The sequence below is a fragment of the Prunus avium genome, chromosome 2 (assembly GCF_965620075.1).
Source record: "Prunus avium chromosome 2, drPruAviu1.hap1.1, whole genome shotgun sequence".
Lineage (NCBI taxonomy): Eukaryota > Viridiplantae > Streptophyta > Magnoliopsida > Rosales > Rosaceae > Prunus > Prunus avium.
In genome coordinates this window covers 5,336,884-5,481,062 of record NC_142285.1, presented here as the reverse complement: position 1 = coordinate 5,481,062, position 144,179 = coordinate 5,336,884, and the positions used below count along the sequence as shown (strand labels likewise).

Sequence of the window (144,179 nt, the reverse complement as noted above, 5' to 3'; positions counted from 1 at the left end):
GCTCTCACTCCCGAGGGTAAAACTACAATACTCTTAACCTCCTGCATTTCATTAAACAAAACCTAAAGTTCGTTGTGGCTGCCAGGTAATTAATTATAGAATCACTGCTTTTATGGACTGCAACATAATACAAGAAAGAAATACAAGAAGCATTGCTGACCACAATGTAATAAAAATTGTTTGATGCCAAACTGCATATGGTACCAAACTGAAATGAATCCTAAAATATTTGAAACCTTAAACAGGTCCTTCCTTGTTCACTACTTTCCGAAATTGATAGAAGGGAAGTTGCTTTGCAATGGGTAGTGTTTGGATTATGGGGAACTTGGAAATGCAAAATTTTAATTCTCTTTTCTTTTAAGATTTGATGGCGAATCCTTGATTTGTAGCTTTCTGTGATGCCAGTACTCCGAGTTAAAGAGGCTAAAGGTTCTACCCTATCTTTGGTGAATCCATAGCCTGTGGTATGTAGCGCAGTGGAGGTTGTGGAAATTGACGGGGCGATTAAAATCGATTTTGGTGGTGCATGGTTTGCAAGTTCTTCTTGTGGTGGGTATGGTTGCATTGTGCGGCAGGGTGTGGGCTTGTTTAAGGCTGCTTGTGGGTTTGGTTGTTTTGTTTGTAGCTCAAGCGTGGGGGCTAAGGCGGAAGCTACCCGAGATGGACTACAGATTTATGTGCAGGAGATGCTTATTAAAACTGATCCAAAGGTCATGGTTGACATAATTATTGAACGAGAAAAATTTATCTCCTCAAATATAACAACCATCTGATCTGGGCATTTCTATTTCTACAAGCAATACGGTTTTTTTTCTTTTTCTTTTTTTATAAATATTTTGAAAATGGTTTCAACCATTCATGGAAAATAATTCTAAAAGAGATTAAAAAAACAAATTCATTTGGCACCAAATATAGAAAACAAGAGTGAAGGAAGAAGAAGATTTCAAAGATAAGGAAAAAATCTTCCTCATATCTACATGTCTAGGGGAAACTTTAGAGCTTTTGAAGTTACTACTCTATTTGTATATGTTTCCTCCACAACATACCAACCACATTTATAAGCTACCGCCCCAAGCACCTAACATCCCACAACTAAGATATAGAATGAAGATATCTAACCTTGAACCATTGTCTTTCTCTCTGCATTTGCAAGGCTGCACCTGAAATACAATCAAGTTTTTCCGTTGGAGATAGCATCCCTGCAAGATGTAGCATATCATTTCCAAAAGCATCTGAAAATGTTGCAATAAGATTTCTTTGACCAACCCCATATATAAGGCTATAAACTTTTTCCTGGCGACACTCAATTGAATAGTGAAATATGTTCCTTCCCATTGAATTGCTTCGCCACAATACATCCGGATCTACTTCACATAAACGAATAACGAACTCAATAATCCCTCTTCGGACAGCTTGGAATACTGCTTCATAAACAAGGCCATCTTCCCTTTCTTGGATATCTACACGTTCTACTTCACTTAACATGTATTTCAAAATAGATCGCCAGCGATGATGGACCCATTTCATTTCACGTATGTGGTTGATCCCTAGGTTGATGTCGAAGAAAATATTACAACCACTTTTTATAGAAATAAAATAAGTTGACAGTTTAAAAAGTTGATAAATAAAAATCAATGTGCAAAGACACCAACATATAAAGATGAAAATGAATGTTGCATACCTAAAAGGTTGTGGAGGGTAGAAGGAATCCCCTGCAATAAACCTAAGAGTGCAATGCAGATTAAAAATCACAATATGTTGGCACAAAGTTTTAATTCGTCAATTAGATTATATATGAATAGTAAAAGAAAGAAAAAAAACCAAGAAAAAATTATATGCTTGTTTACCATTCTTTTGTGCTTCATTTGTTATGTTAGACTTGGAAACCCTCATTAAAAATTTTGTGTTAAATATTTAACGCATCATGTCAAACTATTATTTTATGCACAACCATGAATATGAAACCAAAGGTCGAACCTTAACCATAAGATGAACATGCCATGTTCACACGAGAGTATTATATGTGCGAGGTACAAAGCATGAATGTGCTTTGCTATATATTTTATTTTTATTTATTGTTTTAATATCACAACGTCATATTGATTATATTTTTTTATACATGCAGCTCATCTTGTAACAATTTGATTATCTAATAATATATTATATCTTTTTCTCAAAAAAAAAGTTATTGTTTATGAGCATACTAGAACAATTTTCTTTCACCAAACTATGTCATGATGAACTTCTTATTAAACAGATGCATTATTGCAAAAGTCTGAAAAAATGACAAGAATATATATACAGAAAATGATTGCATTTGATTAAACCAAAGCTGGGGTTTCGAGATCTAGCAAACCTGAGAAACTGATATTTCTTTGGTTACCGAGTTCATTTTCTGGATTTTGAACATTTTCACTAACATCAGGGATTGCAGGAGGTTGTATGTGTATACCTATCAATAAATTTTATTTTTTTGAGTAAAACTGAAACTTTCATTAATTCAAAGAGAAGAAAAGATATCATGTGACAGAAGAGGAATCACCCTCGGTGCCTCCTCAACCCAAGAGATGAAATTTGTACAATTTAGTGCATACTTTGCAATGGAATGAGCTACTTGGTGCTAAGAACTGTAGGGTTTGAATATTTGGATGATTGTGTTATTCAACATGAGAAGGAATATATAAGGATATGTCAACTAAACTAATTTAGGAAATAAATCTCCTTGATTTCCGTAAATTATTAACTTATGTAAACACTCCCCCTCACGTTGGTGCATACACATGGCCAATATGCCCAATATTCGGTTTGGTTCCCACCCATAACTGAAACTAGAATTGAAACTATTCATTTGGTCTAGTTCGGTCTAGTTACTAGCTAACACTGACATTAAACCGAACAGCCTAGGACAGGTTTTGGTCCAGTTCGGTTCTCTCGATTTTAGCGAATCTGAGCACAATTAATTTTTTGAGGATTTTTCGAGATTCAAGCCAAACAATTCCTTAGCCTTGCTATGAGGAGCCAAAAAAACCAATAGAGTTAAAGATAAACGCAGATCTGCTCATCCAAGACAGAAATAGAGATACAGATAAATTGAAAACGCAAAAGAAGAAATAGAAAAGAAAACAAATTAGAATAACATAGAAGCAAGTTATTGCCTCTTTATTATTGTATCTCTTGTTGTTGAGCTCAAAACCAACAGATAGAAAATGACAACACCTCAACACTTCATAGCTTATATCATGTACATCAAAATCTAGAACCAAAGTCTGGATCTTCAAAACGAAGACAGAAAGAGTGAAACAAAAAATGAAGAAAAAAAAAAAGAAAAACGAAAGAAAAACAAAGAAACAAAGGAATAAAGAAGAGGAAGAAAAGAGAGGAAATAAAGAAGAAGGGAGATAGGAAAGAAAAGAGAGAAAAAGAGAAGTGCGGTTCTAAGAAAAAGGTAAGCTAAGCTATTACATTTCCTTTGTGTCAGTTTTTCTCCCCAGTTTGACTCGGTTTACCGGTTCTACGGTTCCGATGCACACCCCTAAGTCAATCCAATTATTATTATTTTTTTTTGGAGTAAAATTGAAGCTTTCATTAATTCAAAGCGGACAAAGATATCCTGTGAAAGAAGAGGAATCACCCAACTCGGTGCGTCCTCAACCCAAGAGATGAAATATGTACAATTTAGTGCATACTTTTCAATGGAATGAGCTACTTGGTGATAAGAACTGTAGGGTTTGAATATTTGGATGATTGTATTTTTCTCTTTATAAGGATTTACATCAGTGCTTTATAAGGAAATAGATACAATAAATGAAAAGGAATATATGCTTATGATACGGGGATATGTCAACTAAACTAAATAGGAAATAAATCACCTAGTTAACTCACGTCAACACTCCTCCTTAAGTTGGTGCATATGCCCAACTTTGTAATTGGGTTATGAAATACTTGTTCAGAAACAGCTTTTGTCAAGACATCTGCTAACTACTCTTCTGATTTAAGAAAATGCATGCAAATAATCTTGTTCTTAATCTTCTCTTTGATGATGAAGCTGTTGGCCTCAACATGTTTTGTCCAGTCATGTTGAACTGGATTATGAGCAATATCAATTGCCGAGTTATTATCACAATTAACTAGACATCGTAAGTTTTATGCACATACAAAGATCTTCGAAAACGGACAAGTGTGCAATTTTCGGTGATTAAGTTGGTTCTTTGACGCTAGCTCATTCCATACTTTCAGTTTCAAATATCAATTTTCTGATTGGTAGAAGACCTAGGGTTTGAATCTTGGTGAATCAAGACAATAAGTCTTCATCTCAATCAAAAAAAAAAAAAAGAAGACAATAAGTCATTTTCGGCTATGGAGATAGAGATTGGGAAACTACAAAACCTGCTGACCTAGGTGACTTGGGGATGAAGAATGTGATTAGTGTGAATATAGCTGTTTATGAACATATATATGCTTCCAAAATCACAATATGTTGGCACAAAGTTTTAATTCGTCGATTAGATTATATATGAATAGTAAAAGAAAGAAAGAAAAAATTATATACACTTGTTTACCATTCTTTTGTTCTTCATTTGTTATGTTAGACTTGGAAACCTTCATTAAATATTTTGTGTTAAATATTTTACGCATCATGTCAAACTATTATTTTATGCACAACCATGAATATGAAACCACAGGTCGAGCCTTCACCATAAGATGAACATGCCATGTTCACACGAGAGTATTATATGTGCGAGGTACAAAGCATGAATGTGCTTTGCTATATATATATATATTTATAATTGTTTTTTAATATCACAACGTCATATTAAGATCTAAGTTCTTGTTTATGAGCATACCAGAACAATTTGATTATTAAGATTTCAGTTCTTTCTACCTAATACATGCTGCGCATCTTGTAACGATTTGATTATGTAATAATATATCATCTTTTTCTACACAAAAAAAAAAGTTCTTGTTTATGAGCATACTAGAACAATTTTCTTTCACCAGATTTCTTTTTGCGCCAAACTATGTCATGATCAACTTCTTATTAAACAGATGCATTATTGCAAAAGTCTGAAAAAATGACAAGAATATATATACAGAAAATGATTGCATTTGATTAAACCAAAGCTGGGGTTTCGAGATCTAGCAAACCTGAGAAACTGATATTTCTTTGGTTACCCAGTTCATTTTCTGGATTTTGAACATTTTCACTATCATCAGGTATGTGTATACCTATCAGGAAAAGTGGACAAGCTTAGTCAATAAAATTTATTTTTTTGAGTAAAACTGAAACTTTCATTAATTCAAAGAGAAGAAAACATATCATGTGATAGAAGAGGAATCACTCTCGGTGCCTCCTCAACCCAAGAGATGAAATTTGTACAATTTAGTACATACTTTGCAGTGGAATGAGCCACTTGGTGCTAAGAACTGTAGGGTTTGAATATTTGGATGATTGTATTATTCTCCGTAAGAAGGAATATATAAGGATATGTCAACTAAACTAAATAGGAAATAAATCACCTAATTAAGTTAGGAAATAAATCTCCTTGATTGCCATAAATTATTAACTCACGTAAACATTCCTCCTAAAGTTGGTGCATACACATGGCCAATATGCTCAATAAAGATGGCTACAGTTTGGTTCGCTTTCCACCCATAACTGAAACTATTCATCTAGTCCGGTTCAGTCTAGTTTCTAGCTAACACTGACATTAAACCGAACGGCCTAGGACAGGTTTTGGTCCAGTTCGGTTCTCTCGGTTTTAACCAAATCTGAGCACAATTAATTTTTCGAGATTCAAGCCAAACACTGAAACTATTCATCTAGTCCGGTCTAGTCCGGTTCGGTCTAGTTTCTAGCTAACACTGACATTAAACCGAACGGCCTAGGACAGGTTTTGGTCCAGTTCGGTTCTCTCGGTTTTAACCAAATCTGAGCACAATTAATTTTTTGAGGATTTTTCGAGATTCAAGCCAAACACTTCCTTAGCCTTGCTAAGTTGCTATGAGGAGCCAAAAAAACCAATAGAGTTACCGATAAACACAGATCTGCTCATCCAAGATAGAAATAGAAATACAGATAAATTGAAAATACAGAAGAAGAAATTGAAAAGAAAACAAAATAGAAAAACATAGAAGCAAGTTATTGCCTCTTTATTATTATATCTCTTGTTGTTGAGCTCAAAACCAGCAAAAAATGACAACACCTCGGCACTTCATAGCTTATAACATGTACATCAAGATCTAGAACCAAAGTTTGGATCTTCAAAACGAAGACAGAAAGATAGAAACAAAAAACGAAGGAAAAAAAAAACAGAGAAATAAAGGAATAAAGAAGAGGAAGAAAAAGAGAGGAAATAAAGAAGGGAGATAGGAAAGAAAGAGGGAAAAAGAGAGGTGCGGCTCTGACTTAAAGATAGAAAGAGGTAAGCTAAGCTATTACATTTCTTTCTCCCTGGTTTGACTCGGTTTACCTGTTCTACGGTTCCGATGCACACCCCTAAGTCAATCCAATTTTTTTTATTTTTTGAGTAAAATTGAAGCTTTCATTAATTCAAAGCGGACAAACATATCCTGTGAAAGAAGAGGAATCATCCAACTCGGTGCCTCCTCAACCCAAGAGATGAAATATGTACAATTTAGTGCATACTTTTCAATGGAATGAGCTACTTGGTGATAAGAACTATAGAGTTTGAATATTTGGATGATGTATTTTTCTCTTTAAGGAAGAATATATAAAGATTTACATGTGTGGTTTATAAGGAAATAGATACACTAAATAAAAAGGAATATATGCTAATAATACTGGGATATGTCAACTATACTACATAGGAAATAAATCACCTAGTTAACTCAAGTCAACACTCCTAAAGTTGGTGCATACACATCACCAATATGCCCAACTTTGTAATTGAGTTATGAAATACTCGTTCAGAAACAGCTTTTGTCAAGACATCTGTTGTGAAAATGGACAAACACTTTCACTCACTCCCCTAATGATCTTGTTGTTGATGGACTTTGTGACACACACAAGGATGGATGAATCACACACATACACTTGAGAAACCAACCAAGCACAAAGTGACACAAGAATTTATAGAGGTTCAACAATTGCCTACATCCTCTTGGTGATCCCCTTGAGAAATTCACTAATAAAAGAATAAGTTACAACTTTGGTTTACACAGAAACCCCCTTAGAACTCTATTCTCTCCTAAGCTCTCTTTTCTCTCTCACCCCTTGCTCAACACTTTGATGCACTTGTGAACACTCTCTCACACTTGGTGTTTCCCTTCTTTGGTGTCTAAACTACTCAACACTCAACTCAGCTCTCTCTTGAACTGATTGCCCTCTCTCTCTTCCTCCCTTGGTAAGTTCAACCTCTTGGACACAATAACTCTCAGCTACTTGACCACTCCTTGATATTAACCACCCACATGATGTCTTGCATCTTCACTTTCTTTTGTAGGTAGACCTTTGGACTTAGTAGAGGACTACAATTACTCCTTCACGTTCTTGCTTTCAGCTACCCACCTAAACACAAGGTTAGGCAAACCAGAAAACAAGCCATAAAGCATGCACCCTTTGTCCCCTTGTCTCCTACCTAGAAAACCCTTTGGTACAAGACAACAAACAACATTTAAATGGTATTCCAGCTTCTAAGGCACGTTGCTAAACTTCCTAGAACCCATAAAACTCTTTGGAGACACTTGGAGTTAGGTAGGGAACAAGCACATATGAAAGGCACCTTGAAAAACGCATGGAAAAACGACACAGCACTGCGTGCGACCGGTCGCGGATACCTTGCGACCGGTCGCAGATACATTTTGGATACCTTGTGAATTCTCCAGACTTCGACTCTGTGCAAAAACGACTGGTCGCTTTTCCCTTGCGATCGGTCGCCTCCTCCTTCACTTGTGCATTAATTTTGAGGCAATTTTACAACAACATCCGCTAACTACTCTTCTGATTTTACAAAAGGCATGCAAATTTATACTCTTGTTCTTAATCTTCTCTTTGATGAAGAAGCTATCGGCCTCAACATGTTTTGTCCAATCATGTTGAACTGGATTATGAGCCATATCAATTGCCAAGTTATTATCACAATTAACTAGACATCGTAAGCTTTACATACATACAAAGATCTTCGAAAATGGACAAGTGTGCAATTTTCGGTGATGAAGTTGGTTCTTTGACGCTCATTTCGTACTTTCAGTTTCAAATATCAGTTTTCTGATTGGTAGAAGACCTAGGGTTTGAATCTTGGTGAATCAAGACAATAAGTCATTTTCGGCTATGGAGATAGAGATTGGGAAACTACAAAACCTACTGACCTAGGTGCTGACCTAGGTGACTTGGGGATGAAGAATATGATTAGTGTGAATATAGCTGTTTATGAACATATATATGCTTCCAAAATTGTGGCTTATATGTTAATGCTACTTTTACCACAATTCTACACCATGTGGACCATCCTGATAATTTTTAACACTAGAGTTGTTGATGTGTCATGTCTTAAAACATACATATTAATAGAATGGTCTAGATGTTGCAAAATGCGCGTAAACGCACAATCTCTAAATATAGCAGCTCATAATCCATCATATTATAGGCTATGGGTAAATGTTTATGGCTGAAAATTTCTTAGATCTGTGTTGTATGACCTTCCTATTTATCTACTCTTTTGTTTATTTATTTATTTATTTATTTTTGGTCAAATTCTTTCCATTTATTCTTGAAATGGGGAGGGAGGGAGGATGAAGAAGCGCACGAGGAAGGAGGAGATTGGGGGTGATGAAGAGCAGAGGAGGAGTAAATTTACAATTGAAACTATGAAACATAAGAAAATTTAAGTGAGTTGGGGTATATAAACTGTTAGCAAAATATACATGGGATATAATGAACGTGATTGTAGCAAGAGAAAAGAGAATGTATTACTAACGGTCATAGATCCACTGTTGCCAGAATTTGAGTGGCGTCCCACTCGGGAATACAGAAGGGATATCTGCCAATACAAATATAGGGGATTCGCCCGTTGGACCTTTAGTAATGGCCAATCGTGGGCAGCGGTGAAGTAAGTCCCAGGCAATATCTATTATTAGAAAAACAAAACAAAAAACAGGATTTGTGAAAGTTAAAGCTTGAATTTTGGCAAATAAAAAAAGTTAAAGCTTGAATAATAAATAAATAAATCATGTGGGTTTGGGTTGGTTGAGAACTTTACCAAATTGTTTGGCATAGAAACAAAAGCAAACAAGTCCAGCGCCATAAGGGCCATTCTCTGGCATTAGGCCTTCGATCGGAGTGAGGTGATACAGATAACGAACGATATCCCATAAGTCATTTTTAGCAGCGAAGAGAATTGGCGTCAGACCGTGGGACCTTTCGACCATACCAAGTAGATTCCTGTTCTTTTCAACCATGCATTCAACCATTTTGAGACTTAATCTTGCAGCAAGATGAAGAGCTGTCCAACCAAAATCTCGTATCTCCAAGTCTTCAGCTGTCATCAACTGCACCAACTCTTCCACCATATGCTCATGTCCGAACTTGGTTGCAATGTGAAGAGCTGTCCCTCCTGTTGAATATCTTTTTCTTATTGCATCGGGATATCGGCTAAGAAACTCATTCGTTTTATGCCAATCACCGATCTTAACAGCAGCACAGAAAGGTTCATACAGATCATGCTCGGCCACAGCAAAGAAAGGTTCATCCAGATCATGCTCGGCCACATTGTTCTCATCTGTCAAGTATATATATGTTCGGACATTAATTATTCGTTTTATCAAAATAACTCTAAACTAATATATATGTTTGGCTGAATAAAAATAATTTGGAAATTAGAGGTTTATATGTATTCAGATCAAGTCTTTGCAAGGACGGAGCACATTAACATTTGAGTATTCTTTGTTCTTTGTTTAACAGTATACCTGGGTTGTTTGATGAGTTTGCAGACTGAACAGATCTCCATTGTCGTGGCTTGAACGTTTGGGCCAAAATATACCAAGCATCATTGGCTGAACTGATCTCCTTAATCACGGAAAACGCATCCGGCCCACACGAAATTTGGATCGCATGTAACGCCGCGGCAGACTTCCTCCCAGCGATGAGCTGATCAGCTTCTTCTGGTACAGGAGGTTCAGCTGTAGGCTCCACTACGTCCCAAAGGTCTTGAGCCAGCAAGTAATTTTTAACCAATGCACTCCAATGCTCATAGTTATCTTTGCTAAGAACATCAACAACGATTGCACCCGCAGGAACCAGGCCATTCACCATTCTTAGTAGCCCAGGCTTGCTTTTTTTAATTTTTAAATTTTAAATTTTGAAAAGAACATTCGCATAATTGGGGTAGAGCAGATCTCAATAATTGGGGAAATTTGTCTTAGCTGGCAAAAGTTGTTTTTTTTTCTCGTGATCTGGGCAAAAGTTGGCTATGCTATAGGGACAGCCAACCAAGGCATCAGTGTGTCATAACTTATAAGTCTCCCTCCTCTTTTCAAACAAAAAATAATTGGGTACACACAATGTATTAAATATGGATAATATCCCCGATATTATCCCGATAATATCTGATTTTTGGGGGTCCGATATTTTAACAACTAACCATAGTGTTATCGTCAATATATCGATTTCAACATTTTTATGAATGATTTGGGCAATATATCAAGATATTATCAATAATATCCCGATAATATCCCGATACGAAACCCAAAAATATTTATATACATGGTATGTGTGAAAACCATTTTACTCCTTCAACACCTTAACCACCATATCACTTATGTTTTTGTGAAAATACTAAAATATTTATATATATACATGGTTTTGTTTTGAATTCTTTTTGCAAGAAACAAATTTTCACATGAGATGAGTAGTAACTATGGTTATACTCATAACCAACCATTTCCCTACCCTTCATATCCCATTCCTGTTGGGATGGAATCAAGCGACTCATGGAAGGAATCCGAGACTCAATCTTCAAATGATTTTGCTTATGGACAACGTCAACAAATCTCGGATCCATATGGGTGGCATGTTAACAATTACATGCAAAACTATTTTGGGGATTTATCATTTGATGACTACTCTTCAAAATATACTTACTCTACACATAGAGATGATGAAGATAGTGAAAATTTTGAACCTCATAGGAACTCTATGTGGTACTAAGTCACTCATGTATCTTACCGTGCAATGTATAAAGTGTAAAATATTATAGTAATTCATTATATATAAATGATTATGGTGTGTTTAATCTTCTTTCATTAATTACTACATATTTTCTACACTTACGGTATTTGCCAGCTCGCTATATAATCAACTTAAATCAGTTAAATCCATCATGCAATGCATTTCCTTCCAATTTTCTGTGATAAACTAATAGATAATTGACTAAATAAACATCCTGCAAAGTTTCAATAAAAATTTCCAAGTTTTTCTTACAATTTCCGTGGTTTTTATTCAATTTTTTCCGATACCGATAATATCCCGATATTTCCTGCGATATTTCCGTGTTTTTTGACTTCCGATATTTCTGATACCTCCGATATTTAAGACCTTGGGTACACACTAGGATTTAGGGAAGCAAAATGGTGCGATATTTAAATTGTAAGACCTTCTCCAATCATTTTGGTCCTAAACCCAAATTTCTCCCTTCAAAAGGTAACTATTTGAGTTTTGCTTGGATTCAAACCGTTTTTCCCCCAACCCTTCAAACTCAAATTTTAAATTCACAATTTCATTAAATTGTTTAAGAATGATTCAAGTCTATTTTTTTTTAATGGATAACTTTTCTTCATTTAATCTTTTTAAATAACTTCATAATTTAATTTTTGAGATATTTAGTTATATACCCATTCTTAGCACTAGTGATAAAGATAAAACCTACACCATTTAATTTCTATAAACAAACCCAAAAAAAACCCCAAAAATTGACAAATGGCCCTATTGAATTTAATTTTCCTTATTAAAGTACTTTGATGTTGTTGGGGTCTTTTTCGTCGGAAGGCTCATATAAGCTTGATGATTCTCGGACCGTCATAGAGTGGTGGATCAAGCCTTCGTTGCCCCTTTTTATGAGTTAGCGAGGACTAGGCCCAAAGTATCCCGAGGGAGAAGCAAGTCTCAGAGGAGTACTTTGTTTTTCTTCCAGCGGCTGTGTGTTTTGCGTTGACATTTCCGGCAGCTTGACGAAGAGTTGAACATGATGTTGAACTGAGATTATGTGAGCTTGGCATGAGAGCTTGGAGTGTGGGAGCTAAAGATCCACAAGTTTAGCAAATGAGAATGCATGTGCTTGGCTTGGTGTTGGATATGCTTGAGTTTGGGCGTTGATAATTTGTTGTTTGTGGCTATGGTGTTTATAGCTTGGAAGGAAGGGAAAGCTTGGAGTTATGCTTGGTAAGGCTTTATGGATTTAATAGTTTTAAGAGAAGGATAATGGGAGGAAAATCTTGAGGTTTGAAGGCTATGGTGTTTATAGCTTGGAAGGAAGGAACATGGTTTGATGGTTGCTGGGGTGCTTGAGCAACCAAGAGGTGTTGGTTGATGGCTGTTGGGATGCTTGCAGCAGCCAAAGGATGAAGGTTGATGGCTGGAATGGCCGCTGGAACACTTGCAGCGACTGAAATGAGGAAGGAAGATGAGTTCTCATGGTTGCTGAGAAGCTTGCAGCCACCAAGAGAAAACTGATTTTGCCCAGCAAATGCCTCTTAATTTATAGAGGGTGGGGGTTTTCCTTTATTTCCAATAGGCAAAGAGAGGCGTTGGAACCAGCCTATTTCCAATGGGTAAAAGGGAGCGATGGGGCATGCTATTTTCCAGCATGCGAAGCTAGGTACCATAAACTGATTATTTCCTATGGGTAAAAGGAAGCGCTGGAAATGGCTTGTTTCCAGCGGGTAATATGGAGTGCTAGAAAAGGCTTGTTTCCAACGGGTAATAGGGAGTGCTAGAAAAGGCTTGTTTCCAATGGGTAAAGCTAGGTATTTGGAAAATGACTATTTCCTATGGACAAAAGGATATGCTTGGAAAATATCTCGTTTGCTTACCCACATTGGAGAACTCTAAGTAATGGGCTTGGACTTTGGTGCTCCCAAGTAGTTAGCCCAAAGTCTCCATTATCCAAGGGCTTCCGTGGGCCTTGTGGACCTCCGTAACCTTCCACACCACAATCCCTCATGCAAGCCCCGTAAACCACATGACTTAGGTTCATGTGAGCTTGATAAGTGATTGATATATGAAAAATATATTATTGGCTTCGCATGACATGGACACTATGAAAAATGCATGACCAACATTATATTTTATGTCGGGCCTTAAATGTCTTTGGGCTTCTCGTGACTTTTTTGGGCCTCAACAGATGCCAAGTGTTTTGGGTTTTCCATATGTGGTTTTGGAGTTGAGTTTGTTTTAAGAAATCGATGGCAGTTTTGAAATTTATAGGAAGTTTGAAGTCTCTTTGTTACTGTTGAAGAAAAATGTGAACCTCCCAACATAATTTCACCATCACTAATTAAATAATGGGGTTTTATTATTTTAGGTTCGCCCCATTCGAGACGTAAGTCTCTTAATTACAATTCCTTGCTTCAAGGGAAAACCCTTTGATTCCATCATAAAGAAATAGAATGTGTGTGTTTGGTTTTGCGGTTGCTCCCAAGTCCAACCTCAGGGTGCCTACGTATCCCTTACGAGAATCAAGCCACTCGTAGTTCAAAGAATTGCAATGAATGAATGACTCATTGCAAAAGGGAAAATTTGTATGAATTTGATTGAGAAAGTGTTTGAGTGAATTTAGCTGAACAAACCAGGAATTCGATTTTGACGTGTGTTTGGGGTGAATTTGGTTAAGAATAACCAGGGATTCTGTTTGGATTTGAGATTTGGGCGGCTGCATCTAGATTGAATCTCTAGATTGCCTACGTACCCTTTCGAAGGGATCAAACCAACGTAGTTCGGAGATGATTTAATTTGCGTGATTTTGTACCACTTAGGCCTTTGATGTGGTTTTGTACCACTCGGGATTTGGTGTGGTGTTGCGGTTGCGTTTATTGGGATGCTAGACTGCCTACGTACCCTTAATGGGATCAAACCGGCGTAGTTCCAAAATGATTTGTATGGAGATTTGATTGGTGGGAATTTGGTTGTGGTTGCGTCTATTAGGATGCTAAACTGCCTACGTACCATTGACGGGATCAAACCAGCGTAGTTCCAAATTGGAAATTAATGGGTAAGTGTGGCCCAATAATTTAGAATTTGTGTCTTTGAGACAATTTGGAGATTTTCATAGGTAGATGACCTATGGAAAAAATTGGGAATTAATGGGTAAGTGTGGCCCACTAATTGAGAATTTGTGTCTTTGAGACAATTTGGAGATTTCCATAGGTAGATGACCTATGAGGAAAATTGGGAATTAATGGGTAAATGTGGCCCACTAATTGAGAGTTTGTGTTTTAGAGATTTAAATTTAATCTCATTGGAATTTTCATGGGTAGATGACCCATGGGAAAATTTAGAAATTAATGGGTAAGTGTAGCCCACTAATTAAGAATTTGTGTCTTTGAGACCATTTGGAGATTTCCATATGTAGATGACCCATGGGGAAAATTGGAAATTAATGGGTAAGTGTGGCCCACTAATTGAGAATTCGTGTTTGAGAGATTTGAATTTAATCTCATTGAAATTTGCATGGGTAGATGACCCATGAGAAAAATTGGAAATTAATGGGTAAGTGTAGCCCACTAATTGAGAATTTCTGTTTGAGATATTTGAATTTAATCTCATTGGAATTTTCATGGGTAGATGACCCACGGGAAAATTTGGAATGGTTTTGTACCATTTTTCTTTTTGTCAATGTCCAAGAAAAATAATGAGCAATTTTGATTAACCCACTAATTTTTTAAAATTGACATTTGCATTTGTACCTAAATATGGCTATGAGGATTTTTAAAATCAATCCATTAACCATATAGTAGGAAATTTGGGCTCTACAAATTTAATGGGTAATTATTTGTATCGCCCATTAAATATTTTGAGTCTTTAGGAATTTTGGGCTTTGGAGAAATAATGGGTACCACCAATAATCTGTTTATAGGCCCTTTAATATTTTTTTATCTGTTGGTCCGTGATTGGTCACCACCAGCACAAGGCTCATCTGGTTTATCAAAAACCAATCACAATTGGACTAGGACTTCAGAGATTTATACCATAAAGGAATTGTGATTTTGATAGACTTGGGAAAGAGTTACACCACTGCCAACTCTATTTAGAACGTGAGACTAACTCTGGCTCATACCACCAATTTTCCATTGTCTTGCTGTAAGGCTTCCTTGGAACACGTCCGCAAGGTATGACCTTTCTATTTGTAAGCCACGATTTCTGTTCTCAAAGTACAACCCCCTCACCTCTTTGCTGACAACCTTTCCTTTCCTTCATGTCAGCATACACTCCATGATTTGTCCATAAGCAAATTCCAACAAAGTGGCAACGCCACCTTCTTCTTTCTTTCTTTTTTAATTTGCTTGTTGACTTTTCTTCTTCTTTTGTTATGGCTGTAGCAAACCTTCTTTTTTTTCAATTGTCATACATCATGCCCTTTATTTTGAATGTCAACAGATGGAGCGTTCAATGCATGGGGCTGCACAACGTGGCCCTTCCCAAGTTCTGCGTCTTTCTCTTTTTTTGTTTGCTCCTCCTATGTGCTGCCAAAAGAAACGCGGCTGCCCTTTTCTTCAGATTTTTTTGTTTGCTGTTGCTATGTGCAGCAACACCAAGCTCATGCAAACAAGGCCAACGTGTTGCCTTCATCTCTTTTTTTTTTTTAATTTATTTATTTCATCTATATGCCAACCAAGAGGATGCTGTGACAGAAAACATGGCCTCCCTTTCTTGCAGATCTCCTTTTTTTTTTCTCTGCCGATTATTTTCTTCATGACTAACATCCTTTTCTCTTTTTTTTTTTTTTTTTATGCAGCTTCAGAGAGGAAAATAAAGGCTTTCTCAAGCAAAGATGGAGAGGATTGGTCAGAGAGTCCAAGAGGTGATTACCATTTTTTTTTGTACCTTTTGGAATTAACTCTCAGAACACCATTTTTGTTTCAAAGGATTTCCTTTTGCTCGGCAGAGCTTTGTTGAACAGAAATCCTCTCATGGTTTTGCTGTTCATATATATGATTTAAGGGTTGCCACCCATCATGGATTTATCATCCAAGAATTTGATTTGAGGGTTGCCACCCATGGATTTATCATCCAAGAAAAAGATTTGAGGGTTGCCACCCATCTTGGATTAATCATCCAAGAAAAATGATTTTGAGGGTTGCCACCCAATATGGAGGATCTCAAGAGAGAAGCTTCATGGCCTTGCAGACGTGTTTTTTTTTTTCTTGAAGCCTCCCTCTCTCTACAGCCTGCCGGCTGCCTCCTCTGCCTTTGTGGCCTTGTGAGATCTCCCCTTTTTCTTTCCAGCCTCCCTTTTTTATTTACAGCCGTGCTTTTTGTAGGCTAGCCATCAGAGATCAGATCACTTCTGTGAAGGACTCTTCATGCAATAAACACTCCCCCAAAATAGGAATCACCAAACTCCCTTGAGAGCTTTCATTGGTTGGTCAAACTCCTTCCTATTTTTATAAAACTCCTTTAGGATATCTTCACGTGGGATCAACCCACCTTTGAATTGTTTTATCCCTTGGCTTTGAAACTTGGAAAACCTATTGGATAATTGGCTTTACTTTTTTTTTTTTTTGGTTTTTGAAACATTTATCAATTAGATAAGCTTGTTGGACGTGGGCTTAGCCAAAAACAATCCAAAAATTTTTTGTGAATTTTTTTGGTTCAACGTTGTAAACGAGCTTTGAGTGTGTTTCTAAAATCCATTTCATGTATGATTTTTTTATAATTTGGGCCCCTATATTAGGTATAATAGTGAATCTTCCTTAATTTTTTGAACAATTTGACATTAAAAAAAAAAAAATCAGAATTCCACGAATATAATTTTATTCGAAAAGAAAACACACAACCTAATTGAAACATATATAAAAAAAGAATTGAAACAACTGTCGACCTCATTCACTATCTCCAAAGCTCCTCCAAAGGTGATTGATCAAATCATGTTGGAGACTCTGATGCACATGTGGAGATCGAACTCTAATATGACGAATCATGTAATCAAAGAGAGTCTGCCTATCTTTGTGGTACTCATATGTAATGCTTTTCTCCAGCTCATATTGTCTTGCTCTGGCCCTCCTGGATCGTTGTGGACACGTATCCTCATCATCATATTCCTTTTCGACATATTCGTACTCATCTTCCACAATCATGTTATGCAAAATTTTATACGTCATCATGATTGAGTGGAGGTTACCTTGCACCACAGACGTACAGGGCCCCGATAAATAGCCCATCTAGCCTATACTATTCCAAATGCTTTTTCAAAATCCTTCCTGTACCTTCTTGTATTTGTGTAAAAAGCCACTTCTTTGAGTTATCAGGAGAAGAAATGGTCTTCAAATTTTTTTTTTGGAAAATGGATAGAAATGTTAGTATCTTCACTAAAATTTTTGTTTTTTTTTAAACTCCAGTATGTGAGTACTTTTTATCTTTGTTTTAGTTAATAGATAATAAATTTTTTGGGCTAACATGTTTCTAGGTAGAAGAACCAAAGAATGCTACTAAACAAACTGTCATTATGAGCTTAGATATGCAAAGAGTAAGGTATGCATAATAGTCTCTAATTTTTATTATTTCATAATATTAGTCAGTGATTGTACATGTCTTGTTATTAAAGGGAATTGTAGGGTAAGAGTAGAATAGGAAAGAGAAAGAACAAAAAAGAACAAAATTGATTAAAAAATATTAAAAAGTAAAAGAAAGTGTAAGTGAAGAAAAAGAGAGTGGAAAAATCACCTCCTAAATTAAATTATTTATATTTTTGACCCTATTTTAATGTAGAGTAAATGATGTGCGTGCAGTGTGACATTAGTGTAAATGTCCTTGGCCAAGTGGTTGTACATCACCAGTAAGCCGAAGAAAACACACACAGTGACAACATTTTTTCCCCCGTTTTGAGTGCCCCATTTTTTTTTTTTGGGTTACAAGGATGGCAGAAGCCAAGGAAGAAAAGCTGCTCCACTTTCAATACTGGCTATGAAGCTCCCCCCCACCTCATGCAGGTTATTCTTCAGTTTGCTTGTGAATGGTATGACATCAATAAGGTGATTAATGTTATTCATGCTAGAGAGGTTATCCAAGTCCTTTGGCAGCCTCCTTCCCTTGGAAATGTTAAATTGAATGTGGATGGTAGCTGCAAAATCAACTCTGGTTTAATATGCGCTGGTGGGCTGCTGAGAAACGCCAATGGAACTTGGATCTGTGGTTTTTCAGCTAACATCGGGTTTGGAACTATTTTGGAGGCTGAGTTATGGAGTCTATTCAGAGGCTTGCAAATGGCTTGGGCTAAAAACATTAGATCCCTTGAGATTGAGAGTGATTCAATGACAACTGTCACCTTGATAACCAAAACCTGTGAGCAATCCCACCCTTTATTCTGTTTGATTGAGGACTGCAAAGAATTAATACGTCGCAACTGGAGTTGCAACATCTCTCATATTTACAGGGAACAAAATAGAGCTGCGGACCTCCTTGCCAATATGGGGCAATGGCATGAGCTCCCTTTGGGTATACACCACTATGATGATCATCTTACCAGCACTTTGCGGGATGAGTGCCCCATTTTGATAACCATATCCATGACGGTAGACCTTTCCATATGAAAGTTGTCCAAACCGACCCGCTGGAAACTTCATTTTGCCACCACCATTGCCCTCGTTTTCCTCCTTTTTCTTCTCACAGCCACAGCCACCGTCGTTGCCGCTGTTGCCGCTGTTGCCGCTGTTGCCGTCGTTGCCATCGTTGCCGTCGTTTCCGTCGTTGCCGTCGTGGTCGTCATTGTCGTAGTTGCCTTCAACTTGCACAAGTTCCCTTAGTAGTGTTTGAGCCCTCAGCCGAAGCCATTCCTGCTTTAAAAATTGAGGCAGGTGCGTAGAACAAGACAGGCGCACCTTATTCTTGGTCTTTGTGGGGTCCACTTTTCCGACCTCCGTCAGGTTGTTCACTAAGCCTGTGTTGCATATATATAATACACACAACTTACAAACCATCCCAGAAATGAAACAAAAAGAAAAAATTAATTGAATCTAATTGTGGATGAGATTCAACCCATAAAGTAGAAACAGAGCATCATCTGAATCAAATTCCTTTGGAATGTTACTTTTTCCATGCACCAAAATAGAGAAAATAAAAAGACAATTTCATGAGGAGTAAAGGGAGATCAGAATCTCTGAAGACAAAATTTGAAGGAGATCTGATAAACTGGGGCGCTTTTTGAACGGGTGTTGAATGATTTTACCTTGAAAAGATTTGACAACCTCAGAGGCGATGGTGTCGTTGTTGGTGTCGTTGTTCGAAAACCCATTACTCAAACCCAAACCCATCAAGCAAACGCAAGCATATAGAGAGAAAATAAGGGCTAAACCAAAAGATAGAGTATCAGAGGCGGATGAATTGGGTCTCACCCTGGCCATTGTGAGTTTTTTGGCGGATGTATGTGTAATTTGTGAGTTGAGAGTAGGAAACGTGGTGAGGGTGGTGGATACTTAAAGCCAAGTGAGTTACAGGGTCAGTTGTTGTGTGACGCCGGAGGTAGATTCACTTTCTATGATGGTGATGATGACGGGTGTGTATGATTTTATATACGTAGAGGTTTAGGCATTTGCACTTACACATGTGAAGTGATGTGCGTGTGTGGGTTGCGTCGGTGGTACGCGTAGATGAACTTTTTGACCGTGGGAGAGAGAGAAACTTCCTTGTAATTTTGGTGGACACTACGGTTTTTCGGTGGTCTCTGCTGATTCAAAAGCTGAGAACGGCACTTTCTGCGTCATTGTCACCCGAATCTTTTTTCATCCTTCTATGTAATTTCCCAAAAAAAATTTCATCATACATAATATCCTTAATCTTTTCATAATTTCTCACAATTTTAAATAGAGTCTAAAATACTACTTCAATTAAATTATTTAATATATTTAAAGAATATAATAAAAACTAATAAAATATTGAAGGTTCTATAATTTATCCCTGCACTGTTCGAGATGAACTTTTTGGACATGGAAAGAGAGTGAGAAACTTCCTTGTAATTTTCGTGAACGTCGCTTTGTAAGAGGGAAAAAAACATTATATATTTATAGTTTGTTTAGAAAAAAATATTAGGGAATTTGCTGCATAACTAAATTTTTAGACATGTGCGTCATTGTCACTTGAATTTTTAATTTTTAGATTCACTTGGTATGAAATTTTAGATTGAAATTCCAATTTTTGGTGGGTCAGTTTGAATATCTATAAATTGTTTTTTTATTGAACTTTATACTAGTGTTTAAATTATACTAGCCTCTCCGCACGCGCTTGCGAGAGGCTTTTTTTTAACAAAAATTAACATTTATTTTAGAATTAAAAAAGATAATGGGTAGTTGTGTTCCATAAAAATAGGCCATTATCTGATTTTTCTTTTAATTTTATTTTTTTTAAATATGAAAAAGTGTGAATTTACCATATTATCCTCATTTAATTAATAATTTCAATTTTTAATGTTTGCATTAACCAAGGGCATTTTCTGGTATTTTGAATGTTTCACCATTCTCTGCCTTTTGCTTTATATTTAAAGATAACGATGATCTTCTCATAATTTTGAAATTTCCATTGAATATGAATTATTTCTCTTATTACCTCTTCCAAGGTCCACTTAACAAGCTTAGATTTTTAGGTATTTCTTGTCAAAATTTAGTGAATTTTATTTGATTAGAGGGAGTGTGCTGAGCGAAGGACTACCAAGAATGACTCATGTTGGTACCAACAATGCTTCTCAGGGTGCCTTGAGTGTGCATGTGCCGGGCTTGGGCTCGTGCCGTGCTTGAAGCAAGCTCGGGCCAAGCCCAGCCCATGTTGGGCCATGGGCTGGCCCGGTCCATTGGACCTATTTTTTGATCCCGGCCCAGCCCAAGTTTTCGTGCCGTGCCGAGCACGGCCCATTAATATTCGTGCTCGTGCCGTGCCGTGCCTCATTTAAACGAGTTGAGCTCGTGTCGTGCTGGGCCGGCCCGTCCCGTTTGACACCTCTAGTGCATGAGGGGTTCCCTTTTGGGTTGTTGCTTAACCTGCTTGTGTTCTTGTGCAGGGTGCCTTGAGTTTATATTTATTTTTCTGTTTGTTGTTCTCTGTTGTTTTGCTGGGCTTTGGTGTCTTCGGCTGATGCTTTAATGAAGCAAGCTTGAATGAACAAAAAATAAAAAAATTGTCTTAGATATATAGCTGGAAATATGATGAAGAAAAAAAAATTGTTTGGCCTGTTAGTGTTTGTTTTAGTTGGTTTTGGAATCTCTGAATTTTGGATTGTTTGATTTTGGAGATTTTTTTTTTATAGGTTTGGTGCATATGCTTATATATGTCCATATCTATCAAATGTAATTTGGTTGTGTTTATGTAATCTTCAAAGAGGGTTTTCCTGCAATTGGAAATGGTTTCTGCACAAGGTATTGAGCAATTTTCTTTTATCATTTCGTTTCCGTTATTATTTCGTTTCCATGTTTCTGTGATTAATTGAATAATACCTCTTTCATCTATTTATCTATGCAATGCTTTCGATGGTTTCAGTTCTTGATTGGAGGAATCAGTTCTATATATATATATAGTCCCCTTCAGTTGAGGGATCCCTCAAATAGTGTTATTTGAGGGATGGGGCGCTCAACCGTTGGATCTGTTTTAATGACCTTGTGTGGCTGAGATTGTTTTACATCTTTTAACCCGTTTTCACACTCCTGACCCACCACAAACTCCACTTCAGTTGAGGGAACGACGTACGCTGGGAAACCTATCACACAGACCAAACAACCCAACGTGAAGAAGAAGACTCACCATCGTCAATTGAAGAAGAAGACCCACCATCTATGCGACAGAGGTATGCTATCATTGGTTCTGATTCTTTCAATATCTGAGCCATGGTTCTTCGATTTGGAGTTCTGGGATGCATTCTGATATACGGTTTCAATGGGTTTGAAGATCACTCCTCCAGATTTTTAATGGTTTCTTAAAGTTTTGGAATATCATGTGTATGAAGTAAAAAAAAAACAAAAATAAACGGGTATGGTATCCTGAGTTTTGATATGGATTTTAAGAACTCATCAACAATTCTACAACTTTTTTTTTTATTGAGTACTGTAGTTTTGTAATTTTCCATCAAACCTGTGCTTTCAATGCTCCGTTCAACATGGTTTGTGTTTCTTGTGATTCATAGCTACTTTTTTTTTTGTTTTTTTGGAGTACTGTAGTTTTGTAGTTTTGTAGTTTTGTAGTTTTCCATCGTGCTTTCAATGCTCCATTCAACATGGTTTAAGGAAAAAAAAAAATACAAGAAAACATAATTTTTTACATATAATATATTTTTTTATCTACTCTTAATTGATATTTGAGAAGAAAAAACAGAATGTCATATATATGTCCATGTTTTGTGATTAAAGTGTATCTGTGCATGTTCTATGGTAAACAGATTTGCTCACTTGTTGTTCAACTATGGAAGCTAATAATGGCATATTAGTTCACATGGAAACTGATTCGGAAACAAATCCTTATGTATCAATTTTCTATCCTCAAGTGATTGGTGAGCTCACTCCCTTCCAAGGTCAACAATTTGAAACATTAGAAGAAGTGTATGACTTTTACAATCAGTATGCAAGGGAAGCTGGGTTTAGTGTTCGATCATACTCTAGTAAGAAGAGTAAAGACGGAGAGGTCATACGAAAAGAGTACGTTTGCAATAAAGAGGGAAGTTGGTCAACTGAAACAAGTGGTGCTGTAAAAAGGCGTCGTGGAGTAGGCAGAGAGTCTTGTAAGGCACGGCTAATAGTTGTTAAATCAAAATATGGTGGATACGTAGTCACCATATTTGAAGAGGCTCATACTCATCCAATGACAACCCCGCGAAGACGCCACTTATTAAAGTCCCATCGTCGAATTTCTGGTGTTGATCAACTTGTAACACAACAACTAATATCCGTAAATGTATCCACACACCAACAATATGACATTCTAGCAACGCAAGCAGGAGGCATTGAAAATGTTGGTTTTACTCAACAAGATATGTACAACTCCAACAGAGATAGACGTATGAAGATCAAGGGTCATGATGGAGAAATGTTGTTTGATCATTTCATGAATGAGCAAGAAAAAAATCCAGGGTTCATATTCAAGGTTGAGACAAATATTGAACACAAGATTACTCGATGTTTTTGGGCTGATGCAATCTCTAGGCAATCGTACAAGTTTTATGGTGATGCAGTTATCTTCGACACTACCTACAACACCAATCGATATTGTATGATCTTTGCACCAATTATGGGAGTAAACAACCATGGTCAGACAATTATTTTTTCTGGGGCATTCTTAAGTGACGAGACTACAGACTCCTTCATTTGGTTGTTTAGAGAATTTTTGAGGGCTATGCCAGGTGATGCTCCGAAAATTATTATTACTGATCAGGATCCAACAATGACAAAAGCCATTTCAGAAGCTCTTCCAAACACATTTCACAGGTATTGTAGCTGGCATATTTTGAATAAATTCTCTGACAAGCCCGAGTGTATTCTTCACTATCAACAATTTAGAGAATGTGTTTGGGATTCTGAGAGTAGAGATGAGTTTGACTTGAGATGGAAGAGAATTGTTGAGGACAGCGGGTTAAATGAAGATACATGGTTGCAATCAATATTCAATATTCAATATTCTTAAATAATGTCAAATTTTCAAACTAGAACCACTAATTACGTGCAAAATGGCCATGGCATGCGGGTAACCACTTCGCAAATGCAATTACACTATGTTTGGTAAATGCAAATCTGTCCAAATCTCATTCCATTACCTATGCTACAAGACTTCAGGTCTTAATTTACACAGTTTTTCCTGTTAATTAGAACGTCATGATTCACCCCAATCCATAAATTTGTAATCACCTAAACTTAGAAACCAACTTGTGGACTGGCATAACGATGCTCAATTTCTGTCGAGCTCTGATGGATGAAAGGTACAAGCTCATTTTTTGGCGAGCTTTGATGGACAAAAGGTCAGAGCTCTATTTTTATCGAGCTCATATGGACGAAAGGTCCTAACTCAATTTTTTGTCAATTGCATGTGGGAAAAATGTCCCAACTAAATTCTTTTCAAGCTCATATGGACAAGAGGTTCAAGCTCAAATTTTTATCGCGCCTTGATGGACAAAAGGTCCAACCTCAACTCACAAAGCTCATGCTCAGGTTGGCGATGAGACCAACATCAAATCGCCAACCTCATGCTCAAGTTGGCAAGGAACCAACCTCAACTTGCCAACCTCGTGCTTAGGTCAGCATGAGACCCACCTCACCTTGCCAAGCTCATGCTCAGGTTGGCAAATAACCAACCTTGTATCACCAAGCTCATGCTCAGCTTGGAATGGAACCAACATTAAATCACCAAGCTCATGCCCAAGTTGGCAAAGGACCAACCTCGAATTGCCATGCTCAGGTTGGCAGAAGTCCTTGCCGAGCTGAGGCCCAAGTTGGCAAGAGTCCAACCTCAACTTTTGTCGAGCTTAGGCTTATATTGGTAAGAAAATCAACCCCAAATTGCCAAGCTCAGCCTCATGTTGGTGGAGACCCGACCTCAAGACATGCCGAGCTTAGCCTCAAATTGGCGAAGATCTATCCTCGAGACTCGTCAACCTCAATTGAGCTTCCTTCACCAATGCCATCATGATACGTGGCGTCTATACCATTAGTCAATTTACACATCAAGTTATATTTCTCCTTTGCACAACAAATTATTATTTCTTCGCTACTGCCCAAGTCCTTTTGCCACACTTGTTTTTTTATGGAGATTTGGGGACTCTTCATGGTGCCGATCTATGAGTTACTACAAAATTTATGATATGATTTAATATTACCAGCTCGGCCAAATTATTAAAATGCAACTCCCCACACAGAACTCTCTTGTTTGGGGACTTGGGGGACTTATGTTTGTGAGGTAAAATACATCTAGGCCGAGCTCGGCTAAAGCACGATGACAGAGTTGAGTTGAGAACCCTTGGCATAACCCTAAAACTACATCTCTGTATAAAGAACAATTAATGCATTAAAACAAACAACTCATTTCACTCAAAAATAACATTAGAAGGCTGGAGGAGGGGAGGGGAAAGATGCAAAGGGTTCTCCTACTCAACTATATCTTCATAATTTAAGAACAATTAAAATCTCAGGTTTTTATTACAGTACCCCAAAACACTTACATAGTGAATACAAACAAGCTTCTTAGAAGTGATGACAACATTACGAAAGTAATATACAATTATTTCATTTCTAAGTAAAAAAATAAAAAATTTATTTCATTTACCATCAGGAATTTCCATCCACCGTTTCATTTTCTTGTCAAATATTCCTCCTCCATATGTAGAAATGAAAATCTCAACGAGAAGGGGAAATTGCATCCCAATAAATAAGGCGACTGGAATGCTGGCGAGGAAAATGATTGGGATAACAATATGTAATATTTCATGCAGCATAAGGAAAAGGGCAGAACAAAAGGCAACCACATCATGGTAGCGAGGGAGACCAAGAGTGTTGAAAGGCCTATTATCATCTTTGTGGGCAAGGATTTGAGGAAATCATCTTCCGCATAGCGTGATGTAAGGATTCCCAAAAACATTAGCACTGAAGTTATGGAAGAAAAGAGAGATATAGCATCTGAAACTATAAAAACCATAAACATCTTTTCATGTAAGAATATGGGAAAGCCTGTTCCTCCATTGTTTCCACCAGGAACCGTGAAGGCTGCAGCAAACATGATGGTAATAGTGAGAGCACCTACAACTGTACAAGAAGTTGCTGTATCTTTCATCCACTTTTCTCCTTCTTCCTTCAATTTCTTGTGGTTCTGGGTAAATACTTCATGGGGCCTCTTACCCTCTTTATTGAAAGCTCTCACTCCCGAGGGTAAAACTACAAAACTCTTAACCTCCTGCATTTCATTAAACAAAACCTAAAGTTCGTTGTGGCTACCAGGTAATTAATTATAGAATCACTGCTTTTATGGAATGCAACATAATACAAGAAAGAAATACAAGAAGCATTGCTGACCACAACGTAATAAAAATTGTTTGATGCCAAACTGCATATGGTACCAAACTGAAATGAATCCTAAAATATTTGAAACCTTAAATACTCCGAGTTAAAGAGGCTAAAGGTTCCACCCTACCTTTGGTGAATCCGTAGCCTGTGGTATGTAGCGCAGTGGAGGTTGTGGAAACCAACGGCGCAATTAAAATCGATTTTGGTGGTGCATGGTTTGCAAGTTCTTCTTGTGGTGGGTATGGTTGCAGAGTGGGGGCTCGTTTAAGGCTTGTGGGTTTGGTTGTTTTGTTTGTAGCTCAAGCGCGGGGGCTAAGGCAGAAGCTACCCGAGATGGACTACAGTTTTATGTGCAGGAGATTCTTATTAAAACTGATTCAAAGGTCATGGTTGACATAATTATTGAACGAGAAAAATTTATCTCCTCAAATATAACCACCATCTGATATGGGCATTTCTATTTCTAAAAGCAATACAGTTTTTTTATTTATTTATAAATATTTTGAAAATTGTTTCAACCATTCATGGAAAATAATTCTAAAAGAGATTAAAAAAAACAAATTTATTTGGCACCAAATATAGAAAACAAGAGTGAAGGAAGAAGAAGATTTCAAAGATAAGCAAAAAATCTTGCTCATATCTACATGTCTGGGGGAAACTTTAGAGCTTTTGAAGTTACTACTCTATTTGTATATGTTTCTTCCACAACATACCAACCCATAACCACATTTATAAGCTGCCGCTCGAGCACCTAACATCCCACAAGTAGCTCTAAATACAATTAATTTACAAGAAAGATATAGAATGAAGATATCTAACCTTGAACCATTGTCTTTCTCTCTGCATTTGCAAGGCTGCACCTGAAATACAATCAAGTTTTTCCGTTGGAGATAGCATCCCTGCAAGATGTAGCATATCATTTCCAAAAGCATCTGAAAATGTTGCAATAAGATTTCTTTGACCAACCCCGTATATAAGGCTATAAACTTTTTCCTGGCGACACTCAATTGAATACTGAAATATGTTCCTTCCCATTGAATAGTTTCGCCACAATACATCCGGATCTACTTTACATAAACGAATAACGAACTCAATAATCCCTCTTCGGACAGCTTGGAATACTGCTTCATAGACAAGGCCATCTTCCCTTTCTTGGATATCTACATGTTTTACCACTTCACACATGTCATCCAAAATATTTAGCGAGCGATCATCGATCAATTTCATTTCACATATGTGGTTGATCCCTAGGTTGATGTCGAAGAGAATGTTACAACCACTTTTTATAGAAATAAAATAAGTTGACAGTTTAAAAAGTTGATAATAAATAAATAAATAAATGTGCAAAGATATATAAAGATGGAAATGAATGTTGCATACCTAGAAGGTTGTGGAGAGTAGAAGAAAGCCCCTGCAATAAACCTAAGAGTGCAATGCAGATTAAAAATCACAATATGTTGGCACAAAGTTTTAATTCGTCAATTAGATTATATATGAATAGTAAAAGAAAGAAAAAAAAAAACCAAGAAAAAATTATATACACTTGTTTACCATTCTTTTGTGCTTCATTTGTTATGTTAGACTTGGAAACCCTCATTAGACTTTGCTATATATTTTATTATTATTATTATTTTTAATATCACAACGTCTTATTAAGATTTAAGTTCTTGTTTATGAACAATTTGATTATTTTTTTTGATACATGCTGCTCATCTTGTAACGATTTGATTATCTAATAATATATTATCTTTTTCTCAAAAAAAAGTTCTTGTTTATGAGCATACTAGAACAATTTTCTTTCACCAGATTTCTTTTTGCGCCAAACTATGTCATGATCAACTTCTTATTAAACAGATGCATTATTGCAAAAATCTGAAAAATGACAAGAATATATATACAGAACATGATTGCATTTGATTAAACCAAAGCTGGGGTTTCGAGATCTAGCAAACCTGAGAAACTGATGTTTCTTTGGTTACCCAGTTCATTTTCTGGATTTTGAACATCAGGGATAGCAAGAGGCTATGTGTATACCTATCAAGAAAAGAGGACAAGCTTAGTCAATAAATTTTATTTTTTTGAGTAAAACTGAAACTTTCATTAATTCAAAGAGAAGATAACATATCATGTGATAGAAGAGGAATCACTCTCGGTGCCTCCTCAACCCAAGAGATGAAATTTGTACAATTAAGTGCATACTTTGCAATGGAATGAGCTACTTGGTGCTAAGAACTGTAGGGTTTGAATATTTGTATGATTGTATTATTCTCCGTAAGAAGGAATATATAAGGATGTGTCGATTAAACTAAATAGGAAATAAATCACCTAATTAACTTAGGAAATAAACTCCTTGATTGCCGTAAATTATTAACTCACGTAAACACTCCCCTTCAAGTTGGTGCATACATGGCCAATATGCCCAATAAAGGTGGCCACAGTTCGGTTCGGTTCCCACCCATAACTGAAACTAGAATCGAAACTATTCATCTGGTCCGGTTCGGTCTAGTTTCTAGCTAACACTGACATTAAAACGAACGACCTAGGATAGGTTTTGGTCCAGTTCGGTTCTCTCAGTTTTAGTCGAAACTGATGAGCACAATTAATTTTTTTTAGGATTTTTCACGATTCAAGCCAAACACTTCCTTAGCCTTTCTATGAGGAGCCAAAAAAACCAATAGAGTTACAGATAAACACAGATCTGCTCATCCAAGATAGAAATAGAGATACAGATAAATTGAAAACGCAGAAAAAGAAATAGAAAAGAAAACAAAATATAAAAACATAGAAGCAAGTTATTGCCTCTTTATTATTATATCTCTTGTTGTTGAGCTCAAAACCAACAGAAAATGAGAACACCTCGACACTTCATAGCTTATATCATGTACATCAAGATCTAGAACCAATGTTTGGATCTTCAAAACGAAGACAGAAAGATAGAAACAAAAAACGAAGAAAAAAAGGAAGAAAAACGAAAGAAAAACAGAAACAAAGGAAGAAAGAAGAGGAAGAAAAAGAGAGGAAATAAAGAAGGGAGATAGGAAAGAAAAGAGAGAAAAAGAGAGGTGCGGCTCTGACCTAAAGAAAGAAAGAGGTAAGCTAAGCTATTACATTTCTTTCGCCCAGTTTGACTAGGTTTACCGGTTCTACGGTTCCGATGCACACCCCTAAGTCAATCCAATTTTTTTTTATTTTTTGAGGAAAATTGAAGTTTTCATTAATTCAAAGCGGACAAACATATCCTGTGAAAGAAGAGGAATCACCCAACTCGGTGCGTCCTCAACCCAATAGATGAAATATGTACAATTTAGTGCATACTTTTCAATGGAATGAGCTACTTGGTGATAAGAACTGTAGAGTTTGAATATTTGGATGATGTATTTTTCTCTTTAAGGAGAAATATATGAGAATTTACATGTATGCTTTACAAGGAAATAGATACAATAAATAAAAAGGAATATATGCTAATAATACGGGGATATGTCAACTAAACTAAATAGGAAATAAATCACCTACTTAACTCACGTCAACACTCCTCAAGATGGTGCATACACATCGCCAATATGCACAACTTTGTAATTGAGTTATGAAATACTCGTTCAGAAGTAGCTTTTGTCAAGACATCCACTACCTACTCTTCTGATTTTACAAAAGGCATGCAAATATTCTTGTTCTTAATCTTCTCTTTGATGAAGAAGCTATTGGTCTCAACATGTTTTGTCCAATCATGTTGAACTGTATTATGAGCAATATCAATTGTTGAGTTATTATCACAACTAGACATCGTAAGCTTTATGTACATACAAATATATTCGAAAATGGACAAGTGTGCAATTTTCGGTGGATAAGTTGGTTCTTTGACGCTTATTCCGTACTTTCAGTTTCAAATATCAGTTTTCTGATTGGTAGAAGACCTAGGGTTTGAATCTTGGTGAATCAAGACAATAAGTCTTCATCTCAAAACAAAAAGTCATTTTTGGCTATGGAGATAGAGATTGGGAAACAACAAAACCTACTGACCTAGGTGACTTGGGGATGAAGAATATGATTAGTGTGAATATAGCTATTTATGAACATATACATGCTTCCAAAATTGTGGCTTATATGTTAATGCTACTCTTACCACAATTCTACACCATGTGGACCATCCTAATAATTTTTAACACTAGATTTGTTGATGTGTCATGTCCTAAAACAGACATATTAATAGAATGGTCTAGATGTTGCAAAATGCGCGTAAATGCACAATCTCAAAATGTAGCAGCTCATAATCCATCATATTACAGGCTACGGGTAAATGTTTATGACTGAAAATTTCTTAGATCTGTGTTGGATGACCTTCCTATTTATTGCATTAATTTTGTTCTTTCTTTTTATCTACTCTTTTGTTTGTTTGTTTATTTATGGTCAAATTCTTTCCATTTATTCTTGAAATGGGGAGGGAGGGAGGATGAAGAAGCGCAAGAGGAAAAAAAAAAAGAAGGGAGGGGGGGGGGGGGGGGGTGGTGGGGGGAACTTTCAGAAGGAAGGAGGAGATTGGGGGTGATGAATATCAGAGGAAGAGGAGGAGTGAGGCAAGAAGATAAACGTTTGACAAATTTTTATTTATTAAAGTGTTATAATTGAAACTATGAAACATAAGAAAATTTAAGTGAATTGGCATGTCCAACTTAAGTGGAATAAAATTATTGTTATATAAATGGGGTAGATAAACTGTAAGCAAAATATATATGGGATATAATGAACGTGATTGTAGCAAGAGAAAAGAGAATGTATTACTAACACTCATAGATCCACCGTTGCCAGAATTTGAGCGGTTTCCTCTATTACTTCAGCAATAGAATCATACTCCCTAGATAAATGTTGCGTAGATTTCAGCTGCACCAAAATGGATTAAGCTGCATCCTCAACTTGTGATACTCGCAAGTGCACGAACCGTTGGTAGTATAGCATATGTAAGTGCGAGGTCGATTCCACAGGGATTGGTGATTGAATGATCCAATTTAGTTTCCCTACACAAAATAGAAACAAAAACAAAGAACATAAAACAAGGAAGAAAGAAATAAGTAACTCAAGCAAATAAGTTCCCAAGTTCAATTTAGATTAATGGATTGATTCTAGCTAAAGTATGATTAAGCCATGGTGTGTGGTCATAACCTTGTGTTCCTAATTCCCTAATTTGATCATTTGTTGTCTAACCTAAAACTAAGCATTAGGAACCCATTAAGCATAGAAGAACATTTTAAACAACCAAGTATGTATCTAATCCCTGTTGTCGAATGTCCATACATACTCTTCCTATTCATAGTTCAATTCGAATTAAAGCATGGTGTATACTCTTAATTCAAACCAAGATAGCTAACATGCAAGCCTAAATGGTGATCAATCATTCAAACTAGCATATTAACTTATAAGCATAATGAATAAGAACAAAAACCATAATTGAAACTTGGAAACTAATTCAACTTGAAAACTTAAGGAAAGAATTTACATTACAAAGAAAAATAAATTACAACTAAGAAGAAAAAGGAAAGCTAGAATTGAGAACTAGAAAGCAAAATTAAGATAATTTGAGGGAGAGAAGGGAAGGGAGCTCTAGAGAAGTGTTTGAGAGCTCCCCCCCTTGGGGTGTGTTTACAAGCTTGGGAAACCTCACTATATATAGGCCTAAGGAAGCTGAAAATCTGAATTAAGTATGGCTAATGCATACAACACTTGTTTTATAAAATCTGAAATGGTTGATGCACTTCACTAATGCATACAACACTTCCATTATAAAATCTGAAATGGTTGATGCACTTCACTAATAAATCCCACCAGCAGCCCTAGCTCATCTTCATGTCACCATGACCAAGCTTCCAACCAGAAATAATAGCTCATCCTGAGGTCAGCATGACCAGCAACTTCAAGGGCTTACGAATTGGGCTTCCCTTAAGCAAATTAAGACTTTAAGCACTCAAACTTGAAGTTCAGAATGTCTTCTTTCCAGCCATATATCATTTGGGCCAATCCAAGGTCGGAGGAGGAAGTTAAGGCCAAAACAAATTGCTAACTCATTTTGCGCGCTGATAAAATCCATCCTGAGCATGGCTCTGTGTTTGCTAGGTAACAGACTCCACAATTATCCAATGGGGCTGAATTTCGGATATGTTATAGTATACACCCATTGGAACAACTTTCATGAAGAATGTGGCCTCAGCCGAGCTATGTAGGTTGCTGAAATAAAGCTTGCAATATGACCTACGAAACTGGGCTGGCAGGGGACTGTAGCCAAAATTGAGTTTGTCTTTAAGCTCTTCATCCATTCATCCAAATTAGGCCCTAACATGCATGGATTGCATCATTTACTATCCAAAGCCCTCATTATTACCTAAAGCTCAATGAACTGAAAGATAAACACAAAAAGGATTAAAAGCACAAGTTTAACTCAAAAACATAACCAAATCATAAGCTAGAAGGGTAGAAAATGATATACAATTATAAACCGATCAAATACCCCCAAACCTAGATTTTGCTAGTCCTCGAGCAAAACAACACAAAACAAAGTTAAAAACAAAACAAGAAGTTAACTAGACCACTTTCGTAGGTAACTCGATTGCATTGAGCGAATGCAACAAGCCTTTAAACCTCTAGGCATCCCTAGTAGGAGGAGTTGTGTCTCCTGAGGGTTTAACAGATACGATACCCACAAACGTTTTTCTAACTCTACAAAACAAAATGGTTAGAAAATTTAATAGATTTGTTAGTCCTTAAGCAAAAACAAAAACAAAAACCAAAACAAAAATAATTACAAAAACAAAAACAAAAATAAAACTCAAAACAATCTTTCCGAACATTTTCTGAAGAGAAATGACTCATGCACATGACTCAAAAATTTTAACAATAAAAACTCAATTTTAGACATTATTTACAAGGTGGCAAAGTTCAAAACACAACATGCTCAAAGTGTGGTAGTGTGATAGCCAAATGTAACAAATTCCCCAATCTTAGTTTCCACACAATTTCAAAAATCATACCAAACACAAATTCAACTTCAAATCTCACCAAAGTTGTCCTCTCACAAATGAATCACTCAGAAGAGGGCTATAATGCAACACTCAGTTATAAACATGAGATTAGAGTTAAACCATAAAGACTTAACTCGAAATAGAAAGATGAAGAACTTGCATTAATATGATCTCAAGAAGGATGCCAAACACTTAAAAGTAGAAAAATGAATGCAATTCAACCACATGACATTTAAGATCAATTTAGGTCTTTATTATAGGTTGTAATGGGGCCAAGGGTGTAAGGTGAGTGAGAAATGAAAGGTATGGATAATTACAAAGTCCAAGGAACTCACAATGTAAGAGCATAAAAAAAATTGTTTACAAGACTTCGAATCATCACGATTAGATTTTTTTTTCTTTTACATGATCAAAACTCCTTATACCTTCATTTACAATGATTTAAACTCCTTTCCAAACACCAATGAAACCCAAAAACAAAATTTCATTCAACTACCATTTAATCATAACTTTTTTCTTTTCTTTTCTTTCACCAATTGTGTGATTTTCTTTTTTTTCTTTTTTCGAAATGTAACACCCATTCCCAAACTTAGTATGAAAAACATATCCGAAAGAAAATATAATTGGTTAAATGAAAGAAAAGGTTTACATGTAGGCTCAAAATGGTAAACAATGGAAAATCATGCTTAAGCATGCATAAGGTTAGCTTGAAAGGCACAAACGATCCAAAGAGGGCCTTAATATCATTTCTTAAATGTCATGAAATCGAATTGCAAAAGAATGAATGACTTTTAAGTGTTCAACCAAATCAATGAATAATGAGATCAAACAACAACTTAGATGACAAGAAATTAAGAGTATGTGTATAACACTCATGAAATGAAGCACAAGGCTCAAAAGCTCACATTTATGGTTATATAAGTCTAATTTATGCTTGATACAATTCTTTGGGTCATGCAAATCCTTTAATTGGAAAATTATGAAACAAATGGCAAGTTTAAAGAAGGTTTCAAGCATATCATGTTAGAACAATGCCAAATTAAAATTTTTTTTTTTAATTTTTTTTTTTTTTTTAATAAAGAAAAAAAACACTAAAAAAAAATGAAATCCAATTTTCATTTAAGTCATGCAAACATTTATCACAATCTCATCAAATGTGTTCGGAAAGTGAATAAAATCAAAATAAAAATAAAAGCAAGACTCAAACAAAATAAAATAAAAATAAAAACAAGCAAAAAAATTAAATTAAATTAAGGAAAAAAAATCAAATTTACATGCTAAACTCCAATACCCCCAAACCTAGAAATGAACATTGTCCTCAATGTTTAAAAATTAGGAACAAGCAATGTCATAGCAAGAAATGAAAGGTACTAAAGTAAATATAAATCACAAAACACACAAGAATTAAAATACACAAATAAAATAATTACAAAAATAAAAATTACAAAACAAACAAACAAACAAACAAAAAATGAAACAGTAAACCCTAATCACACAATTCTGAAACCCAAAAAAAAAAAAAAAAATTTGAAGCCCAAAGCCCACAATGAAATTAACCCACCTTGAAACCCAAACAAGGTGAAAAACCGACCCAAAATGAATTCTGAAGCCCACATATTTTATTATTATTATTAATTTTTTTTTTAAAAAAAGAAGATAAAACGTGAATTATGAGCGCAAAGTGGGAATTCTGAAAAGAAAGCACGTGGTCCCTAATGTCGTCTCATGGATAGTCACGGGCAGAAAGCAGGAGCCACGTGTCGACGCATAGAGGCGCCGCAGACTCCACAAGCAGAAATTACGGGGCCATACAAAGTCGTGATGACTTTACTGAACGCGTCCGTTCAGAAAGGTCACGTCGAGATAAATGTGTTGGGTACGGTTGGAAAGCGAGAAGGTTGTGGGACTCGATGAATGCTGGAGATTCAGAAATGCTTAGACGCTGCAATGGCTAGGGTTTGTCAAAGACTATATCTATAAGAAGGAAAAAGAAGGGGATAAAAACAAAACCACAAACTCAGAAACACAAAAGAGAAAAGAAGAAAAAAGTGAGAAATCAAATGGCCTCTTCCTACCCATTTTCGTTGGATCTCAACCTAGCTCCACCGACTCAAACACGGGGCCAAGCAGCAGCACCAGTATGGATGCCCTACTTTGGCTCCTCACGGGGGCCTGTGTCTGTCAATGACTCAATACTCCTAGACAACGATGTTGCTATTGGAGTTGGCAGAAATTTAGTGACTCCCAAAGATATACATGTGTTCGGGACAAGGGATGACAACCGAGTCACGAGTGATGCCCTGGCACTGAGCGTGCAGAGTACAGCATGTGTTGCAAGTTTGGGTCATCGCCTACTTGCGAAGTCCCATGAGGTAGAGGTGCTGAAAGCTCAGTTGGCGGCGGAGCGAAGTATGGTTGAAGATTGTCAAAGTGCTATAAAGAGCTTAAAAAGGGAGAGGTCAAGGATAGTGGAGGTGAATCGACACCAGCTAGAAGTATTGCGGGACGAGAATAAAAACCTATCAAAGATGGTAGAGTTGTATTCTCGCGACATGCGAAAGCAGCTGGAGGACCTAGACCGACCGGGTAAACGCAAGCAAGCAGATCGCGAGAGTAGTTACGCTCAAGCTAAGATTGCGATCTTTGGGAGCTCAAGTGATGAGCCCCAAGAGGCTGTGCGTGAAGCCCCGGAAGAGGACAGCCAGAGGGCCAAACTCAAAGCTCCTATGGTCGAGACACCGAAGGCCAAGAAGAAATGATTTCAGTTTTTATTTAATTTCAAAGTGTATGTGTGTTTTTTTTTTCTTTAATTGGGAAATAAAAACGTTAGCTATCTCAAAAAAACGATCGACCCTAAATTTAAAGAACGACAATCAAACAAAAACACGAAGACCCAAACAAGATTTTTTTTATTTTTTATTTTTAGTTAAGTAAATACACAAATAACTGCTTCTTCTTTTAAGAGAAAAACTTAAGGATGACCAGTTAAGGGCCTCAGAAAACACAGCCAGGGGTTCCGGGAAGGTTGGAGGGGTCACAATGGTCCCGCTTAAAACCCTAACTTCTTAGACACCGAAGGTGTCGCCTTAAAGAACTCCTAGACACTGTATAGACTGCGGTTGCTCACTGGAGTTACCAAAAATTTAGCTCCTTCAAAGAATATCCTATGAGTTTTAAATTATACTACCTAATTAAATAAAAAACAAAATAAATAGATAAATAAATAAACTGAAATAAACACGCAATTCAAACAAGAATTTAAAAGAAGAGTTGGGATTCTTGCACCAGGTGTCCACGACGCATCTTTAATTTTGTCTCTTCTTCCAACTACATTATTAAGAAACCTGTCAAACAAGAAGAAAATAATTGAAAATAAAATAAAATAAAATAAAATAAAATAAAAACTGAAAAAGCAAAAACACAAACATCAGAAAACAGGGAGGCAAAAGTAAGTGAAAGTGTAGACATGCTCCCTTTTAAAAAAAAACGTGCTCGCAATTTGCGCCAGAAATGAAGGGATCCGAGAGAAAAGAGCACAGGATAGCACCCTCGAGATCCGAAGTGCTTTCGGCTCCCTCGTCTGTATAAGTCTATTTAAACTCATCTCGGTGAAGTAGAAGAGTACCCCGCATTTCTTCCTGCAAATTCAGAGAAAAACATCAAAAAATCCAAAAACAAAACAATGGCATCCTCATGCACTCACCTTGATGATCTCAACCTTGAATTGTCCCTTGCGCCACCGAATGCGCAGATAAGGGTTCCTCCAAACCATGTCTTCCCAAACTCCACATATCATCACGGTACGGCCTCAAACTTTGCTGAGATAATACCGAACTTTTCTGAGGCAATGCCGAACAGAGCAGCGCTGCTGGAAGGCATGATTGGCAGCAAGCTCACATCGACAGATCATCTGCATGTGGCAAAGAGGTCTGACAAGGCAGCAGTGGAGGAGTCCCACAATTTAACTGTGCTCCACGCGGTCTCGGCTACCAATTTGGGCATGCGTTTACTGGCGAGAACACGGGAGTGTGCCGCGATGAGCGAGGAAATAGCTTCCTTGAAGGCTATGGTGGCGGACTTGCAGAAGCGGCTCTATTGTGCCAATCAGCACGTGGAAGCACTGCAGAGAAAAAATGAGGACCATGTGGAGCTGCTGCAGATTCTGCAAGTAAGAGAAAACAGAGGCATGCCATGAAGATGAAGATGAAGATGAAGAAGTTGTTTTTATTTTTAATTTACTTGAATGTTTTTTTTTTTTGTTTTTTTGTTTAAAACTTTTTATCTTTTTGAATAAAAATGTGTTTTTAACACTCAGAAATACACTAACTAACCACACCACGTAAATAAATACATAAACTAACTTAACAAAACAAAAACAAAAACAAAAACAAAACAAAAACAAAGACTTAACAGAAAATAAAACAAAGAAAATAAAAATAAAAATAAAAAAAACTTAATTTAAAAACACACGAATATACAAGCAACTCATGGATGACCAGTTAAGGGCCTCAGGAAATACAGCCAGGGGATCCGGGAAGGTTGGAGGGGTCACAATGGTCCCGCTTAAAACCCAAACTTCTTAGACACCGAAGGTGTCGCCTAAAGAACTCCTAGACACTGTATTGACGAAGGTGCTCACTGGAGTTACCATAAGTCAGCTCATATGAAAAATAATTATTTTTATTTTATAAAAATATATTCTCGTAAGAAAAAGAAACAAAAACAAATTAAGATAACATGAAATAACAAACCATAAACGAAAATGAACTAAGTACTCTAAACAAACTCGAACAAACGATATAAATTATTGTACTAAAAGAAACAAACCAAGAAACCAAAGAAAATCACAAACAGCACTTTCTATCACCCGTTTATCACCATTTGGACAGATTCGTTTCTATGTTTTTCAGCTTCGACCTATGTTCAGTTTTTAGCCTATAACTTTCCAACCGTAAGTCCAAATTTCACGTCATTTATATGGTTGGATTCAGCACAGAAAAACAAAGAACTCAACGCGGACCAAAAGGTAAAAACAACTACGGAAATAAACAGAATTCAAAGAAAATAAAGGATTGAAATGCTCCCACTTGAAGCGATTAGGTCGAGCGTGATGCACTTGGAGGTCGCGACTTCTCCCACTGCTCCACACTTCCCATTCTTATGATTGAGGTTGCCATCTCTCTCCATTTATTATTGAGCTATAATAAATTGCTAAAACAAACATAGAAAACTTGAAATAGAATTAAAAGGATTAGGAAATAAAAACTAAAATGAAAAGGAAAATCAACACACATCCAATTCCATGTTTCAAAGCAACAAGCACCAATGGGTTGTGTAAGCTGGGACTTAAACCCAGTTCTCTTGCTTGTTGGGCAATTGTCCTTTTCTGTTGGACTACAAACACAACTTGTCCATTAACGTCATTAACTTTTAAAACTTGAAATTGTCTAGAAAAACATGAAAATGAAAAATAAAAATAAAACAAGTAGGGAAAAGAAATAGAACCAAACTATGTTGCCAATCCCCGGCAACGGCGCCAAAAACTTGTTGCGTAGATTTCAGCTGCACCAAAATGGATTAAGCTGCATCCTCAACTTGTGATACTCGCAAGTGCACGAACCGTTGGTAGTATAGCATATGTAAGTGCGAGGTCGATTCCACAGGGATTGGTGATTGAATGATCCAATTTAGTTTCCCTACACAAAATAGAAACAAAAACAAAGAACATAAAACAAGGAAGAAAGAAATAAGTAACTCAAGCAAATAAGTTCCCAAGTTCAATTTAGATTAATGGATTGATTCTAGCTAAAGTATGATTAAGCCATGGTGTGTGGTCATAACCTTGTGTTCCTAATTCCCTAATTTGATCATTTGTTGTCTAACCTAAAACTAAGCATTAGGAACCCATTAAGCATAGAAGAACATTTTAAACAACCAAGTATGTATCTAATCCCTGTTGTCGAATGTCCATACATACTCTTCCTATTCATAGTTCAATTCGAATTAAAGCATGGTGTATACTCTTAATTCAAACCAAGATAGCTAACATGCAAGCCTAAATGGTGATCAATCATTCAAACTAGCATATTAACTTATAAGCATAATGAATAAGAACAAAAACCAGAATTGAAACTTGGAAACTAATTCAACTTGAAAACTTAAGGAAAGAATTTACATTACAAAGAAAAATAAATTACAACTAAGAAGAAAAAGGAAAGCTAGAATTGAGAACTAGAAAGCAAAATTAAGATAATTTGAGGGAGAGAAGGGAAGGGAGCTCTAGAGAAGTGTTTGAGAGCTCCCCCCCTTGGGGTGTGTTTACAAGCTTGGGAAACCTCACTATATATAGGCCTAAGGAAGCTGAAAATCTGAATTAAGTATGGCTAATGCATACAACACTTGTTTTATAAAATCTGAAATGGTTGATGCACTTCACTAATGCATACAACACTTCCATTATAAAATCTGAAATGGTTGATGCACTTCACTAATAAATCCCACCAGCAGCCCTAGCTCATCTTCATGTCACCATGACCAAGCTTCCAACCAGAAATAATAGCTCATCCTGAGGTCAGCATGACCAGAAACTTCAAGGGCTTACGAATTGGGCTTCCCTTAAGCAAATTAAGACTTTAAGCACTCAAACTTGAAGTTCAGAATGTCTTCTTTCCAGCCATATATCATTTGGGCCAATCCAAGGTCGGAGGAGGAAGTTAAGGCCAAAACAAATTGCTAACTCATTTTGCGCGCTGATAAAATCCATCCTGAGCATGGCTCTGTGTTTGCTAGGTAACAGACTCCACAATTATCCAATGGGGCTGAATTTCGGATATGTTATAGTATACACCCATTGGAACAACTTTCATGAAGAATGTGGCCTCAGCCGAGCTATTTAGGTTGCTGAAATAAAGCTTGCAATATGACCTACGAAACTGGGCTGGCAGGGGACTGTAGCCAAAATTGAGTTTGTCTTTAAGCTCTTCATCCATTCATCCAAATTAGGCCCTAACATGCATGGATTGCATCATTTACTATCCAAAGCCCTCATTATTACCTAAAGCTCAATGAACTGAAAGATAAACACAAAAAGGATTAAAAGCACAAGTTTAACTCAAAAACATAACCAAATCATAAGCTAGAAGGGTAGAAAATGATATACAATTATAAACCGATCAATAAACTAATCAAAAGTTTCTGCACAATCCTCTGATCAGTAATCTCTTCACCATATGCTTTCATTTGATTTACTAACTCAAGCATCTTAGTTTTGTAATCAGATAAGGAATCCCCCTCTTGCATACGAGTGTACTCCCTTCTAAGTGCTTGGAGTTTTACAGATCTTACCTTCTTATCTCCTCTGAACTCTTGCTGCAAAATTTCCCATGCTTCCTTGGCTGACTTCTTCAATGCAATTCTGGGAAAAATATCGTCAGAAACTGCACTCTGTATCAGACCCAAAGCCTTAGCATCCTTTGCAACATTCTCTTCCAATGCAAGCTTTTGAGCTGCAGTAAGCTTCTCCTTCTTCCTTCTTCACAGGTTGAGCATACCCATTTTCAACCATATCCCACAGCTTGTGAGATTTGAAGATCGTGCACATCTTGATTCTCCAGAAATCATAATTGTTGCCATTGAAAATGGGAGCACGAAGCTCACCCATTCCAGATCCAGCCATGTGAGACCAGAAATAGAGAATATCTCAGCTAGCTCACTATGATTCCACTACGCCTAGCCTCAGATCTGAACTTGGCTCTAATACAATGTTTAAGTTTTGGATCTGCCCGTTGGGTCCCACTCTAACAACACCGATATTGTCCCCACTTTACCACCTGCCCAATCCGTCAGGTATGAGGTTTTTACCACAAAAGGCCTCGATGTTAGTTAGAGTGTGGTAATTCTATTTAAACTCATTTGTTTTCTTTCACCCCACCAATGTGGGATTCCAACACTCCCCCTCACGTGTAATCACACGTGAAGATCCACACATCGGCAATTGAAACTCAGAGGTCGGCTCTCGTTGGGCCCACTTGTTTTCAATGAAACTCAGAGGTCAGCTCTTTTCAAGCTTCGTTGGCCCTTTTTTATTTTTTCTTCTTCTTTTTTTATTTTTTTATTTTAAGAGTCCGACTTGTTTCTCCTTCTTGGTGACAAGCTTCGTTAGCTTGTATGGGTCTTGGCTCTGATACCATGTTGAAGTTTTTGGATCTGCCCGTTGGGTCCCACTATAACAACACCGATATTGTCCCCACTTTACCACCTGCCCAATCCGTCAGGTGTGGGGTTTTACCACAAAAGGCCTCGATCACTACTACAAAAAACACTTTGCGCGACGAAATAATTTTGTTGCGCAAAGTACAATTTCGTCGCGCAAACTTTGCGCGACGAAATTTTGGTCGCGCAAGTTTTGTCGCGCAAAGATCGTAAAGAAAGGTTTTGCGCGACGAAATTTTTTTTTTGTCTCGCAAAGATACTTTGCGCGACGAACGATAACAACTTTGCGCGACGAATACTAACGTCGCTCAAAGATACTTTGCGCGACGAATTATAACAACTTTGCGCGACGAATACTATCAACTTTGCGCGACGAATATTAATTACTTTGCGCGACGAACACTTTGCGCGACGAATAATTTATTTTGCGCGACGAAAGTTAATGTCGAGCAAATCTTTGCGCGACGAATCCTAATGTCGCGCAAAGATTTGCGCGACGAAATATTCAATTTTTTTTATTTTAAAATTTTAAAAAAAAATTTTAAATTTTTTTTTTTATTTTAAATTTTTAATTAAAATAAACTAGTTTAATAGTTTGCTCGACGAAATATTTTGTCACCCAAGGTTTTGGACATTTTTTTTATTATTTCTCTTATATCAATTTCATTATATTAATTTTTCAAATTTTTACTTTTAAAATTTAATTTAATTGTATGATTTTATTTTTTAAAATTACTTTAATTTAAATTGAAATATTCAAAATAAAATTACATATGAAAAATAGTGGTCAAATTATCCAATATATATAATATTCAAAATGTACACATAAATTAACAAAGTACAATAATAAAATCTACAAGCCTATTGTGGTGATAGTGGCGGAGGATATGTTTCGATAGCGTCCAAATCCTCAACTTTAGCTGTCAAAGTCTCGACGATTCCCTACAACAACAAAAAAACAAATATTGTCAAATAACAACAAAATAACAAAAAAAAATTGGAATAAACTCAAAACTAACTCCAAAAACACATATTAATGAAAAAAAAATTAAAGTTTGGAGAGAATATACCTTTTGGCAAGATTTTGAGTGAGTGAGAATGAGAGGGAGAAGTGAGTGTGAGAGAATAGAGAAGATAGTGAGAGAGAGATGAAAGAGTGAGTGAGAGTGAGAGATGATGAAAAGAGACATAAGAGAGTGAGTGAGAGTAATAGATAGTGAAGAGAGAGATGAGAGATTAAGTGAGAGGAGTGAGTGTGAGAGAAAGGGTAGGATTTGGGGAGAAGGAAAGAGAGAGGAGAGGTAAGAGTAGAAGACATTGAGAAAATGGTGGAGGTGTTATTTTGGTTTTAAAAACCGTATCACTTTGCGCGACGAAACAATATATTGGTCGCGCAAAGTCTCGAAAAATTTTTTTAAAAAAAATTCCAATTTTTGGTGCGCGCCCAAATTTTTAGGGTTTTGCGCGACGAAATTTTGGTCGCTCAAAGTTTTGCGCGACCACAATATTCCCGCTTCCCATTTTTGGTACCCGCCCAAATTTTTCGGGTATACTTTGCGCGACGAACTATATATTGGTCCCGCAAAGTCGTAAATTTTTTTTTTTCAAATTCCCATTTTTGGTACCCGCCAAATTTTTAGAGTATACTTTGCGCGACGAACTACTATATATTGGTCGCGCAAAGTTGGAAGAAATTTTTTTAAAAAAATTCGCATTTTTGGTACCCGCCCAAATTTTTCGGGTATACTTTGCGCGACGAACGACTATATATTGGTCCCGCAAAACTTTGCGCGACGAACTTTATATTGGTCCCGCAAAACTTTGCCCGACGAACGACTATATATTTGTCCCACAAAACTCTGCACGACGAACTATATATTCGTCCCGCAAAGTCGTAATTTTTTTTTTTTTTTTAAATTCCCATTTTTGGTACCCGCCCAAATTTTTAGAGTATTCTTTGCGCGACGAATTATTATATTGATCGCACAAAGTCTTAAAAAAATTTAAAGCTACTAATAAATATATAAACTATTCAATTTCTTAAGTGTTATACGTACAAAATAAACAATTTTAAAGCTACTCAACGATCCAACCGTCAAACTTGTTTGTTTATACTTCGAGATCATATACGCCAAAATTCAGAAAAAATAAACATTAAGAGATCAAGTAATGGGACAAAACATTTCGACGGTTATAAAAGAAAAATCAAGATTTAACGGTTATTTTAACTCTGATTTTGATGATTTTTTAGAGCTACACTCCTTGACCCTATATGAATACAATGACTGCATTCGATCATTAATTAAAAATATATTACACTAGTGGATATCACAAAATCTTATGTTATATTTAATGAAAGTATAAATAAACTCTTAATTGTTAGTGAATATATTGTTTTGATGGCATACACATTCTACGAAACTAGTTTCAACGATCCAACCATCAAACTTGTTTGTTTACACATCGAGATCATATACGCCAAAAATCAGGAAAAAAAAAAATTCAGAGATCAAGTAATATGACAAAACTTTTCGACGGTTATAAACGAAAAATCAAGATTTAACGGTTATTTCAACTCTGATTTTGATGATTTTTTACAGCTACACTCCTTGACCCTATATGAATACAATGACTGCATTCGATCGTCAATTTAAAATATTTACACTAGTGGATACCACAAAATCTTATGTTATATTTAATAAAAGTATAAATAAACTCTTAATTGTTAGTGAATATATTATTTCGATGGCATATGCATTCTACGAAACTAGTTTCAATGATCCAACCGTCAAACTTGTTTGTTTACACTTCGAGATCATATACACCAAAAATCGGAAAAAATAAACATTCAGAGATTAAGTAATATGACAAAACTTTTCGACGGTTATAAATGAAAAATCACGATTTAACGGTTATTTCAACTCTGATTTTGATGATTTTTTATAGCTACACTCCTTGACCCTATATGAATACAATGACTCCATTTGATCGTCAATTTAAAATATTTACACTAGTGGATACCACAAAATCTTATGTTATATTTAATGAAAGTATAAATAAACTCTTAATTGTTAGTGAATATATTGTTTTGATGGCATATGTATTCTATGAAACTAGTTTCAACGATCCAACCGTCAAACTTGTTTGTTTATACTTCGAGATCGTATACCCTAAAAATAGGAAAAAATAAACATTCAGAGATCACGTAATGGGACAAAACTTTTCGATGGTTATAAACAAAAATCACGATTTAACGGTTATTTTAACTCCGATTTTGATGATTTTTTACAGCTACACTCCTTGAACCTATATGAATACAATGACTCAATTTGATCTTCAATTTAAAATATTTACACTAGTGGATACCACAAAATCTTATGTTGTATTTAATGAAAGTATAAATAAACTCTTAATTGTTAGTGAATATATTGTTTTGATGGCATACGCATTCTACGAAACTAGTTTCAAAGATCCAACCATCAAACTTGTTTGTTTATACTTCGAGATCATATACGCCAAAAATCGGAAAAAATAAACATTCAGAGATCAAGTAATAGGACAAAACTTTTCGACGGTTATAAACGAAAAATCACGATTTAACGGTTATTTCAATTTCGATTTTGATGATTTTTTACAGCTACACTCCTTGACCCTATATGAATACAATGAACCAATTTGATCGTCAATTTAAAATATAATACATTTAAAATATTATATTTTTCTAACAAAATAATTTATTTATTTATTTTAATTTTTGTAAAGACTTTGCGAGACGAAGTTTAGAAATTCGTCGCGCAAAGTCATGCAAAGATTTTTATAAAAAAAATTATTTTATTTATTTTTGTAAAGACTTTGCGAGACGAAACACGCTTCGTCGCGCAAGATTTTGTGCACCGAATTTTATTTTTTCGTCGTGCAAAGTCATGAAAGATTTTTACAAATAATTTTTTATTTTCTTTATTTTTGTAAAGACTTTACGAGACGAACCACACTTCGTCGCGCAAGACTTTGTGCACCGAATTTTATTGTTTCGTCGCGCAAAGTCATCAAAGAGATTTTTAAGAATAATTTTTTATTTTGTTTATTTTTGTAAAGACTTTACGAGACGAACCACACTTCGTCGCGCAAAGGTTTGTCGCGCAAAGTGACTTTGTGCGACGATTTGTGTTTCGTTGCGCAAAATTTAGTCGCGTAAGACTTTGAGCGACGAAGTTTAATTTTCGTCGCGCAAAGTCACTTTGAGATTCGTCGCGCAAAATTTGGTCGCGCAAGGGGTTTTTTTTACTAGTGGATGTTAGTTAGAGTGTGGTAATTCTATTTAAACCCATTTGTTTTCTTTCACCCCACCAATGTGGGATTCCAACACTCCCCCTCACGTGTAATCACACGTGAAGATCCACACATCGGCAATTGAAACTCAGAGGTCGGCTCTCGTTGGGCCCACTTGTTTTCAATGAAACTCAGAGGTCAGCTCTTTTCAAGCTTCGTTGGCCCTTTTTTATTTTTTCTTCTTCTTTTTTTATTTTTTTATTTTAAGAGTCCGACTTGTTTCTCCTTCTTGGTGACAAGCTTCGTTAGCTTGTATGGGTCTTGGCTCTGATACCATGTTGAAGTTTTTGGATCTGCCCGTTGGGTCCCACTATAACAACACCGATATTGTCCCCACTTTACCACCTGCCCAATCCGTCAGGTGTGGGGTTTTACCACAAAAGGCCTCGATCACTACTACAAAAAACACTTTGCGCGACGAAATAATTTTGTTGCGCAAAGTACAATTTCGTCGCGCAAACTTTGCGCGACGAAATTTTGGTCGCGCAAGTTTTGTCGCGCAAAGATCGTAAAGAAAGGTTTTGCGCGACGAAATTTTTTTTTTGTCTCGCAAAGATACTTTGCGCGACGAACGATAACAACTTTGCGCGACGAATACTAACGTCGCTCAAAGATACTTTGCGCGACGAATTATAACAACTTTGCGCGACGAATACTATCAACTTTGCGCGACGAATATTAATTACTTTGCGCGACGAACACTTTGCGCGACGAATAATTTATTTTGCGCGACGAAAGTTAATGTCGAGCAAATCTTTGCGCGACGAATCCTAATGTCGCGCAAAGATTTGCGCGACGAAATATTCAATTTTTTTTATTTTAAAATTTTAAAAAAAAATTTTAAATTTTTTTTTTTATTTTAAATTTTTAATTAAAATAAACTAGTTTAATAGTTTGCTCGACGAAATATTTTGTCACCCAAGGTTTTGGACATTTTTTTTATTATTTCTCTTATATCAATTTCATTATATTAATTTTTCAAATTTTTACTTTTAAAATTTAATTTAATTGTATGATTTTATTTTTTAAAATTACTTTAATTTAAATTGAAATATTCAAAATAAAATTACATATGAAAAATAGTGGTCAAATTATCCAATATATATAATATTCAAAATGTACACATAAATTAACAAAGTACAATAATAAAATCTACAAGCCTATTGTGGTGATAGTGGCGGAGGATATGTTTCGATAGCGTCCAAATCCTCAACTTTAGCTGTCAAAGTCTCGACGATTCCCTACAACAACAAAAAAACAAATATTGTCAAATAACAACAAAATAACAAAAAAAAATTGGAATAAACTCAAAACTAACTCCAAAAACACATATTAATGAAAAAAAAATTAAAGTTTGGAGAGAATATACCTTTTGGCAAGATTTTGAGTGAGTGAGAATGAGAGGGAGAAGTGAGTGTGAGAGAATAGAGAAGATAGTGAGAGAGAGATGAAAGAGTGAGTGAGAGTGAGAGATGATGAAAAGAGACATAAGAGAGTGAGTGAGAGTAATAGATAGTGAAGAGAGAGATGAGAGATTAAGTGAGAGGAGTGAGTGTGAGAGAAAGGGTAGGATTTGGGGAGAAGGAAAGAGAGAGGAGAGGTAAGAGTAGAAGACATTGAGAAAATGGTGGAGGTGTTATTTTGGTTTTAAAAACCGTATCACTTTGCGCGACGAAACAATATATTGGTCGCGCAAAGTCTCGAAAAATTTTTTTAAAAAAAATTCCAATTTTTGGTGCGCGCCCAAATTTTTAGGGTTTTGCGCGACGAAATTTTGGTCGCTCAAAGTTTTGCGCGACCACAATATTCCCGCTTCCCATTTTTGGTACCCGCCCAAATTTTTCGGGTATACTTTGCGCGACGAACTATATATTGGTCCCGCAAAGTCGTAAATTTTTTTTTTTCAAATTCCCATTTTTGGTACCCGCCAAATTTTTAGAGTATACTTTGCGCGACGAACTACTATATATTGGTCGCGCAAAGTTGGAAGAAATTTTTTTAAAAAAATTCGCATTTTTGGTACCCGCCCAAATTTTTCGGGTATACTTTGCGCGACGAACGACTATATATTGGTCCCGCAAAACTTTGCGCGACGAACTTTATATTGGTCCCGCAAAACTTTGCCCGACGAACGACTATATATTTGTCCCACAAAACTCTGCACGACGAACTATATATTCGTCCCGCAAAGTCGTAATTTTTTTTTTTTTTTTAAATTCCCATTTTTGGTACCCGCCCAAATTTTTAGAGTATTCTTTGCGCGACGAATTATTATATTGATCGCACAAAGTCTTAAAAAAATTTAAAGCTACTAATAAATATATAAACTATTCAATTTCTTAAGTGTTATACGTACAAAATAAACAATTTTAAAGCTACTCAACGATCCAACCGTCAAACTTGTTTGTTTATACTTCGAGATCATATACGCCAAAATTCAGAAAAAATAAACATTAAGAGATCAAGTAATGGGACAAAACATTTCGACGGTTATAAAAGAAAAATCAAGATTTAACGGTTATTTTAACTCTGATTTTGATGATTTTTTAGAGCTACACTCCTTGACCCTATATGAATACAATGACTGCATTCGATCATTAATTAAAAATATATTACACTAGTGGATATCACAAAATCTTATGTTATATTTAATGAAAGTATAAATAAACTCTTAATTGTTAGTGAATATATTGTTTTGATGGCATACACATTCTACGAAACTAGTTTCAACGATCCAACCATCAAACTTGTTTGTTTACACATCGAGATCATATACGCCAAAAATCAGGAAAAAAAAAAATTCAGAGATCAAGTAATATGACAAAACTTTTCGACGGTTATAAACGAAAAATCAAGATTTAACGGTTATTTCAACTCTGATTTTGATGATTTTTTACAGCTACACTCCTTGACCCTATATGAATACAATGACTGCATTCGATCGTCAATTTAAAATATTTACACTAGTGGATACCACAAAATCTTATGTTATATTTAATAAAAGTATAAATAAACTCTTAATTGTTAGTGAATATATTATTTCGATGGCATATGCATTCTACGAAACTAGTTTCAATGATCCAACCGTCAAACTTGTTTGTTTACACTTCGAGATCATATACACCAAAAATCGGAAAAAATAAACATTCAGAGATTAAGTAATATGACAAAACTTTTCGACGGTTATAAATGAAAAATCACGATTTAACGGTTATTTCAACTCTGATTTTGATGATTTTTTATAGCTACACTCCTTGACCCTATATGAATACAATGACTCCATTTGATCGTCAATTTAAAATATTTACACTAGTGGATACCACAAAATCTTATGTTATATTTAATGAAAGTATAAATAAACTCTTAATTGTTAGTGAATATATTGTTTTGATGGCATATGTATTCTATGAAACTAGTTTCAACGATCCAACCGTCAAACTTGTTTGTTTATACTTCGAGATCGTATACCCTAAAAATAGGAAAAAATAAACATTCAGAGATCACGTAATGGGACAAAACTTTTCGATGGTTATAAACAAAAATCACGATTTAACGGTTATTTTAACTCCGATTTTGATGATTTTTTACAGCTACACTCCTTGAACCTATATGAATACAATGACTCAATTTGATCTTCAATTTAAAATATTTACACTAGTGGATACCACAAAATCTTATGTTGTATTTAATGAAAGTATAAATAAACTCTTAATTGTTAGTGAATATATTGTTTTGATGGCATACGCATTCTACGAAACTAGTTTCAAAGATCCAACCATCAAACTTGTTTGTTTATACTTCGAGATCATATACGCCAAAAATCGGAAAAAATAAACATTCAGAGATCAAGTAATAGGACAAAACTTTTCGACGGTTATAAACGAAAAATCACGATTTAACGGTTATTTCAATTTCGATTTTGATGATTTTTTACAGCTACACTCCTTGACCCTATATGAATACAATGAACCAATTTGATCGTCAATTTAAAATATAATACATTTAAAATATTATATTTTTCTAACAAAATAATTTATTTATTTATTTTAATTTTTGTAAAGACTTTGCGAGACGAAGTTTAGAAATTCGTCGCGCAAAGTCATGCAAAGATTTTTATAAAAAAAATTATTTTATTTATTTTTGTAAAGACTTTGCGAGACGAAACACGCTTCGTCGCGCAAGATTTTGTGCACCGAATTTTATTTTTTCGTCGTGCAAAGTCATGAAAGATTTTTACAAATAATTTTTTATTTTCTTTATTTTTGTAAAGACTTTACGAGACGAACCACACTTCGTCGCGCAAGACTTTGTGCACCGAATTTTATTGTTTCGTCGCGCAAAGTCATCAAAGAGATTTTTAAGAATAATTTTTTATTTTGTTTATTTTTGTAAAGACTTTACGAGACGAACCACACTTCGTCGCGCAAAGGTTTGTCGCGCAAAGTGACTTTGTGCGACGATTTGTGTTTCGTTGCGCAAAATTTAGTCGCGTAAGACTTTGAGCGACGAAGTTTAATTTTCGTCGCGCAAAGTCACTTTGAGATTCGTCGCGCAAAATTTGGTCGCGCAAGGGGTTTTTTTTACTAGTGGATGTTAGTTAGAGTGTGGTAATTCTATTTAAACCCATTTGTTTTCTTTCACCCCACCGATGTGGGATTCCAACATAAAATATATGTTTAGTGTGGTAACTCTAAACTAATATATGTTTGGCTGAATAAAAATAATTTGGAAATTAGAGGTTTATATGTATTCAGATCAAGTCTTTGCAAGGACGGAGCACATTAACATTTGAGTATTCTTTGTTCTTTTTTTAACACTATACCTGGGTTGTTTGATGAGTTTGCAGACTGAACAGATCTCCATCGTTGTGGCTTGAACGTTTGGGCCAAAATATCCCAAGCATCATTGGCTGAAATGATCTCCTTAATCAAGGAAAACGCATCCGGCCCACACGAAATTTGGATCGCATGTAACGCCGCGGCAGTCTTCTTCCTCCAAGCGAACTGATCAGCTTCTTCTGGTACAAGAGGTTCAGCTGTAGCCACCACTACGTCCCAAAGGTCTTGAGCCAGCAAGTAATTTTTAACCAACGCACTCCAATGCTCATAGTTATCTTTGCTAAGAACATCAACAACGATTGCACCCGCAGGAACCAGGCCTTTCACCATTCTTAGTCCCGCCCAGGCTTGCTATTTTTTTTTTCTTTTAAATTTTGAAAAGGACATTTGCATATTTGGGGTTGAGCACATCTTAAAGTACTGACATTTCTTTTGTTTCTTATCCTTGTCCTTTTCCATGTCTTAGCTGGCAAAACTTTTTTTATCTCGTAACCTGGGCAAAAGGTTGATATGCGAAAAGGAATAGCCAACCAAGGCATAAGCGTGTGATAACTCACAAGTAGGGCTCGTCAATGGGCCGGGCCGGGCTAGCCCGGCCCAAATTTAATGGGCTTGGGCCTGGTCGGGTTGGGTTTTAAAGAGGAGAGAGAAAATATCGGGCCGGGTTGGGCCGGGTTTTTTTAGAAAATTCAAAGCCCAAGCCCATCTCATGAGTCGGGCTTGAAAAAGCCCATCGGGCCGGGCCGAAATGGGCCTAAAAAATAGTAAGTGTAAAAAAAAATTATTTATTTTATAAGGATGGTATGAATAAATATGCAAATATTTGATGATGTGTTAAAGAAAAGTATGATTATATTTGGTGGTATGATTATGTTTGGTGATATGATATATTGTTCGTTTTATTATATATATATAACTGTTGTATTAATAAATGACACAAATTAATGTGCTAATCATCCAATTATAAACTAGGAATGAGTAGAATTTAATAGAAACACAATTTTTCAAACAAGTAACACACACACACAAATGAAAGAGGGGGATTTGTCATTCAAGTGATGTAATCCTAATCGTAAACCCTTATTTATACATAATTATATATGTATACGGGCCTAACGGGCCGGGCTTTTGTGGGCGGGCCGGGTCGGGCTTTAATGGGCTTAATCGGGCCGGGCTTCAAACACCCAAGCTCAAGCCCAGCCCAAGCCCAAGCGGGCCGGGCCCTCTTAAAGCCCATAACAGGCCGGGCCCTCTTAAAGCCCATAACGGGCCGAACGGGGCTTTTTTTCGATGGGCCGGGCGGGCCCCCATAGGCCCATGAGCCCGCGGGCCAAATGATGAGGCCTACTCACAAGTCTCCCTCCACTTTTTAAACAAAAAATTATTGGGTAGACACTAGGATTTGGGGAAGCAAAATGATGCGATATCGAAATTTTTAACGCCTTCTCCAACCATTTTGCTTCTAAACTCAAACTTCCTCTAGATAACTATTTGGGTTTTGCTCGGATTCAAACTGTTTTTCCCCTAGCCCTCCAAAATCAAATTTTAAGTCCATAACTGCATTAAATTGTTTAAGAATGATTTAAGTCCTTTTTTTTCATGGATAACTTTTCTTCATTTAATCTTTTTAAATAACTTCATAATTTAATTTTTGAGATATTTAGTTATATAACCATTCTTAGCACTAGTGATATAGATAAACCCTACACCTTTTAATTTCTATAAACAAACAAAAAAAAACCCAAAAAATAACAGTTGACCCTATTGAATTTAATTTTCATTATTAAAGTACTTTGATGCCGAGTGTTTTGGGTTTTTCTTATGAGGTTTTGGAGTTGAGCTTGGTGAAAGAAATCGATGGCAGTTTTGAAATTTATTGGAAGTTTGAAGCCTCTTTGTTATGTTGTAAATGGGCTTTGGGTGTGTTTTTAAAGTCCCTTTCGTGTATGATTTTTTTAATAATTTGAGCTCCTATATTGGGTATAATAGTGAATCACCTTTAATTTTTTGAACAATTTGGCCTAAAAAAATTAAAATTTCACAAATATAATTTTATTCGAAAAGAAAACACACAACATAATTGAAACATATATAAAAGGAGAATTGAAACAACTGTCGACCTCATTCACTATCTCCAAAGCTCCTCCAAAGGTGATTGTTCAAATCATGTCGGAGACTCTGATGCACATGTGGAGATCGAACTCTATTATGACGAATCATGAAATCTGAGAGAGTCTGCCTATCTTGGTGGTACTCATATGTAATGTTTGCCTCCGGCTCATATTGTCTTGCTCTGGGCCTCCTGGATCATTGTGGACACGTATCCTCATCATCATATTCCTTGTCAACATATTCGTACTCATCCTCCACAATCATGTTGTGCAAAATTATACACGTTATCATCATTGAGTGGAGGTTATCCTTGCACAACAAACATATAGGGCACCGATAAATAGCTCATCCAGCCTGTAGTATTCCAAATGCTTTTTCAAAATCCTTCCTGTATGCTTCTTGTATTTGTCCAAAAAGCCAATTCTTTGAGCTATTAGGAGAAGAAATGGTCTTCACCAAAGTAGCCCAACGTGGGTTTTTTAATGGCAAAAGATTTTTTTTTTTTTTGTTGTTGCCATAATCTGGGCAAAAGTTGGCTATGCAATAGGGATAGCCAATGGGATCATAGATGACCTCCCAAGACATCAGTGTGTGAATAAGTCTCCCTCCTCTTCTTAAACAAAATATTATTAGGTACATACTTCGATTTAGGGAAGCAAAATGATGCGATATCAAAATTGTAAGCCCATCTTCAACAGTGGACAAAATCTTCATATTTAGCCTTTTAACACCCAAAATCCATCTCCAGAAAGTGGGCTAAATGGGCCATGTCACTGCACCAAACCCAATCAACAGGCTAAAATGGCCAAATGTGGCATGATTCTTGGAGGATGACGACACAGATATTGACCGTCGGTAGAATCTCCTCCAACGAAATGCTCTCAATGATCTCGGTCGAGAAGTTCTCCCTCTGCAAAAACCCCTGGCAAGGCTCATCCAGAACCTCTGGCTCGGCTTTGGAAGTAGGCTCGTTTTCCGATGATGGTAGTGGCTGTGACTTCGTACGATGCATCATTGGAGATGGCTACTTCTGGTAGAGGAAGGCTGAGACCGGAGAGCAAAGGAGGCAATTCTCTCTGTCTGGTTCTTCCTTCTTTGCCATAGCTCTCTCTCGTTAAGGTCGTACTTGGGCGGGCGTTGAATTGTATTGATTTCGATGTATTTATGTTTATGCAATTTCTTCTTCTTGTTGAATAATTGTGTAGTTTGATGAGAGTTGGAAAATGATGCATAGGATAGGAGTAAAGTTCTAACTTTTTTATTCAATTTTGATCGGTGGTTGATGTGCAGAGTGTTGGGGGTATGATTTGGACTGGGAAGAGAGTTTGCATTATGTGACCTTGCACTGTAGCATTTGTGTGGGTTGATGGACAACTAAGGATTGGATGCTGAGAAGCTGAGGTTGTGATGCTATTCAGGCATAACAGCTGGGTTTTGCGGTAATCAAAATGAGGGGAGTTCTTCGACATTTGCTTTGGTGGTGAGGTATTTTTAAATTGACCTATTTATGTATAACTCTAGAGCATGAGGGATTTGTTACAAAAGTTGCGCTAATCAGTGTTGAAATGATTTTTTTTAAAAAGTTGGTTGTATATATTAATATTGTGTAACTGAATAAATATCACAAAAACAAGTTTGGTATAATATTAATGGTTTGTGAATGATATTTCATGCTTCATCCTTTGTGGGTCAAGGTTCGAGTCTTAGAAATTATACAAAATCTTCTATTTTTTTAGGGTGAATAAAAGGCAACGAAGATGGGCAACGTTGGTGGTGGTTGAGGAGGCGGGCCGGAAGATGGATTGCCAAAGATGGACATGTGGCATAGTGTGCTTGACTTTGAAGGAATGACATTGTGTAGCCGCAATATATATATATATATATATATATATAGTGAGCTTCAATTGAGGGATCTCTCAAATAAGTTTATTTGAGGGACATCCTTGTTGGGTTCACCATACCTTGTATTTCATTAATCCAAACGTCAATTTTGTAGATATTCATTCAAAGATCATATGTACAAAAAATCACTTGAATCCGATATCATTTTATCACTCAATTAAATTATTGAAATTTTATTACTTTCTTGAAGCATCGTGTTCATTGATTTTGTTGGATATTAGATGCCTAAATGGTTTCCGATTAATCTAATTTTTTGCAAGGATGACCTAAGACTTAAAAAATAAATGGTTTCGATTGTTGAAATTGTTTTTGTAGGGTACCCTAAAGGGTGTCCTTCAAATAAAATTAATTGATGGATCCTTCAATAGAAAGGAACTGTATATATATAGTTATTCTCTCATTCGAACGTCCGTACGTTATATATTATCATGCAGACGCCATTCTAAACTTCGAGGAAATAATGGAGGGGTAGTAGAAAATACATGGCGTTCGCATGGTAATAACATCTGAATGTCAGCATAGAGAATTTCTGTATATATATATACCTAAAAAATTCCTAAATTTTTTCTATAAATACCAACCTCATTTCTACATAATTTCCCACTTTTTTTTTTTCATCCTTCTATGTGATTTTCAAAAAAAAAATTCTTACTATTTTCATAATTCTTCATAATTTCTCACAATTTTAAATAAGGTCTAAAGTAGTACTTCAATTAAATTATTCAATTTATTTAAAGAATATAATAAAAACCAATAAAATATTGAGGGATCTATGATTTATCCCTGCACTGCTGGAGACGGTAAAAATATAGTACATCACTATTCTTTACTATAAATGGTAGGCTAAATTTTATGGGTGGGCTATATTTAGCCCTCCACTATTGGAGATGACCTAAGAGGATTGCTTACCTAAAAATTGTAATTCCTCTGCAAGGCCATCTCCAGTCATAAGGCTAAATGCAGTTTAGGGCTATAATTTTAGCTTTCCAAAATATTAATTTTCTAAAGAATAGTGTAGGGCTAAATGTTTTCATCTCCAGCCATGTAGGGCTATATTTTAAGGTCGTCCATATTTTATTATTTTGAGAAAAACTATGGTAAAACAATCATACATTCCACTACAATGTGAATAACAAAATAAGTAAAGAGAATAAAATTGTAGGAAATGGTTGAATGAAATGAGTGGGGAAAACATTTGACAAAAAAACGAGAGGGAAAAGTTGTGAATAAATAGAGAATTTAAATACATGTAAAAGGTTAAAAGAAACAAAAATAATAATAATAACGACTAGCATACGTCAACATGCCTTTAATATCAACCTTTGGATCGCAGTTGCACAAAATGTTCCCCTTCTCACGCCCACGCATGATACTTTCTCGTATTTGGGCAACACATGTGTTGGGTTCACACAAAAATTTGGCCTGGGCTACAAGTGGCTTGGGAGGATGGCTAAAGGACTAAATATAGCCCTCAAAATTTGGCCAAATTTTTTTTGGCCCATAACTGAAGATGAATTTTGCATGTTTTGAGGGCTACATATGGTCTATGGCCGTGGCTGGAGATGGCCTAACAAAAAAATTGTAATTCCTCTCCTAAGGCCCAGTTTGGGATTGCTGTCACTTTAAAACAAAAAGTTGTTTCTGCTGTGCTTTGAAAATAATTAGCTGTAAAGTAAAGCAGCTCCATGTTTGGTAAACAATATTTTTAAAGTACTGTTAGTACAAAAAGCAGTGTTAAAATCGTTTGGTAAATTTTAATATAAAATTGTTGTAACTGTGAATAATGACTAAAATAGACATGATGTTAAAAGTGTTATGTACTAATCATGTGGTGGTAGTGGTGGTGATGAAGTGGAGGTTGTGGTGGTGATGAAGGTGGAGTTGGTGGTCGTGGTAGTGGTGGTGGTAGGATGGCGGTTGTGGAGGTGGTGGTGGTGATGGTGGTGGCAATGTCAGTGTTGTGGTGGTGGTGGTGTTGCTTGTGGAGGTGGCGGTGGATGTGGAGGTTTCAGAGGAGGTGGTGGTAGTGGTGGTTGAGGCGGAGTTGGAGGTGGAGGAAATGGTGGTGGAGGTGGTGGAGGAGGATGAGGAGGAGGAGGATGTGGTGGAGGTGGTGGTGGTGGGGGTGACGATGGTTGTGGAGACGGTGGTTGTGGAGGTAGTGAATGTGGTGGTGCAAGTGGTGGTGCAAGTGGTGGAGTTAGACGTGAAAGTGGAGGTGGTGTCATTTTTCAAAAGGCAAAACGTCACTTTTGGTCCCTTTGGTTTACCATTTTTACTACTAAGGTCCATGTGGTTTTAATTTGATCATTATTGCCCTGTGGTTTTCAATTTAAGTAATTTAAGTCCAATATCCAATTTTTTGTCAAATTATGTTAACAGAGGTTACTTGTTGAGGGGCATTTAAGTCCAAAAACAAGAAAGACTTTTTTTTAAAAGAGATATTTAGTCAAATACCCATTTTTAGCACTAAAACTATAAATAAACCCCACACCATTTAATTTCTATAAACAAACCCAAAAAATACCCAAAAAATGACAATTGGCCCTATTGAATTTAATTTTGATTATTAAATTACTTTGATGTCCTAATGAGTATTTTGGGCTTGTTTATATGTTTTGGGGTTGGGTTTGTTTTGAGAAATCAATGGCAGTTTTGTAATTTAAAAGAAGTTAAAAGTCTTTTTATTATGTTATAAATGAGTTTTGGGTGTGTTTCTAAAGTACATTTCATATGGGGTATTTTTATAATTTGGGCTCCTATATTGGGTATATTAGTGAATCTCCCTTTTTAAAAAAGGAAGAAAAATATAAGGGGAAGAGAAGCTGTCAGCCACACCCACCCCCACCACCACACGCCAACCACCACACACGCCCCAATCTCCCTCACCCAGTAAACTCCACCACCTCGATCTTGATGCCATTGCAGAACTTGGCTACTATTCCAAGGTCTCGGAGCCACCAGGGAAGTCGGAGACTACTATTTGGCACTGGACTTCTTCTATTTCGTTGTCGTTTTGATCATGCTCTTCAATTTGTTGGTGGGGCTGTGATGGGTTCGTCTCTTTTTCTTTGATTACGTTGTGAAGCTTCCGACTTTTTGACATGAGAGGAAACTGAGGGCACTTCAATCGGTGACTTTTGTATTCTTTTGCCATTTATTTGTTGTTTTGTATTCATCCAGTTTTGTTGGCTTGGTTGCATGATTTTAACATCTCTTTTCAATCTATTTAGTGCAAAAGAGCTTTATGATGTATGGGATGGGAGACATGTGATTTGTACAAACATGAGACTCGGAGAGAAAAGCCATGGATATATGACCCATATGGATTGTTTGGCTGTTGTTGTTGTGATATTCTCTGAGGAACAAACAATTCATCAAAGAGTTTTTTTTTTGGGTTAACCAAGAGAAAGAATGAGTACTGAAAGAGAAATGAGAGATTGGAATCCAAAAAAAGAAAAACGAGAAGGGAGAGAGATGGCAGTGGTGGAGTTGTACCGGGTTGAGGAGATGGCGGAGAGTGTGGTGGTTGACGTGTGGGCCAATGGCGAAGCCAGAATTTCAAGTATGTGGGGCCTCTTACAAATTATAAAGAATCAACATATTCTTACTTACAATACATACGAAAAATAGTATATATAAATTACATATGTTAAGAATTATATTACTTATTGGTTGAAATAATAATTGTCCTCAACAAAGGGATAGAAAAATACATTCTAAGCAAGAAAAATTGCAAGAGATAGACAAATAGTAGCGATTTAGCAAATATCTTTAAAGCTTTTCCCTCATTAAACCCAATAGAAAGAAAAAAAAATCAAAATTTCACAAACTAAAAAAAACCTTAGGTCCCTTCATGCATTCATATCATACATGAAAAAATGTTTTATGTAAAAATATTGACTAAGTATGAAACATAGTTTTTCGGAATAATCATTTTCTCAAGATAATTTTTGGCGGCTTTTATTCCTTACACATCAAATAAGAAAACTTGATTTTATGGGATTTTAGTATGAAGTATATATTGACTTAATGAGCCATCATTTTTAGCCTAAATCGTATTTTGCACTAAAACCAAATTTTCATATTTTGATTTGGTGGGAATTTGATTTTCTAGTATTTTTATTTGAATCCAAATAGGGAGTACTTCCTTATTTACATTGTAAACTTAAGTAAATGGAGTAATATAAAAATAAATAAAAGTAAAAGGAGAAAAACATTTACTTAAATGTTGAAAATGAAAATAAGGTAATCTATACACCTAGAGTGCACCATTATCAGTTGAGTAAATGGGAAATTTGAAGCACTTCCTTGTGCCTTAATAGGTCCTCCACAACACTTGTTGATACATATCAAAACGTAAAGTATTTGAAATAATATACATATACAAATACATAAAGTATATTACTTTTACTTTTACTTGTTGGTCCCAGTTTGGCTCCGCCCCTGGTGTGGGCTGGTTGTGTGGCTGACGGGTTCTCTTCCCCAATCTTTTACTTTTTTTTTCCTTTTAATCTCTTTCTTATTTTTGGACTTAAATGCCCTTCAACAAGTAATAGCAGTTAACCTAACTTGACAGAAATTGGAGATTGGACTTGAATTGCTTAAATTGAAAACCACAGGTGCAAAAATGATCAAATTGAAACCATAGGAACCTTAGTGGTAAAAGTGATGAACTAGAGAGACCAAAAGTGACGTTTTTCCTTTTTAAAATGAATGATAGTAACTGAAAAAATTCATTAAATGTTTATCTATACTTCTTTTGAAAGCAAATTTTGAAAAGCAAATCAAAGTCTGCTTTTAAAAACTAATGTAAAAAAGTCACCGCTTTTAAAATAATCAAAATATTTTATTTTGACGAAAAACTAAAAATCCCAAACGGGGCCTAAAAATTATTAATTGGCCCCATTAAGTCCTAAAAATCTGCGGGACCATGTCGCATAGGATTAAAAATTGGAACCTCACAACACAATGCTTGCTTTGATTTTTATTTGTAACTTTGACCTCAACTATAAAACTAGAATATTCAACAACAATAAAACTATGTTATTTTTATTAAGTAGTGGGGCAAAGCCCCAAGAAACAGACTACACACTAGTCTAAACAAACCAGTCTAGAATGAACAATTCAAGCAAATCATCAACAAAATAAACACTTAAATGAACAATTCAAGCAAATCATCAACAAAATAAACACTTAACCAACTAGGGGCATGCTTAAACATGCACAGCCCAAGATCCACTTGATAACTCCAATTAGCCAATTGGTCAGCAACACCATTCTTCTCACGAAAAACATGTTGAAGGGCACAACTGGGAAATTGCTGCATAAGGTCACCACAGCTCCAAACCAAAGCATCTAAGGGATGCAAAAGCAAGCATAGAAGAATTCTAACAGAGATTGACTGCAGTAGCTGAGTCCATTTCAATAATGAGACTACTGATGCCTTTCTCAATAATTATTTAGCGCTTTTCTGATATTCAACTTGAATCCAACTTTTTAAACTCCAAAATAAAGAAAACCAATTTAGTAGCCCTATTTTTAAAAACTCAAACTCAAGAACAACTGAAAAACACCCCAATTATTAAAAACAAAAATATCTGTTTTTATTTTTATTTTTACAACCCACAAGTTCTCAAATTTTTAAGATTTGAAAATAGTTTTCAAGTTGCATACCAAACAGTTTTTGAATCTTAAAAATAAGTTTAAGAAATCCTTGTTTTTAAGAAAAATCAAAATTTTTGACTTCCTTTTTAAATAAGATACCAAACGCCACCTTATATTTTTTACCCTATTCAAATGTAGAGTAAACGGTGTGTGAGCAGTGCGACATAAGTGTAGATGTCCTTGGCCAAGTGGAACTTGTACATCACTAGTAAGCCAAAGACTAGTAAGCCGAAGAAGCCAAAGACTAGTAATCCGGAGACCAGAGAGAACCGTCGATACGATATTGTCTCCGTTCTGTATTGCATAGTATTTTGATAACCATATTCATGACGACGTGCCGATCTACGTGAAATTATGTTGCTACCATAAATTCCCTCGTCTTCCTCCTTTCTCTTCTCATATCCAACAACACCACCGTTGCCGTCGTTGCCTCCACCTTCGGTCTTTACCACACGCCTCGTAGGCTTTGGAAAGTCCCGCTCCGAAACCACCGTCCTCCACGGAGCCTACACAAACCCATGACCCGTTTAATTAATAAAAGCGATTAAATTTTGAAACATAAAAAAAATAAAATTTTTTGAGGCAGGTGAACAAGACTGGCGCACGTTTGGAACCAGTGAGCACTACACACACCTCATTGGGTTTTTCGTCGTTGTCTGTTTTCTCACGCTGCTTTTTCTTGGTGTCGTTGGCGTCGTCTTTGTTGACTTCGTTGTCCTTTTTGGGCTGGGTTGAGACGAGGTGGACCTTTTTGGGCTCGTCTCTCACCTTTATGATGTCCACTTTTCCGACCACCTTCAGCTTGTTCGCTTGGCCCTCAGATTTCACCGACTCAGCGCCTGTGTTGCATATATAATACACACAACTTAAAAACCGTCCCAGAAATTAAACAAAAAGTAGAAACAGAGCATAATCTGAATCAAATTCCTTTGGAATATTACTTTTTCCATGCACCAAAATAGAGAAAATAAGAAGACAATTTCATGAGGAGTAAAGGGAGATCAGAATCTGTGAAGACAAAATTTGAAGGAAATCTGATAAACTGGGTTGAATGATTTTACCTTGAAAAGATTTGACCCATTTGACAAACTTAGAGGCGATGGGGCCGTCCTCCTTCTTCTTCTCACCCCCGTCGTTGTTCTTGTTCTTGTTCTCGACGCCATTGTTATTGTTCTTCTGCATGAAACCCAAAAACAAACACCAAAACCCATTACTCAAACACAAACCTATCAAGCAAACGCAAGCATATAGAGAGAAAATAAGGGCTAAACCAAACGATAGAGAATCAGAGGCGGATGAATTGGGTCTCACCTTCGCCATTGTGAGTTTTTTGGCTGATGTATGTGTAATTTGTGAGTTGAGAGTAGGAAACGTGGTGAGGGTAGTGGATACTTAAAGCCGAGTGAGTTACAGGGTCAGTTGTTGTGTGACGCCGGAGGTAGGTTCACTTCCTCAACCGGTTTATGATTTTATATACGTAGAGGTTTAGGCATTTGCACTTAAAACCCATATTTATCTCTGGCTGCACGTGAAACCCATATTTCAATCAACTCATTGCCTCATTCATCAAATCAATTTGAGAAAAGGACCCATTTTCTTTTGGGATGTTGGGATTTAATTTTGATGATATTTTTTGGGTCTTAATCTGTTTTGTAGGGAAAATGTGAGTTACGGATTACCTTTTTAAAATATGAAATTTGATGTTATGCGTTGTCCTTTTTTATTTGTTGAAGGATGAGAGTGGTTTTATTTTTATTGTTTTTAGTGTAAAATGGTATTTGAATAACGATTTTCTTTATAATAAAAAAAAAAAGATTTGAATGATTCACTTGAAATATATATTTACCAAATGAAATGTAGGGCTAGGCATTTGCACTTACACATGTGAAGTGATGTGCGTCCATGGTACGCGTAGATGAACGTTGACATGGGAGAGAGTGAGAAACTTCCTTGTAAGTTGTAATTTTGGTGGACGGTGGGCTCTGACTGATTCAAAAGCTGAGAACGCGCTTTGTAAAAAACAAAAACATTATATATTGTTTTTTTATATAAAAATATTAGGGAAAGCCGGCACTTGGCTAGGGCGACTAGGGCCTGGGCCCCGGGGGCAGAAAAAAATTAAAGTTAAGCCATATATCCCTATAATATATGTATGCAACCAAAAAAATAAGTCTTCGTAAAAAATTAAAAATAACTAAAAGAACCAGGCGGGTGTCCTTCCCTCCCAAAAACGCGTGCTAATAGCCCATATATGCCAGCAAATATGTTGTTTTTAAATCCTTCCAATAGCCCATATACTCCATATTTCTCTCTCGCTGCACGTGAAACCCATATTTCAATCAACTCATTGCCTCATTCAACAAATCAATTTGAGTAGTTTCTTCATTATTTGTTACAGAATTTTCGATGTTTCTAAGCCCATTTTCTCTTGGGATGTTGGGATTTAATTTGATGATTTTTTTTGGGACTTAATCTGTTTTGTAGGGAAAATGTGAGTTCCGGATAAACTCTTTTAAACATGAAATTAGATGTTATGCGTTGTACTTTTTTATTTGCTGAAGGATGAGAGTGGTTTTACTTTTGTTGTTTAAGTGTAAAATGGTATTTGAATAATGATTTTCACTAGAAAAAAAAAAACCTTGTGTGATGAAACAAAATTCGTCGCTCAAAGTCACTTTGCGCGACGAAAGATAAAACTTCGTTGCTAAAAGTCGTACGCGACTAAATTTTAAGCAACAAAATACACATCGTCGCACAAAGTCACCTTGCGCGACGACAAAATATCGTCGCTCAAAGTCACTTTGCGTGACGAAAATAAACTTCGTTGCACAAAGTCTTCTGCGACGACGTATATTTCGTCGCACAAAGTCTTTACAAAAATAAATAGGAAGTTTGAAGCCTCTTCGTTATATTGCAAATGGGCTTTGGGTGTGTTTCTAAAGTTCATTTCATGTATGATTTTTTTTTTATAATTTGGGCCCCTATATTGGGTATAATAGTGAATCGAATAATTTGACCTAAAAAAATTAAAATTCCACAAATATAATTTTGTTCGAAAAGAAAACACACAACATAATTGAAACATATATAAAAGGAGAATTGAAACAACTGTCGACCTCATTCACTATCTCTAAAGCTCCTCGAAAGGTGATTGATCAAATCATGTCTGAGACTTTGATGTACATGTGGAGATCGAACTCTATTATGACGAATCATGTAATTAGAGAGAGTCTACCTATCTTGGTGGTACTCATATGTAATGCTTGCCTCCAGTTCATATTGTCTTGCTTCGGCCGTCCTGGATAGTTGTGGACACATATCCTCATCATCATATTCCTTTTCAACATGTTCGTACTCATCCTCCACAGTCATGTTGTGCAAAATTATATACGTTATCATGATTGAGTGGAGGTTATCCTTGCACCACAGACGTACAGGGCCCCGATAAATAGCCCATTGAGCCTGTAGTATTCCAAATGCGTTTTCAAAATCCTTCATGTACGATTCTTGTATTTGTGTAAAAAGCCACTTCTTTGAGTTATCTAGAAAAAAAATGGTCTTCACCAAAGTAGCCCAACGTGGGTTTTTTTAATGGCAAAAGTTGGCATCGATGGCAAAAGGTTTTTTTTTTTTTTGTGTGTGTGTGTGTGTGTGTGTGGTCATAATCTGAGCAAAAGTTGGCTATGCAATAGGGAGAGCCAATGGGGTCATAGATGAACTCCCAAGACATCAGTGTGTGATTAAGTCTCCCTCCTTTTTTTAAACAAAAAATCATTAGGTACACACTTGGATTTAGGGAAGCAAAATGGTGCGATATCAAAAAATTTATTCAATTTTGATTGGTGGTTAATGTGCAGAATGTTGGGGTTTGATTTGGACTGGGATGGGAGTTTGCATTATGTGAGCTCGCACTGTAGCATTTTTGTGTGTTGATGCACAACTAAGGATTGGATGCTGAGAGCTGAGGTTGTGATGCTACTCAGGCATAACTGTTGGGTTTTGCGGTAATCAGAAGGAGGGGAGTTCTTCGACATTTGCATCAGTGGTGATGTATTTTTAAATTGACCTATTTATGTATAACTCTAGAGCATGAGGGATTTGTTACAAATATTGTGTTGAGCCTATTCCTAACAACTAAAATGAGTTATTAAAAATAGCAACTTCAATTCTCGCAAGTGCACGAACCATTTATAGTATAGCTTATGAAATACGAGGTCGATCCCACGGAGAATGGTAACTTGGTTGCAAGTTAAACTACTTAGAATGATGGAAAAACTGAAAACAAAGAAACAAACTAACTAACAATTGGCAAGGTCTAGGACAGAATCCTAGCACCACACACGCACTCGAATGGGGGGTTTTTGTTGTTTAAATGAAAATAAGAGAATGAAATGGAAGTGCTGGAAGGTAAACAATGGCAGCAATGAACAAGTTGTGAAACAATGATTGAGAAGTGTTAGAGCCTTGGAATCTACCACTAGTCTTCCTATCCAAGTTATGAATGCATAGAAATTGACTCAAGCTTCATTAACAATAGATTATCGCATACAAGCCTATGGTATCTAGGTGCAGGATGCATGATTCTCCTAAGGCATGTAATTGTGCATGGTATCTACACAACACGTGATCTCTAATATGCAACCTAAGCATGGTATCTACTTAGAATAAAGCATATAAGAGTCATTAAGTTCCTTGAGAATATGATAATCACACAAGTCCTAGAACATGGTATCTGTCCTAGTCAACCTATGGTTATTAACCCCTTGAATGATTCTTAGGCCATTCATGTGTTGCTTGTGAAAGGAGAGTAGAATTGGTGAATCTAAACCCCTTCCCAACCTGTGCTAGATGCATAAAATCCTAGTTAGCTACTCCAAGAAAACATACATCAAGCACATAATAAGCTGGAGATTAACAACTTGATAATGAAAGCAAGGAAATCAATTAACTATGAAATCATCCATAACATTGAATATTCATGACTAGGGCTTCATCCTAAGCCCTAACAAAATGGATTAGTTAAACATAATTATGAATACAGAAGATAAGAAATACATAGATAGAATAAAGAGAATAGAAGAACTAGCTGGTGGTAGCAAGGTAGTTTCCAGGACAGCTCCCAGCTCTCCCTCCTTTGCAACTAGCTCTCTTCTTTCTTTGTGGTGAATCTGAATGTGTGTATGGAAGTAATGGATGAAGTGAATTGTGTCTGGGATGTGGAATGGAAGTGGTATTTATAGGGAGAAGGAAAGGGGAATTCTGAATTGAATATGACTAATGCATACAACACTTGTATTTAGAAAATCAGAATTTGTTGTTGCACCAATAAATCCCACCAGCAGCCATAGGTCATCTTCATGTCAGCATGATCAAGCATCCATCCAGAAACCAATAGCTCATGCCTAGCTCACCATGACCAAGCATCCATCAGCTCATTCTTATGTCAGCATGATGTGTATTTTCATGGGCTCACGAATTGGGTTTGGCTGAATCAAAAGATGACTTTAAGATGTCTATTTTGAAGTTCAGAATGTCTCTGATCCAACCACACAAACATTGGCCCAATCCAAGCTCGGATGAAGAAGATAAGTCCGAAATGAACTTCTAACTCAGTCTCCAGTTTTTGCACATTTTGCACCATTTTGCTTCAAAAGTGATCTCTTGCTGCCTTCAACCTATAGAACACACAAACATAGGTAAGTGACTTGAAATAAAGAGAAACTAAACAAAATTACTAAGTAATGAAGGCATGCAAATGTGTGAAATTATGATATTGCACTAATCGGTGTTGAAATGAATTTTTTTTAAATCATTGGTTGTATATACAAATATTGTGTAACAGAATAAATATCACAAAAACAAGTTTGGTGTAATGTTTTGTGAATGATACTTCATGCTTCACCCTTTGAAGGCCAAGGTTCGAGTCCTGAAAACGACACAAAATCTTCTACTTTTTTAGGGTGAATAAAGGGCAATGAAGATGGGCCACGTAAGTGGTGGTTGAGGGCGTGGGCCAGAAGAGGGATTGCCGGAGATGGACATGTGGCATAGTGTGCTTGACTTAGAAGGAATGACATTGTGTAGACGCTATATATATATAGTGAGCTTCAGTTGAGGGATATCTCAAATAAGTTTATTTGAGGGAGACCCTTGTTGGGTTCACTATACATTGTATTTCATTAATCTAAACGTCAATTTTGTAGATATTCATTTGATTGTTGAATTTTTTTCCGTAGGGTACCCTAAATCCCTCAAATAAAGTGAGTTATTCTCTCATTCGAACGTCCGTAATTTATTATCTTGCGAACGTCATTCTAAATGGGAGGGAAATAATGGAGGGGTAGTAGAAAATACACGGCGATCGCAAGGTAATAACATATGGACGTCCGCATAGGAGAATTTCTGTATATATATATAAAACATTACTAAAAAATTTCTATAAATATATACCAACCTCATTTCTACATAATTTCCCACATTTTTTTTCATCCTTTTATGAAATTTCCCAAAACAAATTCTTACTCTTTTCATCATTCTTCATAATTTCTCACAATTTTAAATAAGGTCTAAAATAGTACTTTAATTAAATTATTCAATATATTTAAAAATATAATAAAAAATAATAAAATATTGAGGGATCTATGATTTATCCTTGCACTGCTGGAGACGGTAAATATATAGTCCAACACTATTCTTTTTTTGGGTGAAGTCCAACACTATTCTTTAAAAAACTATAAATAAGGCTAAATTTTATGGGTGGGCTATATTTAGTTCTTTGCTGTTGGAGATGGCCTAAGAGGATCGCTCACCTAAAAATTGTAATTCCTCTGTAAGGCCATCTCCAGCCATAGGGTTAAATGTAGTGTAGGGCTATAATTTTACCCTTTTAAAATATTAATTTTGCATATTATAAATAGTGTAGGGCTAAATTTTTTCATCTCCAGCCATGTGGGGCTATATTTTAAGACCCTCCATATTTTATTATTTTGAGAAAAACTATGGTAAAACACTCATACATTCCACTACAATGTGAATGAAAAAAATAAGTAAAGAGAATAAAATGGTAGGAAATGGTTGAATGAAATGTGTGTGGAAAACATTTGACAAAAAAAAAAGATGGAAAAGTTGTGAATAAGTACAGAATTTAAATACATTTCAAAGGTTAAAAGAAAAAATAATAATAATTACGGCTAGCAGACGTCAACACGCCTTTAATATAAACCTTTGGATTGCAGTTTCACAAGATGTTCCCCTTCTCACGCCCACACGTGATACTTTCTCGTATTTGGGCAACACATGTGTTGGGCCCACAAAAAAAATTTGGTCTGGTCTACTAGTGACTTGGGAAGATGGCTAAAGGACTAAATGTAGCCCTCAAAATTTGGCCGAATTTTTTTTGACCTATGACTTAAGGTGAATTTTGCATGTTTGAAAGGCTACATATGGTCTATGGCCATGGCCGGAGATGGCCTAACAAAAAAATTGTAATTCCTCTCCTAAAAATGATTAATTGGCTCCGTCATGTCCTAAAAATCTGCAGGACCATGTCGCATAGGATTGAAAATTGGAACCACACAACACAATGCTTGCTTTGACTTTTATACGTAACTTTGACCTCAACTATAATATTAGAAGGATATTTCTTCGCTCTTGATACATCAGGAGCCTTTCCTCCTCCACATGCGACATGGCCTCTTTACAAAAAGACACATGTTTTTTTTTTCCAACTCTTTTCAACTCTTTAAACCCAAGCCCTTTTAACTCAGGTCATGCTCTTCTCTTAGAGAGACCTCTTCTTTTGACAACCTATGTAACATCCCACTTCGACCAACAGAGAGGGGGTGATGTGCCTTATATGTACATGCCCATCTTCATCTAGCACGAGGCCTTTTGGGAGCTCACTATCTTCTAATTCCATAGGAACTCCGAAGTTAAGCGAGTTTCGGTTAGAACAATCCTAGGATGGGTGATCCACTAGGAAGTTGCTCGTGAGTTCCCAGAAACAAAACCGTGAGGGCACGGGGGGCCCAAAGCGAACAATATCGTGCTACGGCAAAGCGATCTGGGATGTGACAACATAACTCTGATAACCAGCAGCGTAAACCTTCGACCATCGACCATGTAAATCTCCGATCATTGACAACGTAAATTTCAGGCGAACTTCTCTCACTATTTGATTAATTCTTCTAAGATGGTTAGTCCAACAACATTGTTTCCCTTTCTTAATTTTGGAATTTTAGTTTTCATAATTCCTATACATGGCAGATTCTTCATATTTGGCGGTTGTTTTTCTTGACCAGTTCCGGTGAGTGGGTTTCTTATGTTTATATGGTTTATCAAAGTAGTATACCTGTAATGAACTTACGTTGATAAATATATAAAAACATCTATTTGATTTGTAATAGAATCTTCTCTTTTCTCCTTGTAAGCTAACCAGGCTTTTAATTTGGGTGAAATAAATGGTTATAAGTTGCAGCCAACCTGTTTGAAGAAATGTCTAAACCAAGTTCTAAATATGATCCAGTGGTTCTAATTGGTAGTGGCAATATAGTGGTTCTAATTGGTAGTGGCAATATTGTAGGTGGATGGAGATTCAAGAGTGTCCAAGACTAAGCAATATGTTATCCAGTGACGTCAACGTTGATTTGCAAGGTGAGGACAAATTTGATCCATTTACTCATTTTTCACCTACTAATGATCTAGATGAATTGAATAAGAACAATCAAGAGAAAATTGAGGATGTTTGCTTAGTAGAGAGTTTAGTTCTCATGAGAGTGCATATAAGTTTTATGTACAGTATGGTGATGAAAGAGGTTTTAGTGTGAGAAATTGGAGGAAAAACAGATTGGGTATTGTAACACAGATAACTTATTGTTGTTCAAAAGAAGGTCATCAAAGATATGACAAACGACATGAAAAAGTATCTTATTCTCAACCAATTTCAAGAGTGGGTTATGAAGCACATATGACATGCTTACTTAAAAAAAAAGGGAGTTTTAAGGTTACATCGTTTATGTAAGACCCGTGTCTTGGGGAAACAAGAACGGTGAGCAATCCCACATCGTTCGGGGAGGGAAAGGTGAAGTGCTTTAAATGTGTGGGCACTTCTCTTCCTAGCACAAGGCCTTTTAGGAGCTCACTGGCTTCGGAGTCGTGGGAACTCCGAAGTTAAGCGAGTTGGGGGCTAGAGCAATCCCAAGATGGTTGACCCACTGGGAAGTTGCTCGTGAGTTCCCAGAAACAAAACCGTGAAGGCAGAGAGGGGGGCCCTAAGTGGACAATATCGTGTTAGGGGAGTCGGGTCGTGACAAATGGTATCAGAGTTGGACCCCGACCAGAAGTGTGCCAGCGAGGATGCTGGGCCCCAAGGGGGGTGGATTGTAAGACCCGTGTCTTGGGGAAACAAGAACGGTGAGCAATCCCACATCGCTCGGGGAGGGAAAGGTGAAGTGCTTTAAATGTGTGGGCACTTCTCTTTCTAGCACGAGGCCTTTGGGGAGCTCACTGGCTTCGGAGTCGTGGGAACTCCGAAGTTAAGTGAGTTGGGGGCTAGAGCAATCCCAGGATAGGTGACCCACTGGGAAGTTGCTCGTTAGTTCCCAGAAACAAAACCGTGAGGGCAGAGAGGGGGGCCCAAAGCGGACAATATCGTGCTAGGGGAGTTGAGCCGTGACAGTTTAAAGGAACCCATAATCATGCTTTGATTAGAACACCAATGAAGGATATGCTTAGGATTAATAGACATATGTCTAAGGCTCAAAAAGCACATGCTGATGATGCTGAAAAATCAAGAATACCTATTAAAGCCACTATGGAACGAATGAGTAGAGAAGTTAGGGGACAAGAGAATCTTGGGTTTTTGGATAAAGATTATCGAAATTGCATACATAAAAAGAGAAAGACAAATATGGAAAATGGAGATGCTGGTGCTATATTGCAATATTTTCAGAAAATTCAGTTGGATGATTTTTTTTATTTATAATGCAATGCAGCTTAATGAGGATGATATGATCACAAATATATTTTGGGCTGATTCACGTTCTGTAAGTGACTATCACCTCTTTGGGGATGTTGTTTGCTTTGATACGACATATCGAACAAATGAATATGGTTGACCATTTGCACCATTTGTTGGGGTTAACCATCATAAGCAAACAATTGTTTTTGGTGCAGCTTTGTTGTACGATGAAACCACAAAATCTTTTAAGTGGTTATTTGAGACTTTCCTTTCAACGATGTCTGGAAAGCAACAAAAGACGATTCTAAAGATCAATCTGCTGCAATTGCTAGTGCAATCTTAGATGTATTTCCTGAAACTTCTCAACGACTTTGTGTTTGGCATATTTATCAGAATGCTGCCAAAATTTTAAGTCATGTTTTTCATGGTTCAAAAGAATTTGCTCACGATTTTAGCACATGTGTATATGATCATGAGGATGTAAATGAGTGGTTATTAGCATGGAATCATATGCTTGACAAGTATAGCCTCAAGGGGAACAAGTGGTTGAAAGAAATATTTGAATTACGGGAAAAATAGGCCCTTGTGTATGGCAGAAATACTTTCACGACTGATATGAAAAGCACACAGCGTAGTGAATGTATGAACAATGTCTTAAACAAATAATTGAAGCCAAAGCATAATCTTTTGCGGTTTTTTGAACATTATGAGAGGGTTTTGGTAGACCGTAGATATGAAGAACTAGTTGCTGATTTCAAGATGCTGCAAACAACACCTGTACTATTATTAAGTGTAGAGATGTTGCAGTACAAAGTTGAGGTTTATACTCCGGAGGTATTTAAACTCTTTCAAGAAGAGTATAAGAGAATTCTTGATTATAACATATATAAAGTTGGTAAATGTGAGATGGCAACTGAGTATAAAGTGTCTTATATTAGTAAATCTCAAGAGCACTTGGTTAAGTTTGAAGCTTCAACATAAAAAGTCAATTGTAGTTGCATAAAGTTCACGTTTGTTGGGATTTTAAGTGCTCATGCAATGAAAGTGCTTGATAAGAAAAATGTGAAAAGGATTCCATCCCAATACATATTGAATCGGTGGAGGAGAGATGCAAAGGCTAAGAGTATCACTAGTTATAATGGATTAATATTTGGGATTCATGACAACCCCAAAGAGTCTATGAGAAAGCGTTACAACCATATGTGTCGGAATTTTCGTGAGTTTGCATCCTTTGCAGCAGAGCATGAGAAATTAACAGAAAATGTTGATCAATGCTCCATTAAGATGGTCAAAGGTTTAGAGGAAATAAAGACAAATCTTTTTGGTGGAAATCAACATGTTTGCAGAGTGGTTGAGCAAACTAATTCTGCTACACCAATCGTAACAGGAGTTGAAAGAAAGGCTACAATTGGGCTCCCACGCAATCGATTGAAGGACCCCATTGAATGAAAAAGACAAAACATCAACAAAAGCCACAAAAACTTCTGCAAGACGATAAATAACAATGTAGGTAACTCCATACATACTGACACTGTGAATATACTAAGTGCATAGTACTTTATACACCACTTATGAAATTTTTTGTTTTTTGCTTTTTATTTTTGTCAAAAACCTGTTTGTAGGAAATTGATTTCACAACTGGAGGTTCACAAGTGCAACAGATTGTTGGACATGAGGTTCAAGCATTTCCTCTTCAAGGAAATTACCTTTTCAGTTTCAGTTTGCATATAAATAATTAATTTAAACTTATATTTTTCTTTATACCTCTAATAGGAACCTTGTATGGAAAATGGAACCTACATGCCATTTTCAAAACAGGAAAGCTCTAATATGATGACAAGTTGGCAAGACAAAATTTCTTTCACCCAACTACTTCATGTAGGTGTTAGAGTTTGTATAGGAAAATACACTTGCATCTAGTCCCACATTGGAAGGGAGTTGTTTCATTCCATGGTTTATAAGCACTAACACTTTAGAAATACTAAATATAGTATGGGCCTAGTGGAGGCAAATTTGGGCCTCATCATGGTTTGGTCTTGAAATATATATATATATATATATAATGGTTAAAAGATGGGCCTTGGGTTGGGCTCTATTGATTAAATTAACAATTTATTTTTATTAATTGGAAATTCGTTTTTCAGATAAAACCAAAATCTGAAATTCAAATATGTTAAACAGTTAACATAACTGTTGGATGAAGAGGTGAAGAGGTGTCAGGCCTCTATATAATGACATTTCGTCCAAACCAGAAAGGCACTTTTGGAATAGCATTATCATTCTCACATTTTAGGACTTCCTAAGAGAAATCATATCACTGTTCGCCAGAAATCAAAGCCACAGTGCTTAGGCTTTGATTTGTGATAGTTTAATCCTAGTGGACAGACTCCTATCGAACTACAAGCACAAGGGTAGAGGAGAAATACTGTCTAAAGGACACTGCAACTCTGCAGGACTCTATCTACAATTCAAGTCAGTATTCTGTAATTTACTCTACTATTGTACTAATTTGATTATTTCTATATCAAGCATATTTCGTTGTATTTATTATTCTATTTTTTGGGTTTATACTGATTGTTCTTCAACAATCTTTAGACAGTAAAATGGAACAATCAGGAAGTAAGCCCTCCCATGCCGAAAAGCCTGAGAAATTCAAAGGCACTGATTTCAAACGTTGGCAGCAGAAGATGTTGTTCTATCTAACAACATTAAATCTAGCCCACATTCTCAGACATGATGCCCCTGTGTCGAATGAGAACCCTGCAACCTGAGAGACTGTCGTTGCAATATATGCATGTACACAATCTGATTTCTTGTGTAGGAACTATATCTTGAATGGACTCGATGACACACTGTATGATGTTTATGCAGCATTCAAGATGGCTAGAGAAGTTTGGGAATCTTTTGAGAAAAAATATAAAACTGAAGATGCAGGATTCAAGAAATTTGGTTGTTGGCAGATTTCTGGATTTCAAGATGGTAGATTCCAAACCTGTTGTCAAACAAGTTGAAGACCTCCAGAAAATTATCCATGAGATTCTTGCTGAAGGCATGAAGATCAATGAATCTTTCCAAGTGGCATCTTTGATTAAAAAACTTCCACCAAATTGGAAAGAATTCAAGAGTTATCTGAAACACAAGAGAAAGGAGATGAGTATGGAGGATCTCATTGTAAGGCTTCAGATTGAGGAGGATAACAGAATAAGTGAGAACAAGAATGTGGTTTCGAACATGGAAGCCAAGGCAAACATGGTTGAAGGAACCTTAGCAAAACCAAAATTCAATCCTAAAAAGAACAAGAAGAACTTTGTTCCTGGAGCAAAAGGGAAAGACTTCAAAAAGATTAAAAGAGCATGCTGGGTTTGTGGGGAAGCAGGCCATAAGGCTCAAGAATGCAGGCATAGAAAGGATCAGAATCCTGCCAATCCTGCAAATCCAAACAACAACAGACCAAGGTACAATCATGGCAATATGACTGAAGAAAACCTGACTACAGTGGTGTCAGAAACCAACATGGTTTCGAATGACAATGAGTGGCTGATTGATACTGGAGCCACCCGTCATATCTGTGGTGATATGAATGCATTTCTTACTTACCAAGAGATACATGGTGGTGAGCAACTGTTTATGGGAAACGCCTCTGCATCTGCTGTTGTTGGAAAGGGAAAAGTGCTTTTGAAATTCACCTCTGGAAAAGAACTAACCCTCCTAGATGTGCTGCATGTGCCAGATATACGACGGAACTTGGTATCTGGACCTGTTCTAAGCAATAAAGGATTCAAACTAGTTTTCGAATCCAACAAAGTTGTACTAACTAAGGGGGGAATGTTTGTGGGAAAAGGTTACCTTGCTGATGGGTTGTTCAAACTTAATGTATCTGCCAATTCTATCAATAATAATATAAATAAGGCTTCCGCTTATATTGTTGACTCTTCTTCTGGATTATGGCATGCTAGATTAGGAAATTTTAATTTCCGTTCCTTACATAGAATGTATAATTTATGATTGCTGCCTAAGTTGTGGAGGAAAGCAATATTATGTAACTTTCATTGATGATTGCAGCAAGTACTGTTATGTATATTTATTACATAGCAAAGATGAGACTTTGGATATGTTTAAGACATATAAAGCTGAAGTTGAGAATCAACTCAACAGAAAAATTAAAGTCCTAAGATCAGATAGAGGAGGGGAATATGAATCCACTGCATTTGCTAAATTTTGTGCCATAAATTGTATAATTCATCAAACGACAGCTCCTTATACACCACAACAAAACGGTGTTGCTGAAAGGAAAAATAGGACATTTAAAGACATGATAAATTCTATGTTGAATAGCTCTGGGCTTCCACATAATATGTGGGGTGAAGCCTTACTTACTGCAAATACAATACTGAATCGAATTCCACATAAAACGAGTAACAAATCACCATATGAAGTATGGAAAGGAAGGTTACCAACTTATAAGACACTCAAAGTGTGGGGTTGCCTAGCAAAAGCTCAAGTTCCTTTGCCAAAGAGAACTAAACTTGGACCAAAAACTATAGATTGTGTCTTCATTGGATTTGCATCCAATAATGCTGCTTATAGAGTTTTAGTATTTCATTATGAAGTTTCTGATATACATGTAAATACCATACTAGAATCTGTGGATGCAATATTCTTTGAGGACATTTTTCCTTATGAACAAGGAAGGTCCAATGTCAATAGAAAGAGAACTATTGATGATTCTAGAATAAATGAGAATTCTGGAAGAGACGATGGTAATCCTACTTCATCTAGTGTTCAAGGAAATGAACAAAATCAAGAACCAAGAAGAAGTAAAACGACAAGAATACCAAAAGATTTTGGAACAAATTTCTTAACTATGATAGCTGAAGCTGAGCCTCAAACATATAAAGAGGTGATATCAAGTCTAGAAGCTCCATTTTAGAAAGAAGCAATCAATAGTGAGATTGAATCCATTATACAAAATCATACATGGGAATTGGTTGATTTACCACATGGTAATAGACCAATTGGATACAAATTGATCTTTAAGAAGAACTTAAAAGCAGATGGTACAATTGATAAGTATAAGGCTCGATTGGTAGCCAAAGGATACCGTCAAAAGGAAGGCTGAGATTTCTTTGACACATACTCACCCGTGACAAGAATAACATCAATAAGGATGCTAATTGCTATAGCGTCAATTTATGACATGATAATACATCAAATGGATGTAAAAATCGCTTTCTTAAATGGAGAGTTGGATGAGGAAATATATATGGAACAACTCGAGGGGTTTATAGTAAAAGGTCAAGAGAAAAAAGTTTGCAAACTTGTAAAGTCTCTCTATGGACTAAAACAAGCTCCAAAGCAATGGCATGAAAAATTTGACCATACTATGATGACACATGGTTTTAAAATAAACGAATGTGATAAATGTGTCTATATCAAGACACATAAGAACGCATGTGTTATAGTGTGTCTGTATGTAGATGACATGCTTATAATTGGGACAAACAAGGATATAATTAACTCTACCAAGAAAATGTTAAACTCCAGTTTTGACATGAAAGACTTAGGTCTTGCTGATGTGATTCTTGGAATTAGAGTTAAAAGAAATTCAGACGGTTATATATTAACACAGTCCCATTATGTAGAAACTGGTCTTAGAAAGTTTGGTCATTTTGGAAGTAATAATCATGCTGTAACACCTTTTAATGCAAGTTGCAAATTAAAGAAGAATGATGGTGAAGCTATTTCACAAAAGAAATATTCACAAATCATTGGAAGTCTTATGTACATTATGAATTGTACAAGACCTAATATGGCCTATTCTGTGAGTAGACTTAGTAGGTATACAAGTAATCCAGGACATGATCATTGGGAAGCATTGATAAGAGTTTTGAGATATTTGAATTACACTTTGGAGTATGGATTACACTATAACAAATATCCTCCAGTACTAGAGGGATATAGTGATGCCAATTGGATATCTAATGATTTAGAAACAAATTCCACTAGTGGATATGTTTTTACACTAGGAGGAGCATCCATATCTTGGAAATCTAGTAAACAAACTTGCATAGCCCGATCAACAATGGAATCGGAATTTGTAGCTTTAGATAAAGCTGGTGAAGAAGCCGAGTGGCTAAGAAATTTTTTGAAGGATATTCCTATTTGGCCTAAGCCTGTAACGGCTGTTTGTATACATTGTGATTGTATGGCTGCTCAAGCAAAAGCCAAAAATAACGTATATAATGGAAAGTCTAGACATATTAGATGAAGGCATAATACAATTAAGCAGTTGCTCTCAAATGGAATAATTTCCATTGATTATATAAGGTCAAAACAAAATCTTGCGGATCCGCTTACAAAAGCCCTGTCAAGAGAGCAAATTAAACTGACATCGAGGGGAATGGGATTAAAGCCAATTCAATAAATGAATCGGCCTAACGGAAACCTAACCTAGCTGATTGGAGATCCCATGGTCTAGGTTCAATAGGCAAACTGGTTAGGCACGATTCAAAAGAGCTAACACACTTATATCTCATTCCTATGATGGAAAGAAGTGTGTTGTCTGCAAGAAGTCTATTAGGGTACGAAAGTTTAATGATGTTGATTTCTTGAAATTAAGAGGAATAGAGCAGACTAGTCTTAGTCAACATTACCTATGTAGGAGTAAATGTGGGGTCGCATTTATGAGAATGAGATGGTTAAATTCTCTAAAGCTCCTATGAATCCAAGATTTCGTCAGGACCAACATGAACACAAACATATGAATAAGTGGTATGTTAAGATGTAACATATGTGATACTTGTTGTCTCAGTTTACTACAATAGGTTAACAGTTCAAGATTTTATATTCACTGCGTCACCTAGTAAGTTCGACGAGTATTCACTAAGGTAGGTTCAAGTCCAAAAGACACCTCTCCTGATGTGTGCTATATCTAAGTTTTCTCTCAAAATATGCACATTATAATTTTCCTATACAAATGTGGGGTATTGTTAGAGTTTGTATAGGAAAATACACTTGCATCTAGTCCCACATTGGAAGGGAGTTGTTTCCTTCCATGGTTTATAAGCACTAACACTTTAGAAATACTAAATAGAGTATGGGCCTAGTGGAGGCAAACTTGGGCTTCATCATGGTTTGGGCTTGAAATATATATATAATGGTCAAAAGATGGACCTTGGGTTGGTCTCTGTTGATTAAATTAATTGGAAATTTTTTTTTCAGAGAAAACCAAAATATGAAATTCAAATATGTTAAACAGTTAACATAACTGTTGGATAAAGAGGTGTCAGGCCTCTATATAATGACATTTCGTCCAAACCAGAAAGGCACTTTGGAATAGCATTATCATTCTCACATTTTAGCACTTCTTGAGAGAAATCATATCACTGTTCGCCAGAAATCAAAGCCACAGTGCTTAGGCTTTAATTTGTGATAGTTTAATCCTAGTGGACAGACTCCTATCGAACTACAAGCACAAGGGTAGAGGAGAAATACTGTCTAAAGGACACTGCAACTCTGTAGGACTCTATCTACAATTCAAGTAAGTATTCTGTAATTTACTCTACTGTTGTACTAATTTGATTATTTCTATATCAAACATATTTCGTTGTATTTATTATTCTATTTTTTGGGTTTATACTGATTGTTCTCCAACATTAGGTATATTCATGATGTTAATATTTCTATGCTAAATTTACCTTATTAACTTGAAGCTTGGATACTTTGTAGGAACGAGTACATATTGATGCTTTTTCACAAGACCAAGAACTGGGAAGTTGAGCAAGATCTTTTTGCTGGATATTTTTTGGGTAGTGCAGCAATGAAGTATTTAATAGATGAAGATTGCACAAGTTTTTTGTCGGATCGTGCAACATATCAAAGGAGATCATACTTGTACATTTTGTGCAGCACATGAGAATTGGGTTAGTAGGGATTGCACATTTTGTTTTTTGATTGTGCAACATCATTGACTTGAAGGATAAAAATTGTATTTGTACTATTGTTGCTTAATGGGTGACAACGAAGTGGGGTAATGAAAAACCTCTTTTTTTTCTTTTTTTTTTTTTTTTTTTTTCTTGGAACAGGTTGTATGCAAATGGATGGCAAAAATCCCTGCTGGGGTGGGTCCCCGTCGGGTCCTCGACCCTAACGGGGGGGAGATTTTGAGGCCAAACGGGTATCGGGTACTGAGATTCCCGAACTTGAAAAATCCCTGACGGGTATGGGGAGGGAATGGTATTGTCGTCCACATCCCCAAACCCGACCCGAAAATATATATGTTTATATTTAAATAAATAAATAAATAAATAAATAATTCTAATATTTATGTTTGGCCCTAAGTTAGCATGCCTCTCTTAATTCTTCCTAATCTTCTCTGGAATTTAATATTGATGTGATTTTGAATAGTTGAGTTGAACTTTATAGTTAATTTGGATGTGTTGAATGATAATTTAATATGAAACTTAATGTTAAAATGTATGATAAATATTTTTTATGCAAAAAAAATCGGGGATTCGAGGAGGGTATGGGGGATAGTCCTCCGATGGGAACGGGAATGGGTTCGGAGAGAGGGGCGGGGATGGAGAGAGGGGACGGGGATGGTATTGTCATACCTAGGCCCTACCCGACCCATTGCCATCCCTAGATGCAACCTATACAACCAATTTACTTTAGCAAAAGATATGAAAACCAGTTAGCTTGCAAGAAGAGGAGAAAATTATATAACAAATTAAATATTTTTTATTTATTTATCAATATAAGTTTATTATAAGCAAGGGTCTGGGAGTTTAAAGTAGTTGGAGTTTGCTGTTGAGGAGGCTTGGGTCAAGCTAAAACTAGCCAACAAGACTTGGGTTAGAGTTGAAAGAAATAAAAAGTAAAATTTAAAATTTAATTTATTTTTTTTTTTTTATAAACAAACAAACAGATGTCTTTTTGTAAAGTAACCACATGGTATGTGGAGGAGGAAAGGCTACTGATGTAATCAGGAGCCAAGCAATGTCCATACTACAATATTCAAATACAATAAAACTATATGGAAAATAAGATTAAATTAAATTATTTATAATCTTGACCCTATTCAAATGTAGAGTAAATGATGCGTGTGCAGTGTGACATTAGAGTAGTGTCCTTGGCTAAGTGGTTGTACATCACTAGTAAGCCAAAGACCTCACAGCACAGTAACAACATTTTTTCCCCCGTTTCGAGTGCCCCATTTTTATAACCATATCCATGACGGTGTACCTTTACAGATGAAACTTGTCCAAACCCGGACTGACCCGCTGGATACTTCATTTTGTTGGCGAGTAGAGCATATCCTATTCTATTTGAGTTTTATTTATTTTTCCTTTTGTGTAGATATTATGTAATTAGGATTCCACTTATTTCCTAATTAAACCCTACTAGGGTTTGTAACCTGTATTATAAATACCTCCTTTCGGAGAATGAAATACATCTGAAAATATTCTACCCATATTATTTGACTTGGTATCAGAGTCGACTTTCTAGTGACCTGTGTGTGTTGTGCCCACCCGTGTTCTACTGTGTGCCCTAATTTCTTTAGGGTTCTTGTGCCTGCGCCTTTGTCGTGTTCCGCTGTGTGCTCTGTCGTGTTCGTGCCTCTATTTCCTGTGCTTTTGCCGTGTTCCGCTGTGTGCATCTGCCTTTACCGTGTTCGTGCCTCTACTGTCTTCGTGCATCTGCCTCTACTGTGTTCCTGCCTCTACTGTGTGCCTCTACTGTCTTCGTACATCTGCCGGATTTGTGTCTGTGCTGTGTTCTGTTGTATACTCTGCGTGATTTGTTGGGTTTCTGCTACAATCATGGGTGATAATTCCATTGTTGGTGTTGTTGCTGCTTCTGCGAATTTGCGTGTTTCTGACTCTATTCTAGGTACTGGCTCTAATACTTGGATAATTGACACTGGTACTTCTGATCATATGACTTATGATGCTAAATTTTTTGATGAGTTGTCTAGTAACACCAATAACCCATACATAACTAGTGCTAATGGCTTGCCCTCTCCAATTATTGGCGAGGGCACCATTTCTCTCACCCCAACTCTGTCCTTGTCTCATGCGTTATTAGTTCCCAATATCCATTGTAACTTGTTATCTGTTGGTCGCTTACTTGATACACTTAATGCTTCTGCTACTTTCTATCCTACCCATTGCTCTTTTCAGGATCTTAGGACTCACGAGATGATTGGGCATGGTAAACGGATAGGGGGGTTATATTATTTGACGTTGCCTTCTGCACCAGTTCGTGATCGTGTCGTTAATACTGTTCAAAGTTGCAGTGTCAAAGACAAACAACAAATTTGGTTATGGCATCGTCGCTTGGGACACCCGTCATTTGGCCACCTTAAGCGTCTGTTTCCATCTTTATTCCGCTCCTGTGATGAGTCCAGTTTTAAGTGTGAGACATGTATTTTGGCCAAGAGCCATTGCACTGTATTTCCTTTAAGTGACAGTAAAGCTGCAAAGCCTTTTGATTTAGTGCATTCTGATGTGTGGGGTCCGGCTCGCGTTACTTCGAATGGATTTCGTTGGTTCGTCACATTTATTGATGATTGTACCCGACTTACTTGGTTTTTCTTGCTGAAAAATAAACATGATGTTGTTTCCATCCTTCCAGAGTTTTGTACTATGGTGTCTACTCAGTTTCATGCTCGGGTCAAAGTATTTCGGACAGACAACGGAGGTGAATATGTGAATAATACTTTAGCGTCTTTCTTCCGTACTCAAGGGATTATTCACCAAACGACAACCCCTTTTAGTCCTCAACAAAATGGTGTGTCTGAAAGAAAGAACCGACACTTGCTTGAAGTTGCCCGCTCACTCATGTTGGATATGTCTCTTCCCCATCACCTTTGGGGGCATGCTGTTCTGTCTGCTGCCTATTTGATTAATCGTACTCCTAGCCGGGTTCTTGATTTCAAGACTCCGCATGATGTGTTTGGTGACCATGTTTCCCCTGTCTCCGTTTCCAAGTTGCCCCCTAAAGTTTTTGGGTGTGTTGCTTATGTTCATGTCTACTCTCATCAACGGAGTAAACTTGATCCTTGTGCTCTGCGATGTGTCTTTATTGGTTATTCTTCTACTCAGAAGGGTTATAAGTGTTATCATCCACCTACCCAGAAGGTGCATGTTACTTTGGATGTGACTTTCCATGAAGAAGTGCCTTATTATGTATCTCCCTCCTCTCCAATTCAGGGGGAGAGGGGGAGTGAATTGAAGAGTTTCGGAGTGAAAAATATGGAAGATGTAGGACCTGAAGAAGGAATTTCTGAAGAACATGAAGAAGGATTTTTTGAAGAACAGGAAGCGATCGGTCATGAACGAATCTTCCTAGATACGACCGGTCGCATAGAAGTGAACGACCGGTCGCTAACGAATCTGCCTGAAAACGACCGGTCGCACATAGGAAACGACCGGTCGCCTGCCTCGACGAGCGACGACAATGACGATACGAGTAAAGCGACCAGTCGCCAGGAATGTCACGACCGGTCGCCAGGTGATATTTTGGAATTTTTCGAGCCTCTCTCAGAAGGACATGACAGTGATACTAGCGACTCTCGTACATATGAAATTGATACAAGACCCCCCTCTGCCCTGCCACTGCCCCAATCAACTCATGATAATGAGGTACTTTCTAGTGATGTGCCTACTTATTCATTGCCCCCACGCACTACCGTGGGAAACCTAAAATACAATATTCTCCTGATATACATGCCAAGTCCAAATATCCCATTAACCATTATATGTCAACTCATCGTTTATCTAAGTCATATGCATCATATTTGTGTCAATTATCGAGTGTATGTGTGCCAACTAAGTTGCAGGATGCTCTATCTGATCAAAACTGGGTAGATGCAATGCATATTGAGATGGAAGCCTTGAACAAGAATGCTACTTGGGAGTTAGTTCCTTTGCCAAAAGGGAAAAATGCAGTTGGGTGCAGATGTGTGTTTACTTTGAAGCATAAGGCTGATGGTTCTATTGACCGTTACAAGGCAAGATTGGTAGCAAAAGGGTATACTCAGACTTATGGAGTGGATTACACGGAGACTTTCGCTCCAGTAGCCAAGCTCAACACTGTACGCGTACTCTTGTCCTTAGCTGCTAATCATGATTGGCCGCTATTACAATTTGATGTCAAGAATGCATTCCTCCATGGTGACCTCAAAGAAGAAATATACATGGATCCTCCACCGGGTATCCTTGTAACCTCTAAGGAGGGTATGGTGTGTAAGTTACGGAAATCATTATATGGACTAAAGCAGTCTCCAAGAGCTTGGTTCGGGAGGTTTGCTGCAGCTATGAGGAAGTCTGGGTATGTACAAAGTAACTCGGATCATACTTTGTTTCTGAAACGTCGCAAAGGTAAGTTGACAGCTTTAATAATTTATGTTGATGATATGATTGTAACTGGAGATGATCAGGTGGAAATACAGAGTCTTCAGAAATATCTTGCGTCTGAATTTGAGATGAAATCATTAGGTGACTTGAAATACTTTCTTGGGATTGAAGTTGCCAGATCTAAGCATGGTATTTTTTTTGTCCCAAAGAAAGTATGTTTTGGATTTGCTTGCAGAAACTGGAATGTTGGATTGTAAACCCATTGATACTCCTAGTGAACAGAATCACAAGTTGGGGTTGTATCCCGATCAAGTTCCAACTGATAAAGAACGTTATCAACGACTTGTGGGGAAGTTGATTTATTTGGCTCATACTCGTCCATATATTGCGTATGCTGTAAATATAGTGAGTCAGTTTATGCATTCTCCTAGTGTAGATCATATGGGGGTTGTGACTCGTATTTTAAGGTATCTGAAAGTAACTCCTGGCAAGGGGTTAGTTTTCTCCAAGTATGGCCATACAAATGTAGAAGGGTATACAGATGCTGATTGGGCAGGTTCAGCCACAGATAGGCGTTCGACATCTGGGTATTTTATGTTTGTGGGTGGCAATCTTGTTACGTGGAGGAGCAAGAAACAAAAGGTGGTGTCTAGATCTAGTGCTGAGGCAGAGTATCGGGGAATGGCCCATGGTGTATCTGAGTTACTATGATTGAGAAGATTGTTGAAAGACCTTGGTTTTGGGCCTAATAAACCCATGGAGTTATATTGTGACAATACGGCTGCGATTGCAATTGCTCATAATCCTGTACAACATGACCGTACAAAGCATGTGGAGGTTGATCGAAATTTCATTAAGGAAAAGTTGGATGCGGAGATTGTGTCCTTCCCCTTCATCCGTTCAGAGTATCAGTTAGCTGATGTTCTTACGAAAGCTGTTTCTACGAGTATCTTTCTCAACTCGCTTGACAAGTTGGGCATGCGTGACGTCTTTGCTCCAACTTGAGGGGGAGTGTTGGCGAGTAGAGCATATCCTATTCTATTTGGGTTTTATTTATTTTTCCTTTTGTGTAGATATTATGTAATTAGGATTCCACTTATTTCCTAATTAAACCCTACTAGGGTTTGTAACCTGTATTATAAATACCTCATTTCGGAGAATGAAATACATCTGAAAATATTCTACCCATATTATTTGACTATTTGCCACCACCATTGCCCTCGTCTTCCTCCTTTTTCTTCTCATCTCCACCGCCACCGCCATTGCCGTCATGGCCGTCATTGAGCTTCTCCCTCAAAAGCTCAGCCAATGTCTGCACGTCCATTAAACCCGTCACTGTCATTGATTTCTTATTCTGATCTAGTTCTATCTTATCACACCCTGTCCACGTTACCCATGTCAAATAATTAAAAACAAATTCATCATCGAAGAAACGACGCCGTCACATAACGATTGGTGGAATTTATAACCTCACCTGGGATATCTGTCGAAACCTCCATAAACTTCGCCAACTTTGCATGGCATTTATCGCAGAGACAGTCGAGCTTAAAAACTACCCTCGTCACCGTAGACTACACAAACCCATGGGCCCCTTTAATTAATGAAAGCGACTAAATTTTGAAACATAAAAAAAATTAAATTTTTGAGGCAGGGGCACGTTAGGGACCAGTGCGCACTACACTACACACACCTTTTTAGGTTTTTCGTCGTCGTCTGTTTTCTCAGGCTGCTTTTTCTTGGTGTCGTTGGCGTCGTCTTTGTTGACTTTGTTGTCATTTTTGTGCTGGGGAGAGATGAGGTCGACCTTATTCTTGGTCTTGGTAGCCAGCTCGTCTCTCAGCTTTGTGGGGTCCACTTTTCCAACCACCGTCGGCTTGTTCGGTTGGCCCTCAGATTTCACCGACTCAGCGCCCGTGTTGCATATATAATACACCCAACTTAAAAACCATCCCAGAATTGAAACAAAAAAAAAAAAAAATTGAATCTAATTGTGGATGAGATTCAACCGATAAAGTAGAAACAGAGCATAATCAGAATCAAATTCCTTTGGAATATTACTTTTTCCATGCACCAAAATAGAGAAAATAAAAAGAAGACAATTTCATGAGGAGTAAAGGGAGATCAGAATCTCTTAAGACAAAATTTGAACGAAATCTGATAAACTGGGGTTGAATGATTTTACCTTGAAAAGATTTGACCCATTTGACAAAATTAAGGGCGAAGGGGCCGCCCTCCTTCTTCTCACCCCCGTCGTTTTTCTTGTTCTTGTTCTCGACGCCATTGTTGTTGTTCTTCTGCATGAAACCCGAAAACAAACACCAAAACCCATTACTCAAACACAAACCCATCAAGCAAACACAAGCATATAGAGAGAAAATAAGGGCTAAACCAAATGATAGAGAATCAGAGGCGGATGAATTGGGTCTCACCTTGGCCATTGTGAGTTTTTTTGGCGGATTTATGTGTAATTTGTGAGTGCATAGTAGAAAACGTGGTGAGGGCAGTGGATACTTAAAGCCGAGAGAGTTTCGGCGTCAGTTGTTGTTGTGTGACGCCGGAAGTAGGTTCACTTTCTCAACCAGTTTATGCCTTCTATGATGGTGATGATGGAGGGTGTGTGATTTTATATGCGTATTTAGGCATTTGCACTTACACATATGAAGTGATGTGCGTGTGCGGGTTGCGTCCGCGGTACGCGTCGATGAACGTTCTGGACATGGGAGAGAGAAACTTCCTTGCAATTTTGGTGTACGGTGCGGTTGGGTTGTGGTGGGCTCTGCTAACATTTTATATATATATATATATTGTTTCTTTTAGAAAAATTTTAGGGAAAGCCGGCACTTGGCGGGAGCGGATCTGCTGTCCCCAAATTACATGTCCCCTTGTGTCCCTTACCTAATTGTTTGACACATGTCCACCCACTTAACCCTGAATTAACACCGTTAACTTAATAAAATTTAGAAAGAAAAAACCTAAAAAATGAAAAACGAAAAAACCAACACCATAGTAGAAGTAACCACCCCTCGTGACCTTCATGCCCCTTCCCCTTCTTCCCCATCCCTGACCTCCTCCCTCCGTAGCAACACCCACCTCTTCCCGTCCTTGAAATTCCATCACAATGCAAACTACCTCAAGACCCTTCAATTCATTCAATAAAATTATAAGATCACCGATTCAAGCCTTTTTTTTTTTTGGGTGCATGAATCCGAGAAACCCAATTGAAAGATCATCAAAATTGAAACCCTTCCAATTATGAAACCCAAATTTGAGGGGAGATCGGGAAGAAGAGGAGGTGGTAGTGGAAGAGAAGTGGGCAACAGGGTGAAGGTTGTGTATGGCTTAGATGAGGGGGCTGGAACCAGTGAGGTTTGGAGTTGTCGAGGTTGGGTACTTGGCTGGGGAACTTCGTGACTGCTGTTTGTTTTGCCTAAGGTTTAATTTCTTTTAATTTTTATTTTATTGAAAGTTAATAGTGTTATTATTGGGGTTAAGTGGGTGGACACGTGTCAACAAATTATACAAGGGACATGAAGGGACATGAAAAATAGGGACAACGGATCCCTTCCCGCACTTGGCCAGGGCGACTAGAGCCAGGCTCGGGGCGCAAAAAAAAAAATTCAAGTTAAGCCATATATATAATATATGATTATTATCACAAAAGGTCCCTAAGGTTTACGAAACTATCAGATTGCATCTTTAATGTTTTTTTGTGTCATTGGTGGTCATCAAGGTTAGTATGTGTGATCACAAATGGTGCCGTTAGGTTCCGTCAAAAACTCTGTTAGTTTGTTGATGTGGCATATATCACAAAACATCCCTGAGGTTTACACAGCTATCACAAATGGTCCCTTCAATTTTTTTTTCATATTTTTAATTTAAAATTCATAAAATTTTGGTTTTTCTTTCTTAAATCTTATGAATTTTAAATTATTTTAAAATATATATTGTATTTTAAATACACATGACACTATATTATTTTAGATGTGAGCTCCACATATATGCCACATCAACAAACTAATTGATTTTTTAAAAAATAGTTTAAAATTCATAAAGTTGATGGACCTTGGTGCAGACTTTTCACGTGTATGTTGGGCTTTGGTCTTGTTTTAATATTCTGCATCACAGAGAATATTAAATTGTTTCCATCTACCACATCTTCACTTTATTCTTCTCTGAATCAACTCACTGGTGATGAAGTCCCTCCATTGATAAAGTGAAACTTGGTTTGCAGCCACTGAGTTTCTCCTCTGAACATGCTTTGATGCGTAATAAACTGGGAATGCTAGGTTGATCCAATTGCTACCAATTTTGGATATGTTGTTCTCCACATAAGTAGGAACAACATTGATGAAGAACTTAATTCCATTTGAGCAATAGAAAATCTGGTTTTAGCATGGTTACACTGGACTGGTCGTCACAGACTGCTCTCACGAGAAATCATGATTAATGCCCTGAAGATGCAATACTTGCGGAAATGACGCCAAATTCAGATATGTCGTAGTAGACATCCAAATGAACAACTTTCGTGAAGAACGAATGTTCATTTGAGGACTGGAAACTGGTCCGAATTGGGCCATAATTAGGCCCGAATTGCAACTGTTATCAGCTTTCGCTGTTGATGGTATGCTTTTGATGTTTGATGTCGCGAGGATTCCACATTTATTCAAATGATCCCAAATTTGGATATGTTACAGTAGACGTTCTAATGCAAAACTTTCATGAAGAAAGATAATTCATTAGAGCATTGGAATTAGGCCCGAATTGGGCCCGAATTAGGCCCGATTTGCTGCTATAAGCTTTTTGCTGGCGCTGTGCATCTGGTGTTTTCAGCTCTTAGGACTCGACATTTGTCCAAATAAACCCAAATTTGGATATGTTGCAGTAGACGTAGAGATGAACAACTTTCGAGAAGGATGAAACTTGATTTGAGAGCTGAATTTGAATTTTGGGCCCACTCCATCTGACTGCAGCAATGCATGTCTAGCTATATTTTGGCCATTTTGATGTCCATGGAAAATTATCTACCATTTTAGGCAAAAATCCAGTTTTTGGTACAAACACGACCAAAAAAGTAAAACCCCAGACTAATCAAATAATCAGGCTGATCATTCGACAAAATGTTCCATTGAGAGTCATGGCTATGGAAATTGTGAATTCAAATTGTTCTCCGACTCCTGGAGCTTTGGGTTTCTTTATAAGATGTTTAGGTAGTGTAGAGTTGGTTCAAGAAGCTAACTTTTTGTTTGATCAAGTTAAAGTGAAGGGTCTTTGTGTTCCAAATAGTTATAGCTATAAATGTTTGTTGGAGGCTATATCTAAATCTAAGTCAAGTTCAATTGAATTGCTTGAAATGAGATTGCAAGAAATGCGAGATTCTGGGTGGGAATTCAGTAAGTACACGCTGACTCCGGTGTTGCAGGTTTATTGCAATACAGGGAAGTTCGAAAAGGCTATAAATGTTTTCAATGAAATGTATGAGAAGGGGTGGGTTGATGCCCATGTCATGTCTATCTTGATGTTGTCCTTTAGAAGGGGGAGCAAAAAAAAAAAAAATCTGGACTTGAGGGAGCAGGAAAGAGAGACAGAGCTGAGAAGAAAGAAGAGAGAGAGTTTGAGCAGACGAGGAGAGAAGAAGGAAAAATAAGGGTAAATTACTCAAATGGTCCGTAAATTTGTACTCGATTTACATTTTGGGGCTTCAATTAAATTTTTCGTTCAAATGGTCCATAAACTCTATATTAATTACTCAAATGGTCCTACCGTCTAATTTTCTGTTAGATTTAACCAAATTTTAGGGTAAATAATGACCAATTTGCCCTCATATTTAACGGAAATATTGACAGAATGTAACGGTGGGACCATTTGAGTAATTAATATAGAGTTGATGGACCATTTGAATGAAAAATTTAATTGAGGCCCCAAAATGTAAATCGCGTACAAATTTGGGGACCATTTGAGTAATTAACCCGAAAAATAATAAAGAAAGAGAGAGAGAGACCAGGAAAAATAATTAAAAAAAAGAGAGAGGGAAGAAACGGAAAGAAAGAGAGAAGAAGAAATAGAATTAAACAAAAAAAAAGAGGGTGAGATATTTAAAAAAAGGGCAATTGGTGCAGATCCAACGGTCTAAACATAATCAGTAATGGATTCTCATACTTCCAACTCTGTAAGGCCATTTCCAGCAGCCCCCTAGGGCTCGGGCTGGGGAGGGGGGCGGAAAGGCCAAAAACCCATTTTCAGCAATAAAGGCTGGCCCGGGCAAGAGGTGGGGTCCACCAGCCTGGGCTGGCCCGAAGGCAGAAGCAGCCCGAGTGCTGGCCTGAAGGCGCTGTTGACGTCATTGCTGACGCCAGTGTGACGTCAGCAGGCGCAATTCAAATTTTTTTAACGTTGATGCGTGTAGATGAAAATCTTATCCGAAATGTGAAATTCAGATGAAATTTATCTGAAATGTGAAATTCAAATGAAAGACCTAAAAAAATAAAAATAAAAGTCCTCATAAAAATTTAAAATAACTAAAAGAGCCAAGCGTGCATCCTTCCTTCCAAAAGCCGCGTGCTAATGGCCCATATATGCCAGCAAATATGTTTGTTAATCCTTCCAATAGCCCATATATTCCATATTTCTCTGTTGCTACAATTGAAACCTGTATTTCAATCAACTCATTGCTTCATTTATCAAATCAATTTGAGAAAAGTACCCATTTTCTTTTGGGATTTTGGGATTTAATTTTGATGATTTGTTTTGGGTGTTAATCTGTTTTGGATTACGAAAATTGAAAATGAATTGAAAATTTATGATGCAAAAAAGAGATAATTTTTTAATTTGCCAAAGCAAAAAATGACAGATTTGCTTTTAGAAAAGTTTCATGTGAGAGAAACTAATTGCAAATTCCCTATGGATGAACATGATAACAATGACGCACATGCCTAAAAATTTAGTTATACAACTTGGGTAATTTACTATCTAAATTAATTCTTAAAACATAGATGGTAAATTACAACACCTTCTAAATTGGTTCTTAAAACGTAGATGGTGGGTCAGCATGTGGGCCTGGGAAGTGAAACTCTGGGGGTCATGAATAACCAATTCTTGGCTGCTAGTTGAAGAGTTCCAAATTAAATTTTGGGTTGGAACCTGTTGAATGCTACTGATGCAGAAGGTGGATGACAGGTAATGACAACCTTTTTTCTTTAATTGTGTTTTTTTAAATATAATGACAAAAATGCCCTTAAACTTAATGAAAATCTTAAAACATAAATGGTAAATTGCAACATTTTACAAATTTTTAGGCATGTGTGTCATTGCTGATGCTACCTCACATTGCAGGTAACAACCAATTAGCTCAATTAACCAAATTATAAGGTGAGTACATTTTTTTAAGTTTGCTTCATGTCAAATGACGAAAATCTAGAACATTCAACATAAATTTATACTCAGTAATTATTCTGTAATCCCAGGATCAGTTTTTTTCGGCACTACATAATCTTTGCTTGTTTTATTTTCATTCAGAATGACGGGAGACAAGAATATACAAAAATATAGAGCATCAACTAAAGTGCAGAACACAAAACATAGCAGGCACTACTAGGCAAAACAGAGCGCCGCATCGAGAAGACAGAACGACTGGTTGGAAGCAAACTTGAAAAAGATTTTATCCATGAAAACCAAGTTTGGCCGTAGAATATATGGTATACTTGGATAATGAAAACTATCTCATTTACGATAACGAAACTAACTATGTTACAATAATTCAGCTAGAATTTCCTAACTACCAGAGATCTGCTCATGAAACAAAATTGCCTTTGTATCTATTTCAGCTGGTTGGGATGTGATCATAGAGTTTTGTGCAGCAATTGTAGGAGAAAACAAGAAAGGCTTGGGTGCAATTTGCAATGCATGAAGGGGTCCTTCCAACATCTCTACTACTTTGCTCATTGATGGCCGATCAGAAGGATTTGTCTGAATGCACCACATACTTATTATTACCATCTTTCTTGCTATTTCTTTTTCCTCCTCTGTGATTGCCCCAAAAACATTCTCATCATTGTCTAGCTCTAGATCTTTATAAACGTAATGCGGAAACAATTCACTGGTATGAGACGCTTCCGAATCCAAATTCTTTCTTGCTCCAACCATTTCAAGAACCAACATGCCGTAGCTGTACACATCAGACTTGTGAGATACGCCTCCAAAGTTCCGGTTAAACACTTCTGGTGCAATGTACCCTGCAGTTCCTCTTGTCCCCATCATGGATACAATACTCTCCTTCGTTTTGCATAGTTTGGCAAGCCCGAAATCAGCGATTTTTGGGCAAAAATCTTTATCCAAAAGAATGTTCTGTGGCTTGATGTCAAAATGCAGGATCCTAGTGTTACATCCACGATGTAAGTATTCTAGTCCTCGCGCAATGCCAACAGCAATTTCAGATAGTGTTTTCCATTCCAAGCGACATTTTGCTTCAGATCCTTGCTTATGTATGAACTTATCTAGAGATCCATTGGGCATGAATTCATAAATCAAAGCTCTTTTGTCCCTCTCATAACAGAATCCAGAAAGAGTGACAATGTTGACATGGGAGGTTCTACCAATGCTAGCAACTTCATTAATAAAGTCTTCTGCATTACCGTTGGACTCACTTAGGACTTTCACTGCCACGACAAGGCCATCCGGCAGCCTGCCTTTGTACACGGTTCCAAATCCACCTTTACCTATTTTATCTTTGAATGAGTCTGTCATTTTCTTGACATCTGCATAACTATACCGTTTTAGAGTAAGGGATCCATTGTTCCTTATAAATGCCTCAACATCAAACTCATCCCTTATATCTTTCTTGAAGAAACCTGATATTCTTTTCCTTGATATGCATACAATGCAAGCAATGATTATGAAGATCCCCGAAACACCAGCCGAAATGCCTATATTGAAAAATTCTTTAAGTTATGCATTTCATTGATTTGTGAAAGAAAGCAAAGATTGAAACTTCTGGCATTTCTTTGAACAAAAAAGAAAACTTCTGGTATTTGCAATTTATCATATATATACGCACCTATTTCATATTTAGCCTTTGAATTTGAATCTGCACAGAAAAAAAAGGTTAAATCATAAGAGTTCTTCGGATGGTGTATCATGTGCTTCTCCAACCGCATCAGTCATTTTCTTTTCTTTTCTCTTTAAACAAACAGAAAAAGCAGTTCGAACCAATGTAAAGCATGCGATATTTATTATGATAAGCTTATTTATATATATTTTCAGAATTAGTGAATGAGAAATCGGGCCAAACAAAAATTTGAGAATTGAAAACCTTTTAAAGTTGTTTTAAAAGAAATTCGCAATTATTTTGAGAACTTGCTTTCATCTTTCTGAAAACAAAAAATGAACGCTGTAACCAAACATGTTTTCACTTTTCATCTTAAAGATTGTGGTTATCGTAAGCTCGGTGGGTGGCTGTTGAGGTTCAGTGCACTACTAAAATTTGGTATTCGACAACATTGCTTATGACATTAGACAATGAAAACTTAAATGACATGATTCTTATATCTTTACAAACTTTGCTGCTTCAAACCACTGATGTCTTTTGTGTAATACATAGCATCAACACAATGAAGTAGTGATGCCTATTGGCTACTGCTCTGCTCTCCCTTTCTTCATCGTCTTCCCGCTTATGCTGCCACTCTCTCATTGAAAAAGGTGGGTTTAAAGGGATTTACTTGCAGCCTCTTGGTACTTCGATGTGCACAATTTGAATAATAATCTTTCTGTATGCATTTAGGTGTGGAATTTTCTTTGTTTCTTGGGTTTCCTAGTTGCTAAATTTTATAAACTTAATGCTTAGTTTATGCTTTCTAAAACGTATTACACCCAGGAGCAAATCGACATATGGTGCGGAACGAAAGGGCAGAGGTTATGCTTAACTGGTATTGACTTCAATTCAATGGTGGTGGAGCTGATGTTGCTGCCATGCCTTTGTGCTCTAGCAGTTTTTTGTGTAACTCTTGATTTTTTTAGTTTTTAATTTGGGATGATGAAATATTTAGATAAAAGTTTGAGTTATTTACAATATCCATTTATGACACCAGCTGACTACAACTCAAGTAGAATGATCAAAGTCAACAAAGGTGGACTCAAGTTTTTAGCATCTTAAGTACCGATGTCGATGGGAGTGTACGGATGTCTGGTAGGTGTATTTGTTAGGCTGCTTGGAGCATATGATACTGCAAAGTGTTGACTGGCACCATCAAGACTTCCAATTTGATGTCCGTACCAAAGGATCAAAATGACAAAAACATGAACACTCTTAAGGGTTTACGGGTCAATTGGTTTACAAAATTTTCTGTCCTAGATGTTCAATTGTGGAAGTTCATAGCAACCACAATCTCTTTTCTTGTATCTGTGAGGTTCAGCAGTTTCTATTTTCTGTTTCTGCAGATAATTGACTCTAATTACCATGGACTACATAGCACATAATTCCCAATTTCGGACCCGGGTTTTATCAGCTAGCTCGGATCGGTGTAATAAAAAAAGTGTGGATGCCACCAATCCTGGAATTTCAATGACACAAAAAACTTCTAACATCTTCCTAATTAATAGTCTGTAATTTATAATGGAATGAAAAGGGAAGGAACAGACATACCTTTTGGTCTGGGTGGTGGTGGATTTGAAATATTTGTTGTAATATTACATCTGGTTGCATAGGCCCGATTATCCTGGCAAAAGCAACTGAATCCACCAGAAGTAGTGTTAATCCCACACTTCCCTCCCGATTGCATACAAGTGTTGCATTGATCAGTATGAATCTGCAATTCCAATTCAAAGCCCCCATCTACCGCTTCTTGGATAGCAGTTTGGTTGGCCTCTAGAGCTGCAGCAGCTGTTGTAGAAACTGGAACAATGACCCGATTTTTACAGGCCCCTGGAGCAACTGGATCAACTCGGGGGCTTGGCGTGACATATGAAACGGTGATGTTACCGCTGTTTCTTCTACTGCAAACTTGGGAAGTAGAAGTAAGGTCTGGAGTGGTAGTTGTTGTACTTGTACTTGTATTGCACCCGTAGTATAAGGTCAGGTTTGTAAACCCAGAGGAAGTATAATGAAACATAGACGAGTTGATGCTGGTGTTAACAAAACTCGGAGGACAGATTGTTTTCCAATAGTCCTGCCTAGCAACTGTAACAGAAGGAGGAGCCCGACTGGAGTTGGTTTTAAGAATTCTGTAGTTGATATTCGACATGTTGATCACCGGAACATTGTCTAGGCATGCGACCTCGAACCCGGGCAGGCCACAGTAACTAGCTCGGTTTACTCCCCAAAACGGGTACGAGAGGCCTCCGATGCCACCGCAGTTAATAGCTTCGCTGCAGTTGCTATGCAGGGACCAAGTGACCTGAACACCCTCTCCTTCTACGTCTAGTTGCAATGCTTTCCAGACAGCCTCAGAGGCTACAACAACATTGTTCTCACACGGCGGTTGGCCTGCATGTTCTGCATCACATCCCACACGCGAATCGCATTCGTCCACCACTTTCGCCGTCACACTCTTCCCGTTGCCCGCCGTAATTATTATCATCCTCCCGCACATCTTCCCCCCATTATACCACCCAGTGGAAAGTCCCACGATCCGCTCAGTGTTTTCATGGTATTGCTCGTCGCACTCGGCTGCTCCTCCGCCATCTCCGCCTTTGTTGAATTCGTTGATTTCAAGTTTGGCTATGGTGGATGAAGTTACTGGCGGGGAGCATGTGTATGTAGGGTATGATATGTTATTGCAATGGAGAGTTCCCGAGGGATTGCAACCTCCGGGGGTCATGGGAGGTGGTGGCGACGGTTTACTGCATATGTGAGTCCCAACATCCGGGTCGTCGTTGCACTTGCGGTTGATGCAGATGAGCTGACCATCGCAGTCGTCGAGGGTTGCGCATGCGCCGTTACAGGAGGACAGGGCCAGTGATGGTTGAGGAAGAGAGATGATATTGATTAAGAGGATGAGAGACAAAAGATAAACAAACATCAACAGCAAGCTTACCATTTTGGAAAGGCTTGTTGCTTTGAGGAGGCGTTTGCTTTCATTCCAGTTTCACTGTCACTAATTTTGTTTGCTTTTACTTTTATTTTTCTGCTTATTATTTGTGTTGAAGTTAGAAGAATCCATGACAATAAATTTGAGGTCGAAAATGAGGGATGATGATGATGTTGGAAGTCAAAAAGGGGCAAACATTCTCCGCCAGAGTCTACACGCAAAGGAGGCTACAGAAAATTAAGGAGGCTATAGTGTGAGCGAGCGATGACCATACATTCATACATTCACCAAAATATCACAAAGGATGGCATTGGTCTACAGCTAGCTTGCCCTCGTGTGTAAGTAAAATTCTGCAAATCTGTTTCTAGTCCACTTTTTGGATCCCTCTCAACGCAAAAGCCCCACTAAAGCGTGGTCCAATCTCCACTGATTGCTATGGCACTATCTTCTTTTTCCATTTATTTTTGGTGAATATATGCTCAACTTTGAATTGAGTAGTTCAGTCATTTTCCTTTGTGGGGCATGCTAGGATTCTAGACAATTTTTAATAACTTTGTCGAAATGAAAAAAAATAAAATATTATCCTTAATTCCCATTGTTATCATTGTGCCATGCATCTCTCCACTTATTCAAAGCTACACCAATTCTCCATTCATTAGCATTTTCTCATTCTTGTTCTTGAGTTTGGAAAAACTAGTACTTTAGGATCCCCTTTATTCACAGATAATGATAATGATGAAAATGAAGATGAAGATGATTTGTTGTTCGGTTCAACATGAAATTCATTACACTGCTTTCGAAGAAAGTTGTATAGTCACAACGGCTGATGCAGGAATGTTATCTCATGGGGTGAGTGGTGTAAGCCTTTCAACACATAGATTATTTTAATATAAAAATATTATAAATAATACAATATAATTCAATTGAAATACTAATTCTTATTTGACCAAACAAAAATATGATTATCATTCAAGCATAATAATAAATCCTAAAAATATAAAATACTCAATTGTTCGTAAAATATTCAACACCAAAAGAAGCACTGAATTCATTCACTAAATTAGATAGCTAATGGTATATAAAATAAAATAAAATAAAACATTTTGTTTCTCATAAAACGCAACGTTTCCTTTAAAATAATGGCTGCGTTCCTTTTTTTCTTTTTTTCTTTTTTTCTTTTTTTCTTTTTTTTTTTAAAGTCAGATAGTGGATAGCGTGTTAAAAGCCCAATTCAGCAGGACTGCCTTAAAAACAATGCATTCCACTCAGATTAAGAATAAGAGTGAATGAACGGCGTCGCTTTGTTAAAGAAAACCTTAGAAAGAAAAAGAAAACAAAGAGCACACGTAGTTTGGTCTTCTTCTTCCTCGCTCAGATACGCCTTATAGAGCCGCAAAGCGACGTCATTTTGCCCAGACTGCCAAGGAAAACCAGGGACCTCCAAGCCAAATTCAGGGCTGCCATGGGGTCAATTGACCCCTCTTGTCCCTTGGTGCGTTCGCCCCTGTACATGCACAAGCTAACACTAGTTCCGTTATGGGAATGGAGGTGCGAACTTAAATATTGTGAATCATGATTTTCATATACCAAATATCCTCTCGATTACATTCCTCAAGGAAGCATGATGAAAACAGAACAACTCAACTTCGTTTGCACGGTCACGACCTTGACCAGCAAACTCTTGGAGATTATATCTAACACCTCAATACAAAGCCAAAAATTACCGTCGATTTGGAAATCCACAATCCACTAAAAAATATTTACCTGACAAAAAATACATATACTAAATGTATAGAAAATCAATACCATAGTATCCAATGTATGACCTAATGTAAACTAAAAATAAAATAATTACATATACCTTGTGGGACTTTAAGTACATTTCTTCTTGTTAGCACTCTTGAATCATGAGCTGAACTCTCTCACCCACTAAGAATATATATGAACTCCAAATCAAAGTTGCAAGGTGCTAATACATTTTGTGATATTATTGTATGACGATTATAATAGTTGCTTATATCATGTTCCGTTACGATTGCTAGAATATGTGTGCCATTAATAGGGACGATACAATCCTAAAATAAATTCAAAAGTTTAAATTAATCCAAAAGTTTATTTAATAAATTCACAATTAATAAATAATAAAAACACCTTAATAAAACAAGAAACAGATGGAAAAGTTTAAGAAAGGGTCATGAGGCATTAGTATAATTTCCAAAATATATGTGATTTATTTGTTCAATTTACAATTAATAAAGAAAAAAATAACCTATCCAAAAAAAAATAAAAATAAACATATGGAGAAGGTTAAGAACGGATCATGATGCATTAGTACAATTTCCAAGATATATGATTTATTTAATCAATTCACAATTAATAAATAAAAAACAACTTATAAGGAAAAAATATATATATATATGCAAAAGGTTAAGAAAGGATCATGATGCATTAGTACAATTTCCAAATTATATATGATTTATTTTGGTAAATTTGTAATAAACCCCATTTGTTGCAATGATTTTAGACTTAAATGTCAAAATGGTCCATGTGTTTTATCCATTCTGCCAATTTAATCCCTATGTTTTTAATTTAGTTCGTTAGCCAATATAGGACAATCTGTCAAATAGACGTTAAAATGGACATGTACATTGCACGTGAATGGGCATAAAGATATTTTAACACATAAACCGAAACGCTTAAACGCTTGTGACTCTGACTCTCAAATTAAATCAGAGTCGCTAGCTTTTGAAACCCCAAATTCTCATGAAACACCAAATTCTCTGACAAAACAACTGTGTTCATGAGAATTTGGGGTTTCAAATTCAATTAGTTCCCTTGAATATCAATCACACGTGAGTCTGCATAAAGATAGCACGCAGACTAATCGAATCTGATAGAGGCTCAAACAACCCAGGTTTCAAAACCGAAAACTAGGTAGAGATTTCAAAACCAAAACCACCCCAACGTTTGAATTTATGGAGTTCAATAGATGATGACCACCAAGCTTCAAGTTTTCTTCTTAGCAAAGGTTTCAAAGAGGTGAATCTATGCCAAGCTCTATTTGAAGCCACAATTTTTGTGACCTGAGTATATTGGATCTAATACATTTTTACATATCTATAAAAATTGTTTCTTAGCACTAATTGGTTTGTAAAGTTCAGAGGAAAAAAAAAAGCTGGCATGAAATGAAACGTCCACTGTAAAAAATAAAAAAAAAAACTAAAGAATTGGTGGGCACTGAAGGTCGTCCCTGGATCAACTTGGCTTGTCAAGAGTGCTCTGTTTGTGTGATAGTGATGACTGGTATTTGGTATTGTGTGAGGTACTTAATTTGTTCCAGAAAGAACTTTAATAGAATCAATCTAATAAATAAATCAAGAAAGAACTTTAAGAGAACTTCATATGTTCCAATTACATATTCACATGAACTTGTTCCCAAGTACATCCCTGAATTCTCATGAACACAACAGATGTAAACACAAGGAATAGAGTCGCGAAGGTTTGGGTTTATGTGTTAAAATACCTTTATGTCCACTCATGTGTTGTGCGATACACATGTCCATTTTAACGTCTATTTGACAGATTGTCCTACATTGGCTAACAGATGTAAACATATGGACTAAATTAGCCAAATTAAAAATACATTGACTAAATTAGCCGAATGGGTAAAACACATGGACCATTCTGACATTTAAGCAATGGTTTTATATATATATACACTAAAACCTATAAATTGAAGAAAAAAAACCGAAAAGGACCAACTGTATTATTTGAATGATGTGTGAAATACAATTATTATCCTTGCATTATGATTTTAAAAGCAAAAAACTATGATGGTAGTATTATAATTTTTAGGTTTTCCATATATATATCATACAAGTTTTGGGAAACCTAAAAATTATAATACTACCATCAGAGTTTTTTGCTTTTGTAGGGTTATTTTAGTATTTTGAACGGATTATCCATCAGAGTTTCTAGAGTTTTAGTATTGTAGAGTTATTTATGAACTTATGTAGGTTAGATGCCCTTTCTCAACTCAACTAATTCAAGCTTTATCGAATAATTTATTTAATAAATCAAATAGAGCTATTCGTGCCTTCGAGGTAAATAAACCATCATTGAGTTTGATAATGGCTTTCCACCCAAAAAAAAGAAAAGAAGAGAATTTGATAATGGCTAAAGAGAATGAGGAGATACAGTGGGCCATGTGTTACATTTAGCTGAGGGCTTGAGGCCCATAGAGTGGGATACAGTGGGGTCATGTATGGCCCATTAAACCAAGCCTTCGTTCCTTGTATGCCTTTTATCTTAAAAAATTCAGCAGAGTTCAAATTAAAAAATAATAAAATCTGTTTAAGTGCCTGTTTGGCATAGCTTATTTGGGATGATAAGTGATTTTTAAAAAAATTTGGGAAGCCCAGCCCGTTTGGTAAATTATGAAAAAATCACTTATTGTTAAAAATTGATGTGAGAGAAAATTATAAGAGAAAGCAGCTAATGATGTGCTTTTATTTTCTGATTATGCATGAATCAGTTTCGAAGAGGCGCTGGGTTTAATGATTATGTGGGAATCATTTTTAAATTATGCGAGAATCAGTACCAACAACATTTTGAACAAAAAGTTTACCAAACGCAAAATTGCTTTCTTTCACAGCTGATTTCTCTCACAACAAATCTAACATCGATTATTTTCACAACACAACAATGTCAAACTGTCGAACCATTTTAAAAAGAAATAATTAAATAATAATCCCTTTGTAGCTGAGAATTGACTCCTTTGTTGTGTAGCTAGTGGCTAGCTGGGCTTAACCCTTCCCATGCCCATCATTAAAATTACTTTACTTTTTTTTTTTAATGGTCATTTTGGTTTGATGTGTTGATGATCAAGACCTCATGATGATGATCTCACAAACTTTGGATCCATTATTGAGGCCTAATAAATTTTAGTCCACCCTTACCCACCACCAAAATAAATAAGTCAATAAAGTGGGATAAGATTGGACAACCCACTAAATCCCTACAGCATTATGATTGATACATTTTTATAAACCAAAACCCTATTTGGTTTACGAAATAGATTTAAGGAGAAATCACTTCCCATGTTATTTTTAAAGGGATGAGAAATGGAAGATTTATTTATCATATTTGGTAATGCTGGGAAAGTAACCGGTAGATATCACTTTCTTTCCTTTTTCATGTTTGTTTTGAGTAGGAATGGAAAACAAAGTTTGTATAATTTTCCAATTATACTTATATTAAATAAAATTTTTTTAAAAATGTATCTAATAAAATATTGCAATTCTAAATTGTCAATGGGGACAAAATAGTCATGAAAAATGTGCATTTAATATTGGCTCATTTTCTCGAACTTTCCTATGAGGGAAAACAAAACCTAAGGGGCAGGAGGGCTTCATTTTCCTCTTACTTTCTCATGTGCAAGACAACAATTTCCCATGTCTAAACTTACTAAACATGGGAAAACAATTTATTTCCCATCCCTAAGCCTCCTTTCTCATGAACCAAACGGGGCCCAAAAGTAATATTTTTTAATTCCTTTGTGTTTTTAGAAATAATATTATTTTTTGAGTATAAGCGATAATCTAAATTACAGTGAGGGGAGTTTCTCTCACACATACACACATCAAGATATTATGGGGGTTCGAACATGAAACTTCTAGTATGCAAGTCAAAGCCATTTTCCACTGGACTAGATCCCGTTGGCTGAATTAATATTATTTGATTTTAAATAATGAGCAATCATCTCTTAGCATTATAATTGACTGGTGATTGATTGTACAATAACATAACACATTAGACTATCTAAAAATTTATGTGCAGATAATTGACCATGTAAACTAAAATGCATATTCTAGTAGTTAATAATATATGTAGCTTTTCAAAACTGATAACATCAAAATGTTTTTACTTTTCATGGATTTAAATCACAATGGTTCTATATATAATTTCAATGTCAATTTAAGCAGTTTACACTATAAATAAATAAAAATCTAAAACCCAAAATTCCTCATCTTAAATCATTTCATCTAAATAAATCATTAAACATTTCAATTTAGAAAAGACCATAATAAAGTCTATGCTTGGGATTTGTGAGTAATGTTCAAGGATTTCTATTATAAATTAAAAACATTGCAGCACATGCAGGAGAAACATAACAGGAATTACACCATGACATAAAGATACACAGGGACAGAGCAACTAGTGACAAAATATTCTGGTACTCAGCTAATAAAAAAATAAAACTTTTTGACATGAAAATAAATAAAATACTTCAATCAAGGAATTAATAAATAAAATAAATAAATAACCGCGTAATTAATCATGTTTTTGCTGGATTACCGCGTCTTTAAATCAAAGCAAGACGGTGGGCCCTCATGTCAGCAATCAACAAATCCAAGGCTAAAGTCAAGAAAAGCACTCTCTCTCTCTCTCTCTAAAAAATAAAATAATTTTTCCAATTCTCTCTCCATATAATAACACTATAAATTCTGTTTTTTTTTTTTTTTCTTCCAACAAAACAGACATAATCAAACTGCCTTAGCTTTGTTATTATCAAAACCAAAAACCCAAAAAAAAAAAAATAATAATAAAAAAAAGCCTCCCTTTGAAAAGCAGCCATAGGAGGAGGAGGAGAGAGAGCTCTCCACGTTTTCTCATCACAACAAACAAAACTGAATAAAAAAACAAAACCAAAAAAACACTCGCTTTTGACAGCACAAAAAAGCAACAAACCCAATTTCCCTCATCTTCTACCTACCTACCTATAATCTCACAATCCTCCACCGTCACCTCCACCGCCCTTCTCTGCAATCCAACGGTCTGTTTTTATTCCGATCAATTCATTTTTTCAACATTTCTCGTTAGACCTAATTTGTACGGTCAATTCTGTTCATTTCTTGATCGAATTCGAATTTGAATTTAAACCCTAGGGTTGAAGAACACCAAAAAGGAGCTCAATTAATTCAAATTCCCGGTGATTTTTCATCTGGGTCGATGGCGGATCTTGAAAATAGGCTCGAATTGTCGGGTAAGCCCAAACCCACCTTGTTCTTCAATCGATCGCTTAGCATGTACCCTACCCCCATGGATGCTCCCAAGAAGCCCCATTTCCATGCTTCGCTCGATCACCACACAAATTCCTTCAAGAAATTCTACAATTCCATCGAGACGGTGCGTTCCGCCAGCAGTTCCTTCAAAGGGAAGGTCAAGAAGCTCTGCAGTTTCTTCGAATCGGAGAAACCTGGGTCGCGAAATCCTGATGAATCGCAATCCCTGATTAATGTCAAGCTAAGACCCTCGAAGTCAATGGCGCCGTCGAAATCCATGGCGCCAGATTTTCGGATTCTGTCGATTCGGTTGCCAGGCACGGATGATCGAATTGTGGTGTATTTCACGAGTTTGCGAGGGATTCGGAGGACATATGAGGATTGTTATGCTGTGAGGATGATATTCAAGGGGTTTGGGGTTTGGGTTGATGAAAGAGATATATCTATGGATTCGGCTTATAGGAAAGAGTTGCAGAGCGTTTTGGGTGAGAAGAATGTGAGTTTGCCACAAGTATTTATAAGGGGAAAGTATGTGGGAGGTGCTGAGGTGATCAAACAGCTGTTTGAGACTGGGGAATTGGCGAAAATTCTTCAAGGGATTCCTATTCGGAAACCCGGGTTTGTGTGTGAAGGTTGTGGGGATGCGCGGTTCGTGCCCTGCATGAATTGCAGTGGGAGTAGGAAGGTATTTGATGAAGATGAAGGGATGCTCAAGAGGTGCCCTGAGTGCAATGAAAATGGTTTGATTCGGTGTCGTGATTGCAGCTCTTGAGTTGCCAAATGCCACGTTGCTGCATACTCTAGACGCCCTGCTGTTGTTCATAAATAAATAACTACTCGAGAATAGTTGATGGTAATGCTTAAAGTTGGGATCCAAATTTCTCTTTGATTTGTGGTTTTTTTGTTGGTTGATTGTGCATCTGTTGGGGACTGATGTTCATTCACTCTTTGAACTGCATTTTGAATAATAGCGTATGTTATCAAGATGCAAAATTGGTATGGGTATGTCTGATTGTAATACACACTAGGGAGAGGTGTTTCTTTCCTCCCCAATGGCAATGTAAATATTTAGTATATTGTATCTCTGCAAAGGGTTGCAAACTAATGAAATGTATTGAGATTGGATTTATTTATGCCTTAACTATCCACTCTTGAATATCTTTGGCTTTCAATGCAGTTTAGTGTACGTTTATATGTAGATCTTTTCTTGATTAGTGGAAGTTTTGATATGATTATGTGGACATAATGGAATTAGGATTTGGCCTTCTGTGTGATTAGGATTTGGTCTGTGTGTATGGGGTTCCTGTTGTATTTGTAAAATTGTGAATGTATTCACTTGTAGGGAATCAGTGCAGATAATTTTTGTGAGTGATTACTTTCAATATGCTGCTTTGAATTTGATTTCATTCATCTACTTAATACGTGGGAATGGAAACTCTGATTCTTATTTTTCATTGGATTTTTGATCGGTGGGGATCAATATCTGGTGGTATGAAATCAAACTTCTTGTTCGGTAATCAAACAGAGGTTTTTAATATTTGTTGCTTGCAACTAACTGATCTCTGTGAGTATAGAATGTGATCTGGTGCATTCTTGTTCGTTTTCTTCTCTCTTTTCTTTTCTCTGCAAACTAAATAAGAGCTCTAGTAACAGGGTTGTGTTTTATCCTTTGTTGATAATGAGTTTGATCTTGTGTAATTGCTCTCCTGTTGGATTCATGCTAATTGTCGTCAAAATGGAAAGTTGTTAGTGTTTTTAGTGTTTGGTGTTGTGGATTTCAACATTGTGATTACTGGAATCTTTTATCATTATTTCTTCTTCTGAAAACAGTGACAGAAAACTTCTAAGTTCTGAATGTCTATTTCTGATCTGATGATGTGTACTGGATACCATTTGGTTCATATTTTATCCTTATTTATCTATTCTCATTACCTGTTTACTTAATTTGGCCATGGTTTTGCATTTGTTTGACTTCCATACTCTGTTGTAAGCCTCTTGATCCTGATACCTAGTTTTCTATTCTATTTTTGGCTTAGGCCTGCATTGCAGTCTTGCACACACTGGATTGCAGTTTTACACACTGCAATGCAGTTTCCATTTAATTACAATTGGCTAAATTGTTTTATCATTGGATATTTGTATGATTTTTGAAGTCAATGGAAATTATACAATTGTGTCATCAATGGATATGTCTTTTTGACTTTGTTCAGTTGCTTGTTTTCATGATGGCTTTGCCTTTTGGTTTTTTTTTTTTTTTTTTCTTTTTGTTAGTGAGGTTGCAACTTGATCAGAAATTGCAATGCAGAAAGCGAAAACTGCATTGTAGAAAATGGAAACTTGAGTTTTCGTTTCCGTTTTAGTACTTTCATCATGGTTTTGCATTTTGGTTCCTCACTTATTAATATGTTTATTTTTTGCCAGAAGTTTTTGTTCCCATAACTGCATTGTAGTTTTAGCTTTTTATTGTGGATTTTATTTATTTATTTTACTTCTTGGTGCAATTATCCTAAGGTAAGTCTTAAAAGTTAACATAGGTCTAAAAATGTCTAGATTTTAAGAAATTTTATTGTCGATGGCAGAATTGTGACGCCATGAAAAAATGTTGTTAACAAGGCAGACCTTGATTAGCATGTTTATCATCAATGCTGGTTCCGGTTTCAGAATGCTTGAAGGAAAAGAATATGAAGGAAAATAATATTGTCAATATATTAGTCTTCTTGTTTCAATGCAGTGAAGGTCTTTGTAATAAATTCAGTATGTGTAATGTTTCGGTTGGTGTTTTTGGTTTAGTGACTTTTAGTCTCCTCGTACTCGAAAAGAAGAAAAAGATATTTTTTCCTTTTTTGGTTACATTGGGAGGAAAGAAACCCCTTGGGGTTTCGAACCTGGGTTTAGAGATAATTTAGGGTTTAGGGATAGTTAGGTTTACCATCCATTACAAGTTAACATATCCATTACAATTAGGCCATTACCGTAGTCTTTATTGTCTCCTTTTGAGTTTTTACTTTTCCAGAGTTATGACCCATATAAAGAATTTAGTATTTTCACTTTTAATACTTATATTGTGTACATATGTATGTATTTTTCATGTTTAATATCCTTAGTTTTTTACAAAATTTTCAATAATACACATAAAATTCGTGTATTATACATATAATTTTTGCATAATATTGAATAAAAATAATATATTTAAAAACATTTAAATCTATAAAGTATATATCTTGAAACTAGCAAATTAATATCTATAAAGTATAAACTAATGCAACTAGAAGGGTCTTTTTTTTTTTTTTTGTTTATAAATGTTTTTTAATAAATATTATAGCCGTGTGGCTATACTTCTTTTAATTATAATTATATTATAATATTCTTTTAATTATAATATACTACGATTTTTATTTTAAAAGCTATACTGTTTTTGACACGTCGCCACTCCCCGCTAGGCGGGTCCTCTATTTGTTTTTATTTCTAAATATTATAGCCGCGCAACTACACCTTCTAATATCCTTACAGAGTATAGCCATGCGGCTATACTATTTTTACACGATTACTATTGTCTTTTTTTAAAAAATTGTTTTTCCTCGATTTTTTTTATTGATAGTTTAGAGCATTATCCATTACTATTAGGCCATTACCCGAGTCTTTATTATCCCCTTTTGAGTCTTTACTTTTTCAGAGTTATTACACATATAAAGAATTGAGATATTTAGTCATATACTCATTCATAGCACTAAAACTATAAATAAACCCTACACTATTTAATTTCTATAAACAAACCAAAAAATGATAGCTGGCCCTATTGAATTTAATTTTGATTATTGAATTACTTTGATGCCCTATTTAGTGTTTTGGGTATGTTATAAATAGGCTTTGGGTGTGTTTCCAAAGTCCATTTCATGTAGGGTCTTTTTTATTTTTTTATTGATAAATAATTTAGGCTCCTATATTGGGTATAATAGTGAATCTCCCTAAAGAATTTAGCATTTTCACTTTTAATACTCGTATTATACAAGTACATATGTATTTTAAATATATTATATATTTTTTATTTAAAAAAATAATAATAATAAAAGTACCCTCCTAGTTGCATTAGTTTATACTTTATTAATATTCATTGGCTAGTTTCAACATATCTAGTGCAAATATTGAAGAGAGAGAAATTTCAAAGTAATTTTGAGAGTTCAATTTTTTCTTCTTATTTTTTTGTGGGTATGTTTGATTTTGATCTAGCTCATTCTCTCGAGTGAAACTTGTTTGAGGAACATCAATCAATATTATTCTAATAATTTAATTAAACAACAAATAGAATATTTATAGAAAAAAAAGGGGACCCGCCTAGTGATTAGGCGCCCACCTAGCGATTAGGTGCCCACATGTTAAAAAATGTCCAAAAACGGTATAGCCAAGTGGCTATGCAATTTTCACTACTACAATTTTAGCTTGTATTGACAACCTAATACTGGAGAAGGAGCATTTCAGCCAGTACTAGAACCCATTACTGACTAAGTAAAGTGATTTGCCACTACTAAATGATACTGGTGAAGTCTTTCGTCATTACTAATTTTACTGGCGAGCCACAGTGCCAACAGCTTCAAGGGTGGGGAGCGAAAACATCAGGCACCCAAATTTTTAGATAGCGGGAAGCCAAATTTTATCACTGACGAGTTGCTTTGCCACTACTAGACTTAAATATAATTTTTTTTTTTACTTTTTGGTTACAAAAAAGTAACTCTAAAAACTCTCTCTACTCCAAACAAACCATATCTTCTCTCTATTTTTTTCTTTTGTTTTTTGGGTTTTGCTCTCTATGTCACTCAGTCTCCCCTCCTTCCTTCCTCTCTTTTGTTTTTCCATTGAAGAATTGTTTTCTTCCTTCGAGCTATTGGAGTTGGAGGAATGTTGTGGTAGTGATTTAAGTATATGCTGGTTCAAATTGACAGGGGGATTAAATTTGGGAGTTTTCTTTGCTCTTTTCAGTTGTGGGTGATTTGGTCCTTCTTCTTGAAAGAAGGCCCATGTTCTGGTGAGACTTGTGTTCCTATTTCTTTTGCTTGTTTCATGAGTCTGATTTGTGGGTATGTGTTTATCTATTGCAAGATTGTTGAATGTTTTTTGGAAACTTAAAATCCAAGTCTGTTTCCCTTTTACCCTTTTCTATTATATAGTTGTTCTTTGATTATTGTTGAATAAAATTGTTCGTAGTAATGAGAGTATTGGGCTTTTATATATGTTTGAGTTGTTCTCTTATTTTGTTTTGGTTGACTTGTTATTTGTTTAAGCATCTAGAAAGTTTTTTAAAGGTAGTTTTATTCATTTATGTTTTCTTGTTCATTATTCTTTATGTTATTTTATTTGTTCAAGTATATGAAAAACAGAAATGTAGAGGTCCAGAAGATTTTTGTCCTATGTTTTTAATACATAATTCATTGTAGAGTTTATTGGGCTGCTTATTCTATGATGACCATAATTGGATGGAGAAAGATAAACTGAATATATATAATTTTTTTTGTTAGGCTGAAATGCAGGAAAAGTTGAAGGGATTAATTGAAGATGAATGTCCTGATAATTTAGAGACACGAAGAAGGGCTTATGTCGAGGCAATGGGTCTTGAGACAAATAATTAGGGCTGCACACGGGTCGGGTTGGGTTGGTTATGGGCCCAAACCGCACGCCGAACTGGGCCTTGTCGGCAGGCCCAATTGCTTAACTGTGGACCTCTTTTGTAGGCCCATTTTCGATTTAAGTCGAAAATCGAATTGGGCGGGTCTGGTTGGGTCGGTTCGGGTATTTGCTGAGGCCCAACAGATGCCACATTTGAAGGTTTTTAAAAAAATAAGTTTTCCAGGCCCAATCTGTTTTTTTGGTCAAATTTCAACAATTCAAGTTTTCATAGTTCCTGTACAGTTTTTCCAGATTCTCCAACTCTGCAAATATACAGTTTTCATCACTCAAATACTTAAAAAAAACCTTAAAACCATAGCAAATCATCATCCACCACACATCTCCAAATACAGAAATTATTATTACAGTCCATAGCCAATTGTGAGAGTAATCTCAATCACAATTTGCATATTTGCAAAGTTCAAAATAAAATCCAAATAAAATCAAATAAATGTCCATTACATATACACATATAATTCCATGAGTTGTTTCATATTCAAATCAGATTTGCACCTCTGCATAAAGAAAGAAAAAACAATTAGTAAACATATGAATTAATAACACAAATAAACTACAAATTATGATTAATGTAAAAAAGAAAGAAAACCTTTTTCCACTTTTTCCAAAGCTTGGTAGAAATCTAACTCCTCCAATGCGGGTTCTTTGTAGTAGCTAAACTCATCCGCCCTTAACCAATCACTACAACAAATCAATGCCTCCACGGTTTTTGGAGTTAATGAACTCCTAAAGGGATCTACAACTCTCTTTCCCGTGCTAAAAGAACATTCCGAAGCCACAGTTGATGCTTGGACAGCAAATACATCTTTAGCAACATTGGAAAGTATTGGAAATTTTGTAGCATTCTCCTTCCACCAATCAAGCAATTTGAACTCATCATTGGTAAGATTCACGGGAGGTTCCAATAGGTATTTATCAATCTCATTTCTTATCTCAACAACATCCTTATCTCTCCTTGACTTCGAGAACTTTTGTAACCTTGATGATTTAGTAACATCATTGTTCACATGCAATGATCCTTCACTCTCATTAGCATGAAAAACTTGGGCAGCAGCTGGATTTTGTTTTCTATAGTAATCATACAAAGTGTGTAAAAGTGTCTTGATCTCCAATGACATGTCATTAACCCCATTTTCATCGGACACCAAGTCACCCAAGCAAAATTCCACATATTCCATCTTGTATCGAGGATCTAGAATAACCGCAACAAAGAATAACTTGTTGATGTTATTCACATTTCCCCAATATTTATCAAACTTTCTCTTCATCATTGTTGCTATTTTGCACATAACAATATCATCAACATTCATCATTGTGTCTATCTCCTCCAAAAAAGAACATATCTCATGGAGTGGGGCATTAGAAGACACGGTTTTTGATGCACTAAACCTCAGAGTAGCATCATAAAACTTCTTCAAAAATTTGACAAATACCTTTGTATTATCCCAATCCAATGAAGTTGGAGGCCCAACTCTTTTCTTCTTTTCCTTACCATGAGCTTCATACTCCTCAAAGTACCCCAAAAAGTTTGGGTCATCCTCCTCCATCCTCTCAAAACCTTTTTGGAGCTTCAAAGCACTCTCCAACATCATGTAAGTTGAATTCCATCTTGTGCACACATCTAAAGGAACCATGGTTCTAGTATCAACCTTCTCCATCTCCAAACAAGCCCTAAACTTCTCTAACCGTTGAGATGACCCCCTAATGTACTTAGCACAATTGCGAATACTCTCAATAGATTGATGAATTTCTTTCATTCCATCGGTTACAATCAAGTTTGTAATATGTGCACAACACCTTACATGCAACAAACTACCATCACCTATGAGTGAATTCCACTTTTCTAACCTCTTCTTCATGTAGCTAATACATCCATCATTGGAGGAAGCATTATCAACCGATATGGTGAAAACTTTGTCTATCCCCCATCCATTCAAACATGCCTCCACAAGCCTACCAATTGTATCCCCCTTATGATTAGGAATGACACAAAAATTAAGGATTCTTTTATGTAAGATCCAATCATCATCAATGAAGTGGGCCGTGAGAACCATGTAATTGATATTTTGAATGGACGTCCAAGTGTCGGTGGTAAGAGAGACTCTTTGTGCATTATGTGTTAAGACACTCTTGATTTTAGCTTTCCCCTCTTGATAGAGATCCCACACATCTCTAGCAATTGTTGTACGAGATGGCAAATCAAATCTAGGTTGTGCCTCCTTCAAAAATTCACGAAACCCAATACCCTCCACATGACTAAACGGAAGCTCATCCCGAATAATCATCTTGACACATGCAATTCTACATCTCTCTTTACTAAATGCATGTGCTACTAGGTTACCCCCTTTCGCTTGGCCCTCAAATGAAAGGACTTTTTGTCTTTTCTCATGTCTCAATGGAGAATTCTTACATTGACTTCTCAAATGGTGCCACAAAGTGGATGTACCATTCCTTTTACCATCACATGCATAGTCCTTTTTACAGTACTTGCATATGCATCTAGACTCACTAGTTTCATCCTCACACTTTATCTTTGTGAAATGATCCCAAACCCCCGAAGCATTCTTACAAGGCTTTCTTTTTCCTAAAGTGCTGGGGGCTGATTTTGGAGGGGCTGATTGTGAAGGGGCTGATTGTGGAAGGGCTATTGGTGGTGGTAGGTTAGTTGAAACAGGGGTTTCAGATTCTGCTTCCATTAAATTAATAATACCCTACAAAAATACAAATATTTGGTGCTTCAATAACCAAAAACAATAAGCATGTAATCAATATTGCATATCTGCCAAAGCAGCAACCAAAATACAAATATTGCATATCTGCCAAAGCAGCAACCAAAATACAAATATCACATCATTTAATAATTCCACTTTTCTAAGTTCTAACCTCTTATTTATGCCTTTAGCCTATGTGAATTGCTACCAAATTTAGTGTGACATTACAATAATCATAGAACATAAATTATTACTCAATATCTGCCAAATCACATTATTGAATGATGCAAATTTTCAAAATCCGAAATGAAATCATAAATAACAAATAAAACTACCACAAAAAATAACAAATAAAACTACTGAAAAACACAAATAAATCAAACAGCATTGTTCAAAGAAATTCAAGAAATAAATGACAGTATACTTTAAAATTACAACACCAGAAATAAATGATAAATCAAACAGCAACAACAACATAAATTACCAGAAATTACCTAGAGCAAGTCAATCGTTTCCTATGATCCCAAAATCAATTCTGTCCACAACAAATCATAACAGAGTCAGATCAGATAAATAGAATTAACAAAAATTGTCAAATCCCTAAAAAATTTTAATTAGGGTTTACACATATTCATACCTCAAACCTACAAAACTCGAGAGAGGGAGACTGAGAATGACTGAGAGAGAGCGAGAGAGACTGAGAGAGAGAGACTGAGAGAGAGTGGCTGACAGAGAGCAGGAGTGGCTGAGAGAGAACCATGTAGAAATTGGCTAAGGGAGACGAGAGTCAGAGCAAGTGTGAGAGAGAGAGAGAGAGAGAGAGAGTGACTGAGAGAGAGCAGGTGAGAGAGAGAGTGTGACTGAGAGATCGGGTGAGAAAATCTGGAAAAAAAGAAGAAGAGGAACTCGAGTCACTGAGAGAGTCGAGTGATGAGAGAGAGCGGGTGAGAGAGAAACTGAGAGATCGGCTGAGAAAATTTGGAAAAAAAAAAAGGCAGAGGCGACTCAGGCCGCCTGAGTCAGGCGAGAGTGATTGAGACAGAGAGGCAGAGACGAGAGAGTCGGGTGACAGAGGAAGAAGAAAGAGGCGCAATGAGAATGAAAACATTTCGAAGCCCTTCAGATGTTAGGGTTTCGCATAATCTGGTGTAGGAAGGAGTACGATACGCCAATGAATCCACTAATCATCCGCTGACATGTGCATTATTTTGTTTAATTAATAATATAATTAAAATACTCGGTTTGGTCCGGTTTTCAGCGATTTGGAGTGAAAAAAAACCGGTCCAACCCGGTTCAGAGCCGGTTCGGGCGGTTTTTGTACCAATTCTTTGATTTTTTAGTATAAAAATCGAACCAAACCACCTAAAGCGGTCCGGTTCGGGCGATTCGGTCGGGTTTTCGGTTATAATGCTCACCCCTACAAATAATAGAGTTCGTGGTGGACTTGGGGTGAAACCCCATCAGGTGCCTTGGATTCAGACAAAGGCAATGGGTCTTTTGTAGTACTGGTAGAATATTTCATAGTTTTGTATAGGTTAGGCAATTGAAGTTTTTGAACTCTACTGATGTAGGCAGACCTTTGTAATGTTTGAATATTGTAATCGACTTTATATCCTATTTATAAGGATCGTTGTTGTATGGTTCAATCTTTGACTATTTATATTAATTATTATTACAATTTTAGTATATCAATTACATTTTTATAGAAAGAAAAATGTATAGATAATATTACAAAACAAAAGGCATTTGAAAGAAAAACATATTTAATGGCGCATTAGCTCACAAATAAATTGACAATAATCTTGACAAAAGCTTGTTTAATACTGGCAACTTGTTTTGTCAGTAATAATTTGGAGTCCTTTTTATGACTTGTGTCAAAGAGAGACCTTTATACCCAAGGGGTTTGGTCTAGTGGATATCCTGGCTAGGCCTGCAAGTGGGCGAATATTAGCTGACCTCAGTGAGGTCCAGCGTTCGAATCCCACCTTGTGAAAAACACCCCATGGGGAGAGTCAAATCCGTTCAAGTCTACGACTCGGAGTGGTTGCTCACTTGCTATTATCAAAAAAAAAAAAAAAAAGAGAGACCTTTATTGACGAATAAGTTGCAAAAGTTGGTCAGTAATAGTAGTACTGACAAGAGTTTTATTGACAACCCTCATTTTCGCCACTGCACTCGTCAGGAAGCCAATAGTGACGAAATTCCGCTAGTAATAGAGTTTCTACTAACCATAGAGGGTTGCCAGGACAAGGGAAAATTGTAGTAGTGTTTCTAATTAAAAAAAAAATACTGTAGTAAAGCCGAGCGGCTACACTATTTTGAAAAAATCCGAGACCGTGCCTATACGATTTATAGAAAAAAGAAAGACTTATAGAAAAAAGAAAGACCTGCCTAGCGCTTGGGCGACCACGTGTCAAAACAGGTATAGCGGTGCATCTATACTATGTTTGTAAAAAAAACTTTGTAGTGAAGCCGCGCGGCAATATGATTTATAAGGAAAAAAAGAGACCCGCCTAGGACTTAGGCTCTCACTTGTCAAAACAAGTATAGCCGCGCGGCTATACCTTCAATTGTTTCAGGCTTTGTGTCTTTTGGTGGTTTCTTTTCTTGGCGACTCTGCTCTATCTGATGTCTTCATTAGGCAGCCAGTGCAAGCACAATAAACTCTGTGTAGAGATGATGATGCTTCTCCTGTAATGAATGCTTCCCTTTTCAAAAGTTAAGGATGGATGGAGGGTCATAACATGCACCTCATCTCAAGTGATCCTCCCTCTGATATCTTTCCAGACTCATGATCTTTTTCTACATATATTACTTTCTGCAGGCCCTTTCTTTAAGTCTTTGTGTTTTCTTCATCCTTTTCTTCGACAATTTTACCCAAAAAGGTTTGAACTTTGAATTCCATGTCTTTTTTTCTTTTCTAAATGTACTTATGATGTTGAGCTGTTTGGCATTTTCCATTATAATTGTCCATTAATTTCTTGCATACTGAAAGAGCTCTTTTCCTTTCCTGCACAGAAGAACCTGTTGATCAATGCCTAATTTTCTTTTCCCACTTGTTATATTAATTTCACTTTAATCAGAAGATAGATCAATATAAAACAGAAATGGAAAAGCCGACCTGCAAATTTAGTGAGAAAGACTGGTGAATTTCATGAAGCTTTCTCAAAACATTATTCAATCAAAATCTCCTCATGGACTACGTAACTCAGGATCAGACTAGCCATGTTGATAGAAATGTTGGTCGCTGGTTTTCGATTTGAATTATATACTTGTTATCTGCTCAAGCTCTGACCTGTTTTTCAAGCTATTATTTCTGCAAAATTTTGTCTCTCTTTTGCCTTACTTGAATTATATTTTGAACTCCTTTCATGTTTAAGCGGGAAAACAACTTACTGCTTTTTACTTTCTTACATTATCAATGGCTGATAAAACTGTGAAGAATATTATAAGCTTGCAGGCCGTGGTGGACAAGAGGAGCAACAAAATTATCTTCGTAGAGTCTGATAAAGATTTTATTGATGTTCTCTTGAGTTTCTTGACAATACTAATGGGAGCAATTGTCAAGCGTGACACTAAACATTTAGTATCACGTTGCATGAATAATTTGTCTGCCAGTGTTTGGGGACTTTTCCAGACTGAAGCATGTAAAGAGATGTTGCTATGTCCCCACAATGGGGCTGAATCTCATTCTGAAAACCTCAAACTGAAAATTGACAATGATGAGCCGACAAGGTACTTTCTGTGTGATAGTTTGCAATGCAACTTCAAAAATAAGTTGCAAAGGTGTTCTGTGTCAATGTGGAAGATGCATGAATGTGAAGTGCCCACTTTCAGTTTCATCCTCTGTTGAGCAAGATGGGGGCATCTTTGTAAAAGAATCAGCTAGGTTCATAGTGAGTGTTGATTTACGTGTGATGTCCCCGTTATCGGTGGCAAGCAATCCCGTGTTTACAAAGCTTGGAGCCATGAATGAGAATAGCACTACTGAACAAAGGACTTTGAATATAGGAGCTCATGAGGTAATTGAATGCTGTTTGCCAATTGTTTTATTTTTCTTTTAATACAATTGTAGTGTTTGTGGTTTTTGACCTCATGGTCTATTTTTCCAGGTTTTGAACTTGCTTCTGCGCTCATTAGTATCAAAGAAACCTCTGTCTGAAATTTTGCTGAAACTTGATCCTGTACCAATTCCAAATCCGAATTTGAGCCTTGATCAACTAATATTGACAAGTATTGAATCTCTACTACTTGGAGACATAATGAATGAGGAGGAAGAAGAAAGGATTGTTGTTAAGCTGACAGTTAGCGTCTCAAAGGATATTGTTTGTTATCCCGAAGCAGGGGAGGATTTTGCTAATTTGCTCCTCAGTTTTTTGACTGTTCCACTTGGTTTCATAGTAAAGTATATGAGGGATGCCTCTTTCAAAGGGTGCATTGATCAGTTGCACAAATGTGTCAAAGATCTTGATGAGCAGCACTTGAAGTCAAATTACCACAGGGAAATTCTACTGAGTCCTTAGATTTATCCTGGTTTTGACTTTTTGGGTGGTTGTGGGTCTAATATATGACTCTTGTAAATTGCAACTAGCTAGTAAGTTGATTTGTAGTATACAATTTGTTATCTGTAAATGGTATGAACAGTTGTTAACTTACAGTAAGTGGTATGAACAACTCTTATACTGTTCATACCCTGCAACTGAGTTGATTTATATGATGTAGTATTGACAATGTACTTCTATGACATAGTATTAAAAGATGGGGGCCTAGGGCCACGACTGGCCTTGCTATAGCTCTGCCCCTATTGTGTGGTGTACAATCCAATACACATAAGACATATGAAAATATTTCATAAAAATAAAATATTTTATTTTTATATGTCCCATTTGTATTTTATGATACACCATTTTCATATATATGCTTTTCTGTTTTTAATATAAGTTCGAAAAATCCGTAGGCAGTAGGTGGGCGGCAGGCATGGGCCTAGAGCCTAGAGGAGTAATCGGGGCCTAAGCACCCTTTTTTTTAATAATTATTTTGTATTATAAATTATAAATTTATACCAAAATCATGCAAAATAATAAGATATATAAAAGAAAACTTTAATATTTTCCAACCTTGATATTATCTGACGTTTATTTTTGTATTTTTAGTAACCTTGATATTTTAAAAAACTGCAAAAAATAAAATAAAAATAGGCCCATTTTAATACAATGTTTAGGGCCATTTTACAAAACCCAACCCGTTAGTTATATTAAAAATTAGGTCAGGTATCTCTTCTTCCCAAGCGTCGCCTTCTCCTTCCTCTCTCTGTTTCGATTTCATCTCTCTGTCTCTCCGTCTTTCTTCCTAACAAGCAGCGGCTCCTGTGCGCTTCAACCGACCCTCGTCCGCTCCTCAACGGCAAAACGCCCACCCAGACCCGCCTAGACCCGCCTAGACCCGCCTAGGCCGCCTAGGCGGGCGCCCAGGCGCCGCCTAACTCCCATCGTTCACAACCCTTGGGAATTGGTTGCATGGACAACATATATGGAAGTATGGAGAGTTTTGACTCACAGCTTTTGCGAACTGAAGAATGTAGAGCCATGCTGTTACGTCCCCGCAATTGGACAGAATATCTCTTGGACAACCTCAAACTGAAATTTGAAGATTGCGAACCCACGCGGTACTTTACGTGTTCTAATCCACATTGCAGAAATTTTCGGAGCAGTCTTGTTTTTAGTTATTACCAAACGGTTCCTTGTCAACGTTGTAAGCGTCTAATGGATACGGAGACCACCCTTCCAGTGTCTGGTGCTGAATATGGTGAGGTCTTTGTAAAAGGTGCAGCCAGATTTATAATTAGTGATGATTTACAAGTGAGGCTCCCATTTACTTCTACAAGCTCTTCTTTAGTTAAGAACCTCGGATTCACGGGATGGAATAGTATTGAGGAGTTGACAGTCAATGTAGGAGTTGATGAGGTAAATGATCTGTTATACCAACAAAGTTAATTTTCTAGTAAGAAATGAAATGCTAGTTTCTGATGATCTTTTCACTTTCTTCAGGTTTTGAAGTTGCTTACGTGCTCATTAGTATCAAAGATGCCTTCGACTGAAACTCTGCTGAAGCATGTGTTGATTTTTGGTATAAAACTTTCTGGTTTTGATTGATTTATCAGAACAAACACAGAACCTTTTGTTAGCAACGTATGCAGAGGAGAGAAAAAGCAGAGAGAATAAGAATAGAGAATGAGAATGTATATTTCTTCTGTCTATAACTGAGCCAGAAAAACATGCCTATATGCATGACACATACTGCCAAAATACTCTGATCCTATATTTTAGGATACAAGGACTCATCTCCAGCCATCCATGGTCATTGGAGGCTACGATTCTTACACCTAGGCTAGAATCTGCTATCTCAGTACAGCTAAGAAAAAGACAAAAAACAGCTGTAGGAATTATCCCAAAATAGAATAGAGTAGCTAACGGCTTCCTAAAAAAACAGTTCTTCATTTCTTCATTCTTCTGAGCAACAATCTGCAGGATTGTCATCTGCAGTTTGTATTAAGCTCAGTAAGTAGCTTAATTCTCAACAGCCTCTTCTAAGCTGCTTACTGGCTTAACTCCAAGTTTCGACCTTAGATACTTGAATCTGTCTTTGGGCAGTGCTTTGGTAAAAATATCTGCGAGCTGTTCTTCACTTCTGCAGAATTGCATATTGATCACACCTTCTTGCAAAGCTTCTCTTATGAAATGGTATCTTCTGTTTATGTGCCTAGTTCTTTGATGAAAAACTGGGTTCTTGGCCATTGAAATTGCTGACATATTGTCACAGAACAAAGGTGTTGCCTCAGATTGCATTTCACCAAAATCATCAAGAACAAATCTTAGCCAAATGGTCTGTGCTGTTGCTTCAGATGCTGAGACATACTCAGCTTCTGCTGTTGATAGTGCCACTGTGTTTTGTTTCACAGAGGCCCAAGAGAATGCTCCACTTCCAAAGCTAAATGCATAGCCAGAAGTGCTTCTACTATCATCCTCACTGCCTGCCCAATCTGCATCACAGAATCCAACAAGAGTTGCTGACTGATTTCTCACATATTCAATGCCATAGCTAAGAGTCCCTTGCACATATCTTAGAACCCTTCTTGCAACACCCATGTGCTTTTTTGTAGGACCATTCATGAACCTTGATAGCAGGCTAGCTGCATACATTAGGTCAGGTCTAGTTGCAGTTAAAGATAGTAGGCTTCCTACTATTTTTCTGTAGAGCCCTTCATCAGCTAACTCACTCCCATCCACCTTTTTTAGTTTCTCACCAGTAGGCAAAGGAATTGAGACTGGTTTGCAGTCTTCAAGCCCGAACTTCATAAGCAAGGATTTGGCATACTTGCTTTGATGAATAAATACTCCTTGATCAGTTTGCAGTATTCCCATCCCCAAAAAATGATGGAGAAGTCCAAGATCCGACATCTCATATCTTTGCATCATTTCTTTTTTGAACTCAGTAAGCATCCTCTCACTGCTACCAGTATAGACAATGTCATCAACATAGATTGAGACAATGATCAAGTCTCCTTCACTATCGGACCTTGTGTACAGAGTGGCTTCACTTGAGCTTCTCTTGAATTTGCACATGGAGAGATATGCATCAATCTCACTGTACCAGGCCCTAGGCGCCTGTTTAAGTCCATATAAGGCTTTTCTTAACTTGTAGACCTTGTGACCAGCATTCTTAACTTCGAAACCTTCGGGCTGTTCAACATATACTTCTTCATCAAGCACCCCATTTAGAAATGCTGACTTAACATCCAACTGAAACAGTTTCCAACCCTTTTGAGCTGCAAGTGCAATAAGAGTTCGAATTGTATCTAACCTTGCCACTGGTGCAAAGGTTTCATTGTAGTCAATTCCGGGTTTCTGTGCATACCCTTTTGCTACAAGCCTAGCTTTGTGTTTCTGAACAGTTCCATCCAAGTTAAGCTTAGTCTTAAACACCCACTTCACACCTATAACAGGTTTATTAGCTGGCCTCTCAACAAGTTCCCAAGTATTGTTCTTTTCAATCATCTCCAACTCTGCATTCATAGCTTCTTGCCAAGCTATATCACTTGCTGCTTCTTGATAATTTTCTGGTTCTATGATGCACATGTGGCATCTTGCATATATATCTTCCAAAGTTCTCAACTTCACTGGAGTAGAGCTAGGTGTAGAAGCTTGACTGTTATTTCCACTGTTATTCTCATCTGAAACATCAACAATAGTGTTTGAGTGAGAGCTGCCACCATTATCAAATTGGTTTGCTTCAGTTTGTTCTTCACCAAATTCAGCTTCTGTTTCATTTCCTCCGAGGTTGAATGGTATTGGAACAAATTCCTCTTGATCACTCTTCCAATTCCATACCTTGTCCTCATTGAAAATTACACTCCTTGAGAGTACAATCTTCTTAGATTGCAGATCATACACCCTGTAACCCTTTTCACAGCTTCCATATCCCATAAAAACTCCCTTTCTAGCCTTGCCATCAAATTTCTGCCACAAGGGTGATGGAACATGAGTGTAACAGATGCAACCGAAAACTTTCAGATGCTTGATTCCTGGTTTTCTACCTGTGAAAGCTTCAAATGGTGTTTTGCTTGACACAGATGTTGTAAAACATCTATTTTGGAGATACACCGCTGTACTTACAGCTTCTGCCCAAAAAATCACTGGGATTCCTTTCTCTGCCATCATGGACCTTGCCATTTCACATATTGTTCTATTTCTCCTCTCAGCAACTCCATTTTGCTGAGGAGAGTAGGCAATGGTTAGTTGTCTCTCCATTCCCATGCTTGCACAGAATTCTTGGAACTCATTTGAGGTATATTCACCACCTCTATCACTCCTTAGCTTTTTCAAACTAAATCCACTTTGCAATTCAACGAAAGCTTTGAATTTCTTGAACACATTAAAGGTATCAGATTTATTTCTGAGAAAGTATACCCAGCACATTCTTGAAAAATCATCAATGAATGTGATGAAGTACCTATTTCCACCAATTGACTCATTTTGCATTGGTCCACACAAGTCTGTGTGCACTAATTCCAGTGGACAGCTTGCTCTCCATGCTCCCTCTTTGTCAAACTTCTCTCTGTGATGTTTTCCTAAAACACAACCTTCACACACATCCTTCATTTCGGTTAACACAGGTAGTCCAGTCACCATTTCCATCTGCTGCATCTTTTTCATGCTAACAAAATTCAAATGTCCAAGTCTTCTATGCCAGATCCAAGAGTCTTCAATCACTGATGCTTTTCTTGCTGCAGGTGTCATAGATTCTAGTGAGAGAGGGAAACATCTATTTCCTCCCATGACCACTTTTGCTACAACATTGTTGAGGCTGCCATCATAAAAAATAACTGCCATGTTACCCCCAAATAAGACATAGTAACCATGCTCCATCATTTGGCCTACACTCAATAGATTCTCATCCAAGCCCGGAACAAGCAACACTTCATGTATATACCTTTTCCCATGCTGAGTTTCGACCACTAGAGTTCCTTTTCCAGTTGCTTGTACAAGATCTCCAGTGCCCATTTTAACTTTGCAAGTCACAGTCCTATCAATGTTTATTAACACAGACTCTTGAGAGGTCATGTGGTTGCTGCAGGCGCTGTCCACAAACCATACACTTTTATCTTGCAAACTTGCAGAGTGACAAGCATAGAACATAGTTCCTGTGGTTACTTCTTCTTCCTTTGCATAGTTGGCTACTTGTTTGTGACTATGACCTTCACAGTCCTTTGCAGCATGACCAAACCTATTGCATTTTCCACATCTAGGTTTGCCTTTGTACCTGCACACACCAAAATGATACTTCTGACAGACTTGGCACTGTGGTTTCACACTTCCTTGACTGCTACTACCTTGCTTGTTCTGAGAATTGAAACTATTGTTCCAATTTCCTCCAGCATTATTATTCCAGCTTGAGCCATTGTTATTTTGAGACCAATTTGATCCCTTTTTGTCTTGTCCCTGCCACTTTTGATTTGGTCTACTCTGTGAGCCCTTATGAGTGCTATGAACTTGGTTATTTCCAACCTTGAGGCTACTGAAAGCTCTCTCAGTTCCAGCCACTTTATCTCTTTCATCATGCAAGTCCTCCCTTTTATCATAGACTTTGACAGAGGCAATGACCTCTTCAACTCTAAGAACATCAAGGTCTCGAGTTTCTTCAATAATAGACACAATGGACTTATATTTTCTACTTAGACTCATCAAAAGCTTTTGCACAATTCTTGTTTCAGACACATCTTCACCAAGAGATTTCAGATTATTCACAGTTCCAAAAAATCTAGCCAAATAGCTATCTAAGCTTTCACCATCAGTCATTCTCATATACTCAAAATCTGCTCTAACAGCTTGAAGTTTTACAGCTCTTACCTTTTTATCTCCTCTGAACTCTCTCCTCAAGACATCCCAAGCTCCTTTTGCAGTCTTCTCATTTCTGATGCGAGGAAAGAGCTCATTTGTTAGTGCTCCTTGAATAAGGCTCAATGCCTTGGCATTTTTGATCTTATCTTCTTTGGAAATGGTAGGTGCTTCCACTGGAATTTGCTCAGCTTCACTCTCTTCATCTCCAGAGCCTTCTTCTTCCTCAAGAATCGGTTGTGGAAGTACTCCAACCTCCACTACATCCCATAGATCATATTGTTGTGAAAAATGGACAAACACTTTCACTCACTCCCCTAATGATCTTGTTGTTGATGGACTTTGTGACACACACAATGATGGATGAATCACACACACACTCTTGAGACAACAACCAAGCATAAAGTGACACAAGAATTTATAGAGGTTCAGCAATTGCCTACATCCTCTTGGTGATCCCCTTGAGAAATTCACTTCATGAAAGAATAAGTTACAACTTTGGTTTTACACAGAAAAACCCCCTTAGAACTCTATTCTCTCTCCAAGCTCTCGTTTCTCTCACACCCCTTGCTCAACACTTTGATGCACTTGTGAACACTCTCACAACCCTTGGTGTTTCCCCCTTTTGGTGTCTAGACTCTCAAGACCCCAACTCAGCTCCTAACTTGAACTGATTGCTCTCCCTCACGTTCTCCCTTGGTGAGTTAACCTCCTTTGAACACAATAGCACCCAGCTACTTGACCACCTTGAGATTAACCACACTTTGTTTCTGCTTCAGCCACTTCCTCTTATTCAACTTGTTTTCTCCCTTGTGTTATCTTACTTCATCCCATTACCTACACAAGCCAATGGACACAAGATAAGGCACCATCTTGTCATCCACGTTCCTTCCTTTAGTCTCCCACTTAGACTAAAGATCAGATCATGCAAGTAAACAACTCCCACTTCAGCCACCTTCCACTACACCAGAAAATTGAGAGTGAATCTTTCAAAGCAAGACAAACAATTGGCAATGAGTGCTCTCCCAACTATCCAGCAGGTAGTCAACCCTCTTTTACCTCAGAAGTGACCCACTAAGCCTCTGAAATCTTGTGGAAAGCGATAGCCCTCGAAAACACAGTTGAAAACACGTAAGAAAACGTCACAGCACGATTTGGGCGACCGGTCGCCAGGAACTGGCGACCGGTCGCTTTTGGGCAGAGTCGAAACACATTGAATCTGTGCTAGGGCGACCGGTCGCAAATAGCTGGCGACCGGTCGCTCGTCATTTTCGATTCAGACATTGAACCTGCTTCAAAACGACCGGTCGCCCAAACCTTGCGACCGGTCGCTGCCTCCATCACTTGCAACCTTAATGTGAGTCAAATTTCCAACAATCTCCACCTTGGCGAACCATTAATCACCCCGTGAACCATTGTTGACTTCTAGAACCTCTTCAACCTCTTAGAAACCGTTCTAGTAATTTCCAAGAGCTCCACCATGGCAATACACCTCTTGCCTCAATGCACCTTTGGTGGAAGGTGCTCCACCCAAGCCTAAACTTGAGTAACATGGACCTCTTGTGCAGAAAAGAGTTCCCCCTTGCCAAATTCATTGCTCCTTGCCTCCTTGGTACCTTGAATCTTGGACTTCCCTTGATATGCAAACCACATACCAAACCTTTGTTCACTAAATCCCCATTTAGCACCTCTTGCTCTTGGATTTAAGAACACATTTCTTTTCATCAATGCACTTCTCCAACTTTCCCGCTTCATGCTCCCTATAGCACTCCGAAATGTGGTTGGATCTTCTTGGTCCATCCATCCAAAACCTAGGGAAGGTTTGATGGATTCCTTGGGCCCGGACCTTGCAATTGATGATGACTCCACCTCAAGTAGAACCCCTTTGTGAGTTTGTTGTTGTTGCCCTCCTTCTTCAGCCCTTGTGTCAAGCTCCACCTCAAATGGAGTCCCTTCCATGACCACCTTGGCAAGAAGCTTCTCTTCAACAACATCCTCCCCATCATTTCTTATCTTGACTTCACTTTCTGCAGCTTTGAAATCAAGCACCTTTGATGATGAACCGTTAGTCATACAACCTTGACTAACCTTCCTTGCCCAACTTCTCTTGAGCACACTTGCAGCTACATTATGTTGGACCGGCTCCTTGACATTAAGACTTGTTGCTTGCTTTTCCTTGGTACAAATCTCTGCACCACTCAAAAGCTTGTATGTGTTGTTTGGTTGAATCTCCCCTCTCATAACCACCACAGAACCTTGTGTGACCATGAGCTTCCCTCCTTTGGCCTTGTAAGAACAACCTTCTCTATCCAAAGAACCAAGAGAGACTAGATTCGTTCTTAGTGCAGGTACAAACCTTACCTCACTAAGAGTCCAAACTTCACCACCTTGCAACTTGATCTTCACAGTCCCTATGCCCAAAACTTCACATGTAGTTTTGTCTCCCAACATAATCTTGCATGCATCCTTATCCTCATATGTGTCAAACATCAACTTATTTGCACACACATGATATGAGCACCCGGAATCTAAAATCCAACTTGAAGAAGAATTCTTACACGAAGAACTTGCCATGACTTCCCCGTTACTTTCATCCGTAACCGTCAAGAGTTCATCACATGTGTCCTCATCACACACGTGGGCTGAACTTCCAGCTTTCTTCATCTTGTTCAGCTTCTCCTTCCATACCGGACAATCTCGTCTCCAATGATCCATAGATCCACACTCGAAGCACCCTTCATTGTCCTTGGACTTAGTATTCCTTTTGCTGCCCTTGCCTTCTTGCTTGCTTGAACGACTCCTTGCGAACAAACCAGCATCTTGAGAGTTCTCCTCCGAACGTTGAGACATCCTGTGATGCGACATCACATCTTGCACCACCTCCTCAAAATTCAAAGTACTCTTCCCGAACATAAGTGTAGTTCGGAAATGCTTATAAGACGGAGGCAAGGATGTTAGTAACATGAGTGCCTTATCCTCCGTATTATACAACACATCCATTCTTTGCAAGTCAGCAACACATCTATTGAAGCTGCTCAAATGCTCCATTAGATTTCCTTCCTCCGCCATCCGAAGATTTAGGAGTTCCTCCTTGAGGAAGAGCTTGTTGGTCAGCGACTTCCCTGCAAACATCTCTTCGAGCTTCTCCCATGTTTGCTGCGCTGTGTCCTTCATCACGTTGATGAGCACCTCATCGGAGATGAAGTTCTCGATGGCTCCTCTAGCCAACTCATCTAGCACACCCCACTCCGCATCTGTCATGGTAACCGGCTTCTTCTCTTTGCCTTCCAAGACAACACTGAGATTTTGTTGTGTAAGGGCTGACTTCATCCTCCTTTGCCAAAGTGTGAAGTTCTCCTTCCCTGTGAAAGGCTTCAACTCCACCTTCATGCTGACAGATTGTGGTAGCCTCTGATGCATAGAGCTACTTCCACCTTCAGCTTCCTTGTCACTTGCCATCTTCAACACACTAGCAATTGCTGCTCCAACACAGCTCTGATACCACTTGTTGAGAATTAATGACTAAACACTTTCACTCACTCCCCTAATGATCTTGTTGTTGATGGACTTTGTGACACACACAATGATGGATGAATCACACACACACTCTTGAGACAACAACCAAGCATAAAGTGACACAAGAATTTATAGAGGTTCAGCAATTGCCTACATCCTCTTGGTGATCCCCTTGAGAAATTCACTTCATGAAAGAATAAGTTACAACTTTGGTTTTACACAGAAAAACCCCCTTAGAACTCTATTCTCTCTCCAAGCTCTCGTTTCTCTCACACCCCTTGCTCAACACTTTGATGCACTTGTGAACACTCTCACAACCCTTGGTGTTTCCCCCTTTTGGTGTCTAGACTCTCAAGACCCCAACTCAGCTCCTAACTTGAACTGATTGCTCTCCCTCACGTTCTCCCTTGGTGAGTTAACCTCCTTTGAACACAATAGCACCCAGCTACTTGACCACCTTGAGATTAACCACACTTTGTTTCTGCTTCAGCCACTTCCTCTTATTCAACTTGTTTTCTCCCTTGTGTTATCTTACTTCATCCCATTACCTACACAAGCCAATGGACACAAGATAAGGCACCATCTTGTCATCCACGTTCCTTCCTTTAGTCTCCCACTTAGACTAAAGATCAGATCATGCAAGTAAACAACTCCCACTTCAGCCACCTTCCACTACACCAGAAAATTGAGAGTGAATCTTTCAAAGCAAGACAAACAATTGGCAATGAGTGCTCTCCCAACTATCCAGCAGGTAGTCAACCCTCTTTTACCTCAGAAGTGACCCACTAAGCCTCTGAAATCTTGTGGAAAGCGATAGCCCTCGAAAACACAGTTGAAAACACGTAAGAAAACGTCACAGCACGATTTGGGCGACCGGTCGCCAGGAACTGGCGACCGGTCGCTTTTGGGCAGAGTCGAAACACATTGAATCTGTGCTAGGGCGACCGGTCGCAAATAGCTGGCGACCGGTCGCTCGTCATTTTCGATTCAGACATTGAACCTGCTTCAAAACGACCGGTCGCCCAAACCTTGCGACCGGTCGCTGCCTCCATCACTTGCAACCTTAATGTGAGTCAAATTTCCAACACATATGCTATGAGAATAGTTTCCATTTTGACTGACCAAAAATCATAGTTTGCACCATCAAACTGTGGAGTTCTTAAATCTCCACTTGAAGAACCTGAACCCACCATTTTGAGTGAGTCTCAGTGAACCAAACACTAAAAGAGCAACCTTTGTCCCTTTTGGGAATTTCTCAGGAAAGCCCTCTTTCTCACAGCTCACGCCCCTCTCTGAAATCAGACCAGGAGCTCTGATACCATGTTGATTTTTGGTATAAAACTTTCTGGTTTTGATTGATTTATCAGAACAAACACAGAACCTTTTGTTAGCAACGTATGCAGAGGAGAGAAAAAGCAGAGAGAATAAGAATAGAGAATGAGAATGTATATTTCTTCTGTCTATAACTGAGCCAGAAAAACATGCCTATATGCATGACACATACTGCCAAAATACTCTGATCCTATATTTTAGGATACAAGGACTCATCTCCAGCCATCCATGGTCATTGGAGGCTACGATTCTTACACCTAGGCTAGAATCTGCTATCTCAGTACAGCTAAGAAAAAGACAAAAAACAGCTGTAGGAATTATCCCAAAATAGAATAGAGTAGCTAACGGCTTCCTAAAAAAACAGTTCTTCATTTCTTCATTCTTCTGAGCAACAATCTGCAGGATTGTCATCTGCAGTTTGTATTAAGCTCAGTAAGTAGCTTAATTCTCAACAGCATGAACCCCTCCCAGAATTGAGCAATGAAAATGTTGATCAAGAAATATATGTTGAATCTCGAATGTTAAGAGACGCCACGAATGAGGAAGAAGAAAAGATTTCTATTAAGCTCATAGTTAGCAAATCTAGGAAGATGGTTTGTTATGCAGAAGCAGGGGAGGAGTTTGTTAATTTACTCTTCAGTTCCTTGACTCTTCCACTCGGGTTTATTGTGAAACAGATGCAGGATAACTCTATGAAAGGATGCATTGGTCAGTTGTACAAAAGTGTCCAGGATCTTGATGAGCAATTCTTGAAGTCAAATAACCATAAGAAAATGCTAGTGAGTCCCAAGCTTCTCCTTGGATTTGGCTATAAGAAAGAACCATCCTTTGGGAATAGAGGAAGCCTCGTATCGGCTGGCTGTTGATACCAGCCTTATCCACTCTAATAAACAAGTGAAATCAGTTGAATTCATAGACCCCAAATCCCACCGTAACAAAGATGATAACGCTCTTGGATTTTTGAAAGGACCGGCGATGTTCATGATAACCGACAGTCTCAACGTAAGTCTGATCTCTGCAATTCTTGGCCTGTCAATTTTATGCGAATTGAACGTACCTGTCACTGACATTGAGGTACAAGTTGCTCAAGTGGGCAAGAAGGAGGTGAGTTATATATATCATTTATGTTTATCATTTGTAATTTACCTTAAACTACTCTGGTTGAATCTTTAGCTTTGAGTTTCTATTTTGTTTGAAATTTTAGGCAGTTGGTTTATGATGAATATTCAATAAAGGGTTGCTGCTTGACCACGGTTGTTATTCAACATGGTTAAAGCCCAAGTAGCTAGCATGTGTTGAAAGTGGTTGATCTATTTGTGACAGTTATATAATCTCTTTCATATGTTGATCAATCTTGTTTCTTACCGCAGGCACTCCATCTTTTGGTGGCTTCTTTTGTTTGACTCTGCTCTAACCAGTGTTTTCCTTAGGAAGCCAAATCGAGGATTTGGATGCCTTAGTTTTCTAATATAAGAAGAGGATGTATTTTGTGTTGCAGATTAATTAATTTTCTACTTTATGTATTGTTCTCTGCACTATTGTATGTTTTGTGTTATACAACTTGAAACGCTTATGATTGTTGGATTGCTGTGAGATATTGCTTTGTATCTGTGTGCCCTGTCTTGGTTTCATCTTGCTTTGTATCTAACTGTGTTACTGGGGAAAAAGATACCATTAAAATTCTGGCAATCAGGAGGTACAAACAGTGATTAGTTCCTCAATTGAAATCCAGCTTCTAAACTCAATATATATGATTCTAGCCCATTTTTACAAAAAGGTTATCGGAGTCTAGGATTCTCCCTTCTTAGTATCTTACCATCGCCTCATCTGCCGCCAATGTTGAGGCTGAAGCAGCCCTTCTTGGCTGTCGTCTGGCTATATTGAGAGAAACCTCCACCATCTTCAGATCGACTCAGATTCGAGCGTTTTGGTCCTATGCATTCAAGAGAACTTTCGCAACAGTATGTGGGAATTATTCCCAACTCTTATAGAATCAAGGAAGTATGCAGAGCCTTTAGTTCTGTGTTTGTACTTTTTCTTAGGTCAGTGCTAGGGATATTACTCACCTGTTCAATTGCTAGTGGAGGTGGAAGTTTCTTTATTATTTATAAAAATACCCAATCCTAGACATGTATTTAGAAAAAAACCCAAGCACTATTTAAACATAGAAACATTCCCAAAATGGGTTTTGGGTATGTGTGTAATGATGGGTTTTGGGTATGTTTATAAATGGGTTTTGAGTGTGTGTAATGATGAGTTTTGGGTATGTTTATAAAGTGTTTTGGGTGTTGGGTATTTTTAGAATTTCAGCCCTCATTTTGGGTATTTTAGTAAAACTCCCTATCTTTATTCTGAAATTTTAATGAAATTTTGCTACACGGTTGATCTGATGCATCTTATGTAGGCTCTTTGCTTTCTTCTTGGAATTGTATTATTCTTATTTATGATTCGATCAACCTCATCGCTTGTTGTAGTAGTCTCAGTTAGCAATTAAATGCTACAATCTTTTTAGAAAACTAAGTGGAGGCCTATCCAATTTATTTGTTAAAAAAAAAAACTGAGTATCGCCGTGCAGCCATACTATTTTGAAACATACCCGAGAGTATAGCCGCGCGGCTATACTCTTTAGTAAAAAAAGTGAGGAAGAGTATAGCCGCGCGGCTCTACTATTTCTTGAAAATATATTATTTTTATTCAATAGTATGTGAAAATTATGTATATAACATGTGAATTTTGTGTGTATTCTTGAAAATTTTGTAAAAGACATGTTTATTAAACATAAAAATACATACATATATGTGTACAATACAAGTATTGTATGTTTGCTTTTTTTTTTTTAAATCATGTATTTTACCTAGTCTATAAGACATCTACATAAAACAAATGTATTATTGAAAAATACATACGTACATGTATAAGCCGAGTATTAAACGTGAAAATGCTAAATTCTTTATATGGGTAATTGCTATGGCAAAGTAAAAAAATTAAAGAAAAATTAGGTATTAGACATAACAATGTTTACTAATTAGGATTTGAGATATAGAGTATTTTTGTTTGGGTTTTAGTACCTATGAATCAAATTTTATTTTCGATATGCCCAAAGTGGAGGCCCAACAAATGTGGCCTTGTCTAAATTATAGGTAAAATACAATTTTACCCTTTTGTTTAAAACCAGATTTCAACCCCTCTCTCACTCCTCTTCCTTATTCACTCCATTGACGACGACGCCCTCTCTCTCATCTTCCTTCTTCGCTCCATCGACGACGCGACGATGCCCTCTCTCTCTGCTCTTCCTTCTTCGCTCAATCAACTATGACGACGCCCGCTCTCTCTCTCCTCTTCCTTATTTGCTCCATCGACGACAACACCCTCTCTCTCATCTTCCTTCTTCTCGCACGAAGCTCTGTTTTTCATCTGGTGAGGTATGTTTTTTCTAGATTAGACTCTTATTTCAATTTTTTTAGTTATGTTTTCGTTTGAGAAGTTGATTTTGAAGTATTATTTGATGTAGATTTTGTTCTCATTTTGCCTTTTGTGATAAGATTTGAGTTTGGAGGTGCTTTTTTTGTTAGTGATTAACAATAGTTTTGTTATCTGGGCTAACTATGATTTCATTTTATTTGGATAATCAGCTATACTTATAATTTTGCGGTCTGCAAATTCGTTATTAGATCGACATGGAGGTTTTGTGAAAGAGCTTGATAATAAGAAAGAAACAAAAATTGATTTGGGTTTGGTGGAGTGTAAATGAAGCAACACTATGTCGTATGTTCTATATATTTTGTTTTAGTTTCCTTACTTTGATAAATTTTGCTCAGTTTGGCACCCAATCAATTTCACTATGGAAGAAACCAAACAAACAAGAACATGGATTGAAAGAGGATTTGGATGAATGAATGGTATTGACATCACCAGATTTTTGTGTTATTTCTACGAATTTATTAAATTTTATTTTGTAGTGGTTATGGTAGTGTCTTAATGTTCCGTATAAGTTTTGTTATAAAATAATAACTACACTGTAGTTTTTGCTTTTTATTGTGGATTGTTTTTTTTTTTTTTTTAAACTTTTGGTGCAATTATCCTAAGGTAATTCTTAAAAGTTAACATATCTTTGGTCTAAAAATGTCTTGATTTTTAGAAATTTTATTGTCGATGGCAGAATTGTGACGCCATGAAAATATGTTGTTAACAAGGCAGACCTTGATTAGCATGTTTATCATCAATGCTGGTGCCGGTTTCAGAATGCTTGAAGGAAAATAATTTTGTCAATATATTAGTCTTCTTGTTTCAGTGCAGTGAAGGTCTTTGCAATAAATTCAGTCTATGTAATGTTTCGGTTGGTGTTTTTGGTTTAGTGACTTTTAGTCTCCTCGTACCCAAAAAGAAAAAAAATGTATTTTTTCCTTTTAAGTTTATGGTTGCTTATGTTAGAGATGGTTTAGTGAATTTCTAGGCATGTGTTGCATTGTCTATCGATGAGCATTATCCATTACAATTAGGCCATTACGTAGTCTTTATTGTCCCCTTTTGAGTTTTTACTTTTCCAGGGTTATGACACATATAAAGAATTTAGCATTTTCACTTTTAATACTTGTATTGTGCATGTATGTATGTGTTTTTCATGTTTAATACACTTAGTTTTCTTCAATAATACACATAAAATTCATGTATTATACATATAATTTTCGCATAATATTGAATAAAAATAATATATTTAAAAATATTTAAATCTATAAAGTATATATATTGAAACTAGCAAATTAATATCTACAAAGTATAAACTAATGCAACTAGAAGGGTCCTTTTAAAAAAAATGTTTTTTAATAAATAATATAGCCGCGCAGGTATAATCCTTTTAATTCTAATATACTTAAAGAGTATAGCCGGCGACTATACTATGGTTTTCATTTAAAAAGCTATACTACTTTTGACACGTCGCCACTCCGCCGTAGGCGGGTCCTCTATTTTTATTTATTTATAAATATTATAGCCGCACAGCTTTACACCTTTTAAAAATAATATACTTACAGAATATAGCCGGATGGCTATACGGTTTTTACACGAATTTGAACCACTTACTGGTGCTCTTTTTTGTAATTTTTTTTTTTTTTTTTTGGTATAGTATAGCCCCGCGGCTCCCCATGGCTATACTCTTTAAACAAATACTGTGATCTTTTTTAAAAAATTGTTTTTCCCCGATTTTTGTTTATTGATAGTTTAGAGTATTACCCATTACTATTAGGCCATTACCCGAGTCTATCCTTTTGAGTCTTTACTTTTTCAGAGTTATTACCCATATAAAGAATTTAGCATTTTCACTTTTAATACTCGTATTGTACACGTATGTATGTATTTTAAATATATTATATACCTTTTATTTAAAAAATAATAATAAAAAAAGTACTCTTCTAGTTGCATTAGTTTATACGTTATTACTATTAATTGACTAGTTTCAACATATCTAGTGCATATATTGAAGAGAGAGAAATTTCAGAGTAAATCAATTTGAGAGTTCAATTTTTTCTTCTTTTTTGATGGGTATGTTTGATTTTGATCTAGCTCATTCTCTCGAGTGAAACTTGTTTGAGGAACATCAATCAATATTATTGTAATAATTTAATTAAACAACAAAAAGAATATTTATAGAAAAAAAGGGGACCCGCCTAGCGTCTAGGCGCCTGTCTAGCGATTAGGTGCCCACCTGTTTAAAAATGTCCAAAAACGGTATAGCCAAGTGGCTATGCAATTTTTTAATAAAAAAAATACCGTAGTAAAGCCGCACGGCTACACTATTTTGAAAAAAATCCGAGAGTGCAGCTATACGATTTATAGAAAAAAAGGAACCCACCTAGTGAGTGGGCAACCACGTGTCAAAACAGGTATAGCGGCGCGGCTATACTATTTTTGTAAAAAAAAAACTCCGTAGTAAAGTCGCGAGGCTATATGATTTATAAGGTAAAAAGGAGACCTGTCTAGCGCCTGGGCTCTCACTTGTCAAAACAAGTATAGCCGCGCGAACATACCTTTAATTGTTTCAGGGTTTGTGTCTTTTGGTGGTTTCTTTTCTTGGCGACTCTGCTCTATCCGATGCTTCTCGTGTTTCTACAAACTGGAACTCCAGTACATGGTTTATTATGTGTTTGTACTTTCTTATGTCAGTGCTACAGATATTACTCACCAGTTCAAGTGCTAGTAGAGGTGGATATTTCTTTTTTCTTATATTTTAATGGAATTTTGCTTCATGACTGACCTGATGCATCTTATGTAGGCTATTTGCTTTTTTCTCTTCTCGGAATTGTATTATTCTTATTTATGAATGCTATTCTTAGTTTAAGAGATTGGAATCTTCAGGTTACAGTGAAACGGGATGTTTCTTTTCATTTCCTACACAGAAGAACCTGTCGATCAATGCCTAATTTTCTATTCCCACTAGTTATATTAATTTCACTTTAATTAGAAGATAGATTAATATAAAACAGAAATGGAAAAGCCGACCTGCAAATTTACTGAGAAAGACCTGGTGAATTTCATGAAGCTTTCCCAAAACGTTATTCATTCAAAATCTCCTCATGGACTACGTAACTTAGGATCAGACTAGCCATGTTGATAAAAATGTTAGTCACTGGTTTTAGATTTGAATTATGTACTTGTTATTTGCTCAAGCTCTGATCTGTTTTTCAAGCTATTAATTCTACAAAATTTTGTCTCTCTTTCGCCATACTTGAATTATATTTTGAAGTCCTTTCATGTTTAAGCAGGAAAACAACTTACCGCTTTTTACTTTCTTACATTATAAATGGCTGATAAAACTGTGAAGAATATTATAAGCTTGCAGGCCGTGGTGGACAAGAGGAGCAACAAAATTATCTTCGTAGAGTCTGATGAAGATTTTATTGATGTTCTCTTGAGTTTCTTGATAATACCATGGGAACAATTGTCAGGCGTGACACTAAACATTCAGTATCACGTTGCATGAATAATTTGTTTGCCAGTGTTTGGGGACTTTTCCAGACTGAAGCATGTAAAGAGATGTTGCTATTGTTGAGATTTCAATAGCAGAGGTTTTCTTGGGAAAGAAGACTATGAAATAGTTGCAGAGAATGAGAGGGACGTTGTGTGAGAGAGAGAGTCTGTTGCTGAGCATTGAACATAGCAATGCACACACACACACACACACGTTGATTTCATTCCAACGGAAATATACCGTTTACAAGAAATGAAAACAAATCTAGCCTTACAATTGTGTTAGCAATATGAGCTGTACACTTGGCATAAAACTAGGACATATAAGTCCTACAATGTGTGATGGCATCTAAGCCTTACACCTGTCTAGCTAAGGATTAAACTAGGGAATAATTTACATTTCAACATTCCCTTCTAAATTGTTAACTGGTTTAACTCCTAGCAGTCCTCTCAAATAGTTGAATGAATCCTTAGGCAGAGCTTTTGTGAAGATATCAGCCACTTGCTCTTTAGATTTTCAGTATCTCAAATCCACTACACCTTCTTGTAAAGCATCTCGGATGAAGTGATATATGTGATTGATATGCTTGGTCTTTTGAAGGAAAACAGGATTTCTGGTTATTGTAATGGCAGAGGTGTTATCTACCATCAATGGAGTTGCTTATGTCTGCAATTCTCCAAAATCCTTAAGCACAAATCTCGACCATATAGCCTGAGTAGTTGCTTCACTTGCACTAACATACTCAGCTTTAGCTGTGGAGAGAGCGTCACTATGTTGCTTGACTGATGCCCAAGAAAACACACCACTTCCAAACGCATAACCTGAGGTGCTCTTCATGTCATCTTGACTTCCACTCCAGTCATTGTCACAATATCCTATTAGTATAGCCTCATTGCCTTTCTGATATTCAATACCATAGTCTATTGTCCCTTGTATGTACCTCAAAACCCTTTTTGTTGTCCCGTAGTGCTTCTTGGTAGGACAATGCATAAACCTTGCCAAAAGACTAGCTGCAAACATTATGTCTAGCCTTGTAGCAGTTAGGTACAATAGACTCCCCACAATTTATCTGTATTGATTCTCATATGCAGGTTCACTACCGTCATCTTTGCATAACTTCGCACTTGTCACTAAAGGAATACTAACAGGCTTGCATTAGTGTAACCCAAACTTATTCAATAAAGTCAATGCATATTTCTTTTGACTAATGAAGATGCTGTGTTCAGTTTGAATCACAGTCATTCCAAGAAAATGATATAGAAGTCCCAGATCAGTCATTTCATACCTTCTCATCATTTCTGATTTGAATTCAGCAATAAGCTCCTCACTACTGCCTATATACACTATGTCATCAACCTAAATTGAGACAATTAGTGTTCCTGAATCCTCCTTGGTCTTGCAATACAATGTTGCCTCACTTGTGCTTCTGACATACCCACAACTGATGAGATAAGCATTGATTTCTTCATACCAGGCCCTTGGTGCCTATTTCAAACCATACAAGGCTTTCTTCAATTTGTATACCTTATCCTCATAGTGTTTAACCACAAAACCATCAGGCTGATCCACATATACTTTCTCCTTAAGCACACCATTTAGAAAGGCAGATTTGACATCTAATTGATATGGCTTCCAACCCTTTTGAGCTGCCAAAGCTATGAGAGTCCTGATAGTGTCTAATCTAGCCACAGGAGAAAATATCTCATTGAAATCGATTCCAGGCTTTTGTGCATAGCCCTTGACCACCAACCTAGCTTTGTGCTTCTGAATTGAACCATCAAGATTCAATTTGGTTTTATACACCCATTTAATACCAATTACAGGTTTTTCACTAGGTCTATCAACTAGTTCCCAAGTCTCATTCTTCTTAATTATTTCCATCTCTGCTTCCATTGCTTGTTGCCAAGCTTTGTCCCTTGAGGCTTCTTCAAAATTTTCTGGCTCAATGATGCTCATATTGCATCGAGCATAAATCTCAGTTATATCTTTGAGCTTCACAGGAGTAGAACTTGGTGATTCACTTTGTGAGCAAGCATTAGTAGAGCCTGAAATTTTCTCAATTGCTCCAGAGTCATTTCCAATATGAGTTTCTGGTGTAGATGAAGTTGTAACTTCATATTCTTCTTCAGTAGCACTAGGATGCTCTTCAAAACTCATGGGAACTGTGACATGTTCCACATTCTGCTTCTCCCAATTCCAGAAAGATCCTTCATCAAAAATCACACTTCTAGAAACTGCAATTTTATTAGTATGCAGATTATACACTCTATAACCTTTCTCACATTTTCCATAGCCAATAAAAATGCATTTGATAGCCGAATCCTCTAGTTTTGATCTCAACTGACTAGGCACATGACAAAAGCATATAGAGCCAAATATCTTCAAATGTTTGACTCCTAGCTTCCTTCCACTAAAAGCTTCAAATGGGGTTGAATTATGCAAAGCTTTTGTGGGACACCCATTTTGAATGTAGACATCAATATTCACTACCTCTCCCCAGAATTTAAATGGAAGCCTCTTCTCATTCATCATTGCCTTACTCATTTCAACAATGGTCTTGTTTTTCCTCTCAGCAACCCCATTTTGCTGAGGTGAGTAAGCCACAGTGAGTTGCCTTTCCATGCCTACATCTTCACAGAACTTCAAAAATTCAAGTGAGGTATACTCTCCTCCTCTATCACTTCTAAGCCTTTTGATATTGTTGCCACTTTGTAGCTCCACCATAGCCTTAAATTTTTTGAAAATACTGAACACTTTAGACTTGTACTACATGAAATACACCTAACACATTCTAGTGCAATCATCAATAAAAGTCAAGAAGTATCTGTTTCCACAAATAGTTGTGGTCCACAAACATTGAGTGGATGAGTTCCAATGGCTCACTTGCTCTCCAAGTTTTCTCTTTACCAAATGATTCTCTATGTGCTTTCCCCATTGCACATGTAACATCCCACATCAACCAACGGAGAGGGGGTGATGTGCTGTTGTGTAGATACAGCTGCACCAAAATGGATTCAGTTGCATCCTCAACTTGTGATACTCGCAAGTGCACGAGCCGTTCGGTAGTATAGCGTATGTAAGTGCGAGGTCGATCCCACGAGGATTGGTGATTGAATGATCCCATTCATTTCTCCTACACAAAACAGAAATGAAAAAAAAGGAAATAAATAAAACAAGAAAAAGGAAATACCTCAAGCAAATAAGTTCCCAAGTTCAATTAGATTAATGGATTGATTCTAGCTAAAGTATGATTAAGCCATGGTGTGTGGTCATAACCTTGTGTTCCTAATTCCCTAATTTGATCATTTGTTGTCTAACCTAAAATTAAGCATTAGGAACCCATTAAGCATAGAAGAACAATTTAAACAACCAAGTATGTATCTAATCCCTGTTGTCGAATGTCCATACATACTCTTCCTATTCATAGTTCAATTCGAATTAAAGCATGGTGTATACTCTTAATTCAAACCAAGATAGCTAACATGCAAGCCTAAATGGTGATCAATCATTCAAACTAGCATATTAACTTATAAGCATAATGAATAAGAACAAAAACCATAATTGAAACTTGGAAACTAATCAAACTTGAAACTAAAGAAAAGAATTTACATAATGAAAAGTAAAGTGGAACTAAGAAAAACTTAAGGAGAATTTTAGCACAAAGATCTCATTATAACAATTGAAAACTAGAAAGGAAAACTAAGAGAATTTGAGGGAGAGAAGGGAAGGGAGCTCTAGAGAAGTGTTTGAGAGCTCCCCCCCTTGGGGTGTGTTTACAAGCTTAGAGAACATCCCTATTTATAGGCCTAGAGGAAGTGAAAATCTGAATTCAATATGGCTAATGCATACAACACTTGTTTTATAAAATCTGAAATGGTTGATGCACTTGTATTAGAAAATCTAAATTGGGTGATGCACTTGTATTAGAAAATCTTGAATTGGTTGATGCACTTCACCAATAGATCCCACCAGCAGCCCTAGCTCATCTTCATGTCACCATGACCAAGCTTCCAACTAGAAATGATAGCTCATACCTAGCTCACCATGACCAAGCATCCAACCAGCACATGCTGAGGTCAGCATGACCAGCAACTTCAAGGGCTTACAACTTGGGCTTCCCTTAATCAAATTAGGACTTTAAGCACTCTAAATTGAAGTTCAAAATGTCTTCTTTCCAGCCATATGTTATTTGGGCCAATCCAAGGTCGGAGGAAGAAGTTAAGGCCGAAACAAATTTCTAACTCATTTTCCGCGCTGATAAGATCCATCCTGAGCATGGTTCTGTGTTTGCTAGGTAACGGACTCCAGATTTATCCAATGGGGCTGAATTTTGGATATGTTATAGGACACACCAATTGGAACAACTTTCATGAAGAATGTGGCCTCATTCGAGCTATGTAGGTGGTTGAAACAAAGCTTGCAATATGACCTACGGAACTGGACTGGCAGGGGGCTGTAGCCAAAATGAGTTTGTCTTTAAGCTCTTCATCCATTCATCCAAATTAAGCCTTAACATGCTTGAATTGCATGAATTATGCTCTCTAAAGCCATCATTATTACCTAAAGCTCAATGAACTGAAAGATAAACACAAAAAGGATTAAAAGCACAAGTTTAACTAAAAAAAACATAACCAAATCATAAGCTAGAAGGGTACAAAATGATATGTAAATATGCACCGATCAAATACCCCCAAACCTAGATTTTGCTAGTCCTCGAGCAAAACAAAAGGAAAACGAAGAAAAATAAAACAAAATAAGAAGTTAACTAGACCACTTTCGTAGGTAACTCGATTGCATTGGGCGTATGCAACAAGCCTTTAAACCTCTAGGCATCCCTAGTAGGAGGAGTTGTGTCTCCTGAGGGTTTAACAGATACGATACCCACAAACGTTTTTCTAACTCTACAAAACAAAATGGTTAGAAAACTTAATAGATTTGTTAGTCCTTAAGCAAAACAAAACAAAACAAAATACAAAAACGTTAACCTTCCAACCAGACAGAAATTTTAACTTCGTAGACATGGCTCAACAAGGAACAAAACAAGCACTAAGGAAGTTCTAAACATTATTCAAGTGCTACCACAATCTCACAAAAATCATGCTCAAGGTGTGTGTGTGAAGTAGCCATGAAGATACAACTCATGCTTCTCAAACAACGATATGAATTCTTGCAAGAATGAACACAAGTTTGCCAAGCTAAACCAAAATCAATAGGACTTTACTCATGGATGTAATGTAATGGTTAGAAAAGGAATGGATATTGAAATACAAAGTCTAAGGAACAAAGTAGAGCATGTCATATAAACAAGATCATTGACATTTGAAATGTAAGGCACATAATTTGAAAAGCTCACAATACCAGATTTTGCAATTGAATCACTTCAAAATTTGATTTTGACATTTACACACTTTGTATAAAATTTGGCCCAATTTTGCGGCTCTTTACCCTAGATCACCTTGATTTCTCCTTATATCACCCTAGGGTCGTGACTACATTGGCCACACTTCTTTTCTCTTTTTCTTTTGATTTTTTTTTTATAGCTCATTTATTGCCTTGAATACATTACAATCTCAAATACAATCATACTCTACATGTCCCCTAGATGGTAGGATGTTTAATGGATGATAAGGTGATAGAAAGAAATGGCTAAGTGTTTGGGCACAAAAGGGTTTACAAGGGAATATGTATTGTATGGGTTGATGGAGGAAAAAGAAAGAGGCTTAACAAAGATGGCCTAAATCATATCTTAGTTATAAACTTGACATTCCAGTGAATCACACAAGCAAAAAATGCATACAATTGGGTAAGACATGCAAGAGTTGTATAATCATGGCTAAAGTGCATAGAAAGCTCAAGCATAATTATGTGAGACTTAGCTAGCAAAAGAATAAGATTCAGACCTAACACAATGCTTATCAAATTCCTAAGAGCCATATTAGAAGTTAGACTCAAGATTTATCATTGGTGTGGGAAGGAAAACTGAAAATGACTCAAAGAAAAGAAACAGAAAAGAAAAACGAGAGGTTTCAAATTGCAAATTGAATATTTTTTTTTAAATTTATTAAAACACACAAATATACAAGTAACTCAAGGATGACCAGTTAAGGGCCTCAGAAAACACAGCCAGGGGATCCGGGAAGGTTGGAGGGGTCACAATGGTCCCGCTTAAAACCCAAACTTCTTAGACACCGAAGGTGTCGCCTAAAGAACTCCTAGACACTGTATTGACGGAGACGCTCACTGGAGTTACCACGAGTCAGCTCATATAAAAAATCTTTTTAATTTTTTTTTTTATATAAAAGAAACATAAACTTAAAATTACTAAAATAAAAACAAAACAAGTAAAGAGAAAGGATCGAAATACTTCCCCTTGAAGCGATTAGGTCGAGCGTGATGCATTGGAGGTCGCGACTTCTCTCACTACTCCACACTTCCTATCTTTGAAGTTGCCATCTCTCTCCATTTTTATTGAGCTATTTACATTGCTAAAACAAACACACACAAAAACTTGAAACGGAATTAAAGGATTATGAAATATAAAAAAAAAACTAAAAATGAAAAGGAAAAATCAACACAAGTCCAATTCCATGCTTCAAAGCAACAAGCACCAATGGGTTGTGTAAGCTGGGACTTAAACCCAGTTCTCTTGCTTGTTGGGCAATTGTCCTTTTCTGTTGGACTACAAACACAAATTGTCCATTAACGTCATTAACTTTAAAACTTGAAATTGTCCAGTTAACAAAAAAAAAATTAAAGTAGGAAAGCCAAATAGAATCAAACAATGTTACCGATCCCCGGCAACGGCGCCAAAAACTTGTTGTGTAGATACAGCTGCACCAAAATGGATTCAGTTGCATCCTCAACTTGTGATACTCGCAAGTGCACGAGCCGTTCGGTAGTATAGCGTATGTAAGTGCGAGGTCGATCCCACGAGGATTGGTGATTGAATGATCCCATTCATTTCTCCTACACAAAACAGAAATGAAAAAAAAGGAAATAAATAAAACAAGAAAAAGGAAATACCTCAAGCAAATAAGTTCCCAAGTTCAATTAGATTAATGGATTGATTCTAGCTAAAGTATGATTAAGCCATGGTGTGTGGTCATAACCTTGTGTTCCTAATTCCCTAATTTGATCATTTGTTGTCTAACCTAAAATTAAGCATTAGGAACCCATTAAGCATAGAAGAACAATTTAAACAACCAAGTATGTATCTAATCCCTGTTGTCGAATGTCCATACATACTCTTCCTATTCATAGTTCAATTCGAATTAAAGCATGGTGTATACTCTTAATTCAAACCAAGATAGCTAACATGCAAGCCTAAATGGTGATCAATCATTCAAACTAGCATATTAACTTATAAGCATAATGAATAAGAACAAAAACCATAATTGAAACTTGGAAACTAATCAAACTTGAAACTAAAGAAAAGAATTTACATAATGAAAAGTAAAGTGGAACTAAGAAAAACTTAAGGAGAATTTTAGCACAAAGATCTCATTATAACAATTGAAAACTAGAAAGGAAAACTAAGAGAATTTGAGGGAGAGAAGGGAAGGGAGCTCTAGAGAAGTGTTTGAGAGCTCCCCCCCTTGGGGTGTGTTTACAAGCTTAGAGAACATCCCTATTTATAGGCCTAGAGGAAGTGAAAATCTGAATTCAATATGGCTAATGCATACAACACTTGTTTTATAAAATCTGAAATGGTTGATGCACTTGTATTAGAAAATCTAAATTGGGTGATGCACTTGTATTAGAAAATCTTGAATTGGTTGATGCACTTCACCAATAGATCCCACCAGCAGCCCTAGCTCATCTTCATGTCACCATGACCAAGCTTCCAACCAGAAATGATAGCTCATACCTAGCTCACCATGACCAAGCATCCAACCAGCACATGCTGAGGTCAGCATGACCAGCAACTTCAAGGGCTTACAACTTGGGCTTCCCTTAATCCAATTAGGACTTTAAGCACTCTAAATTGAAGTTCAGAATGTCTTCTTTCCAGCCATATGTTATTTGGGCCAATCCAAGGTCGGAGGAAGAAGTTAAGGCCGAAACAAATTTCTAACTCATTTTCCGCGCTGATAAGATCCATCCTGAGCATGGTTCTGTGTTTGCTAGGTAACGGACTCCAGATTTATCCAATGGGGCTGAATTTTGGATATGTTATAGGACACACCAATTGGAACAACTTTCATGAAGAATGTGGCATCATTCGAGCTATGTAGGTTGTTGAAACAAAGCTTGCAATATGACCTACGGAACTGGACTGGCAGGGGGCTGTAGCCAAAATGAGTTTGTCTTTAAGCTCTTCATCCATTCATCCAAATTAAGCCTTAACATGCTTGAATTGCATGAATTATGCTCTCTAAAGCCATCATTATTACCTAAAGCTCAATGAACTGAAAGATAAACACAAAAAGGATTAAAAGCACAAGTTTAACTAAAAAAAACATAACCAAATCATAAGCTAGAAGGGTACAAAATGATATGTAAATATGCACCGATCATGTGCCTTATATGTACATGCCTGCCTCCATCTAGCACGAGGTCTTTTGAGAGCTCACTAGCTTAGGAGTCATGGGAACTCCGAAGTTAAGCAAGTTGGGGCCAGAGCAATCCCAGGATGGGTGACCCACCGGGAAGTTGCTCGTGAGCTCCTAGAAACAAAACCGTGAGGGCAGAGAGGGGGGCCCAAAGCGAACAATATTGTGCTACGGCGAAGCCGATCTCGGGATGTGACAGCACAACCTTAGCAAATTCCCTATGCATTCCCAGTTTCTGGCAGTCCATAAACCATTTCCTTTTGTTGTAACAATTTCAAGCTCTGCAGATTGAGATGACCAAACCTCCTAAGCCAACACCAAATAGTATCTACAACAGTTGCCTTCATAGCCACATAATTCACATATTTCAGAGAGAGTGGAAAACATCTATTCCCTATCATTGGAACTTTAGCAACCAAGTGTTCCATTGAGCTGTCATCAAATACCTCCACCATTGAGTTTCCCAAAATCAAGGAAGATCCATGTTCCACCATCTGACCAACACTGAGTAGATTTTCATCCACCCCTGGTACAAGCATGACTTCCTTAATGTATCTAGGCCTAAATTCAGTGTCAATCACTAAGGTACCTTTACCAGTGGCCTGCACCAAATCTCCTGTGCCCATTTTTACCTTTCCAATGACATTTGTATCAACATTGATTAGAAGGGATTCATGTGAGGTCATGTGATTGCTACAAGCACTATCCAAATACCACACATCATTATTTTTCACCACAGAAGCAGAATGACATGCATAAAACATTGTACCTTCTTCCTCCTTATGTATTGCATAGTTAGCTGAGCTGGTTTGCCTTTGCAATCCTTTGCCAGATGACCAAACCTATCACATTTGTAGCATTTAGGCTTGCCTTTGAACCAACAAGCACCATAGTGAAGCTTGTCACATGTTTTGCAAGGACCCTTTGCTCCTTCATTCTGGTTTTCCTTCTTGGAATTGTTCTCAGACTTTGCATCCCATTTCTTCCATTTCTGTGGTTTCCAGTTCTTCTTAGACTTTGAACTTCCAGGTTGACCTGTGTTTGATTGATCCCTAGGATTCACACTTAGACTAGAAAATGCATTTTCTGTCAATTTCATAGGTACACCAATTGTCTGGCAATGGCGGAGCTAGGATTCTTAGCATGAAGGGGCAAAAATTTCAAAGTCACTTCCACATAGGTTTTTCATCTTCAACTGAGAGGGTCAACACAAATCTAATTGCAGTAATGATATTGCTGTATCATCTATTTTATAATATATTACAATAGATTGAAAATTAAATGGGGGCCTAGGGCCACGACAGGCCTTGCTATAGCTCTGCCCCTACTGTGTGGCGTACAATCTAATACACATAAGACTTATGAAAATATTTCATAAAAAGAAAATATTTTTATATGTCCCATTTGTATTTTATGATACAACATTTTCATATATATGCTTTTCTTTTTTTAATATAAGTTCGAAAAATCCCTAGGTAGTAAGTGGGCGCTAGGCATGGGCCTAGAGCCTAGAGGAGTAATCGGGGCCTAGGCACCCTTTTTTTTTTAATAATTATTTTATATTATAAATTATAAATTTATACCAAAATTATGCAAAATAATAAGATATATAAAAGAAAATTTTAATATTTTCCAACCTTGATATTATCTGACTTTTATTTTTGTATTTTCAGTAACCTTGATATTTAAAAAAACTGAAAAAAAAGAAGTAAAAATAGGCCCATTTTAATACAATGTTTAGGGCCATTTTACAAAACCCAACCCGTTAGTTATATTAAAAATTAGGTCAGGTATCTCTTCTTCCCAAGCGTCTCCTTCTCCTTCCTCTCTCTGTTTCGATTTCATCTGTCTGCCTCTCCGTCTTTCTTCCTAACAAGCAGCGGCTCTTGCACGCTTCAACCGACCCTCGTCCGCTCCTCAACGGCAAAACGCCCACCCAGACCCGCCTAGGCGGGCGCCCAGGCTCCGCCTAGGCGGGCGCCCAGGCTCCGCCTAACTTCCTGGCACCTACCCATAATGATTAGGGTGAAATGACGGCCCCGCCTAACTCCCTGCGCGCTTCAACCGCCCTTCGTCTGCCTAGACCCGCCTAGGCCGCCTAGGCGGGCGCCCAGGCGCCGCCTAACTCCCATCGTTCACAACCCTTGGGAATTGGTTGCATGGACAACATATATTGAAGTGTGGAGAGTTTTGACTCACAGCTTTGCCGTACTGAAGAATGTAGAGCCATGCTGTTACGTCCCCGCAATAGGACAGAATATCTCTTGGACAACCTCAAACTGAAATTTGATGATTGCGAACCCACGCGGTACTTTACATGTTCTAATCCACATTGCAGAAATTTTCGGAGCAGTCTTGTTTTTAGTTATTACCAAACGGTTCCTTGTCAACGTTGTAAGCGTCTAATGGACACGGAGACCACCCTTCCAGTGTCTGGTGCTGAATATGGTGAGGTCTTTGTAAAAGGTCCAGCCAGATTTATAATTAGTGATGATTTAAAAGTGATGCCCCCATTTACTTCTACAGCCAGATTTATAATTAGTTAAGAACCTCGGATTCACGGGATGGAATAGTATTGAGGAGTTGACAGTCAATGTAGGAGTTGATGAGGTAAATGATCTGTTATACCACCAAAGTTAATTTTCTAGTAAGAAATGAAATGCTAGTTTCTGATGATCTTTTCACTTGCTTCAGGTTTTGAAGTTGCTTACGTGCTCATTAGTATCAAAGATGCCTTCAACTGAAACTCTGCTGAAGCATGAACCCCTCCCAGAATTGAGCAATGAAAATGTTGATCAAGAAATATATGTTGAATCTCGAATGTTAGGAGACGCCACGAATGAGGAAGAAGAAAAGATTTCTATTAACCTCAATACCAAAACAAAAAAACAAAATAGAAAGAAAAGAGTAGATAGAATGTCATTGACATATGGAATGAATAGGTAGAATATATAATTATAAATATATGAGTTTACTTTTCCCTTTGGTCTCCCCTTATTGAATGTCATTGTACAACTGTATGAACTTGAAATTATGGTTCAAGGAATCCAATTCGTCAGCTATCTATAATTCCAGGTATGGATTCAAAAGGAAGGTATGACAATCTGCCCCCTTTAATTGCAATGAGATTTTTGAGGTATTCAAAAATTACCAGGGCCACCAGAATTAAGTCTAAATTCCAATTTGGAAACATGCACTTGAAAATTGTGGTGTGAGTGATGAAGTCATATCTAGGTTAGCTGTAACTCCAAACCTGCATTGAAAACTGAAGGAATGAAAAATCTGGATGTTAATGGAGATATGATTGTTATGTCCTCCTTTCTTCCCGCTATTAAGTATTCTTTATCGGTAACGGTCTAGAGCATTGAATCGAAACAATGGCAAAG

At 36.9% G+C, this 144,179-nt stretch overlaps 6 protein-coding genes, 1 long non-coding RNA gene and 6 pseudogenes across 13 annotated transcripts in view; 7 read left to right on the top strand and 6 right to left on the bottom strand.

Annotated features, from left to right (window-relative positions):
• The window catches only part of LOC110759373 (uncharacterized), a 10,904-nt gene extending 450 nt beyond the window's left edge, over nucleotides 1-10,454 (bottom strand). Inside the window, exons 1-8 of one of the 6 annotated variants that reach the window (XM_088248271.1) lie at nucleotides 9,925-10,450; nucleotides 9,219-9,737; nucleotides 8,937-9,086; nucleotides 5,146-5,226; nucleotides 2,357-2,452; nucleotides 1,682-1,723; nucleotides 1,120-1,547; nucleotides 1-41 (exon numbers count right to left, since the gene is read on the bottom strand). The exon at nucleotides 1-41 is cut by the window's left edge and continues 450 nt beyond it. In XM_088248271.1, coding sequence (XP_088104397.1) covers nucleotides 1-41; nucleotides 1,120-1,547; nucleotides 1,682-1,723; nucleotides 2,357-2,452; nucleotides 5,146-5,226; nucleotides 8,937-9,086; nucleotides 9,219-9,737; nucleotides 9,925-10,270 — 1,703 coding nt within the window. In that variant the 5' untranslated portion in view covers nucleotides 10,271-10,450. Of the gene's footprint in view, nucleotides 42-1,119; nucleotides 1,548-1,681; nucleotides 1,724-2,356; nucleotides 2,453-5,145; nucleotides 5,227-8,936; nucleotides 9,087-9,218; nucleotides 9,738-9,924 lie in introns of all 6 variants that reach the window. The other 5 variants (XM_088248275.1, XM_088248272.1, XM_088248274.1 and 2 more) reach the window with 5 other exon arrangements.
• Nucleotides 10,455-17,862: 7,408 nt separating this feature from the next.
• Nucleotides 17,863-19,718, bottom strand: LOC110759369 (uncharacterized). The gene is made up of 2 exons (XM_088248277.1): nucleotides 19,395-19,718; nucleotides 17,863-19,106 (listed from the first exon to the last, which is right to left on the bottom strand). Exons 1-2 carry the CDS (start codon nucleotides 19,567-19,569, stop codon nucleotides 18,559-18,561), a joined length of 723 nt encoding a protein of 240 aa, XP_088104403.1. The 5' UTR covers nucleotides 19,570-19,718; the 3' UTR covers nucleotides 17,863-18,558.
• A 2,888-nt stretch (nucleotides 19,719-22,606) lies between these two features.
• On the top strand, nucleotides 22,607-23,821 carry LOC110759372 (protein FAR1-RELATED SEQUENCE 5-like). Its single transcript, XM_021961429.2, has one exon. The coding sequence runs from the start codon at nucleotides 22,607-22,609 to the stop codon at nucleotides 23,819-23,821; it is 1,215 nt and encodes a 404-aa protein (XP_021817121.2).
• Nucleotides 23,822-25,445: 1,624 nt separating this feature from the next.
• Nucleotides 25,446-50,899, bottom strand: LOC110759375 (uncharacterized; annotated as a pseudogene).
• Nucleotides 50,900-53,120: 2,221 nt separating this feature from the next.
• LOC110770351 (uncharacterized) lies at nucleotides 53,121-54,764 on the top strand. The gene is made up of 3 exons (XR_002528733.2): nucleotides 53,121-53,800; nucleotides 53,972-54,166; nucleotides 54,418-54,764. It is a non-coding gene; the product is annotated as an uncharacterized LOC110770351 (long non-coding RNA).
• A 5,034-nt stretch (nucleotides 54,765-59,798) lies between these two features.
• On the bottom strand, nucleotides 59,799-61,710 carry LOC148296327 (uncharacterized). Its single transcript, XM_088248278.1, has 4 exons — nucleotides 61,562-61,710; nucleotides 61,312-61,426; nucleotides 60,884-61,089; nucleotides 59,799-60,756 (listed from the first exon to the last, which is right to left on the bottom strand). The coding sequence occupies exons 1-4, from the start codon at nucleotides 61,568-61,570 to the stop codon at nucleotides 60,379-60,381; spliced, it is 708 nt and encodes a 235-aa protein (XP_088104404.1). The 5' UTR covers nucleotides 61,571-61,710; the 3' UTR covers nucleotides 59,799-60,378.
• Nucleotides 61,711-70,157: 8,447 nt separating this feature from the next.
• On the top strand, nucleotides 70,158-71,657 carry LOC110759370 (protein FAR1-RELATED SEQUENCE 5-like; annotated as a pseudogene).
• An 18,582-nt stretch (nucleotides 71,658-90,239) lies between these two features.
• Nucleotides 90,240-94,769, bottom strand: LOC110772601 (LEAF RUST 10 DISEASE-RESISTANCE LOCUS RECEPTOR-LIKE PROTEIN KINASE-like 2.5). Its single transcript, XM_021977058.2, has 3 exons — nucleotides 93,201-94,769; nucleotides 91,617-91,646; nucleotides 90,240-91,485 (listed from the first exon to the last, which is right to left on the bottom strand). The coding sequence occupies exons 1-3, from the start codon at nucleotides 94,591-94,593 to the stop codon at nucleotides 90,335-90,337; spliced, it is 2,574 nt and encodes an 857-aa protein (XP_021832750.2). The 5' UTR covers nucleotides 94,594-94,769; the 3' UTR covers nucleotides 90,240-90,334.
• A 6,470-nt stretch (nucleotides 94,770-101,239) lies between these two features.
• Nucleotides 101,240-102,781, top strand: LOC110772614 (Glutaredoxin family protein). Its single transcript, XM_021977070.2, has 2 exons — nucleotides 101,240-101,419; nucleotides 101,532-102,781. Exon 2 carries the CDS (start codon nucleotides 101,596-101,598, stop codon nucleotides 102,418-102,420), a length of 825 nt encoding a protein of 274 aa, XP_021832762.1. The 5' UTR covers nucleotides 101,240-101,419; nucleotides 101,532-101,595; the 3' UTR covers nucleotides 102,421-102,781.
• A 10,675-nt stretch (nucleotides 102,782-113,456) lies between these two features.
• LOC110772613 (uncharacterized) lies at nucleotides 113,457-114,606 on the top strand (annotated as a pseudogene).
• Nucleotides 114,607-115,605: 999 nt separating this feature from the next.
• On the top strand, nucleotides 115,606-126,800 carry LOC148296326 (uncharacterized; annotated as a pseudogene). The gene is made up of 4 exons (XR_015834069.1): nucleotides 115,606-115,998; nucleotides 116,083-116,148; nucleotides 125,733-126,381; nucleotides 126,648-126,800. The product of XR_015834069.1 is annotated as an uncharacterized LOC148296326 (transcript).
• A 6,101-nt stretch (nucleotides 126,801-132,901) lies between these two features.
• Nucleotides 132,902-133,261, bottom strand: LOC148296325 (secreted RxLR effector protein 161 pseudogene; annotated as a pseudogene).
• A 10,909-nt stretch (nucleotides 133,262-144,170) lies between these two features.
• LOC110772611 (subtilisin-like protease SBT4.4 pseudogene) overlaps nucleotides 144,171-144,179 on the top strand; it is a 2,108-nt pseudogene continuing 2,099 nt past the window's right edge.

Coding starts and splice junctions, on each gene's coding strand:
- LOC110759369 (XM_088248277.1), bottom strand. CDS start 19,569: ATGGCCAGGGTGAGACCCAATTCATCCGCCTCTGATACTCTATCTTTT. Junction 19,107..19,394: donor GGTTGTCAAATCTTTTCAAG/GTAAAATCATTC, acceptor TATGCAACACAG/GCTTAGTGAACAACCTGACG.
- LOC110759372 (XM_021961429.2), top strand. CDS start 22,607: ATGGAAGCTAATAATGGCATATTAGTTCACATGGAAACTGATTCGGAA.
- LOC148296327 (XM_088248278.1), bottom strand. Junction 61,090..61,311: donor ATGGGTCAAATCTTTTCAAG/GTAAAATCATTC, acceptor TATGCAACACAG/GCGCTGAGTCGGTGAAATCT. Junction 60,757..60,883: donor ACGACGAAAAACCCAATGAG/GTGTGTGTAGTG, acceptor GGGTTTGTGTAG/GCTCCGTGGAGGACGGTGGT.
- LOC110772601 (XM_021977058.2), bottom strand. CDS start 94,593: ATGGTAAGCTTGCTGTTGATGTTTGTTTATCTTTTGTCTCTCATCCTC. Junction 91,647..93,200: donor ACCACCACCCAGACCAAAAG/GTATGTCTGTTC, acceptor TTTTCTGTGCAG/ATTCAAATTCAAAGGCTAAA. Junction 91,486..91,616: donor AAAGGCTAAATATGAAATAG/GTGCGTATATAT, acceptor TTTTCAATATAG/GCATTTCGGCTGGTGTTTCG.
- LOC110772614 (XM_021977070.2), top strand. CDS start 101,596: ATGGCGGATCTTGAAAATAGGCTCGAATTGTCGGGTAAGCCCAAACCC.